This window comes from Equus przewalskii, chromosome 7 (genome assembly GCF_037783145.1).
Source record: "Equus przewalskii isolate Varuska chromosome 7, EquPr2, whole genome shotgun sequence".
NCBI lineage: Eukaryota > Metazoa > Chordata > Mammalia > Perissodactyla > Equidae > Equus > Equus przewalskii.
This window is the reverse complement of record NC_091837.1, coordinates 13,382,783-13,520,694: the sequence shown is the minus strand read 5'-3', so window position 1 is coordinate 13,520,694 and position 137,912 is coordinate 13,382,783. Positions and strand designations below refer to the sequence as shown.

Here is a 137,912-nt window from a genome sequence, read left to right as displayed (position 1 = left end):
ACTTGGACCACCTCCTGGCTGGTTTTGTGCGGTGGTGGACGAGCTAAGCCACAGGGAAGAAACTTCCTTTGTCCGTTCTCTGTCATGCGCCGGTGTGACACCTAAGTAGTCCATTCTGAACTGTCGGAACGTGTACAGTGAGCTAAAGTTGTTTAAAACACCACCCTCCCTCCAGCACAAACACAGACCTTCCAGTTTCTCCCTCCTGCCCCGACCTGCCCTCAGGGTTGCCAGGCAGGGTTCTGAGGTCCCTACTGTCAGCCACCAGCTAAAATCCCACCAAAGGAGGCCCAAATTTTTACTGAAAACATGATCTTGAAATACTGGCTAACAGTCTCAAATCTTCAACTCTTCAAAAGTGAGATGTGTTATCTTTTGTGATAGTGGTGTTTTGGTTCAGGCATAGGCTGGCTGCCTTTTTTTTTTAAATGCAATCCTTTTTTATTTTTTCTTATTTATTTTTTTCCTCCCCGAAGCCCCAGTAGATAGTTGCATATCCTAGTTGTAGGTCCTAGCTGTGGCATGTGGGACTCCACCTCAGCGTGGCCTGATGAGCAGTGCTAGGACTGCACCCAGGATCCAAATCGGCAAAACCCTGGGCCAGCGAAGCAGAGCATGTGAACTTAACCACTCGGCCATGGGCCGGCCCTGCCTCTTCTCTTAAATATACCTCCCCTGTTTAAAAAATTAAAAGTCCTGTGGGTTCTGTGAAGGGCACAGAACTTCAAAGGCATTCCCTCCACTGCCTGTGGACAAGGCCCCAGAGCAAGGCCTTTATAAGAATCTCAAATTAGAGGTGCCGGGTGGAACCATGTCAGACTGTCCTGTGTGGCATGTTCTGCTATTTAATTCACAGTCCTCTAGACTGGGCTTGTCTCTTTCCTTTCTTTATTATATGTGGCAACACTGCAATTCGCCACCACTTTTCCTTGTGATTTTTAAAATGAGACATGGTTGTCCTGGTTGACATCCTCTGAGAGTTGAAGCTGACCTCTACACATCAGAAGCTGCTCGTAAGCAGCCACAGCAACATTACCAGAATAGCCCAAACCCCAAAATATGTGGTTGTACAGCTAAAAGAAATGCATGTTTGTTTTTTTTTTTAACTTACATTAAAGATACTCCTTTTCCCAGCCAAATCTAGTTTGAACCACACGAGGGCATCGTGTACCCTTCAGTGAGCTTAAATCTGGAGATTTTTGCATCTCCAAGCGGGTCTTAGCATCTAACTCTTCTCGGGAGACTCCGCATGTCAGTTGCCAGGGTCCATGGAGCACCAGCGCTCCATGCCGGCTCTTCTATTTATAATCTCATTAATTCTCGCGATAAGCCACCCAGGTGGCCATTCTTTCAAACAAGGAAACTGGCTCAAGAGGTCAATGGACTCAAGCCAGCTAGCTCAGGCTGGGTGAGCCCAAAGTTCATGCTTCTCCTGCCTCGTTTCTTTCTGGCAGAACGCACAAGGATGCTAACCACGTCGAGGCTCGCCTGTGCCTTCAGCATTCGCATGAAGAAGGCAAACCAACGCAGGATGAGCCCCAGTCGTTCATTTGGCCACCTCGCCACCAAGTACTGCAGCCCTCACCCTGGCTGTGCATCAGAGTCATCCGGGAGCCCAATTTACCCCTGACACCCAATTAAATCTGGTGCCCTGGGGGTGGGGCCTTGGGCACTGGTGTTTTATTAAAGGTCCCCGGGAGTTTCCAACACCCACAGGGAGAACACTGCACCTTGCAAAGCCATTTGCTAGAATTATTTCAGTGAACACTCACAGTCCTGTGAGAAGGTGTCACTTCCCATCCCCAAAAGAGCTCTTGAACCCCTTCCTCTCTGCCGGCACCCCCCACTCCCCACCTCTGCCTTGGCCTAGGCCTCCCCATTAGTCCCCCTGCCTCCAGCCTCACTGTTGGGATCCATTCCCCACGTGGCTGCTGGAGGGGTCTTTCTAAACAAAACTCTGACTCTGTCACTCCTCTTCTTAAAACCTGTCCATGGCTCCCCACTGCCCTTCAGACAAGTTTCCAAACTTCCTACCACATGGATCGCTTTGCTCCAGCCATACCGAACTTCCCTTCGGGCCTTTGCGCATGCTGTTCCTCCTGCTGGGAATGCCCTTGCCAGGCATCTTCCTTTACCCTCCACTCAGCCTGGGAGCCTCATCTCAGGCATCACCTCCTCTGGGAAGCCATCCCTGATTCCCCCGAGCTGAGCTAGGTGCCCCCTCTGCTCCCACAGCCCCCTGTATTTCCCTAATCACATACGTATCATGACAGCATTGTAATTTGCTGTTTTCTTGTCTTTCTATATTATTACCCAGAGATTGAATCTTCTTTTTTTCTATAAATTTTTCTTTCAATTATAAACGCATAATGCACTATTAAAAAAAACTCAAACAGGGGCTGGCCCCGTGGCCGAGTGGTTAAGTTCGCGCGCTCCGCTGCAGGCGGCCCAGTGTTTCGTTGGTTCGAATCCTGGGCGCGGACATGGCACTGCTCATCAGACCATGCTGAGGCAGCGTCCCACATGCCACAACTAGAAGAACCCACAACGAAGAATATACAACTATGTACCGGGGGGCTTTGGGGAGAAAAAGGAAATAATAAAATCTTTAAAAAAAAAAAAAAAAAAAAACTCAAACAGCCTGAAATGGAACAGAGTGCTTTGTAAGTTTCCTTGCCACCCCTGCTAATTCCCCAGTCTCCCTCCTCGGGGACACTCACTGAGACTCGTTTCTTGGGTGTCCTTCCAGAAATTTTCTCGGCATATCCAAGCATACATGTGTTTAAAGAGACCGTCCCTTTTTTGTTTTTTACATAACTGGTAACATACTTCACATACTTCTGTATCTTTTTATTTTCCTCTTAACCATATTTCCGAGGGTCACTCCACATCACTTCCCGTAGACACGCCTCATTCATGTTCACAGCCCACAGTGTTCCCTTGTGAAGGTCCATAGTTTAGTTTTCTATCAGATTGTGTAGGTTGTTTTCACAGCAATGTCACTTATGGGCCCAGCATCTGGTACAGTTCTTGACTTACTACGTGCTCCAGGAATGCTTATTGAGTGGATGGATAGATGGATGGACAGATTGATTGGTGGGTGGGTGGGTTTGTGGGTAGGTGGATAGATACATGGAGGGGGTCGATGGATGGACGGGCAAATGGAGAGAAGTGTGGATGGGTGGATGGATGGGTTGGGTGGATGGATGGGTTGGGTGGATGGATGGATGAATGGATGGATGGATGGATGGGTGGGTGGGTGGGTAGGTGGGTGGATGGATGGATGGATAGGTGGATGGATAGCTATGTGGCTGGATGGGTTGGTTTGTGGGTGGATGGATACATAGATGGGTAGTGGGTAGATGGATGGATGGATGGATGGGTGGGTGGGTGGATGGATGGAGAAACAGGCTCAGAGACGTGAAACGATTTACCCTAGATGACACAGCTGAGAAGCGTCAGGTTCAATCTCTGGCTGAGACCCTCTGCCCATCTCCCAAGCTCTTCAAAGCACCCCCCCAAGACCTATGACCTCGTCTCTAATTTAACCTTCCCTAGACATTATTCCTGGATTTTGGCCACTTGGGACCACATTAATATGCGCAGTTTTAGAACCTCACGTTAAGCGTTGTCCTATCAAAACTAGCTGTGTCTTGGGGCTGGCCCCGTGGCCGAGTGGTTAAGTTCGCGCGCTCCGCTGCAGGCGGCCCAGTGTTTCGTTGGTTCGAATCCTGGGCGCGGACATGGCACTGCTCATCAGACCACGCTGAGCCAGCGTCCCACATGCCACAACTAGAAGAACCCACAACGAAGAATATACAACTATGTACTGGGGGGCTTTGGGGAGAAAAAGGAAAAAATAAAATCTTAAAAAAAAAAAAAAAAACTAGCTGTGTCTATCATGGAGTCTTCATAAAAAGCCAAGCAAATGAGAGGCACCTCTTGATGCTTTAGGCCCCTTGAACTGAGGCAAGAGTGCAAACTCTGTGTCCATCCTCGTGACAGGACAGAAGGCTTCTAGGTCCTACTGAGTCTTGATAGAGTTAAGGGGACCCTGCAGATGAGCTCCAGCCCGAGCCAGAAGATGGATGTGGAGCACATCCCTCATCGGGGGGGTCTTTGTGGCCTGCCTGCTTGCTTTCTCCACCCTCCAAGATGACATCAGCCAGCCCCTCAGAAAGCCCAGAGAAGACCATCTCTGCACAGGGAGACAGCAGCAGGACAGAGGGAGCGAGCCTGGAGTGCTGGAGTCAGAGGGTGGGTTCCAATGCTGACCACCACACTTGACCTTGAACAAGAGACTTCAACCACCCCAAGCCTCAGGCTATTGATCTGCAAAACGGGAATGATAACAGTGCCTACCTGGTCTCGGCCGTGCGGACTGAGTGAGATGATGCATGTAAAGCATGTGGCATGTGAAGAGGTCATTGTGATGGAGGTTGTCCTGATTCTACGCGACACTCTAGGTGCCAGGTGCCGTTGCTGGGTGTTTTATAGAGATTAGCTCATTTGCTCCTCCCAGAAATCCTAAAGTGCTGTGATGATCCCATGTTACAGAAGAAGAAACTGACAGGTAAAGCAAAGTGTCCACACAGCCAGGCAGTGGTGGAGGCAGGCTCTAGCCCAAGGCTGGCTGAGCGGAGCCCAAGCACCGGCTGCCCCCGTGCTGGGGACACACAGACGTGACTTCCGGCACACATAGCTTCACAGGCAAGCGCCCTCCACAGTGCTCGGTCAGCCACAGGGCACTGCTGTGGCCCAGGCCCAGCGTCAGTGCCACCACCATCCCCGCCCAGCTGTCTTTGGAGATGTCGTATTAGACGCTCCAGCCCCTGGTCTCACCTCAGAGAAGCCCGGCTCCCAGAATAACTCCCGAAGGCCCCCAGGTGAGGACAACTCTTATTGCGCTGGAGCTGCCGGTGAAGAAAAGCATCCAGGGGCCTCCCATCCTGCCCCGGGGCCTCAGGGCAGTGGGTCAAAGGATGTCCAAACACCTCCCCCCACACGCAGCTCTGTGTCACCGGCCCCTTTGAGCAGGACCACAGGATGTTAGGGAACAATCTTGGATGGGGAATTGGGGGTTTGAGTTCTGATCCCAGCTCTGCCACGATCCCTGCATGTGATCTTAAGCAGGTACTTAACTGTTCTGAGCCTTGATTTCCCTTTCTGAAAAATTGGCAGAATACTAGCTCCTGAGTCATAGGATTGTGGGGAGGATTGAATGCATTATCACATGTAGAGTTAAAAAAGCACAGAGCCAGGCAGGTAGTCAGCACTCGATAAATGTTAGCTGGCATCACCATCATTATTGTCACCACCACCATCACCGTCATCATCATCATCATCACCATCAGCAGCAGCGGCAGCATCACTACCACCACCATCATCATCATCACCACCACCACCATCACCACCATCATCATCATCATCACCATCATCATCATCATCATCATCATCACCACCACCACCATCATCATCATCATCACCACCACCATCATCATCATCATCACCACCACCACCACCATCACCACCATCATCATCATCATCATCACCACCATCATCATCATCATCATCATCACCATCATCATCATCATCACCGCCATCATCATCACCACCATCATCATCACCACCATCACCATCATCATCATCATCACCACCATCATCACCATCATCATCACCACCATCACCACCACCATCATCATCACCACCACCACCACCATCACCACCATCATCATCATCATCATCACCATCATCATCACCACCATCACCACCATCATCATCACCACCATCATCATCACCACCATCACCACCATCATCATCACCACCATCATCATCATCACCACCACCACCATCACCACCATCATCATCACCACCATCATCATCACCACCACCACCACCATCACCACCATCATCATCACCACCATCATCATCACCATCACCATCAGCAGCAGCAGCGCCACCACCACCATAATCATCCTCAGTACTGTCATGGTTATTGTTGTCATCATCATGATCATTGCCACCATCATCATCACCAGTAACAGCAGCAGCCCCCTCTCCATCGTGGGCATCGCCGTCATCCCCATCGCCATCATCATACTGTAGACTAAATTGTGATACTCCCCCACTAAGTTCATGTGCTGAAGCCCTAGCCCTCAACTGACTGTATTTGGAGATGGGGTCTTGAGGAGGTAATTCAGGTTAGATGAGGTCATCAGGGTGGGGCCTTATAGAAAGAGGTCTCCCCACGCATGCTCAGAGGAAAGGCCACGTAAGGACAAAGCAGCCATCTACAAGCCAGGAAGAGGGCCCTCGCCAGGAAACAAGCTCTACCGGACCCTTGGTCTCGGACTTCTCAGCCTCCGGAACTGTGGGGAAATACGTTTCTGTTGTCTAAGCCACACAGTCTATGTGTATGGTATTGTGTTACGGCAGCCTGAACAGACTGACACATCCACCACCACCATCATCACTGTCACCATCATCGTCTTCAACATCGTCATTGTCATCATCGTCAGCATCATCACCATCGTCGTTACAGGCCGGACTCCCCAGGAGGCTGACTCTGACATGGAAATGAGCTCTCAGGGTGTTTACTCAGGCGTGTTCTTGGATCAACACCTGTGGAAGGGCAGTTGAGAAACCAGGATCGAAAGTCAAAACCCCCATCAAAGGTCTCCGTCTGCCCTACAGGGAGCTCTAAATCTGATGGCCCCTCTGAGTTGTCCAGCGTCCCGGCCCTGGTCACTTACAGTCTCTAAAACTGATCACGTGTTGGGTCCGAGCCTTCATCTTCTCATTTTTTCCAAAGGAGATTTGCATTTTACGAGAAGAGGCGCCAAGGGCGGTGCTCAGCACCACCAAATGAACGTTCAAGGAGGAATTCCAGGCATCTGCTGGGCTTGCGTCTGGGGCAGAGGAGCCCTGTGGGAGCTTCTCACGCTGTCCTATTTGCCCTTCAGCCCCAGAATCTTGCTCACTTTCCCACAACAGCAGGGCCCCCGGGGACCATCTCCCTTCCAGTGGGTGCTCCCCCACTCCAACCCCAAAGCCTCGGGACAGTGTGGCCCTGCTTCCCGGAAAGCCTTCTTGGGCGGCCGCCGGGATGTGAGTCTCCTCTCGACCTTTCCCACTCTCTTTTCTGGGGAGCTGAACAAGAGATAATCTGCTTGTGCAGGCGAATCCTTATCTTGCAGAGCTGGCCAAGCTGAGGGCCCCAAGGGACAAAGCCTGGGCAGGTAGAAAGCCCGCACTGAGTGGCCGCAGGCAAGCGAGGGCCTCTGGCACATGTCCTTCTCGTTTAGTCGAGCTGAGAGGGGCTGCAGCAGGATGAAATGAGACCATGTGGACAGCACGCCCAGCCAGAGCAGTACCAAATGCTCATTCGTCCACAAGATGGGCCCTTTGCAGGCACCACGGGGCAGAGGAAGGGTCAGGAGGGGGCTCATGCCCCAGATTGATGCCAAGCCACGGCGTCCCATCGAGCCTCTCTCTCTGGCCTCCAAGGTCCTGCCTGCCCATTCCCGTTCACTGGCCTCCCTGCTGTCCCCCGAACTCACCAAGCTCATTCCCACCTCAGGGCCTTTGCCCTTGCTGGCCCCGCTGCCCAGAGCCCTCTTCCCCAAGGCTGCCTCCTCCATTCAGGCCTCCCCTCAAACGCCTCTCCCAGGACGGGGCTCCCATGTCCAGCCTGGCTTACGCAGAAACCCACGCCTAGGTCATCACACTGTTCATTTTCTTCGAAGCACATAACTCTCTGGATTTATCTCGCTCAGGGAGAGCATGTCTGAGGAGTCACCATTAAATCTCTGATGCCGAGAACGACTCTGTACAGTACCGGAGGTGCTCCCAAGGCTTGTTCTGGCCACAGGCCCTGGAAAAAGCTAGGAGGCTAGAGACCCGTTCCTTCCGCCCTGGGCAAACCTTTCTCCCTGTCCGTATTTACAGTTTCTCTGTCTGCAAAATGAGGGGATTGGACCCGATGAATCCATATTCCCTTCCAGCTCAAACAAAAAGATTCCGCAAACTTGGACAACTTCTCATTTTAGCCAATAACCAGCTCACGCCAGAATATGATTCATCTCTGCCGATTTTGCCTAGCAACCAGCCCTTCTCCCCACTCCCCGAACCCAGTCCCCCCCCAGGAAAATTCCTCCCCCACCACACACCCGCTGAGCCCCCCCTCCCCGCCCCCCAGCATCCTGGAGAGGAATGCAAGGCTGCAAGAATCCCCCCGTCTGTCTGCCACCGGCATTTCACGCAACCTCAGAATGTCTCGGGCTATGTCTGGAACAAGCCGGGGGGCTGTGCCCCTGGGACTAGGACAGGAAACGGCAGCAGAAGTCCAGCAGGCGGAAAGCGCTGACCCAGCGCCGGGAGATCATCTCCATTCTGATGCCTCGCCCTCCTCTCCTGTCCAGCTCCTCAGGCCAAGAAGAGTGTCTGTGTTCAGGAAAGGAAGAAAGAAGAGACGGGGGAAAGTGAAGGAGAGGAAGGGAGGCGCTGCGAGACAAAAGCAGCCACTTCCCACTGCCCGAGGGGTGTTTCCAGCCGGTCCCCACAGCGAGGAAGAACTGTCTCATCTTAGGAGATGCTGGAAAGCATGTGATAAACTTCAATACCCAATTGTGACACAAAATCTGAGCGATCTAAGAATAGAAAGGAATTTCCTTAACTTGAAAAAAAATTTACCAGAAAATTACAGCAAACATCGTGCCCACTGGAAAACTTTGAAAGCATTCCCACCAAGATCGGGAACAAGGCAGGGATGTCCGTTACCATCACCTCCACCTCCACCATCACCTCTACCACCACCACCACCTCTAGCTCCATCACCTCCACATCACCCCCACCACCACCACCACCACTCCCACCTCCATCTCCACCTCTATCACCTCTGCCATCACCTCCACCACCACCACTCCCACCTCCCTCTCCACCTCTATCACCTCTGCCATCACCTCCACCACCACCACCACCTCCATCTCCACCTCTATCACCTCTGCCATCACCTCCACCACCACCACTCCCACCTCCATCTCCACCTCCATCACCTCCGCCATCACCATCACCTTCACCTCCATCACCTCTACCATAACCTCCACTACCACCACCACCTCTGCCAGCACCTCCACCTCTACCTCCATCACCTCCACCATCACCACCACCTCTTCCACCACCACCTCCACCTCCATCACCACCACCCATCACGACCATCATGCCCGCCTCTATCACCACCACCTGCACCACCACCACCACCACTTTGAATTAGATATCGAATCAATACTGAATTAGAAGATCCAGTCGTTGCAATAAGACACATAAAACGAGAGAAGTGAAGAGCATTGACAAGAAGCGATGCCATGTGTGACCTCCTTTCGTCGTGAGCTCGCCCAGCGCCTGCTCTGGCCCCCAGGCCTGACCCAGAGGAACCTTGAACTGGCCGAAGGCTGAACTCGCAGCTCACACATGATGCCGGGAGCCAGGCCATCACGTCAGAGCTCCGCGCTCTTTCCCCTCACGTCAGGTAGACCACGAACCACCAGGAAGCTGAGCTCCCAGGCCAGACCCAGGATCAGAACCCTCCTCCCCCGTCACCAGCCATGTGACCCTGGACCAGTCACCTCACTTCTGTGCTGCCGCATTCATCGTCAATTCCCCGAGAAGGGATGTTTCCTCATCAGCTAACCGAAGCCGATCAAACCCGCTCCAGGGCAATTTTTCACGTGAAATCACTGCTGTGCAAAGCCACCGGGGAAATGTTAACTATATCTCCACCCCAGGCTCTTGCCAGAAGCGAGTGCCCTCTGGCTATCTGCTCACTCGCCAGGACCACCATGGCTCTGACCTTCCCACACCGACGCGCGCAGGCGGCTCCCCTTCTCCTCACTTGTTCTACACGCCCCTAGCACGGACATCCTCGCAGCTCGTCTCACGGCCCACGCACAGGTATTTCTGTGGGCAGGTTCCAGAAAAGAATCTCTGGGGCAAAGGGCACTTATGGCATTGGTAGAGGCCACCATACGAGCCTCCAGAAGGGCCGTTTGTCCCTCACTCCAGTCTGCTCACAACCAGACAGTGCGAAGTTCAGATCTGGCCAGACGCACAGGTCTCTTCTTCCCGAGGTCGTGGGAAGCGTTCCGAAGGGTTTCTAACCGGCTCCCCCATGGCCAGGCTGGCCCCTGCCGCCAGACCCCACCGCAGTCTGGGCGGTGGGGAAACCGACCTCGGGGCCCAGCCTGCTGGACTCAGGTTAGACAGAAGAAAGGACTTCCTGATAGGGAGGGGCTGTTCAGAGGCTGGAGACACCACAGGAGGTGCGAGATCTCTTCTGGGGTCTCTTGGAACTGGGGGAGTTTGATCTCTCTGGGATGGACTCCGGGGGGAAAGGAAGCCAGGTTCTCCCTTCTTCCCCAAAAATGGAGTGACTTTTCCCTTTGGGGAAAATGGCATCCCGCAGCCCTTTTCCCAGGTGCCGACAAGAATGCCTCACCTGGGAACAGAGTTCGGAGCCCACCAGCTTGCTGCAATCCAGAGGAAGCCTTCTTTCCTTTGTCAGAGAGAAGGCTGAGGCCCAGAGAGGGCAAGCAACTTGCCTCAGGCAGCACAGCCAGGGAAGGGGCAGAACACACCTCCACCCCAACTCCAGACCCAGGGCCAGTGCCTGCCCAGGGCCCCCGCTTCCACGTCCACGGCTCTGAGAACCCCAGGGCTGCGGGCTTGACTCCAGACATGGCGGCCCCTGCACGCAGCATCTCAGGCAGGAGCAAGGCGTTGGTGTCCAGAGGACTGGCTTGGTCATTCCCTGGCCACATGACCTCGGGCAGGCCCCTTCAGTGCACTCTGTAAAATGGGGACAAAGGCTACCTGTTGGTCGTGGCAGGAGGGGTCAAGACGCCTCACTCCACCAGCGAGGAGCTGGCAAGGTAAGTGCATGCACTGTTTGTGAACAGGGAAGGCCTGACCCAGGCCGGGTGTGGTCAGTGCCCTCTTTGCCGCCTTCCGCGGTGCAGACCTGGCAGCTGTGGCAACACTGGCTGCCGCCAGCTGAGCAGTGAGGCCACGTGGAAGTCGGACCCATTGGCCTTGGGCCCCCTCCTCCAACCCCTTTATTCTGCATTCATGCACTCATTCATTCATTCATTCAAGAATAGGATTGCAGGCAGTGTGGAGCAGTGGTTAGAGCACCAGCTGTCGGGGCCAACAGCCCCAGGAGGTTCAAAGCTCGGCTCAGGCACTTTCTGGCTGTGTGACCTTGGGCAAGTCCATTCACCTCTCTGGGCTTCCGTGCCTTCATCCATAGAAGGTGGGTAATATCTGTGCCTCCCTAGGCTTTGTGAGGACTCAATGTGTAGAAAGTGTTTAATGCTGTGTGCCACACGGCGGGTGCTCAAGAAGTGAGGGAAACAGGACCTAAGGTGAGATTGAAACCCTGAAGGAGGACAGAGGTGGGCGATCTGGGGCACAGCCTCCCCAGGGCGGGTGCAGAGGAGACGTCCAACGCCCCCAACATCACCCTTCGCCTCTGCTCCTCATTCAAGGGGCTCCTTGAAGGGCGCTTAGCACTGCCTGCCTGCTCAGCATTCATTGAGCACCTCCTGGGTACCCAGCTCAGTACTGGGCTCTGACACGCAGGGCTCAGGGGTCAGAGCTGCCCACAGCACCATCTTCGGAGCTTCCTGGCGTCGGAGTGACAAGGGTAATCAGAAGAGCCAGGAGAAGGGAGCTCTTTCTCCATCCCAGGCCCGGGGCCACACACATGGAGCACAGTCTCGTCTGAGCCTCACACCAGGGCAGGGCCTGTGGTTTCACAGCGAAGCGTGAGTCTCCGAAGACGGGCAGAAGCTGCCCGGGGTCACACAGCCTGGACGTGGAATTCGAATGTCTGGATTTGAACCTGAGTCTTTGAGGGTTCGGACCCTTCGTGCCCTTCCGCGCGGTGCCCGGAGCAGCCTCTTGCCAGAGGCTGTGCATGTGGGAATTGTCTTGTGGGCGTGAACACAGCCCAGACGGGAGGGAGATGCTCTGGGTCCCCTGGCAAAGGAGCCACCGGGTCCCCCCACCCGTCCAGCCCCCAGAAATAGCCCTGGCGCCTGCCCCCCATGGGCCCAAGTCCCTGGGCTGCCCAACCCGCGTTGCCACCACGTGTCCAGCCATACTCGCCCAGACAGTGTCTAAGCCCGGCTGCGGTCACCCACCCCAGCTGGAGACGCGGAACAGCTGCGCCCTGACCCCGGGACCCAGCAGGCGCCGAGCCCCTGCCGAGGGGCGCACGCGGTGGGGCCTTTTCAGCCCCCAGAGGACAGCGTGAGCCTGTCTCTCCTCTCTGGCCTCGTCCTTCAGCCCGGAGTTCAAGGGACTTCCCTGGCTGCCGGCGTCGCTCTGGCCTCCCTGACACTCCCAGGACCCTCAGCACTGCCCCCCAAGAAAAGATGTTAAGACTCTGAAGCTTCAGGCTTCTGAAACTCACTGATCTCGTGAATCTGAAGATTCTGAACCCAGAGCTGGAGAGCAGAGGGGACGCGCAGAGCAGCCAGACATTTACAGACAGAGGTTTCCCCCTTTTATTTGGGCACAGCACTTCACAGTCTACAGCTCACATTCACTGAGTACCCATAGGGAGCCTGTTCTAAGCACGTTTTTTTTCTTTTTTTTGAGGAGGATTAGCCCTGAGCTAACTGCTGCCAATCCTCTTCTTTTTGCTGAGGAAGACTGGCCCTGAGCTCAGGTCCGTGCCCATCTTCCTCTACTTTATATGTGGGCCTACCACAGCATGGCTTGACAAGCGGTGCCATGTCCGCACCCGGGATCCGAACCTGCGAACCCCGGGCCACCGAAGTGGAACGTGTGCGCTTAACCGCTGTGCCACTGGGCCGGCCCCTGTTCTAAGCACTTTAAGTGAATGAACTCAACTCCCACACCACCATTATTCACAGCCGAGGAAACTCAGGCCCAGAGAGGTTAAGTGACTTGCCCAAGGTCACACAGGAGAGTTGAGATTGCCACCCAGGTCATCTGAATCCTGCACCCCTAACCACTATGCTGCACTTCCCTACACGTTTTAAATTGCATTCACATCTATTAACATTGAAGCATTCTGGGGCCTGAGGGAGACAGGGCAAGGGCTGTGGTTCCGGGTTTACAAGTGAGGGCCAGGAGCTGAGAGAGGTAAGTTGACATGCCCAAAGGCACACAGCGGGTGGCTTAATTGGGCTCCTTCCTGGTTCCTTATTTCCATGTCCCACTACCTCCCCGTCCCCTTCCTGTCCCTGCTCTACGCATCCTGGTCCCTCCAGCCTCCAGGGCATGCTGTGCTGGCCACCCCAGAGGCCTCTGGCGCCGAGGCCCCTGGCCAAAGCGGGTTTATGCGCAGGGCTATTTTATCCTTGCAGCTGCCGCCATCAGGCCCGGCCGCCCTACATGTAGGGGAGCAGCTGCGCTGAGTGCTTCCGGCTATTTCTGAGCAGTGGAGGCATCCTGAAGTGAAGACCTCCCGGGAAAAGGCAAATCCCCGGCCTCCTGCACAGCAGACGAAGAGCCGAGCCGGGGATACAGCAGAGCGAGGCAGGACCAGCACCAGACTGACCACCGGAGAGCCGGTTCCGGCCCGGCGGCGCTGGGCAGGTCCCAGCCCCTCTGCTCCTCAGGTGCCCGCGGAGAAAATGAGGAGCTGGTCTAGCTCAGGGTCTGAGACCCTCTGAACTTTAGAGCTCCCCTAAAGTCACTTAGCTCAAACATTCCCACTGTTTCAGGCTCTATCCTCCAACAGCTGGCTGTGTGGCCTTGTTCAAGTGACTTGACCTCTCTGAGTCCCCATTTTTCTCATCTGTAAAATGGGGAGAAATAACCATCTCATAAGAAGGTTGTGAGGAGGAAATAAAGTCACATCCGTAGTTCATTGCAGCTTTATTTGTCATAGCCAAAAACTGGAAACCACCCAAACATCCACAGCAGGTAAACAGGTAAACAAACTGTTGTCCATCCATACAAGGGAATGCTACTCAACAATAAAAAGGAGCGAAATAGTGATACAATAACATCAGTAAATCTCAAAATATTTATGCTGAGTGGAAGAAGCCAGACAAAAAAGAACTCACACTGTGTGGTTCCAGTGATAGAAAATTCCAGAAAATAAAAATGAACCACAGTGACAGAAGGCAGACGAATGGTTGCCTGGGGATCAGGGGTAGAGGAGAGAGAGGAGCAGTAAGGAGGGTGACACAGGGGCATGAGGAAACTTCTGGAGGTGACAGACGCGTTCATTATCTTGCTGGGTGGTGCCTTTCCAAGCAGACACTCGTCCAAAAAACGATCACACTGTGCGCCTCAAATACGTGCGTCTTATTGGCTGTCGATTATCCTGCAGTAAAGCTGTAAAAACTCATTTTGCTAAAGCGCCTGCACGTGTAACAGTCGCACACATAGCAGTCCATTAACCGATGGCAGCTCCTCCTGTTATTGGTGTTTCCGTCGCCTCCACTAGAACACGGGCTCAGAGCCATCCTGCTGGTGGCATGACCCCGGTGCCGGGCACATAACGGGTACTTAGTAATAATTGTGGTTGGAAAATAAAGGATCTGGGAGCCTGGTACTCACTCCTGGGCCACCTCATTAACCCCAACCGGGGCAGACTCGATGGTTCCAAGCATCTAAGAGTGAGACCCAGACAGGCCGGGCCCACAGCGATGGGCAGTCACCGTCGACACCCCGGGGCACAGGGAGGGGTGGAAACAAGGCCATGGGACCCACGATGAAACGCAGTGGACACAAAACCCTCGCCCCCCCACCCCGCCACCAGCAGAGGGGCCCGGCATTTGGATCACAGAGAAGTTCTAAAGTGAAGAACCAGGCAGACCTGGGTTCAAACTCCAGCTGTACCCGGCTGTGTGACCTCGAGCAAGGCAGTGCGCCCCTCTGAGCCTCGGTTTCCTTGTCTGTGAAATGGGAATAGTGAAATGGCTCATCTCACTGCGGAGAGAGTGGTGAGGGTTAGACGTGGTTGTGGATGCTCTGGCACAAACGCCTTCCTTCGGCCTGACACACTAGTGCGCGTGTGCACACACACCCGGAGCAGCTGCTGTGCGCCAGGCCCCGCGCCAATTGCTGGGGACAGAACAGCGGCAGACCAACCCAGGACCCCGCTCCTCGTGGACTCCGTGTCTTGGCAGTGACGATGCCCCACCGCACCCTCAGACCGTCTGATTTGATTGGTCTCGGTGGACCCGGGAGTCAGGATTTTTAGCTCCCAGGTGACCCCAATGAGCAGGGTGGAGACTCCAGCCAACCGGGAGGATCATCCCCTCTTTACACATGTGGAAACGGAGGCCCAGAAAGGTGAGGCGACTTGCCTGAGGCCACATAGCTAGGAAGGGTGGAGCTGGCATTGACTCAGCCCAGGGCCCAAACCACCCTGACCAACACGAGAGGGTTAAAGACGATGCGCCCAGCGCAGAGCTGCCCCGGAGACCCGAGTTCCGTCCCTCCCACTCTCGCCCTGGACGTGACCCTCAGCCGCAATGCCAGCCTGTGGGGCTGATCAGAGCAGGCAGGGCCTGGGGAGGGGGCTCTCCCACACCCCACCCCACTTCGCCAGGGGCCCCTGTTCCCACCCTGAGCTCGAGTCCGTGTCTGGGGGCATTTTGCTCGCCCTCTCCCTCCCACTTTACGGCGACAGCAGGCCCGGTGGGGGTCAGGGGCTGGGGCAGCTGTGCTGTTTCACCAGTCCTGGGACCACGGGGGCCTGGCAGACCCGGGTCCCAGGGAACAGGGGAACCCCTCATCCCCACCTCAAGCCCTGCGTGCCCCCTCGCCCCGCCCCACCTCACCCTGCCCCAGCCACTCTCCCTCACGGCTGCCTCCCCCCTGGTGCTGGCCAGATGTGCGCCCACGAAAGGCCCCTCCTGGGTAGCTCCATCGTAGACGTGGGAGCACACTGGAGGGGCCCGGAGCCTGCAGTCCCCTCCCCTGGGGCTTCGCTCATTCCTTCACTCATTCATTCATCAAAAAAGCAGGAGAGTCAGCAGAGCACTCAGACTCTGCAATCAGACTGCGGGCCTGGAATCCTGGCTGTGTGACCTGAGCGAGCGACTTCACCTCTCTGGGCCTCAGTTTCCTCATCTGTGACATGGGGACGGTAACAGTGCCCCCTCATGGGGTTGCGAGTCTCAGTGAGTTCATGATGCCTAGTGCTTGAGGTGGTGCCCGGCCACCACAGGGCCTCATTAACTGTGAGCAATTATTATTATCATGGAGCCCAGGGGACTGTGGAAGAGAGGCCGGGTGGGGGCTTTCAGGGAGGGCTCCCAGGAGGAGGGGACATCTAGGCCAGAAGCTAAAGGATGAGGGGGAGTTAGCAAGGCAAGGAGGGGGGTGGAAGTGTGTCATAGGCAGAGGGAATAGTAGCTATACAAGCTCAGAGGTGAGGGAGGGCTGGGGCTCAGACCACCTCCTTAATTCCCCCGCCAGTCTCAGGGGACATAGGCTGTGGCTGAGGCCACGCACTCCATCTGCAGGGCCCAGGCGAACATTAACGGGGAGCCGCTGACCAGGGAGCTGCTGACTGGGAAACTCACCCCTGCCTGCTCCCCTGGGATCTCCAGCGTCTGCTTTAGTCTTACCTGGCTTTTCCCTGTCCTGGGGAGGCTTAATGCCCTCCCCAGCCACACCCCAATGCCTAGGATCCCACAGGAGCTGAAGAACAAGGAGAGAGCCCGTCACACCCAGAGAGGTTGAATGGTTTGGCCAGAGTCACACAGCATCCGGGTATTCGGTATTTGTGTGCAGTTCTCCTCACTCCTTGGGCGGGAGCTGGTCTGGGCTGAGAAGGGGAGAGCCCTCCCCCACCGAGCAAGACAGAGGCCATTGTGTGTTGTGAAACCCAAACCCGGCCCCCTCCGGATGGGTGTGAGGTCGGCGGAGGAGAGGGCTGCGGGGGGACGGCCCCCCGCCCCCATCATCCCGGGGACCCAGCACGTGCTCCCAGCACAGCCACATCTGGACTCCAGCTGGCAGCTCCGGAACGGAGGGGGAGCCGTGGCCGCGGGAACTGGCCATCCAAGGCGAGGAGGAGCCTGGCGGGTGAGGAGACAATGGCCGAGGGCACGGCGAGCATGGCATCGTCCACGAGGCCCAGTCCAGTCCTCCGCGGCTCTGCAGAGGGCTGGGAAACAGAAACCTCGGCCAGGAGCCCCTCTGCTGCCCACGTGAAACAGAGAGGTGGCGGCTCTCCTGTGGCCACAGCAAGTAGCACAGCCATGCATGGGACCTGGCTCTGTGTGGCCACAAGTCCAGGGCTGGTGCTCAGCCTGAGGCACCAGATCCCAGCCCTGTCCCCACGGGGCACCCCTCCCTCCCTCGCTTGCCCACACCAGCCTGCCATTCGGCCCCCAGGGCCTGGCTGATGTGTCTCCCCATGAAAGCCACCCCACCCCCATGGAACAGCCCGGGGAAACGCCCCCCGTGTCCCAGCGGACTGGCCCCCTCAGAAAACCAGCAAGACTCAGGCCAGAAGAAAGGTTTATTGTGCTGGTCTGTTACATCTCAGCACCTGGAGAGTCGTGCAGAGGTTGGGGGGCCCCGGACGGAGGGATGGGGAAGAGGCCCCCCCCTCAGAGCCTCCCCAGATCAGGACGGAGCTCAGGCTCCCTTGTCGAGGACGAAAGAATGCGGGGGGCACAGGCTGCCAGACCACACGTGCGAGCACAGGGTGGGGGCCGGGCCCCCCTGCTCCGGGCTGGGTGTCAGAAACCCTCCCCTCACCCAGACTCCCCAGAGGGGATCCCCTCACACGCAGCCCCCCGGCTTCCAGGCTGCTGGGGGTCCTGCCAAGAAAGCAGTAGTGGGATGAGAGGCGGCCCTTGAGGGGGCCCGAGCCCCAACACCCCTGACCCTGGACCAGTCAGAAACGGAGGGCACCTTCGGGAATACTTAGAGCAGTAATTTCCAGAGTGTGCTCTGCAGGACGTTACTCTGTAGCCGGAAACAACAACAAAAAAGAACTCCACAGTCAAAAGCAGTTGGAGAAAGGCTGAGGGGACCCAGAGTCCCCAGGGGCCTTAATGTAGCACTTGTCAGAGCCCTGGGGAGCTGGGGAGCTGCGGGGGCAGAGAGGCAGTGGCTGTGTTTCCCCAACTCATCGGTCCGCCAAAGCATTTTTCCACAGGGTACCTCAGGCAACCCAGTTTGGGAAACCCTGGTTTACGGCCCTGGAGGGGCCCCTCGCAGAAGTTTCCTGATTGATCAAGCCCCCTTCTGCAGTGGCTGTAACTGCACCAACCCCAGGACATCAGCACCTCCTGTTCAACCTCTTCCAAAACTAGTGATTTGGGGGTTTTTCCTCCCTCGATGGAAAAGCAGCGACATTTGCACCGTCACGAGGGACCCGTGATGCGTTTCCCTGCTGACGTGGCTGATGTCCATGGGCCGCTTTCTCGTGGCTGGAACAGGGATGCACCCCCGTCCCCACCTCCCCAGAGGAGCTGTGGGATGTAGGCCTTTGGGGCCATGGAGGCAAACGTTTCTGGAACTTGCTGAGATTCCTGGGGTGGACCAGAGACCAGCCTCTCTATCTGCTGGAGGGGCAGGACACGCTGGCATGTGTGGCGGGGGGAGGCTGAGGAGGGGGTGTCAGGGGGCAACAAGGGCCAAGGGCCTTTCCAAGCCCGAGGAGGTGACCGATGGTGGTCTGACAGTCAGGGCGGGCAGCCCTGGAGGCCTGTTAGATGCTGGGGGGGATGCTGCCACCAGCACAAGAGCTTTCGAGGGGACCAGCTGGGTCCCCGGCTTCCTGGGCCAACGAGGGAGCCGCCCCTGGCTCCCCTTGGCCTTCGCCGGCCTCCCCCGCTGAGCACGGCTCCTCTGGCACCTCTGGTTTCTCCGCTGGGTCCCCGCATGCCTGGGCCGGCTGGTCCCCCGCCTGGCTGCCCTGCTCCTCCTCGGACTGGCCCTCTGTCATCCTGGCTCCGTCTCCGGCGCCCGGGGTGGCCCTGGTGGGAGACTTGAGGTTCTGGGTGGCGGCGAGGATGTCAGCCTGGAGCTGCTGTGAGGAATCCAGGGCCTCCTCGGGCCGGCCGTCGGGGGCCCTGTCGGGGACTTCGCTGAAGGCGCGGGGGCCCCCGGCCCGGTCGCTCTGGTCCACGTACTTCTTCTTGGGGAAGGAGGAGGGGTAGTAAGCCGAGGCCTTGTGCTTCTGGCGGGTGATGAGAGCGGCGCAGACAATGAACATCAGCAGGAAGGCCAGGGAGCCCACGACGGCGATGAGCATCACGTACTGCCGGAAAAAGTCCACGATCCCGTCCAGGAAGTTGGTGGGGGGCTTGGGGCCCGCCAGGGGCGTGGGCTGGGGCCCCAGCGATGTGGGGCTGAGGGCCGGGGTCCGAGGCGGTGGGAGGCTCGGGGAGGAGGCCGATGAGCCCTCGGCCTCCCCACTGCCCCCTGAGTCCTCCAGGAAGGCAGCCTGCAGGGTCACAGAGTGGGCCGCCGCCGGCAGGGCCCTCAGGAGCAGCAGCAGAGACACGACGAGGCTGGGGGCCACGGCAGAAACCATGTCGCCCGGGAGCTGTGGGGAAGCAAGGCAGCAGAGAGGTCAGAGTGGGCCTCCAGGGTCACAGGGGACCCCCCAGGAGCCGCAGAGAACATATTCTAATAAGTGGCTTCCTTTCTCTGGGGTCTGAGCTCCCCCACTGTACAAGGGACCCCAGTCCTTCATAAGTAGGGTCCACACCTGCCCCCGAAAGCCACTCTGAGGTCTGGGAGGGCAGAGGCTGAAGCCGATTTATCCCAGCATCCTCAGGGTTTTGCACACTATCTGGTATACAGTAAGTGCTCAATAAATGCATCTTGCCTGACTTGGCTGAATTAATAATAATAACTTATCCTTTCATGGCTCACCACATGCCAGCACTATTTTAAGTTTCTTATGTGGCATTTCTCACTGAATCCTGAGACCCACCTGGCCGGGGTAGGCCTGTCATTATCCCCATTTTCCGGGGGTTGAGGGACTTGCGAGGGAAGGGCTGGCGTTTGGATGCAGGCGCTCAGGGAGAGGCAATGGTGGGGCTGAGTAACTGAGAAACTGAGGGAGCTGAATGACCCCCCTCCTCTGGGGAGCCCTCCCCAGCAGCCCCCAGACCCTCAGTGGTCCCCTTCTCGCCTCCGGAAGATGCGGAGGTTCTGAAGCCTCTGGACTCCCTGAGCTCAGCATTGGGCCTGCGTGCCGGGAGCACGCCAACAGTGTCCGCCCCACGGCGAGCCCTCACCTCAAGGCTCAGAACGGGGCCCAGGGGACAATTCTTGTGCCCGAGACAAAGCTGGAGACAGCTGGAACCAGAGTGCGACGGCCACGACTGAACGGGAACTAGCCCCACACCTCCCTCCCCCACGGAAGGAAGGCTGCCCCCGACGTGAACCCCCAGACCCAGCTGACTGAGAAATTCCTCACAGCCCAGGCTTGCAGGGGAGCACAGCTTCTGAAAACCAAACTCTCTCGGCCAGCCAGAGTGGGGCTGGGCACTCAGACAAACCCAGGGACCCCTTTCTGTGCCCCCCAGGCCGGCCCCCAAGAACCCCACCTGATCCAGCAGAGGGCCCAGGACCCTGACGCAGGGTGGGGCTTGAAGCTGCAAGATGGAAGAGCCTTGGGAATCTCCTGTCTGAGGCCCTGTCTCAGGGCACCGAGATGGGGGACCGAGGCCTAGAGAAGGCAAGGGGCAAGCCCAAGGCCACACAGCAAGTTCCTGGGCTGGAGGAGGAAGTCAGGTTCCCAACACCTTGACTGCAGGTCCCCTCAAGGTGACCTGGGGATTAGGAGATGAGGCACGAATGACACGGAGCCATTGCGTGGCTTGCTCCCAGTGCCCTGAGGCCTCCCAATTGAGTGTCATTCCTTGAAATTAATCGCAGTGACATGAATTTGGACAAACTGACTCAGATGGCGAAACATGAAAAGTAATTCCAGGACATAAAAAGAAGCAGTCGCGTTCAGGGGCTCATTGTAAACGAGCTGGGGGTCCCGTACTTGCGCCCTGGGCTCCTCGTCGGCGCGCCCCTTGTGTGGACGCGAGCCCATAGGAGGCCTCGGGGCGGCAGCTCACCCTGTCTCCATTGCTCCGAAAGGAAGTGGAGGTCCAGAGACGGGCAGTGACTTGCCCGAGGACACACAGACGGGAAGCATCAGAGGTGGGATGGAAACCCCCCTTGTGTGACTCGAAGAGTCTGCACACTCGCACGCCGCACACCCGCTCGCGTGCCCAGGGCTGGCCCAGGAACGGGCCACACCCCCTGGTTGATATAACTCCTCAGCTGGAACAAGGACCTGAGATGCTCCAGGAACGTCCGGAGGCTTCCTTCCCGGGCCTGCCCTCTCTGGCACTTGTTAGCAAAGTTTCCCACCGACGGCTTTGATCCTCGGGCTGGCTGGGCCTCACTTTCCCCGTCTGTAAATGGAGGGCAGGTGGGAGGTGGCCACAGTCCCGCCTCACAGGGCTGTCGGGACCCATGCGATAATGCTCAGGAGGAGCCGGGCACAGAGCAGCTGCTGGTGGAAAAGGTGGGATTCGGGGCCCCTGGGGTCCCCCGGCTCCAGGGTCAGTCAACATTTTCCAACCCACGTCCACAAATGGTTCTCTTCGCCTGCCGTGTAAATTTGCTCATTGTCTCCCCCACTCGCCTGAAAAAGACCAACTTTTTTACCTCTTTGAGTGAAATCTCTTCAGCTCTGGCCACTGAGGAATGCAGGACCAGACACACACACACACACACACACACACATGCGCGCGTGCACGTGGCAGTGAGCTGGACAGAGGGAACTGCTCACTTCCCCCTGAGCCTCGGGGTCGGGGCAGAAGATGAGGACAGAGGCCACACAGTCGTTGGCTCTTAAAGGACAAGATCCCAACTGTCAGAGTCCCCAGTCCCCGCAACCCGTCCCGGCCTCCTGGGAAAGGTGCAGGCAAGGTGTGGGGAACCAGCCAGGCCTTGCAGGAGACGGTGGAGTGACCCTGCCCCCCGACAGCTCCTGGCCTCAGTTTCCCAACTGCAGAATGGGAGCACAGGCCTGGCCGGCTCTGAGATGACCATTCTGCCGGTCAGCTGCCCCCTCCTTCCCCAGTCGTGATTTTTGCCAGGACTCAGAAACTCACAGGCCGTGAGGTGTGGGGTCAGGCCAACGTCTCTCGTTTTTCCCAAGAGGAAACTGAGGCTGGATACTGGGGATGGGCTGCCCGGGGCCGCCTGGCCAGTCGGGTGCAGCCCTGAATGGGGAGGCAGCTCAGGAGAGTGGGGAGGTCATTTTCCAGCTGTGTGTCCTGAGGCCGGGCTCTTCACCTCTCTGAGCCTCGGTTCTATGTCTGTCCCATGGGGATAAGGCCACCTCCCTGGACCACCGTTAGGACGAGAAACAGCATGCCCGATGCACCTTGGGGTCAGGTAGTGGGCACCAGGTTGTGGCCCAGAAGCCAGACTGGAGCAGGCCTCTGTTGGAGCCCGTCTCACTCAGGGCTTATTGTGTTAAGACATGATGGTCACACTTTGATGTCAGGAGTATGCAGACGATGCAAATCCACTCCTAAGGCCCAGGGACACCGAGCCCTGAGGCCGAGGGGCCAGAGCAGCTGCCCCACCCCCACCCAGAGACTGGTGGCCAGAGGGGGAGGGGCGCCCACAAAAACCTGGCTTCAATTAGTGGCCTTTTGGGGGAGAGGGGTCTGGCTGAAGCGCTGCCCCCTCCCGCCCTGGGGCAGCCGAGGACAGGGACCTGGGCCCCTTGGAAGGGAGCCCTGCGGAGGGACCAGGGTCCTGAGGGCTCAAAATCCACACACACACACACACACACACACACACAGAGCAGCAGCACACGGACACACAATATACAGACATGCAACACAGACACACAACATGCAGACACACAACATGCACACACCCCAGAGAGCCCGCAGGGCCCACGAGCACGGACACACAGGCAACACACACGGACACACAACGGGCCAATCCTCCAACATGTGCGTATACACAACCCCCTGACACACAGTTGATCCCCACAGACAGGACAACCCCGTCCACACCACCCTCCCGCTGACCCTGGGAGCGACCCCCCTGGTGTCCACTTTCCAAGAACGACACCTCCCCCCACAGCTAGGCCACGACGGCACACGCACGCTTCGGCCCCCCCAGGCCCGCACGCGGGGTGCACAGGAGGCACACCTCTCCTGCCACCCTCCCCCTCAGCACACACTCTCGCGCACACACACACAGCATCCGACACACACTCAAAACTCACACAAACTTAGAGATGGCCCCCAACTCACTCTCACAGCCCCCAGTCCCCAAACTCCAAGATACCCCCAGGCTGCCCGGACAGAGGAAGGGACCCCGGGACTCACCAGCTCGTGCGCACACAGGTCTGGGCGCTCCCACCAGGTGGAGCGAGAGCGAGTCCGAGGCAGTGCCCACTGCCGCTGCTCTGGGCTGGCGAAGGCCCTGCCTCCTCCCGCCCCTGCCTCCTCCCGCTCCTCCCTCCTCCCTCCCCCTCCCTCGGCCACGGGGCCAGCTTGGTTTCATTAAGAGGGTTTGGGGTGGGGACAGGGGGAGGGGCGGGGCTGCTCCGGCCACACACAATCCCCGTGGCTGGGCTCCCTCGGCAGCAGGGCCCCCTCCACACCCCAGGGGAGACCAGATGGGGCATGTCCTTCCTGGCCACGGGTCCCCAGGGCAGGCAGGGGCCGACGGACAGACAGGGCAGCCCCGCAGTGCTCCCTGAGCCCAGGGAGCAGGGGTCCAGCCCCCCTCCCACAGGGGATGAGGTCAGGGAGGTTCAGAGGCCCCTGGAAATGAGGAGGAAAATTCCCCGTGCTGGGTTCCAGCTGTGACTCAGGTTTTCCGAGGCCCGGGGTGCAGAGTGGGAGCCGGGGCTGTGAGGAGGCCGGTGGAGGGTCCAGACCTCAGGCAGCAAGCGAGCTCTCTACCCGCCGCCTGGCCCTGTCTGGTTGGACCCGGCCCTTCTCCAGGCCTCAGTTTCCCCAATTGCAGAGGCGGGCAGGAAGCTTGCTGGGCTCCCTGTGGTTCTGATGTTCCAGGATCCACGGCCTCACAACACCTCAAATGGAGTATCTAGAACAAAGTCGGGGCGCCATTCCACAGACAGGGAAAGCGAGGCAGGGCGGAATTCGAGGGGCTCAACCAGGGGACTGAGATGAGTCAGGAGCAGGTCCTGGAACCCTGCGGAACCCGGGGCGTCAGCAGCCCTCTGCATTCATTCATTCATTCACTCATGCGCTCATTCATTCATTCAGCAAGTGATTAAGGGGCTCCTATAGGGCACCAGGCGCTGTGCTGGGCAGCCTTCAGAGGCGACTCAGGCACAGCCCAGCCCTCAAGGAGCCACTGTCTTCCAGGGACACACGGGTAAACGAGTTTTTACAAAACAGAAGTGGGTGTGTGGCAGGAGAGAAGCCAGGCCAAGGGAACCCCGGGATGGAGAGAGGTCCACTGAGGGAAAGAGGCAGGGAAGTCGTCCCAGAGGACGTGGCTGTGAACGGGCGGCATCTGAGCAAGAGGAGACCCTGGAAACCCACTCCAGGTGAAAGGACCAGCCTGGGAAAAGGCATAGTGGCTGGGGCGCCGCATGCGGACAAGGCGCTGGAGTACAACGTGGCCGAAAGGGAGGAGCAGGCAATGAGGGCTGAAGTCAGCAGGAGCCGGCTAAAGTCTCAGTGCGGCACCCATCCGGGAGGCAGTAGGGAGCCAGGGAAGGTTTGGGACAGAGGGAGGAGCGCATGGATCAGTAGTTTGTGCCCACTCCCCAGGGACCGGGACTCTAGAGCACCATTACTCCTTTCGATGGTCCTGCAGCCCCTGCCCACCTCCAAAAGGAGAGGGCAGCTGTTTTTTGGGAAAATAACACCAGAGAATTTCCCGTCTTCTCTTGACAGCACCCCGAACGCTGCGTCCTAAAGGGAGTGGGGGACTGTCCGCCAATGGACACATACACACGCCCCCAGGGGCACGTGGCCTCCCACGGACATATTGCAGCAGTGGCATCCCCCTTCAAGATGGCCAGGGGGGCCCCAGCCCTGTCTGCCCAGCCTCGGACCAGACCGCAGGCGGCTGGAGCAGCCAGATCTCCCCCAGGGCCAGCCCACGGGACGAGGGGAGAGGGACCCTGAGAAATTGGGCGGCGGGACACAGCCCTGGAAGGGCCGGCTCACAGCATGGCGCCCTGAGGCCCCAGCCTCCGCCAGGATCCCGTCCTGGGCTCCTCCTGTGGACAGACTGGGTTCAAACCCTGCCTTCTCGTGTCCCGCCCCACACGGAGCCTCTGCTCGTCATCTGTAAGACAAGGATGGAGAACCTCTGCTGCTCACAAGGCCGCGGGGGGAAAGCCCAGGAGCCGCAGGACGACCGTGCTCGGAGACATCAAAGCCGGAGATGGGTCTCATGGGGCTAAAATCCAGGTGTCGGCAGGGCTGTGTTCGTCCTGGAGTCTTTGGGGGGAGTGGGGGGCAGTCTGTCTCTTTGCCTTTTCAAGCTTCTGGAAGCCGCCTGCATCCCTCGGCTCATAGGCCTCCTCCTCGTCTCCACCGCCAGCCACTGTGGGCTGAGTCGCTCTCATGCTGCCGTCTCTCTCGTTCTGTCTTCGAATCCCTCTTCCGCTTTTAAAGACCCTCACGATGACATTGGGCACCCCCCGCAATCCAGGATCATCTCCTCATGTAAGATCCTTAACTTAATCACGTCTGCAAATCCCCCTTGCCAGGGAAGGTGACATATTCACACTCACAGGTTCCAGAGGCCAGGATGCGGCGTCTTTGGGGAGGTGGACTAGCATCCTCTGTTCCCCGTGGAGCTGGAGTCACCCACCCTCCAAAGCGCGCGGTCTGCCTCCCGCTAGAGCCCCCGCCAGCCCAGCAGGCCACACACGTGCTTGGGGAGGGGGACCGAACACAGGGAGCCCACCGGGCGGATGTGGAAACTGAGGCACATGGCAGCGTGACATACCCAGGATCCATACTTCCTCCTCCCCCAGCCCCGGGGTCTCGTCTGGAAATGAAACCGCCAGGCCAGCGCCCCTACAAGGGGCCTGTTCCCCTGTACCACCTGCCCCCACCCCGTTAAAGGGTCATGTCCACACACGTGCACAGAGACCCACACGCTGACCTTAAGCCAAACCTCCCAACCACAGTCTGAGGACAGAACCACAAAAATGTCGGTCACAACGAGAGAAGGAAGGAGCTCTGCGCTCCAGCCCAGCTCATGAGTCAGCTGTGCGTGGCTGGGCAAGTCACTGTCCCTCTCTGCGCTGTAGCTAAAGGTGGGGCAGACTAGAGGCCTGCCACAGCCTGCCAGCACCTCAGTCCCAACGCTGTCACCTAAATGTCATTCACTCTACAGCTGTTGCCCGAGCACCAGCCCACGTCAGGCCCTGGAGACAGTGATGAGCGAGCACCGGCACGGAGCTTGCAGAGCACAGGGGAGACCCGCCATGAGCAAGGAAACAAACCAATGAAGCTCTAACTGCAAACTGAGCTAAGAACCGGGATGGGGCAGTTCAGGGGCTGTGGGAGGCTAGTCTGGAGGGGCTAGTCTGGTCCCAGAGCTCATGGGGGCCTCCACGAGGAGACGACCGTAGAGCTGCTCGTGAAGATGAGGAGGAGGTATTCAGGAAGGCAAGGAGGCAAAAGGATTCCCAGCAGTGGCAAGAGCACGTGCAGAGGCCCTGAGGTAGACAGGAACCTGGCACCTGCAGAGCGGTTCCTGAGGATTATTATTGAGTAAGTGTAGATGCAAGTCTGCGGGGACCAGGGTCTCTGCCTGTTCTGTGCACTGACATAACTCCAGCATCTAGGACAGTGCCCGGAACACAATAGGTGCTCAATAAATGCTTGTGGACGTGGGGACGACCACTCTGACTTCCTTTCTTGCATCCCCAGGTTTTGACAGCCTACTGCTCTGAGAGTTTGCTCCTCGTCCATTCTGAGGGTCTCACATCCCACATTCTCCAGTTCCAGGACCTGCTGTGGGGCCGAGCCGGACGGGCCGCACGGCCCTCACCACCGCAGCTCAGAGGGGCGCGGGCAGGCCTGGCCACCCGCTCGCAGCCTGTAATTTCAGAGGCAGAGCAGCGGGCCCTCTGCCCAGCCTCAGAGCGAGTCGGAGACCCCACCCTGTGCCCGCCATGCAATTAGCAGCCATGCCCCCCGCCCTGTGGAGCAGCCCTGGCCCAGGAGGCAGGGAGGGGAGGGGACCCGCCCCCTGAGCCCCTGCCAGGTCCTCCCCGGTTGCCCCCGGGGCGGCTGCCTGGCCCACCACAGCCCCTGCTCCATCCTCTCGTGGGCTCAGAGCCACTTCTAATTACACGGCCCCTGAGGCCACCGGGGCCTGCCCTCCGGACAAAAATACCCCAAGCCTTTCATGTGGCTGGAGAGGCCCTGGCGGCGGCCTCAGAGGGACACCCGTGCAGCAGCCTCCCATCAGGCGCTCCAAGGAGGTGGAGGGGCCTCGTCCGGGCAGGCCGGAGCTTGAGGCGTGCTGCACAACCTCCCTGGGCCTCAGTTTCCCCAACTGTAAATTAGAGATGTTCACTTATTCCCCAGCTGTCTACTGAGTACTGACCGGCGCCAGGAACCGAGCAGGGCTGTGAACAAGACAGAGGCCGCCACACCGCTGCTCAGGCCGTTCCTTCCACCTGAAGCACCGCCCTCCACGCCCCCTTTGCCTACCACCCCCTGCACATCTTGTAGCTCAGTCATCACCGCCTCCAGGAAGCCCTCCCTGAACCCAGGGAAGTCAGCAGCTTCCGCCAGCCTCCTGCACCCGCAGGCTCCCCACCCAGAGCACTGAGCGTGTGGCGCTGCAATGGCCCATCTGCATGTGTCTTTCGACTGGGAGCCTCGGGGGCCAGAATCAGGGTCTTTTCTGTCACTGTGTCCCCATCACCAGTGCCTGGAACACAGTCGGTACTCACTAAATGCCCATTCACTGGTTGAATGACTCTAGTTTCACCTGCCCATGTTACAGATGGGGAAACCGAGGCCCAGGCGGGGATACCCTGCCATTATTTTGCCCTGCCCCAGCTCCTGCGTGGGAGCAAGACGGACCAGGCTCCTGCCTCAGGGGCAGGGAGCTCCTAGTGGGGGAGACAGTTGAGGAACAAGCCAACTGGCACATTGGGAAGATAATTCAACACCACAAAGTGCTATCAAGGAGATAAAAAGGATGAGCAGACAGGGAGGAGCTTGGGTCGGGGGCCACGGTTGCCTGGGCAGCTGTGTTAGCAACTGTCGTCAGTGCCAGCCTCGCTGAAGAGTGTCTGAACTGATACCCACAGGGTAAGAGGAACCAGGCACTCGAGGAGCAGCAGCCAAGGGCACAGAAAGTGCAAAGGCCCTGGGGTGAGGAAGGGCTTGGGATGAGGCCTTCTCCAGCGAACAAGCCTGGGTGCTGACCCCTTCTCACCAGGGAGTAGTTAGAGCTGGGAAATTGGGAGGCCTGCATTAGCTCTTGGCTCCGCCCCCTCCCACACTGTGTGACCTGAGCCTCAGTTTCCCTTCCTGCATCGAGAACGGTCAGGGGAGGCTCCTCCAAGCTCTGTCCTTCTGTGATTCTAAGCAAATTTTCCACTTGTTGCCCACCCCCAGCAAACAACCGGACGCTCGCCCACTACCAACGGGAGAGGAAAACATCACAGCCACTTTGGGAGGCAGTCCGGCAGATTCATCAAGTTAACCGCGCACTTCCCAGACGACCCAGCCATCTCTTCCCCAGGCGTTTACCCCAGAGAAATGAAAACACACGTCCAAAGACGAAAACGTCCATAGCTGCTTTATCCATAATAGCAAAAAAAGCTGAGAATCACCCAAATGTCCACCAACAGTGGATGAACAGACTGTGGTACGTCCAGACAGCGGACCAGTTCTCAGCAACGAAAGGAGGAGCAAGAAGTCCTACAATTTGGACGAATCCCATAGAAACGCCAAGGGAAAGAACTGGACCCAAAAGAAGCCCTGTGGGTGCGTCCATCCCCACGACGTTCTGGACACCGGCAGACGACACCAGAAACGGGGGTCAGAAGAGCAGTCGCCCCTGGGACGTGCTGACTGGAAAGAGGTTCCGGGAACTTTCTGGGGCTGGAAATGTGCGACATCCAGACGTGGGTGCTGGTTCCGTGGGCGCGAGCAGATGGGAAAGCCAAGCGCACACTTCAGATTCGTGTACTTTACGTGGGTTATGACTCAGTTAAACGTTCTCTGAAAGCATTAAGGAGCCTGCATCCCTCTCTTTTTGGGGTGGGGGGGCGCCCGAGCGGGATGCCCGGCTCCCTGCGGCCGCGGTGGCCCAGCCAGCTGTGCGCTGCCTGGTAAACATTTACATTCCCTGCGGCCCCACAGGGAAGCCTCCGGGAGGGCAGGAATGTGAGCTGCTCACGCCAGCCCTGGCCCCGGGCCCCTGCTCAGCCTGCCGCCCCTGGGTGCCCTCGGGCAGGTCCCTCCCCGGGAGCCCCCGTGGCCCCCGCCCCTCGCCCCTCACAAGGTGATGCTTCCGAGCTTCCTCGGCGGCACTGCTGGAAACGGGGCCCTGCTGTCTTCGTGCAGAGGGTCCTGGCGAGCGAGAGGAGAGGGGAGGGCTTGGAGCTGACCTTCAGGGGCCCTGAGTCACCCAAACATTCAGCACTCACCTCACATCTCTCCTGCTCTCCGCCTCCTCCCTTTACACTGAGACCTTCCGTCTCATCTTCCCTCTCTCCCTTCTTTCCTCGTCTCCTCCCTCCCTCCCTCTTCCTATCTTCTTTCCTTTCCTTCCTCTCTCTCTTAAGACTTCCTGAGCACATACTATGTGACACTTTCCAAGCCCTGGGGCTCCAGCACAGAACCACGCAGATAAAAATCTCTGTCCTTACGTCCTTACATTCTAGTGGGACAAGGAAGACATTAAAAAGTTACCTTAGTAACGTATCTCTGGGCTGGCAGGAGGTGCGAAGGGTGAGGAGAGATGAAGCAGAGAAAGAGCGGCATTCAAGCAAAGACCTGAAGGGTGAGAGAGAGGGACTCAGGAGAAGCTCCAAGGAGGAGCATTCCAGGCAGAGGGAAGAGCAAGTGCAAAGGCCCTGAGGTGGGAGGACCAGCATGGGAAGAGTGTCTGGTGTGGCTGGAACAGAGTGAGCGAGGGGAGAGCAGGAGGAAGTGAGGTCAGAGGGCACCCGGGCCAGAGGGCACAGGGCCTCTGCGGGCATTCGCAGGGGTTCTGGCTTTTCCTCGGAGTGAAGAAGGCCAGCCGTGGTTCCCTGTGCGTGAAACCCTTCCCCACTTCTTCTCCTCTCCTGCCTTGAGCCCCTCCCCTCCTTACTGCCCCCTCCAGCACACACACACACCCCGGTTCTCTCAAGGACCCTGACCAAGCGATGGCTCAGGGTCCCATCTCTACGGGGAGGAAAGGACTCCCCGTAAGGCCCCCACGAAGGCCATACAGATCCCCACGCTGCCCTCGGCTCCTGCCACCCTGACCACTGGCTTCGGACTCAACTGGGGCCAGAAACCTGGCTCCAGGGCCCCTGAGGAGCCACTTCCTCCTGGCAGCTGCGTGAGCCCGCCTTCCGCACTGGGAGCAGGGACACCTCGTAGACAGGGTCTTCCACGACATCCACATCCACCCCCGACGTGGGAAAGGGCCCCTGGGAGTGACAGCAAGGAGGGGAAACCCACCCAGGATGAGGCGAGACCACCTGCCCTCAGGGACCTCTGGATTCTGCTGCTTGGGCACTAGGTGACCCTGCGCTAAGTTACTCAACCACTCTGGGCCTCAGTTTCCTCTTCTGTAAAATGGGGGTAACAGTAACATCCACTTCCCTGGGTTATTGTGAGAATGCATTGAGCCTGGGCATCTGGCACTAAATAATAACAGATAATAATAACAACAACACAGGTGACACCCGGGACTGAAGATCCTTATCACAGCCTCTGGACGAAGCGAACACACAGGCCTGGCATACAGCTGGCGCTCCATAAGGCCACCGGCCGCAAAGGGGCAGAGCGATTGGCCACCCCTACCCCCCCACCCCTGCCAGCCGACGGTCAGCGAGGGGCGCCCGCATCCTTGGAGGGGTGCGTGCTGGCCAGGCCCCTCCCACCTCGCCCCCTGCACAAGCTGAGTCTGGCCTCCCCGAGCCGGGGGGATGGGCCCCGACAGCTGGAAACATCTGGTTTGAATTGTCGGTTGGAAGCACCGGCCAGGGAGCCAAGGAATTTGTGAGCTAATTTTAGGCCAAAAGACGGAGAGCTCAGCAGGGCGGGGTTTCGCCCCCAAACCGCAGGGGTGGTGCTGCGGGGCTCCAGGACGTGGAGGCCTCCCCTGGGCCCTCCGAGTCTCTGCGCCCGCCTCTCCCAGAATGGGCCCTAACTGGGCCCCTGTGATGCACCAGCCACGGCTGCTCCACTCTCTCTCTCCCGCAGCCCAAGCAGCAGCAAGGACCCTTCTCCCCACTTCACAGGTGTGGAAACTGAGGCCCGCAGGGGTTAGAGCACAGCCCAGGGTCAGGCAACTAGCAAGCCGTGGGGTGCGGAGTCGACCCAGGCCCGCCTGACTCCAAGCCTTAACCCCAAGCTCCCTTGATCTCCACCCAGCCTTGGGAGACAGTGAAGCAAGGAACAGAGGCCTTACGTGGGCACAGCAAAAGTCGATACATCAACAGCATCACTGCAGACAGTCATCAGTCCCTCGAAGGGAGACAGGGAAGTGTCATCAAGAATAAGTTGGGGCATGGCTGCAGAGGGGGCCTCTCTTCAAGACCTGAAGGATGAGAAGATGCCAGCCTTGCAGACATCTGGGAAGAGGCTGCCAGACACAGGGAACAGCATGTGCAAAGGTCCTGAGGCAGGAGCACGTGCAGAAGAAAGATCAAGAAGACAAGAAGACTTGTGGGGCCAGAGCAGAGGGGGAGTGAGAGGTGACAGGAGCTTTCCTTCACTCATCCAACCAACATGCTTGTCGGCAGGTGAGATAGGGATCTGAGCAGGGCAGGAGTTGAGGTCCAGAAGCTTCGGCTGGTGGGACTAGGGCACCCACGGTCCTACATATTCATTTGTATCCAGTGATTTGCTGAGGGGCTGCTGAAACTCAGCAGGAGGCAGGCCAACAGGGTCTCCTGAAAGAACCACCCCAAGGAGGGCAGCGGGGAGCCCAGACCCAGGGCTGAGGCTGGCGAGGAATGGGGTTTGTGTCCCAGAGGCTCCCCTGGGAAAGGGGACTGGGGGCGCTCCAGCCTCTGCCAGGGCCCATTCCCCACCGTCGTTCCGCGGGAGAAGCGGCACCAGGCCGAGGCCATCTGGCTGTGCGGCTCAGCAGCGGCATCCTCTTTCTGCCGAGCTCAGGCATGGGGGTGCTGGCTCTGCAGACCCCAGAGGGTACAGCCTTCCAGGCACCAAGGGGACACCCAACAGCCAAGTTCACTGCCACACAGAAGCCCCTCCGGATTCCAGACACCTTGGGGAGGTGGCTCTGGGCGTCTCTCCCTCCTGGGTGGCAAGAGTAGAGTCTGCCCATCTGCACTGCAACGTTGTGGACCAGACGCCTGTGTGCTGTGGGGACTGTCCCGTGCGCTGTAGGGTTTAGGAGGACCCCTGACCACCTACTCGATGACAGCAGTAGCCCCCCCAGTAGTGCCAACCAGAAGTATCCCCAGACATTGGCAAACGTCCCCTGGGGGGCAAAACCGGCTCCGGGGCGAGGACCACTGGCTCTGAGCCTCCCTGCGTGGGCGTTAAGAGCTGTGGGACGATGGTACGACTCGCCAGTTGGGGGGCCCGGGAACCCCAGATTTCCTAACACAGGCTTTGGTTCTGTGTGTTGAGAAATATTAGGAAAACACGGAAAAGTCAAAAGAAGCCAGAAGAGCTCCCCAGCATCTACCCGCCGCGGCTGAGCTCTCGTAACGACCTGGATCCGTGCTTCAGTCCTGTTTCCACGCTCGATGGTCCAGCAGCCGTGACTGGAGGAGCAGTGACAGCGTCAGCCCTGAGCCAAGGGTTTTCTGTGCCTTGTCTCCTTCACCCTCCCAACCCCTGGACAAGGTGACAGTATTATCCCATTTCACAGATGAGGAAACCGAGCTCAGCGTTCGTTTAACCGTACGTCGTGGGCATTTCACCAGGGGATCCTTCAAAAACTTCATTTTCAATTGCTGGGTGCCAGTCTATTGATGGTACAGCTGGGGCTGTCTTATTCCTCTTTAAGATCCCCAGTTGCCGGAATATTCCACAAGCATTTCCCAGGCACCTGCTCCAGGCTGGGGTCATCCTAGAGGCCCAGTTCTAATTCCTGCCCACAGGCACGTACCGTCTCGTGCCCGGGGACCGCGTGTGGAGTGACTGCACGAGCGAGAGGCTGTGAGGACCGTGCCCCGAAAAGCTCAGCAGTCGGGGCTCTGCCCACACACGTCCTCGAGGCCCACGGTGTTTGGGCCCTGGATTCGCACGACGCCTCACACACGGAGGGCCGATCCTCGTGGACTGTCTCTCGGGGCAGCTGAGCTGCACACGGGGAGACGCATCGGAAAGAGTCGCTCACACAGGAGCGGTCGTTGTGTTCTCTCCCCCAGGGCATGTGAAAGCGCCCCGTCATGTGAGGACCGAGAGCATCTTTGCCGTCTCAGAGGGGCACCACATTGGAAACGGCTCACACCCGCATCTGGGAACTCTCCCCCATCCAGGGTTTCAGGTCCCACCTACAGGCAGATGTCCCCGCCACCCAGCTCCAGGCCTCTCTCTGTCCCAGGCTGCCGTCTCATGCTGCCTGGTGGGTGCCCTCGCCGCCCACCACATCTCCCGGTCCACTGCCCCCAGGTTTGCGTCCTGCCCCTCCAGCCAAGAGCTAATACAGATATTCCCATTTTATAGGAGAGAAAACCGAGACCTGAGGGGCGGCGGCGTTCCCAAGGTGTGAGTCCAGGGGTGCTTGAATCAGGTGCTACCTCCAGCACCACCTGCTCTCCAGCCCCCGGCACTGTATGGGCGCCAAGGATGGGCAGAGCCCGGTGGCTGCCTCCCAGCGCCTCCCGCCCTCCGGTGGGGGATGGGGTGCCCAGAACAGCCTCCAGGGGGAACTCTGCTCTGCAGCTAATGGGAGGTCAGGCGGAGGGCGTAGCTCTGAGCCCTGGAGATCTGGGGAGTTCCCAGCTCCTCCTCAAGGAGCCGGCCTCTGGCGACTGGTGCCCCCAGGAAGTCTTAAGAATTTCATCCCAGATCTCTGATTTTTCAAGCCGTGTGGCCTTAGGCAAGTCACTGAACCTCTCTGAGCCTCAGTTTGCTCATCTGTAAAATGACGTTAAAAATAGGACCTACCTCACAGGGTGAAGATTAAATGAGAAAATGTGAGCAACACGTTTAGCACAGAGTTTACCATGATTAGCACACGAGAGTGAGCTGCCACTCTTACTTCTACTGCCCAGGGCACCAGGACCGTGCCCAGGTTACAGACGAGGTCTGGGAGGCTCAGAGAGGCCCGGGGCAAAGACAGGACCAGGCATCAGACTGACTCCTCGCTCCTTCCTGAGCCTCCTGGGGTGTGAACAACCCACAGGTCCTGCCTCACGTGGCTCCCTGAGGGGATGGACGGACAGTGAACAGTGGCCACCCAGTGGCATGAGGTGACACACGCGTGCCCGCTTTACAGATGGAGAGACTGAGACCCCGAGCGGAGGAGGAGTACCCTGGAGTTACCTGTTGGTCAGCCAGGCCGGTCCCGGTGCCCCAGGCTGGGGGCAAGGAAGGAGGGAGAGGAGAGACGAGCAGAGGGCAAGCCCAGAGGCCTGAGGATCCCCCGCAAGATCAGAACTGTCTCAGGGCCTGGGGGAGATGAGCCCTGGAGACGGAGGGGCCGTGAAAGCGGGTGATGGGGAGCGAACACAGGAAGTATGTGCGAGGAGGAGCGAGGAGGTCGGTGTGCCCGACCACGAAACGTTTAGGTGGGTGGCCAGCAAGTCACAAAGCTGGAAACTTCCTTTGGACTCTGGCACTGGGGAGCTAGTGACGGTGTCTGAGCAGGAGCAGCCACTGAAGGTAAGAGGGCTGGATGTTCGCAGGACATCGGTTGGGGGCTCCAGGCAGCGCGGCCTCCTCGGGCCGTCCGGGCAGGTTCCCAAGTCCTCTGCTGTCACACGGCCTCCGTCCCCTGGGCAGACCTCTGGGCTCCCACAGCCTCAGGAACCTGCCCACCCGCCAGGTCGTCTGCCCGCACTTGAGGTGTATTTGACACGCAGTCAAATGCACCAATTGGACAAGAGCAGTTCTAGGCGTTTGGACAAAGGTAAGACCCATGTGTGACCATCACCCAGACAAGACCGACACGTGCCAGCATCCAGAAGGTTCCGTCAAGTCCCCTCGTGATCATCCCCGAAGGGTAACCACGGATCTGATTTCTCACTGTGGATTAGTTTTGCCTATTCTTGAACTTCTTATCGTTGGACTCACACAGTGGACACAGAGCCTTTGGGGTCTGGCCTCTCACTCAGCATAAAGTTTTTCTGAGGAAGATTAGCCCTGAGCTAACATCTGCTGCCAATCCTCCTCTTTTTTTTTTTTTTTTTTTTTTGCTGAGGAAGACTGGCCCCAAGCCAACATGTGTGCCCATCTTCCTCTACTTTATATGTGGGACGCCTGCCACAGCATGGCTTGCCAAGCAGTGCCACATCTGCACCTGGGATCCAAACTGGCGAACCCTGGGCCGCCAAAGCAGAATGTGAGCTTTTAGCTGCTGTGCCACCGGGCTGGCCCCAGCAGAAAGTTTTTGAGATTTCTCCGTGTCGGTGTGTGGATCAATAGTCCGCTCCTTTCTGCTCTGAGTGGCATTCCGGTTATGGGTGACCGCACTTCATTTATCCATTCACCAGTTGATGGATATTTGGGTTGTTCCCAGTTTTTTGGCTGTTATGAATAACGCTTCATAAACATGGTGGACAAGTCTTTGTAAGAACGTGTTTTCATTCTTGGGGAAATATCCAGGAAAGGGATTCCTGAGTCGTTCCCTTTCTGAGTTTCTGAGTCGTTCTGCGTTGTTCATCCATGGTGAGTCTATGTCTAACTTTGTAAGAAATCGCCAAATGGGCTTCCAGGTGGCTGTGCCGTCGCGCATTCCCGCCGGCAATGTGGGAGTCCCAGCCGCTCTGCGTCCTCGCCAGCACTTGGTGGTGTCAGTCTTTCTAATTTTCGTCCGGCTGGTGGTGTGCAGTGACACCTCCTGCTGGTGTTTGTTTGCTCTCCCTCATGGCTGATGCTGGTGAGCATCCTCCCAGCAGCCTTCCGGACACTCCCCCCCGGAGAATGACCAGGCCCTTGAAACTCCATGTGGCAGAAGCCCAACCTGGCACGCCACCCTCACAGCGGCCCCAAGCTGCTCCCTCCACCCATGGCGCCCCCATCGAGACAGCTGCCCGGTCAGAGACCCGGGAGCCCTCTCTTTCCCCATCTTCATCGCCGTGCCAACCCGTCACCAGCCCCTTACCAATTCTCTCTGGAGTCTATACCCTCTGTGCACCCCGCTGGCCCAGGCCCCCTCAACCTCACACAGCCCTGCCCTCCTCCTTGCAGCCACCCTTGTTCGCTCTCCCCCTGCACCCCTATTGTCCACACTGTTCTCCATGCCTGGGACACTCCTCTGTCTATACCCACCCTCTCGAGCCCACGACTCTGCATCTTTCAAGTGTCAACCATTTTCCTGCCTCCTCCCCACCCCACCCCAAGAGCTGGCCACACTCTGCACACTCAGGGCCCCCCTCCACCTCCCCTCTGGGGCCCTGGGCCCAGCCGTCATCTGATATTTTTCTGGGTGATCATTCGATTAATTTCTCTCTCCCCTTCTATACTGTGAGCCCCAAAGGGCACCACCAGGGCTGTCCGCTGACGTGGCGTCCATCCAGGGACCTAGCCCGGTACCCGGCACAGAGCGGACACCCCATAACCATCAAGTTACGTGGCTTGGCTGAGTGGCGGCTGGGGGTGGGGTAGGAGGGAGAGTTTGGGGAGCCTCTGCCCAGATCCGCTGCTGGGTGAGCCGCCCGCAGGGCTGGCAGCCCCAGCTCCTAAGAGACAAGGGACCCGGAGTAAACTTAGCATGCCACCCCCGGCCCAGCTCCTATTTCCGTCTGCCCTCCTTCCTTCCCTGCCGCCAGCGCTGAAGTCAGCAGAGTCTGGTTTCTTAGCAGAGCAGCCTGCTGGGGCGAGGGATCCAGCTTTCTGATCCTCAGTCTCCCCAGCAGGAAAATGGGGTGATAACCATCCCCACATCGTGGGGTTGTTGTGACGCCTAAATGAGAACATGAAGATAAAGTGTTTGGCGTGGGGCTGGGTATGCAGTAAGTGCCCAGTAAATGCCAGCTCCCTGCCCTTAGCCCTGTGTCTTTGTCCTGGGCCCCAGCTCTGCTGTATGCTGCTCTCTGCAAGGACAGAGCTGGGCTGTCCTCCAAGTGCCAATGCCTCCCCCCAGCAACCAGGAGCCGCAGAGGGTGACGGAGGGGGACTTCCAGACGCCAGGACAGGCCAGCAGTGGCGAGAGTTTGGGACATGGCATTCCCCTAGAAGCCCGCTGTGATCTCAAGGACGCCGTGACACAGTGGTAGGACCTGGCTTCCAATCCCCATTCTCGTGCATCACCTGGAACAGGCGACTATGCCTCTCTGAGCCTCAGTTTCCCTTTCTGTAAAGTGGGGGAAACACTAGTTCCTCCTTCCCAGGCTGTATGAGGGGATTCGTGGGGAGATGGGAGATGTTTGTGCTCGGGATTTATTTGCTGAATCGATGGAGCGGGCGATTCGGACGGTGATGGTCAAGGACAAGGGGCGGTCCGGGGAGGGAGCGCACAGTGGGACGCAGGAGCCGGCCCACATCAGTCTCTAAGAGCCAACTGTCAAATTTTCAGAATTTTGTGACCCAGTTGTTTAATAAGTTAAATGACAGTATACTAAAAACCAAAGTCCTCCCTTCTCAAAACTCATCACTTCCTAATTATTTTCCTACATCCGACTCTTAGCTATGCTCCTGAGAATACTGACATTTATGGTGGCAGCTACTGTCTAAATGGTTGGTTGCTCAGAGTCGGCCGTGGGAGTATTTACAGGGAGGAAATTGGGAAGCAGGACAAATCATGGCGTGGGGACAAGTCCACGCAAGAAGTTAGTTGTTAACCGAACACCAGCATCCCCCTGGGCTTGGTGCTCCTTCCCGGCTAAGCTACCCCTCCTTCGTCCTCCAACATGGCGCACAGGGAGGCTGGCGGCTTCCAGTGGCTCCAAGAGCTGGTGGCGGGCGCCCCCTGGTGGCTGCTTCAAGCACCCATCATCACCGAGGCCGACGTCACTCCTGCACTTTGGGGAACTAGATGGACACCAGGCCAGCGCGTGAGTGTGCACACAGTGGCCTCGAGCAAAGGCGCTCCGGGAGCGTGGAGAACACAGGGCACCCGGACACCTCTCCCCGCCCAGAAGGACGGGGTGACAAGACCCTGGCGGGACTGCTCAGATGTCCCCCACGTCCTTCAGCCTCTGGGTCCCCAAGCCCGTCATGTGGAGACCCCCAGCTGATTTTTCTGATCACTCCCAAAGGGGAAGTGAACGGCTGTTTCTCCAAAGCATCAGCCTGCCTTCTCCAGGGTCAGCTGCCCAGCCCACGGGGGGCCCCCCCGCTTCCACCGGCCCCCCACCAAAGGACGTCAAACACACCCTCCCTGTGATCACACTTGTTCTAGAGGGTCGGGGAGGGGCAGACACCCCTCCACTTCTCCCTGACTCTGCCCCCACGGCTCCACTCGGCACCTGCCATGCTCCCTGGTCTCTCGTCTTCCCCTCAACCCCTCTGTCCTGAGCTGAGGCCCAAACATGCCAGACTCAGCCCTCTCTTGGAACGCTCCCTGCAGGTCATGCCCTGGGGTGGAGGGGTCCTTCAGAAGACACGGAGTTTGAATCCCGGCTCAGCCATAAGGGTGGGCCACTGGCTCCGCCTCTCCACGGTGGCCTTGGCTTTCTGATCTGACCCCAGGGTCAACGTGGGTTTCAGACGTGGCCATGCACACACGTGGTGAACGTTGCTTAAACAGGGCAGCCGACCGTCCCGATTTCCTGGGGCTGAGGGGTTCCCACGACAGGGGACATCCGTCCGGGGCTAAGTCAGGAAGTGCCTGGCCAACCGGAACACCTGGCCACCCTGCGCTTCAGTCAGTGGTCAGCAGAGCCTCCTCCGGCCTGCCGCCTGTTTGTCACTAAAGTTTTATTAGGACTCAGCCAAGCCCATTCACGGATGGCATCCTCAGTGGCTGCATTTGAGCTACGGTGACAGAGAGGAGAGGTTGCAACAGCCGCCTCATGGCCCACCAAACCTGAAATAGCTACTCTCTGGCCCTTTAGGAAAAGTTTGCTGGCCCCAAACTTAAAATGACAGCTAGTCAGTGCTCCTGTGAGCCGGTGGGGCAGGCTGAGCGAGGAGCGGGTACAGGGTGTTAACCGGAGACGGCCTGTGTGGAACCAGGAGGTCAGGGCCTCTGGGAGGATGGCACTGATGTTGGGAGGGGGTATTTGTCCGAGATTTGGGAGGAACCAAATTCTGGAGGCCAGAACTAGGTCATGGGGGCCAGCCCCCTTCCACCCCCAGTCTGAAGCCTTCCCCGGCTGCCCATGGATGCACTAAGAGGCACCCAGCATCCGAGAGACAATGCGGAGGTCAACCCAGCAGCCCTGCAGGGGCTTCCCGAGGGGCTGGGGCTGCGGGCAAACAGCAAAGGGCCACTGCCCGCCTGAAGGGCCCCTTGATGCCAAGCACGCAGCCGTCAGTCAACCATCAATATTTATTGGGTGTCTGCGCTGCATCGGAGGATGGGCCGGGCAGTGGGGTGGCTCTGTGAACCAGACAGAGCCCACCCCGAAACGTGGCTGCGGGGGAAGGCAAGAGGGGGCAGGAGGGGGTTGCTCTGTCAGCAGATGGCCCTCGTGGGTCCACACAGTCCCGAAGAAGGGGTCAGCCCTGGGGTCTCCAGACTCGCCGCAGTCCTCACAGGCTGAGACCTGGGGAGCCGCCCGAGAAAACCCAGGCTGCCCCAAATAGGGGAGCGGCAGGACATGGCCTCCGGGGCCCAGCACTCCTCCTGAATGCCCCCTTCCTGTGGGTGACCACGGCGACCAGAAGAAAATGGGAGTCAGGGCGGGGGACTCCGAGTCCTCCCTGGGTGCACGCGAATGAGGCCCAGAAGCCAGGAGAGGGGAGGACAGCAGCGGGGGTGCTGGAGGGCGCCCCGAACAGACGGGAGGCAGGGAGGTGGAGGGAGTCTCGCCAGCCCCCACTGGAGTCAGGACGGGGGGCAGCTCTGCGTGCCAGGCCTGCTCTGCCTGTTCTCAGTCCCGTGTGCGGCAGTGGCCAGGGGCCCAGTCCTGAGGGTGCCCAACCCCAGGGAGCTCCGAGGAAGCCCAGACCTGTGGAATTGAGCCTGAATGCTGGCTGGTGGCTCGGTGGGCCACGGAGGGAGCGAGGAGGCAGGGTCCTGCTCAGGAGGATGGGTTGGGGGAGCTAAGGGAGGAAGCTGTGCAGGGTGAGGTCGTCCCCGTCATGGTCCTCGCCGGGCCCCGCCTTTCGGCCCCGACCCTTGGGGGTGGGCAGGCCCCCATTGGCCGTGGTGGTGGGCCCCTCGCCTCCCTCGGGCAGCAGGGATGAGATGCAAACCATCTCGGTGGGGGAGTAACTGCGCACGGGGTATGTGTGGTTCTTGCGGGAGAGGCGGACAGCCAGCACCACGGTGCACACAAGGAAGATGGTAGCCAACAGGGCCAGGATAAGGATGGCCAGCAGGCACTGCTTCACTGGGATGTGGTCCCAGGCCACTGTGGGGTTGGGGACCGTAGACCTCAACAGGGAAACAGTCTGGCTTTTTCCTCTGAAGCTGGTGGTGGCTAGAACTGTGGACTGGGCCTCCGTAACTGCGGGTTGGGTGGTCAGTGCCTCCGTGGCTGCTGGTCCTTTGGACAAGACCTCCGTGGCTGCAGGTTGGGAGGTCAGTGCCTCCGTGGCTGCTGGTTCCGTGGACAGGACCTCTGTGGCTGCGGGTTGGGTGGTCAGTGCCTCCGTGGCTGCTGGTTCCGTGGACAAGACCTCCGTGGCTGCGGGTTGGGAGGTCAGTGCCTCCGTGGCTGCTGGTTCTGTGGACAGGACCTCTGTGGCTGCGGGTTGGGTGGTCAGTGCCTCCGTGGCTGCTGGTTCCGTGGACAGGACCTCCGTGGCTGCGGGTTGGGTGGTCAGTGCCTCCGTGGCTGCTGGTTCTGTGGACAGGACCTCCGTGGCTGCAGGTTGGGTGGTCAGTGCCTCCATGGCTGCTGGTCCTGTGGACAGGGCTTCCAGGGTATCCAGCTCTGTGGACTGAGCCCCGTCTGTGGATAGAGCCTCCAGGAAGGGAGGGTTTGTAGTGACCAGTCCTTCGGTCAGAGGACCCATTGTGACAGAAATCCCCTGTGTGGCCAGTTCCGTGGTCAGGTTCCCAACGGCTGTCCCTCCTGCCCCCAGGCCAGCAGAGTCCTCCATAGCCACCTCCAGAGTGGCTGGCTCAGGAGTTCCAGGCCCTGTAGAATCTCTCTGCTCTGGTGTCCCCATCACATCCAGAAGCCTGGGGCTCAGGGAGAAAGTCTTGGTGCTGCTTTCAGGAGTTTTGAGCAGGTCCGTGCCTTCTCTGTTGACGTCGTCTCTGTGTAAGTACTTGGACACCCCTGTCTGGCCCCGGACAAGCTGGAGGCGGCTGCCAGGGCCCAGCAGGCTCAGCAGCAGGAGGAGCGGCAGAGGCATGGTGCCTGGAGGGAGACAGGAACAGAGGGATGTCAAGACAGCTTCAGCCCTGGGCTGCCAGGCGCCCCCGCCTACGATCCCAGTCGGCCACGGCTGGGAGGACGTCTGGTCTGGGGCAGGCCCCTGGCCATGGGCCTCCTCGTGACCCAGCACATGCCTGCTAGACTCTCAGCAAACAGCAGCTCTTAATATTTATCAACATTGATAAATCCATCGGGGGGCCCTCAGCTCCCTCTATATGCTGCACAGAAATTTACTTGTCTATCCTTTTCGATTAAAGCTTTTTATTGTGGACAAGACAATCCACTGGGATGTAGAAAGAAAATATTGGAGTTTCTAGTTATATTAACTTTTATGTCACCCCCTTCATAATTCCTATTTTTGTATATATAATTTCTCAGGGGTACGGTAGTACTGGGATGTAGTTCATTAAGAGATCCATGTACATCTATTGGCCACTGATGGGGTCCACTGGTGGGAGAGTTTGCAGACAACAGGGCCAAAGGATAAAGCTGCTTCTTTGGACCTTTGAGGTCTCTCAGAGTCTGGTCCTGACCGCCCCCCTCCACCGCCAACATCCCTCTGTTCCACTCTCCCCAATCTTGGCTCCCACCCCGCACAGCCCTGGCCCGTCCCTCAGATTCTCAGTTTTTCTCATACTTTCTCAAGGTTGCAGCTCGATCCAGCTCCCCTGGCCGTGTCCTCGCTCACCCGGCAGGGATGACAGCACTTACCTCCTTGGCCATTGTGAGGATGAAATGAGGCGATGCCTCTGTGCCCATCACAAGCTCCAGCAAAGGGCAGCTCCTTTAGTTGTTTCAGTAAACCTACCCCGTAAGTCCTCAAGGGCCTGGAGCCATCAACCGCATGATTGGGGCCAGGAGAAAACTCAGATCTTTTCAGAACAACCCAGCCCTCCGCGAGCGGACGGTCATCTCATTTGCCCGTGGGTAGAGCCGCTGTCCTTCCTGGTGTTACACTTCAGCCTCCCGAGCAGGTAGCCAGAAAGGGCCACTTGCATTTTCTCGCTTTCTCTATCTTCCCTTATGCTCCCCGTGGCACTGGCTGGTGTTTGTGGGGTTCCAAATCTTACCCTTGGGAATCCTGTGGGAGTGACAGCTGTGTTCTGGGGCAGGATTCGAGTATTCCTGGGCTCCCTGGACATAACACCCTTTGGAAGGATGCAACCCCAAGCACGGTGTCCGGGAGACAGGGAGCCTGGATAATTTCCAACGTGTCCCTGTACTTCCCATGCTTCAGAGCAGAGAGCAATTGTTCATCGCCCCCTGGAGGGACTTTAACTTACTCACAGTCCCCTCAGCTTCCAGGCTCCATCCGACCTCCTTCACGTGTTAGTTAGAATTATGTTGGTTTCTAAAATGCCAGTCTAACCATATCTTAAAATAATTTCTTAAACCAAACTTTACGATATTTGTACTAGGCACATCTGGCCCTCACAAGTATCTTTTCACTGAGGAGGGATGAGGCTCAGAGAGGTGAAGCAACCTGCCCAAAGACACACAGCTGGCGAGTGGCAGAGATCAGATTCGAGCCCAGGGAGGATTCAGAAAGGCTTTGCGGAGAGATATGACCTGGCTGAGGGGGCAGGAGGGGCAAAGGCCTGGAAGAGAGATGAGCTTGCTGTGTTTGTGGCTGGGGGCAGGACCCAGTTGGGAGAAGGAGGGCTGAGTAAGAATAAGGAGGACCTTGAAGGTCACATCCCCCAGACAGGTCAGCCCCATGTGCACCGGGTGTTGTGCAGGGCACAGGATGGAGAGCACAGACTATGGGGTCAATCAAAGGATGTTCGAGTCCCAGGTCTGTCCCTCACAGACTGTGTGACTTTGACACAGATCTTGCCCTTCTGAGCCTCAATTCTCTCATCTGTAAAGTGGGGATAAACAGAGCCGCTCTCATAGGGCTGTTGAGAGAATGCAGTGAAGTGATGATTCCATAGTTCCAGGCCCACCGTAGGTACTTAAGAAATGTGTCTCTCTCCCTCACACACGCACACACACACATGCGCACACACACATTCTTCGCCTCCCAACCAGCCTTCAGGAGGCAGTTTCTTTGCACATGGGGTGATGTTCTCAGTTGGAGGGAGAGTATATGGCCCGACCTCGGCCCCACTTTCCCAGGAGCAGGGGACTTCAGGAAGATGTCACCAGCTGAGACACATTTCATCATTATAAAAAGACTGGTACCCACCACTGCCACCCGGGCAGCTCTCGGCTCCTCCGCCACTTCCTGGAAGCACAGAGGGAGGGGCCAAAACGCCAGGCCCTACCCATCAGTTCCTGGGTCGGGGGAGGCATCTTGGCGGGTCAGGGCCCGACTTTCTGCGGCCTGGGGGCTGGGGGTTACCTTGGAGGATGGGCTCCCGCCGTCACTGCCCTCGCCCCCACTCCCATCCCCGCAGTCCCCTGCATGCACAGGCAGCCGGGGTGGAGGAGAGACTGTTAGCAGCTGTGTAACCTAAGCAGGTTGCTTCACCCTCTCTGAGCCTCAGTTTCCTCCTCTGTAAAATGGGCCGTACGGCTTCAAAGAATGGTCGTGAGAATCTAATGAGATGCTGCAGGAAAGGTCTCCGATGCTGGCCTCCAGCAGGGGGTGTTTTATTTGGGGACACTCTTTGGGGCTGTGGACAGAGGTGCAGAGGAAAGGGAGACCTTGGAGTCAGGGAAGGCACAGACCTGGTGACCTCCTTACCTCCCCCACGGGCAGTTAAGGAAGCCACGGGGTCCTGTGTGAGAGCAGAGCGCTCCCCATCTCTCCCCTCCTGGGCCTGTCTAGGGCGGCCAGCTGGTCCTGGATATCCCCGTGTTAGCCCTGAAAATCCTTTGTCCCCCTGTCCCCTGGGGCCCGCCACCCCATGGGCTTCGCAGGGAAGGGACCACGGGCACAGCAGCCTCGAGCCAGGCCACGGCTGTGCAGGCATCAGCCCAGCTGCCAGAAGAAAACCCGGCTCCCAGAGGTTCTGTGGCTCCGAGGGGCCATGTGGATAGCAAGAGAGGAGCCGGGCAGGGTGTGAGCACCGCGCACGGCAGGACAGTAACTTGAATATTTGCTAAAGTAAATGTATTGCAATATAACGAAAATGAGCTATTATAAAGCCCCCGCTGTGGATGGATTATTTCGTGATCTCCTCATCCAGGGAACTCATTCGTCTTCACCCCAGCACTGGCTGTCAGGATTCCCGTCACACAGACGGGACTTGCTTCCTCCAGGCTCCACCTGCAGAGCGAGCCTTGGCAGGCGTGTGGTTTTTCTTTTTTGGTAACGAAAGTCCCCGACTGCAGCTCTGATTGCCGAGGCCTCTGCTTCCAGAGGGCTGTGTCAAATAGCCACATGGCCAGCGGGAGGCCAGACACAGTGCCCCGCCGCCTCCGCCTGAGGCCGGTTCCACAGATCTTGGTTAATTTTAGTAACTGACCACTTAGGGCCACTTTTCTTTTCCCCCCTCTTTCCGAGCTTTAAATACTCCATCTTATGTTTTAAATTCACCAATAAAGCATGAGCCCAGGGACCTCTAGGCCCCCACCTCGACCCCAATAAAAGCAGATGCCCAGGCCCCTGTGTTCTCTCTCCCTACAACCTCGAGTGTGGCCCCCGGTGTGCTGTGTCACTTCCAGGACCTGTGAGTAATAAACCTTTATGTTTTCAAAGTTTCCTGATGGCTATTGCTGAGGGCATCTTCCAATCATAGTAAGAACCACAGGGCTGGTCCAGCCACAAGTCTGGTTATCGACAGGTTGAGGCCAGCACAAAACTCCACCTTTGGCCTCTTCCCTCCTCCCAGGGCAGGAAAAGAGTGGCTCACCACAGAAGCGGGCGGGCAGGGCCCTGCGAGCACAGCGCTGCCACATCCTATCGTCGTGCTGCTCACCTCGCAGAGTGCAGATACTGCCCCTTTCCTGTCTGTCACCCTAAAACCAGGTTGTTTCTGCCTGAGCCCCACCCAGGTGGTGTTGGGGCCACACCCCAGCTCCAGAGACCACACCTGCTCAGGAAAGACGCCCATGGGACTCCGGGAAGCTTGAGACTCGCCATCCCACATCTGTAATCCTGGGAGCCTCAGCGTTCCCGAGCTTGGACCCTCAGGATCCAAAAGACTGAGAGTCTCAGGCTGGGCGTGGAGCAGCCGTCAAGAGAAGGGAAGGCTCCAGATCAACAAGTAGGTCAAACCGAGGCCCAGGAGTGCCCCTGACCCCAGTGTAGGTCCAAGTCCTGGCAGACAGGACAGGCCCCCGCCTGACTCAGGATCAAATTCAATATCAAACCAGATCCAGTCCCAGCTCTGCTGCTTCCAAGCTGTGTGCCCTTGGGCAACTGAACTCACCTCTCTGAGCCACGGCTTCTTGTCTGGAACACAAGGACAGGGGCAGCGCCTGCACCTGGTGGGGCTGCTGTGGGTTGAAGTGAGCTGGCTCATAGTAAGCGCTCACTAAAGGACAGCCAGTGGCATTCTTATTCTGCATTTAGGGCTGTGTTTCTGAAAAGTCCCCAACCCCGGAACAGCTCTGACACATCCCTGACCTTGTCAGTCGGAGAGGGCCAGGCCAGGGGGCCCAGAAGCCTGTCTCCACGGCAAGCCCTGGGCGCCCTGCACAGCCTCAACCTCCTCTGGTTTGCGTATCGCACGCGTTGAGTGTAGACGACGTGCCAGGCGCTGTTCTAAGAGCTGTACACGATTGGCGCACCCAGGCCCCACAACCTTCTTGTATTAACCCCATGTGAAAAATGAGGAAACTGAGGCCCACAGCCTGTAAGAGCGGGAGCAGGAACTTGAACCTGGGTGGTCTTGCTCCACAGCCCACCTCGTAGTCACAGCCCTATATAGCCCACAAACAAGGTCCATTCTCAGGAGCCAGAGCAAATGTTGCCTCCTCCAAGAAGCAGCCCTGGATTGCCCAGACAGGATTAGTCACTCCCATTGTCTAAACCCTTTTAAATGTTTGCTTACTTTCTAAAGATCTACTCCCATTGGCCCATAAGCTCCAAGAGGACAGGAACCACTCCAGTCTTGCTGCTCAAGCTACATGGCCAGGGCTTAGCAGGCGGGCAGGCACTCAACTGACATGCCTGCTCGCGACACCTGCCCACTGGAGCACGGGCACTGTGGCTGCCCCGCTGCCCCCGCCAGACCGCAAGCTTTTGGAGGGCGGCGTCTCCACCAGATCCCCAGCATCCAGCGGCCTGGGCCCCCAGGGGCTCATTAAAGAGCAGTCGCAGGAGGGGACGGTGTCTGAGACGGGCAACCAGCACACATCCTATCTGTCACCCTGCACCTCCCGACCTGCTGTCATCATCCGCCCTCGCCCCACGGAGGAGCTGTTTCGGACAGGCTGTTTGCCTCATTTTCACCTGCTGCCACGAAATTTTGATACTGCAGACACCTGTTTCATGTTCCGTGGTCCTTTGTAGGGACACACGTCATAGGGGCATCTAAGACTTTTTTGACTCCTTCCCCCCCAAAAAAAGCCCAACTTTCACCTGCTGGGTCCCGAATTTGCTGGCTGGGGACAGAGGAGGTGAGGGACTTTGCACACAAATTCAATGAGACCTACAACTGATTTTAGTTTGATGTTTATCTGAGGACACCTGTGTAGACAGACAGATGGACAAGCAGACAGACAGACATCCCCCTTTCCCCCTCCAGCCATCCTCTCTCCTCCTGGCCCGAGAGTCTCTCACTGCCACCTTCCTGCCCACGCTCGACTGAGGGGACCGAGAGACCCAAGGTGACCTGGGCTCCACGAGTGTCCTGCAGCCAGATGGGGCCGCAGCACGTCCGAGCTCAGCCACCTCCCAGCCCTGCCGCCGAGGGCAGCTGCTTCTCCCCTCTGAACCTCGGTTTCCTCATCTGTGAAATCGGGGCGCTGTTCACCGGCAGGGTGCCTACACGATCCCCCGCCCCTCTGGAAGGCCCCGCTCAGGCCCGGCTGAGGTTCCAAGGCAGCACCCGGGACACGCCCAGGAGGCCTGGCAGCCCAGCCCCTTCCTCTGTCCGGGTTTCACTCTTGCCTGGCTCCTGGCCAAGCCTGGTGAGGGAGGCATCTCCCATTCAGGGTGCGGCCAGCCCGGGCCACCCTCAGAGGAAGCTGCTCTGGGGCCCGGGGCGCCACCTCCAGAGCCCCTGCCCACTGAGAGGCCTGGCCCCCAGGGCTCAAAGTCACAGATAGGAGAGGGAAGAAAGCAAGAGGGCCCAGGACGGAGGAAAAGAGAATGCCAGGCGACAGAGCCCTGATCCTTGTCTATGGGGGGGTGTGTGTGTGTCTGTGTAGGGGGACACTGCTTTAGCCACCAGGCCCCCACCATTCTCCATTATACCTCAAAGCACCCCAAATACAATAAGAGTATTCCATTATTTTGTCTTTTCCTAGCAGTAGTATCTTAATTCTAATATTTTAATCAGTGTCATTTTCTCAATCTCATAAAAAAAGCATGAAGAATTCGGCTGTGGAAACAATGTTTTTATGGACCTATAGCCTATGTGGCTTCGAGACAAACCCTGCACGCTCCCCTCCTTTCTGGGCTTGCCCAGACCTAATCCCAGCTCTGCTCCTGAGCCCTTCACCTCCCGGGGCCTCAGTTTCCCACCCATGAAAGGAGGGGTAGGATGATTTTTGGGGAAGCAGTCCTGACGCCTCTAATTTTTCAAGTCTGGGGTGCCCCCCAGCCAGCAGCTGCTAGCAAACCTGCAGGGAGGGTGGGGTGGAAGTTGAAGGGAGCAGGATCTGGAAGAGACAGCAGAACCAGGCCACCGGTCCAGGCAGACCGTGGTCCCGAGCCCGAGGGGCTTTGGTCTGCCCGCCCCAGGGCCGCAGCTCAGGGAGGCCCGGAGCCCTGCCTGGGACCTGCCCTGGGCTATCAGGCAGGCCCGCTTACCCCTTGGATCCCCCAGCCACTCCGTGCGGTTTTGCAAGCCAGCACTTACCGCGCTCAGCAGAGCATGGAACAGCTGCCTCGTGGGCCCAGGAGAAGTGGTTCCTCTACTCTAGCAACGAGGACTCAGCCCACGCTGCCAGGCGCTGCTGTGGCACCCCTGCCGCGGTCCCAGACCCCACCAACCCCCAACGGCTGTGTACAAAAGGAGGAAGCAAGAATGTGGTTACTCATGGCCACGTGACAGCCACACCCCCTCTTGCCTGTGACAGCTCTGGTGACAATGTTGATTGACATTGGGTGGGTAGTGGGAGACAGGGACCTGCTGGTCCTGACGTTACTCTTGGATTCCGTTAATGGTGAAACCACCATGGACCATGTGGAAACTTCCCAGGGAGGTGTGGTTGAGGGGGCACAAGCTGGGAAAGGCCACAGTATTACTCCACGGGTGATAGAGAGTGGGGGTGAGTGGGGCCCTCACCCTGGAAGGACGTGACCAGATGCAAAGAAAGGGACCAGGACGATTCTCCATGCTTGACCACGAAAGGAGCGGGAGGAGGAAACAGAACACAGACCTTCCTGAGCTTCGTGAATATGACGCAGCAATGCAGGAATTCTTCTGAGGTCCAACCATGCTCTCTAGGTGCACAGGTGGCCCTTTCAGCAGCCACCAAGAACCTCTCTAGGGAGCTCATGGCGAATTCCCTGAGGGCGAGACCTGCCTTTTATTTCCCTAGCCTCCTTTGTTCGTTCAGCCAGCTCTGGCCCTCCAGCCTTCCTAGAGCTCCTCGTCTGGGGGGAAGTCAGCAAGTACAGAAGTAAGCAGACACAGTGAGGTCATGTCACCCTGGGTGAGCCAGGGAGGGGTCCTGACCCCCCTGGGGTGGGGAGGGGCTTCCAGCAGACTCTTCCAAGGAGAAATGGCACTTGAGATGACAAGTAGGGGTGGGCTGGGTGGGCTGCCCAAGAGGAATGCAAAGGCACCCCCAGCAGAGCGCATGGCACGGGGAAATGGAGGCAGGTCTAAGAAGGCACAGAGCTCCCAGGGGAACGAAGGAAGGGGAGGCCTCCAGGTCTGGCCGGTGGCTTTGCACAAGGTGGGGCTCAGGACGGACGCACAGAGAGGTTCATACCCTGCCTTGCCCACGGGTTGTTTTAAAATGAAAACCAGAGAGCCAGCGGGTGTTCACCATGGATCATCTTAGGAAGCTACAGCCGGAAGGGGCCAAAAACTCATCCAGTCGGTACAGACAGGGAAACTGAGGCCCCACAATGGGGAGGGAGACTGTTGGAGCTCCCCACTCTTCTCTGGGAGGTGTGGGAAGAGCCAGCCTTCTGGGGCAGGCCCTGAGCAACACTGAACACACCCAAGTCGGGGCTGGAGGCCACTCCCTGGTTACAGGCATTCCAGATACATCTGGTTAGCCTGAGTGCACAAGCACATGGGAGGCAGGACAGTCCCTCTGCTGGGACTGGTCCGGGTCCCCACCCCCGACCCCGAAACCCAGATCCCCTGAACCAGAGCCCAACACCAGACCCACGGATCTGAAGCCGACAGCAGGGTCCCCAAGACACAGAGGACGAGGGGAGAGCACTGACCAGGAGTCAAGCGCCTGTGTGACCCTGGGGTGCCTTCCCCTTTCTGGGCCTCAGTTCTCTATCTGTAAAATGGGAAGTCTCCAAAGATGTGAAGTTCTCCAAGAACGGGGGGAGACGCTGATGGCCAAGTCAGAGGGATGCGAGAGCAGCTCGGAGGGGAACTTCCAGCGGGCCATCTGTTCAAGTGGACAGGGGAGCAGCCCCAACTTCACAGTGGGAAGGACCCAGTGAGAGTCGGGCTCTGTGCTGGCAAGGGACTCTCTGTGCCTCAGTTTACACGGAGGGGGACCACCCATCCCGGTTTGCCCAGGACTGAGGGGGCTCCAGGGATGTGGGGCTTTCAGTGCTAAAACTGGGGAAGTCTCAGACAAACCAGGACCGGTTGGTCACCCTCGAGCGGGGCCAATCCCTCCCAGGCCACGGGGCCTGGGGAGCTGGTCGTTTGTTAGATTCCAAATGGGGCGTCAGAGGCCGGTAGCCCCACCTGCGGCATTAGGTGAGGGGACTGACTGGGGGGCCTGGAGTGAGTGGATGCAGAGCCCCACGTCCCCCAGACGCATCTTCTCCTTCCTGTCCCCAGGGCAGCCACAGCCACTTCTCGGGAGGCTCGGGCACAGCTGGGGACAAGGTAACTGCCACAGCCCTGCTCCTGGGCCTTTAGGCCCTGTGAGCTATGAACCCGTGCAGGAGCAGTGCCCTGGAGGGGCCAACTCGCAAGACCAGGGACCCCATAACCAGCCTCTTAACGAGCTGTGTGACCTTGGGCAAGTCGTTTCTCTTGAGCCTCAGTGTCCCCATCTGCAAAGACTCGTCATGCAAACACTTAACATCTCCTGGGCCTCTGCTGCGTGCCAGATGCTGTGCCGGATGCTTGGCATTTATTAACTCATATGATCCTCAGAGCAGTCTTTGGAGAGGAGGAAACTGAGGCTCACAGGGAGACCGTGCCTTGCTCAGGGTCACACAGAGTAAGTGGCCGAGCCGGGACACAGAGCCAGGCAGCCAGAAAAAAGCCCTTGTTCTCAACCGCTAGGCTGTGACCGTGCCGGCTGAGCACCTGGGCGCAGGTGGGTCTGCTCTGCACGCCCCCAGGCGCCCTGCGGAAGGGAGGGCAGAATTCGCCACACGTAAGCCACGTCAAGGTAGGACTTGTGCGGCGGGATGTGCCCAGGAGAGGAGCGACTATCGCTAAGAGGATGCTGGTGCACGTCGTCTGTGTGAAGACCATAAAACCACAGCTCGTGGCACCTGACGCCTGAGAGACTCGAGCATTCAAAGTGAGGTTTCCACTTCTATGAATGGGGCCCAGAAAGATACTCACTCCCAAGTGCCGTCAAAGATCGAAGCAACAGTGTGTAACACGAGAGAAACACCGGGAAGAACACGCAGGTCCCACAGTCCGTGTCCCCGGATGGAACTGACCCAGGCACTGCAGTCATATATGTCGGATGCTTATAAAGCACTCACATCCTGCTGGGGGGAAAGCAGGCCGTCACGGTGCACAAAGAGCATCGTTTCAGCTGCGTGTGGGTGCTTAGAGGACACTGAAGGAAACGCCCCCAGCACTCATCTCTGGAGGCCACAATCATGGCTGGCCCTTTCTTTGTGAATGTATTTTCCTTTTCTAGGTTTTTAAATAGAAAAGTGTATATAATGGTGTGTACGTCAACTTTAGCATCAGGAAACAGATTGGAAACGGTGCAAAGACCTTCCAGACACCCTAGAACGCAGGATGGCCAGCCACCTGCAGCTTTTGTCTGTCTCCGTCCTTCTACAGTCTCTTGGGGACAGCTCCTGCCACGCCCAACCCTGAGTTTCCCAGGCTGCCAAACTTGGTTTCCCAACGCCGCTTGGCCACAGCGATGTATGCAGCCAGTCATGTCACTTCTCCAGACGCTCCTCAGCCTGACTATGGAAGATCTCCACGGAAGGTCCTCTGGAGGGGTTTAGGAACCCACTCAGACATCACAGACTAAGCCGGAGAGCATCTCATTCCCTAGGAGAGGATCAGGGAGCTTCTTCTGTAAAGGGCCAGAGGGAATCTTTTCAGCTTTGTGGATCTGTCACAACTATTCACCTCTGTCACCGTGACATGGAAACAGCCATGGTCCTTATGTTAATGAACGGGTGTGGCTGTGTGCCAATAAAACTTCACTTAAAAAACAGGCAGAGGGCCGGATTTGCCCACAGGCTGCAGGTTTGCTGACCCCTGACCTAGAAAAATGGGAGTCACTGGCCATGAGGACGACCAGATTGCAGGAGGAAGTTACCCACCAGGTCCCCACTGGTGGGCGGAATAAACGCTGTGCTCCTCAAGACTATGCTGCTGGCTTTCTCAGTGCAGGGTGTTATTTGAGCCAGGCAAGTGCCAGGCACTGGGATGAGCCACAAACATGACACACACTGTCCTTGCCCTCTTGGGAACTACAGATTAGTGGTCAGGTCAAAAGCCACCAGCCAGGGCCACTGAACGTGGTCAGGCGGAAAACACAGGTCAGTGAATCAGGAGAATTAGGTCCCTGCTTTGAGCTTGCTGTGTGGCTTTAGGGAATTCACCTGAGCTCTCTGAGGTTGCCTCATCTGGAAAATGAAGATTTGAATGTTTAGTGCAAAACAATGCAAGGACTCAGGAAAGGTCCGAGAGTAGGTAGGGCTGCAGATGTGGGCAGAAGCCAACTGCCTCCCCTCTGACTCCTGGAGTCCATCTATCCGAAAACTTAAGAGCAAAACTCGCTAATAGGTCTCAGAGTGCCAGCCCTCAATGAATAAGAGCCGACGCCCCTTGCCTGCTCCAAGAGCAGGAACTCTCTCCCTGTGTAGGATTCCATGGCTCCCCATTGCTTTTAGAATAAAGATTCAACTCCCCAACCTGGCTGGCAATGCCTTGACCAGCCTCTTCTCTTCCAGCCTCATCTCACTCCCAGGCCCCCACGTTCTCCGCTCTGGCTCCTCCTCTGGGCTCCTCGTGTTTCCTCCTGACACACGACCTTCACATGTGTGGTTGCGTGGGGATCTCCTCTTCATTCCTCAGACCCAGCTCCTGTGCCATCTCCCCAGGAAAAGCCCTTCCTGACCTCTCCCCCCACCAACTCCGTGACCTCAGAACACTGTGCCCCTCACCAAGAGGCACGTGATTGCTTGATAAATGTCTGACTCCCTAGAAGCTCCAGAAGCATGTCTCTTTTGCCCACTGATGCATCTCCTGGGCCAACCACAGTGCCTGGCACACAGTAATAACAACTGCCACATCTATCAGGTGCTTTTTCACACCACCACCACCCTAGGCCCTTGACATAGACTAATTTGTTTAATCATCACAATTGCCCCATGAGGTAGGTACTGTTAGTAGTCTCATTTCATAGATTAAAAGACCAAGGCCCAGAGAGGTTAAGCAACTCACCTAAGGTCACACAGCTAGTAAGTGGCAGAGCCAGGGTTTGAACCCAGGCTATCTGATTACCAAACCTGCATTCAATCACAGTAAGTATTTACTGAATAAACATAGAGATTACCCCAGCTTCTCTTGGCTGACCCTGCCTGCTATGATTGGTCCAAGGGGATGCAATGCTCCCTGCCACTCTCCACTGTGACGTGAGCTGCTGGGGTGTGGACAGGAAATGCAGTCAACAAAGCCAGTGGGTGTTAGCTTCCTTTCTATACTGGAGCTCAGTGGTGGGCTAGCCTGGGAACCAAGGGCCATCGTGCTCCTGGGTGTGAACAGATGCCTGTTACTGCTGGAGCACCCCGGGTTCAGTGAATAGCTCCCTGGGCCCCCACTTGGACACTAAAGACTTGATGTCTAAACAACGTACAACCTCCTTGCACTTGGACACTCCTAAACCATCGTCCATGCGCTCGGTGCACTTGCGTGAGCTGACAGATGGACGTGCGTGGTGGCAGTCACCCCAGTCTCAGGGCGGGCGTGGGGCCCAGCGGCATCACCACAGTGGTCAGCTGCGCTTGGGCAGTGACCTATGGGGTTGCACTTTGCTCCTCTGCTGTTTCTGGGTGGGGGTGCGATGGGGAGCTGTTCACACCAGTGACAAGAATAGCGCGAATGAAGACGCCATGGAGACAGAGGAAGCATCCAGTGGCCAAAGCCAGCAAGGCTGAGCTTCACCCTGGTATTTCCCAGTCGTAAGCTGGTCAACTATGCATTCAGTCATTGAGGAAAAGGAGGAGGGAAGAGTTCAATGCCTGTGGAATCCTGGAAATACACGGATGGGCAGGGACCGCAGCTGACTGGCCGGCTATGGCTGCGATGCAATTATCTCTTTGTAACTTCCTGGGAATGAATGCACTGTGGCCCCTCCCCTCAAGACGCCCACTTCCCTGAAAATGGGGAAACTGCAGGAAAAGGGGGGTGACGTGTCTCCTAGAATCAGGCCTGCCTCCCAAGTGGCCATCATGCCTCTGAGGAAGCCAAGGCTCAGGGAAGGACCCAGGTGGATTCCAGCCCACGGGGTCAGACGGCAAAGCCTGCCCCTTCCTCCCAGACAGACGAGAGTCCAACTGGCTGTGCAGCCTGTTTTGGGGGGCAGCGGTTTTCAAACTTACCCACCATGGGACCCTCTGTTCAAAGGAAAGCAAAGATCTCAGACAACAGTGAGAACAGACCTGCTCTAAAGGCAGGCCTGGCCCTGGAGGGTTGGGTGGAGGACTCACACCCAGCCGCCTGCCACCCACCCCCATACATCCTCTTTGAGTCAAGGGAAGGCTCCCGGGCTGCGATTTGCCAGTTTGACTCATCTAAAGGGGAAATGGCCAGCTGGGGGCCCACTGCAGCCGGGATGCAATTCCCTTTCTCGAATGGGAACAGAATTTGGGGGAGTTCACGGGCCGCCCCGGGTTCTGGCTGCCGCTCCAGGCAGCCCCGGGAGCAGGCTTCCGGGATGGGAGCCTGCAGAGAGCAGCCGTTCCTCCAGACCGTAAGAGAACGAGGGCTCCCAGGGCTCACCGGGTCATCCCGGGCGCCGGTCCAGACCTGCCCAGAGGGCACCCAATCCGGAGACGTGCTCCAGACTCAGCGCTTGTCCCGAGCTGGGCAGCAGCCACCCCGAGGACCGGCCTTCAGGGTGGCCCTGGTGAGATGAAGAACTCCGATCCTGGACCTCAAGGGGCTCTGATGGAGACAGACCTGCATGAGGAAGGCGTCTTGGCTGCAAACTCAACTCAACTTGGGTTGAGGCAATAGGATTCCTGGGGTGTCTCATGGAACTTAAGGTCAGAAATGCAGCTGGACCTTAGACACCGACTCAGGGAGCTGAAGGGACCCAGAAGCCCGTTCTCCACGACTGCACACCTGCTCTGCCTGCTTGCTCCCTGGCTTCCCTGACCCCCAGGCTCCTGTAAAGGGAACTGCAGATATGACGCCACTGGAGGTGGCTCCGTGGGCTCACTGGCCCAAGCGACTCAGCGGAGGCTCTATGCTGGCAGCAAACAACTGCACACAGACGATCCGACAGGCGCCCCATCCCAGATGACGTCTCTATTTTCAACTCATTCATTCAACTATCTATTAACACAATGTGCCAGATCCTGGGGACATGATATGAATGACACAAGTCCCTGTCCCCGCAGAGTTTACATTCTTCTTGGCAGTCAAAAACTCAATGAGTTGAAGAGCTGGTGGTAATAAGGTGTGATGGGGAAGACAGCAGGGGAGGGGGGTGAGGCGGTGAGCTGGGCAGATCCTGGGTGTGGGGTAGGCTGGGTGGTCCAGAGGGAGCAGCACATGGAAAGCTCCAAGACAGCAGGCCTCGTGAACACAAGGGGACATGAGAGGAAGTCCGAGAGGCGGCAGGGCCAGCCTCGACCGATTGTGAGGATCTTAGCTTCTATTCTGAGTGGCATGAGAAGCCATGGAGAGTTCTGAGCCTAAATACAGGGGCCAGCAAGCTTCTTCAAGGGCCAGACCGTACATATTTCAGGCTTTGTGGCTAGAAGGTCTCTTTCACAACTACTCAACTGTGCAGGTGCGGAGCAAAAGCAGCCATAGAGGATGCTTAAACACACAGGCGTGGCTGGGCTCCAGTCGACTTTATTTACGGACACTGAAATTTGAATTGCATACAACTTTTACTGTTAGATGCCACTGTTCTCCTCTGCGGTGTTTGTCAACCACTTAAAAACGGAAAAACTATGCTTACCTTGTGGGCTATACAGGAACTTCCAGTGGGATGGATTTGCCTGTGGGCTTTAGTTTGCAACCCCTGCCTTAAGACCATAAAAGGTTACTCTGGTTGCTGTGTTGAGAACAGACTGAAGTGGGGGACAACAGGAAGCTGGGTTTGGAAACTGTGATAGTTAACTTTCCATGTCAGTTTGACTGGGCCACTGGGCACCTAGATATCTGGTCAAACATTGAGTGTGTCGGTGATGGTGTTTCTGGGTGAGATTAACATTTGAATCAGTAGACTGAGTAAAGGAGACTGCCCTCCCCAACGTGGGTGGGCCTCATCCAATCAGTTGAAGGCCAGAATAGAACGAAAACATGTAATAAGAAGGGACTTCTTGCTGGACTGCCTTTGAGCATTGGTTCCTTGCCGCCTTTGGACTCAAACTGAAACATTGGCTCTCCCCAGACTCGAGCTTACTAAATGGACATACCGGGCATTGTTAGCCTCCATGATCCCGTGCGCCAATTCCTTACAATGAGCTCTGTCTCTGTCTCTCTAATACACACACACACACAAACATCCTATTGGTTTTTCCTCTGGATAACCCTAATACAGAAGCTCAGTCAACACTGGAGATGATGGGGCACCCACTAGTGGGGTAACAGCGGCGGTGTGAGAAGTGGCTGCAATACAGGCGTATTTTGAAGCTGGAGCAACATGAGTAGCTGACAGCCTGCGGACGGGACAGAGAGAGGAGTCTGGAGGCAGGACCCGGGTTGGGGGGCTCTCGCCAGGAGGCTGAAGAGGGTGGGCTTTGTCCTGGAGACCGGAGGGGAACCATCTGGGTCTCCCTCAGAGACCTTGACAGATTCTGTTCTAGAAAACATCACTGTGGAAGCAAAAAAAGGGAACAGGTGGGCAGAGGCAGAGGAACCAGTGACAAGGCTGTTCAAACAGTGGTCTGGTCTCTCCTCCAGGGGAGCCTCGCGGTTCTGCCCAGGTGCCCACGTGGGGATCTCTGCCTTGCCGTCTTCTGTGACGTTTTGATCCACTGCCCCAGTGGAAACTGCCCAGGGTGCCCAGAGCTCCTCTGTCATTTTGGGAACCCTAGTTGAGGGTGGCAGCCAGCAGCACGATTGTGAGCCACAAGGTGCCCTGTGCACCTTCTAAAACCCAAACCTTATCTCAGCACGGAAACGAACCTGCAACAACTTCCTGTTACTTACGGGCAACTTCCCGGTTCTCAGACCTGGTCCCTACAGCCCCAAAGCTTAGATTCTGTTGCTGAAATCCTGAGGGTAGATGTCCGACCCTCAGGGCACAGAGCGGCAGTCTGGACACCTTTCCTCGCTGGACCACTTGGGTCATGTGCGCCACTACAATCTTCTCCGGGACCTCTACGCTCTCAGTGTCAAGGTTACTCAGTGAAGTAACGTTTACTCGGTGAAGGCCGAGGTCAACAGAGCCTGGGCCAGTGGGGGAGACTGACCTGAGTGACGCGAAGATGGCAGGACTCAGGGAAGGGAAGCCTGCGGCAGGGGACCCCACGAGCCCCTGTGGAGGTGAGGCTCCGCACACGGGCAACCGCCCTCCACCTGTGCAGCACCTCAGGGCCCGGGCGCCCTGTGCGCGACCCCTGTACTCTGCAATCTGTTGGCAGTACCTGGACTAGTTGGTGGTGCGGGTGGGCAAGGTGCTTTCTGTGCATCTGAAGCCCCCGCGCACACAGCTCCCGGCACCCGGCGAGTCCTCGCTGTCCCCCTCCAAACACCGGGACTGCCCGCCTCTGCCAACCTGGAGCACCCCCGACACCCAGCTGCCTGCCAGGCCTCCCTCAGGCTCTCTTCCGCCTGGAGCTGCTGCAAACCCACCCACGCCGGCCCTTCCAGGAACATTCTTTCAGTCTCCACGGGCAGTGTGAGGAAGACCCCATTAAAGAAACAAACAAAGAACTGGCACCCGGGCGTTCTGGTCACACGAGAAATCTGTCTGCTCGCTCTTCAGCTGCCTTCGGCCTCCTGAGCTGCGTACTGAAGCGGACTGACCTCTTATCCTCCGACCCCAGGCTCCCTGGGCAATGGCGTTGGTACTGCTTTCCTGTCACGTGAGCCGTGCTGTTCACCCACTCACTCCCCTCACCCCCATTTACTAACTCAGAACCTTAAAATCCGTTTTCTTACCCAGTTTCATCTCCATGCAATAAAATAAAACTACACTGCGCTTCAAAGACCCCGCCAGCCTCTCTAAACTCACCCTCCTCCACATTTCAACCACCTAACAGACTCAGCAGCTACCCCATCCTGGAGTATCTTTGGATCTGGAGCACTTGCTCTCTCCCCACTTCTCCAGAAACCTGCCATCAGGGGCTTTCACAAAGCACACCATGATTACCGTCTCCCAGCAAACACCTTCCCCTCTAAGCTTTCGGTAAACCGTGTGCTGGTGACAAATTCCTGGGGGCAGGGACGAGGAAAGCTGTTATCCACCCGTCAGCCCTCTCGACCTTAGAACTGGACACATCCCACCAGGGAGGTGCCACCACCCCCATGTCAAACAGAGCAGGGAGCCAGGACTGAGAGGAAGCGAGCTATAATGTATTCTCGCCTCTCCCTGGGCGAGAAGACATTTCCCAGTGTCCAGGGCCTTCTTTCTTTGCCATCCTGGAGTGGTAGGCAGTCTGATTTTTACGTACCAAAGCTCTCTTTTCGTCTGTGACTGGTTTCACTGCTTTGGGATTTAAAACGTTCTCCTCAGTTTGAAGTCTAGATAAAAAGGGACTTATTGTTTGCTTCTAAATTTGGAAAGAAAAACAGTTTCCTTTCCTTTGACTACGGCCTCCACAGAGAACGCACCCTGGTGTCGCCGTGCGGCTCTGAGGAGCCCCCGCCCCCAGAGCTGCTGAACGACGCACATTGCTTCCTTCCCCACCACTGACTCACCATGCTTGTTCTAATCTATTATTAATTTATCACACATTAATTTTAATAACTTCTTTCTGGGAATAAAGACATTTACAGGAAATTTAGAAGTTCAGAAAAATTACCCTAACAGCTACATAGCAACACAAAGCAACAACATACACATAGCAACAACATTTGTGGTATTTATTCCACACATAAATATACATTGTTTATGCATAGATCCTTAAAAGGGTTTGTTGAAAACCATCTGTCCTGGGGTCCTTAGTTAAGTGACCTTGCTCGACTCATTTTTACTCTTCCAGTTCCTAAATATATACTCCTATAGCTTCCTTAGGACAAAATTCCCAGAGGTGAAAGTCCTGGGCCAAAAGGTAAGAACACTGAGAGCATACCCTGTCACACTAGTCTCTGGAAGGAGTGTACCAATTTGCACACACTCCTAGCAGTGGAGGAAAGGATTTTTTTAAGTAAAAAAAAAGGAACAAAGGGTGCTGTCCAGCCTGGACAACAGTCCTGCCTGTCCGAAGAAGGAAAAGTGGGTGTCCTTGATCGTGACTCAGGTCCACGACCTGGTGATGGCTTTAGGACGCCTAACATGCTGGCAGAAAGGGAAGGGCCACTTAGAGTTAACAGATTCTTAAGAGCCAACAAAACGTTTTTCTGGACACAGAACATCAAGTACGGCAAGGGAAGTAGCCTTTAAAAAACGGAAGTTCTCCGGCGACAGGGCCTGGCTGCCGGCTGTCTGGAGCTAAGATGGTGACCTCTCAGTATTCTGGAAAGCCAGGCGGCTGAAGTGAGAAGAACCGTGGGTTGTAAACACTCCACACCACGCGTCTGCCCCCTGACCACGGGCACCCAGGGGCTACAGACAGCATCTGCCAGCTTCTACTTCCTGCCACCACGCACGCTGACCACAAACCTGGCCGCCGCTACCCCAGACTACAGCAACTTTAGGAGAAGGTGGGTGAGGAGGGGAGCTTCGTGCCACCCTATTTACCAACATTCAGAAAAACCAAACGGTGGGGAATTCTTCACTAGAGTCACTGAAATGTCATGAGACAATGTTTTAGTGCAAAAAAGGGAAGCTGGAATAAAAATCAGAGCCAAGCCAAGAGAATTTTACTGCTACTGAAGAAGAAAGTGCTTTCAGAGGCCGTCAGGGAAGCAGCTGGGCAAAGGAACCGCGACAGCCGCGCAGTGAGGGCTCCCTGTGCGCCAGCTCTTTCCCCGAAACCAGAGAGTTCCCACCACCCCTCTCCCAAAATATGAAAAGGGACTCACCCAGGTTAGGAGCTCTGCCCCCGAGCACAGCCCGGCGAAGGCTGGAGGCAGGATTCAGATATCCAGGCCTGCGGGAACGTGGCACGCAGGCACTCCACTCCAGGCGAGCCCTGGACCTGCCCCTCTGGTGAGCTGAGTGGCCCACCACACGGCCCCGTATCCCCCCTGAGAGGTCAAAGTCACCTGGCTAGTTCCACTGAGTCAGAGAAGCTGGGCCAGGCAGAGCCGTGGGCAGCCTCCAAGACAGCCCAGGCGTGAAATAAACACGGACACCATTTTGTAGTCAATGATTTTTTATCTTTGAAAATGGAAGCAAGTGTTTTGACAGAACACCATGGCTGCTCTATAAGAGCCGATCTAGGAGTAATGCACTGGTTCTCCTCCGGGATAGCACGGCTTAAAGAAAAGACAAAACAGGACAAACAGCCCACAATGCTTCAGGCGCCGATTCTGAGCCTGGCGGGGCACCCGCTCGTTAAGTCAGCCGTAAGCTGCACACTAGGACCAGGGTAACCTCTCCTTGCCCGCCCTCTTCTCTCTGAACCACGCTCCTGATGGTGCTTCACCAACAACAACAATTTTGTTTACTTACTTAATTTGATACTAGAACTGTAAAATATTTTTGAATCTTCAAAATGAAGGTCCTCAGCAGACTATGCTGATAAAGAAACATGTCCAGATTGGAATATAAGTCACTGTAATTATTGTTTTCTTTGTATCTCATTATCCACTTCAATATTAAAACACACACACAAAAAAAAACCACACCAAACACTCAGATGCCCTGAAATTGTGGAGACAGTGTTCCCAGTATGGGTTAAGAACACGGTACCTTTTCTACGCAACATCACCCCCAGCTTGGCTGCATTCTAACCCGCTGCCACCACACTCTGCCTCCAGCCTTGCTGCCAGTGCACAGACGCTTCCAGCCAGTTCCAGCCCCATACCAGCACGAGCATGTGCAAAAGTGGGCCCATTATGGTCCCAATGACCCTCTATGCTCCATGTTCCATCACAGACACTCAGCCATTCCAGAACAGAGGCTCCTTAAATCCTGCTTCTCAAGCATGCACGAGAAAATGGAAACGGAGAGAAGGTCTAGCTGACCAAGGAACAGAGCAGGGGACCAGGGCTCAGCCTCCGGCCCGCCTGAGTGGGGGGCGCCTGCTGTGACACAGCTGGGTGCGAGCTGGAGGGCGCAGCAGGTTAGTCTATGCAGAGGGGCAGACGGACATGTCTGTACATGTTAAAGCTACAGCAGAGGTCTGCACTCCTCGTCGTGCTTCCTTCTAGACCATTCTTCTCAGCCTCAGGATCCAACAGCACCTCTGGCCTCACCTCAGCTGAACGGTTAGAGCCAAAGGGCAGGAAGGAACCGTGAGCGAGGCAGTGCACGGTGAGGAGGGAGGGAGGCACAGGGAGAGCCCTTCTCCCTGCAGCACGGCCCAGCCCAGGACAGCAGGGGACAGGCGGGAAAGCGGAGGGTCACACAGGCAAACCCTCCCCTCCAAGGTCCCTACTTCTCAGCGCCCCAGCGTACTCAGGCGCTGGGCAAGCTGCTGAAATAGGTGAGAAGGACACTCAACAGTGCGTACGTCCTCTCGTCCCGGCACGCCTAGTCGAGCACCGGCCCAGACCTGAAGCCCGATGTTAAGGAGATGAGGGCAGCGGTTCTCTGTGTAACGACACTGCAGACACACGTGCTAGTTAGGCTAGAGTGTAATCATCTGAAGCACAGGATAACCAAGAAGCAGAATTCCGTTCTGCTACAACCACCCAACTTCTAGAAAAGAGAAAGAAAGGAAATGATACGCTCTGGAGCTTTTTTGATCAGAAGACTCAGTGAAATGAGAGGGGCAGGGATACGAACCCACGTGATTTTTCGAGTCTTCCTTTTGTACAGTCACTAAGATGACCAGGTCTGCGCTGCGAACGAGCCGGCACGATGTGCCTACTGCTCAGATTGTTTTCAGGTGAACATTGATACAAAATAATATCTTATCTTCATTTAGTTTATAAACATACACAGTGCTGTCCCTTTCAAATTAAGGAAAAAATAAAACCCACACACAAATACTGCAAGGTAGCAAAATACAAAGAAAAAAAGCTACTACTTTTGGTTTTGGCAACATTTAAAAAAAAAAAGAAATATAAAAAGCAATGTGGCATTGGTCCCTGTTTGTAAAAAAAGGAACTTGGGCACGACACTGAATCAGAATTGGTTGGTTTTCTAAAATTCAGAATATCTGGGATTTTAAAAGTAGCACTTTTGTCTTTTAAAAGTTCAACAAGTCACATAACACTTAAAACATCAAAAAAGCTTTCTGATAAAAAGCTCAGCTTTTAAATCACATTTTGTTTCTGCAAATTTGGGAGACGAATTGAGTTCTTCCTGGAATGTGGCCTATCGCTGGTTAACAATCTGAAATGGAATGTCTCCCAAGGGCAGTGCCTCCCTTTCGCCCTCCCTGGGACCACATCGACAACCAGCCACGAGCACAAGTCCTTGCTCCCATTTTGGGGGTGGGGGGTGGACCTTCAGGCTGCTATCTTCGCCATCTGCTGTTCTAACTTCGAAATACGTTCATCTTGATTGCAGATTGTGTCTTTTATAGATTTGATCTCTTTTAAAATCTCATCCAACTTGGCTTCATTTTGCTAAGGAAACAAGAAAAAGGAGGGAGGGAGGAGGGTGACCAAAATGCAGCACCCAGGGGCCAGCAGGTGGCGCAGCAGCGACAGTCACACGTTCCGCTTTAGCAGCGGGTAGCCACCAGTTCGGATCCCGGTGCGGACATGGCACCACTTGTCAAGCCATGCTGTGGCAGGCGTCCCCCATAGAAAGTAGAGGAAGATGGACATGGATGTTAGCTCAGGGCCAGTCTTCCTCAGCAAAAAGAGGAGGATTGGCAGCAGATGTTAGCTCAGGGCTAATCTTCCTCAAAAAACAAAAAAGCAGTAAACAAAATTTAATGCAGTTGAGAATTTATAAGGCATAAAATGTAATTTTCTATTTTGGAAGTGGCAAGCCATAGCTGCCAGGTTGGGCCTTATGAGAAAGTAATTAATGCTGGTCAGTCCATCAGACACCCACAGCAAAACCACAGTGCATGACAGTGCTACTTCTGGTCCCCATGCCTGTGCACCCATCTGGACAATCTCTTGGGGCACAAGTAAACTGCAGACAAGATTGATTCCTTCAAAGCTGCCCTATATCCCACGACCCCAGTCATGGAACTCCATCAGGAGCAACTTTCTTTTTGGTGAGAAAGACTGGCCCTGAGCTAACATCTGTTGCCAATCTTCCCCTTTTTGCTTGAGGAAGATTCTTGCTGAGCTAACATCTGTGCCAGTCTTCCTCTATTTTATGTGGGTCGCCGCCACAGCATGGCTAGACGAGGGGTGCTAGGTCCACACCCAGGATCCAAACCTGCGAACCCCAGGCCGCCGAAGCTGAGCGCGCAAACTCAACCACCGCGCCGGCCCCAGGAGTAACTTCTATGTGACCAGGATGAAGGCTGACCTTTCAGAGGCTACAAGGCTCCTAACCATCTCCGAGGGAGGGTCCTTCTTGGGAGCTAAATCCTTTGCCCTGCCTGCTAACTCTTCTAAAGAGGCCGGGGCCTCTCCCACATGGAGCTGATTCTTTTGGAAACCTTGCAGTCACCAAAGTCCACTGTGCCTCATGTGGCTTCCTCAGACACTGCCAAACAGCAGCTCCTCCTGGCACTCTGCCTCTTCGTCCCCTTACCCTCTCACTGAGAACTGGCGGCCCTGCGCTCTGGCTCCCTGGAGCTCTGTTCCACAGCCCACCACTCCCTACCTCCCCCTCCCTGCCTGACCCTGCTCGCCCAGTAGCAGTGCTCTCCAGCAGCCACACGGTCTGCACCGTCAGGCTTTGGTTCCCATCGCTCCACTAAAAGGGTTCTTGCCAGGACACCCAAGATCATTTCTGTTGCTAAGTCCCACACAGTGCCAGATCCTTCATGTCACTCGAACGCTCGGCAACCTGGGAACCCTCTCGGCACCCCCTCCTTCCTGGGACCTTCTCCTCCTGGCATCTATGCCCCTATGCTCTCATGTTTCATTTCTACCCCCATCAGAGATGGCTGTAAATAGTTTGGGGAAAGACAGTTAGAAAAACCCCAAGGGGCTCCTGTTCACTCTCAGAGATGGCAGTGAACCAACTTCTGTCCTGGTCATTATCAAAAACAGAGCTAAAGGAGCCAAACATGGCCACAAACTCATAAATGTCACGTGATTGAGGAGGTTCTTCTAAGAGCACAAGTTGTCCTTTACTGAAAGGCCCATCTGTCCGTGGGGACAGTACTCGCCGATGCCCAGGACCGAAGGTGCTCTCAGGAGCACCAGGCCCAGCCCAGCCAGGCACATCCTCCCTCCCATGGTCCTTACCACACTGGCTGTGTCTGCAGTTTTCTTGGGGACGCTGATCAGGTCACACTTCTTGTTTGCACTGGGCTTGCTATCCAGAATGTTCTTCTTGACCACCTTGAGATCCCTGTTTTTGCCTGGAATGTATCCGTGCTTCAAGGAGATGAGGACTGGGTCCGCGTTCTTGCCCTCAAACCACTCTTCCGCCTCCAGCGCCGCTTCGGGCCCCGCCGTGTCAGGGTACAGGTCATCTTGGAACAGGTCAGACTACAAGAGACATTGTGAGGAAACCCTTAGGGAAGGAAAAAAGGTCTGCAGTTTTTAAAATCGTCTTTAAACATGGATTGCCTAGAAAAATGGGCACTTACCTTCCTGGGGACAGTCATGATAATAGGCTCGCACTTTCTCTCGTGAAGTTTGAAGAATCTTCAAAAGGGAAATAAAGGCAAAATGGCATTCAGTAAAACAGGAGGCCGACACAGGCTTAGTAAAAACTCCCCTTCTCCAGTGCCACGTGGGATGGGACACTGCCCATTGCCTCAGCGGATTCGCCCCGGAGAGCAGGGAGAACTCAGTGTTCCCATTTTACAGACGAGAAAACAGAAGCCGAGAGTAGCTGTGCTGGGAAATGGCAGACGGGAGACGAGAACCAGGGGCAGAGAGCTCTGTGCATTACGGTGACAGTCCAATTCCAGTTATCTGGGGGCAGGTCAACACTTGTGAAAAAATTACCAAGTCACCAGACAGGAGGAAACAAACACCTACATACTAGATAGTATCTACGACGTAGATGCCAGGTCTTCTGCCCACTTGAGGTGGGTGAACGTTTGTAAGTATCAATGTGATTTTTAAAAAGGAAAAGAAGGCAATCCTAGGAATTAAAATGTTGGCATCCAAACCATATCATGCATAACACTAAGGAAAAATCTGAGATTATCCAAAATGTGGACAGAGCAGGAACAGAAAACACAAACCTCTGCAGTCAGCACTGTGGTGAAAAGACTGACCAGGGCCCGACATGCAGCTCCGGACACAGCCGCCAGAGCGTGCACCCCTTCAGCAAGCCTCTGTGGCCAACCACAAAGGGGCAGGAGAGGCCCACAGGGCTGTTACAGTAGGTGACAGGGCAATCCACAGGGCAGGTTCAGCACAGTGCCCAACACACAACGAATGCTCAAGAAACACTTAATAAACAGGAGGCGTCCTGAAGGATTTTGCTTGTGGTCTTTTAAACTTTAAGGTGACAGTAAAAGAAGTGTGTTCCCAAACACTGGAGCAATCTTAAATTCAGATTCAATCTATTGTGAATCGTGTTTTGATTGGTATGGTTGACACCACGATTTTGAATTATCTGTGACAGCTTTCCTTCATTACTCCAGTCATAGGGAGTTGAATGGATTAAAAAAAAAATCCATGGGGGGAGGGCACAAAGGGTGAAGTGGTGCACCTACAACATGACTAACAATAATGGACAACTGAAATTCCACAAGGTTGTAAACTATCATAATCTTAATAAAAAGTTAAAAAAATAATAATAATTTTGTAACCTAAAAAAAAAATCCATAGTGGTTAATATAGAACAGGGCTTATAAAAATTCTTTCATTTTTGTTTTTAAAGATGTTAAGTGTCGGGGCCGGCCCCATGGCCAAGTGGTTAAGTTCACACGCTCCGCTGCAGCGGCCCAGGGCTTCGCCGGTTCAGATCCTGGGAACTGACATGGCACCACTCATCAAGCCATGATGAGGTGGCGTCCCACATGCCACAACTGGAAGGACCCACAACTAAAAAAATGCACAACTATGTACCGGGAGGCTTTGGGGAGAAAAAGGAAAAATAAAATCTTAAAAAAAAAAGACGTTAAGTGTCAATTATTTAATAGTGTGACCAGAACAGCAGACTAAGACAAGTGTCCACATAAACATAGCGTTATACAAATGTGTGCTAGGATGTTACACCTAATAAGGTAGTGACAGTGATTCTGTTGTTTAAAGTGGCCAGTGGTCAAGTGAGTATCTTTTGTTGAAAAGTTTGAGAAAGCAGCCCGCCCCCTAGGACGCCCACTAGCATCACGCAATACAAGTATTTTAAAAAGCCAGGGGAGTGGAGAGGCAAGAATGACCTGACACAGCCGAATTTCCTAAACCAAGCTAACCCACCGCCCACGGTGGATCCTGGCTTCTCTAGTGTAGGATCCGCAGGGTTCACAGTCCAGTTTGGAACCTGGTTTGACCCCCTGGCGCAGGAAAACTGTCCCTTATTCCATCACAGGGCCAGGCTCTCCCCTGCTTGCCTCCCAGAGGACACTGGCCACAGCCTCAGTCCGAAGACAAGACACAAAGGCGTCACTGCTGAACTGTGTGTGCAACGCACCTCAGCTAAGGCACGCGACTGCTGCGCTTCCAGCCGTGTAATCTGAAGGGCGGAGGGGCACGGCTGGGCTGAAGGGTGGGGAACGGTTCCCTCCTGCCCTAAAACCGCCCCCTTCTAAGCACGGGCAGGAAATAAGACACTAATGCTGTGCCACCCACAAGGGGAGAGGGACGGGAGCATTCAGCACTGCTTGTCGTCGTACCACTCCTCTATAACGTGGACTATAAACAGTGAGAACACCTTACCTGGCAATCTCACATTTGTTGACATCAAGGCCCCTCTTGGGCATGTGACCCATGCCTCTCTGAGGCTCCTTGCTGCTGAAGGTGTTGAGGTAGTGGACATATGGGGATTCATCCGTGATCTCAAAATAGCGGATGCTGCTGTCACCCTACAAGACATCGGAGACAAGCCCATGTTGAACGTTACCTGAGCCATCGGGTGTTAGCGGGAGTCTATCCCCTATGACCCAGCCTTAACTGGGACTCCGCTGTAGCGGCTGACCTTTCTTCCTCAGAAGAGGCCCGCCTAGAGCAAACGACATCTCTCTCCCTGGCGGAGGAGGCCCTCACTCATGACACGCCAGCATGCCCCCTAACCGTCTCCTCTCCTCCTACTGGAAGCTCCGGCGTTACTCCACCGAGCGAGATGCCAACCAGAGCCAGGGCGAAACAGTAACACCTCTGCCAAACAGCCACCCTGCAATCCAACGTCAACAGCAACAAAACTGAAGACCAGGAGGCCTGCCGGGAGGACGATCGACCTAAGTACCCGATCACCCACGTGGCAGAGCAGTGTCGTTCACAGACCTGAGGGCGCCGACCCCGGGCAGTCAGGTGATAATAAAAAGTAAAATTTTTCTCATTAAGAAACTTTCGTTTTAGTGAATATCCTTTAACTTCAGAAGGTAGTGCTATCTCACTGCAATGTGTCAGATTCGATGATAATTTTCCTCAGAATTGTCAGATTTGGGGGAAGCATATGCTCGTTTCTCCGAGTATAAACAATTGTCACACAGTTACACCAACCTGAACAATGAAGGCAATCCTGCCTGGCAGAGGGAGACGTGCGTGCGTGCACGGGTCTGTGTCAGATATATAAGATAGAAACAGCCAGGCGATCTCCTGCCCTAACAATTCTCAGTTCTCCTGACTCCATTTGTTTCAATGATGTAAACATCTAAAGCAATGACGAAGAAGCTAAATACATGCTATCTGTTTTCCGCAGGCTCAAAATAATCTCCCACTTGGTGCTAACAGCTGCTCCTTTTGTTTGTTTTGATGCAGTCTCCGGCAGCTGTTATCACCTCAAGTAAAGCATCTTTCAAGGAAACAGACAAGATCTCAGTTTCTAAGTAACTGACCTATAAAAATGTAAAGCAGGCCTGCAGCCGCTCAGTCAACTGTGAAAAGAAGCAAAGCACGCCAGCCTTCCCCAGCAACCAGCTCCGCCAGGTCTGGGGGAATACGCCACACCAACAGCGCCAGTTTTAATTCATTTATTTCAACTACAGATTCTAAGGAGAACTCAACTACAAAAGAATAAGGAACCCTGAGGTTACTGCCTACTAAAATGAAACGATGACAATAAGGAAAACAAAGCTGCCAACACTCTAGTTACGTGGGGATCACAAGGCAGGCGGTAGGGTTTTGGGGTTCAGTGTGGGCTCTTCCTGTAACAACTGTCACCTCCTGAAACTTTAGTCAGGCCACACATTTCCAAGCCCAGGCCTTAACGCTGAACTCCAGGGACAAGAACCCCCGGAGTCTCTGAGGCCCTCAGAAGCTCACATACTCTTCACTCTTTGGCATCAGACGTGGCAGACGAGTTACCCAGCCCCGATGCCAGCACAGAGAACCTAAAAGCACCAACCATGCGCACACTGGGTGAAAAGGCGCCCGTCTGGCCTCTTTTTCTCACCAGACGGCCCCAGCAGAGACCTCCCTGTCAGCAGCTGCCCCAACACCCCAGCCCAATCCCCGCTTCGGTCAAAAGTACTGGACACGAAGTGTTACTGCCACACAGCTGGCAACTTACTGACGGGCCAAAAACAGAAGAAAATCATCTGTCCCTATTTTAGCTTGAGACATACACACACACACAAATCAGGCAAATTAAAACATTAAAATGATACAACACATTGCCTATCTACTAAATTTCTGAAGGATAAACTTCTCCTTCCTACAGAATTAAATTTAATATCCAGCATCAAAATTACTGCCTACCTTTCCACATAAGTAAATGATACTGGTGTCAGGGTCATAGAAGGGCAGCAACACCCCATTGCTAGTGTCCATTTCATGAAGAGCAATTGGTTCCTGCATGTTTTTCTGGGGAAAAAAACAGATATATATTAAAAAATGAATTTTTGTAATACTATACATTTTTTATCCTTAAGTTAGCCATTTCCCTAGAACAAGAAAAGTTTGCATAATGCACATATAATATCCATCCAAGTAAATACCGATAGGGATGCTAAACGGGCTCCAACCCACTGAAAGCTGTGTCGATCTCAAAACATAATTAATGCACATCAGCGCGATTCCATGAGAGTCCTTCTCCACTGTGACTATTTTCTTTTTGAGCAGTATTTTTATTATAAAACAAATATATGCCTTTAAAAAATTAAAAGATACAGAAGAACATAAAAATCATCCCATATTCCATAATTCCACAGTCCAGTGGGTGGCAGAAACAATGACTGTTTTGGTCTATTTCCTTCCCACACACAAACACACACAGATTGGGATCGTACCATATACACAGTTTAGTATTTTTTTTCACTTATGCTATTCTAAACATTTTCCTAAACATGACTATTTTGATTTAGACATTTGATCATATTCTTTATAAAACAGAAGTTTAGAATTTGTCTCCCAAGTCTAAAACACTGGATTCTTCGTGCATTCTTTCTAAAAAATAGAGTCAACACAGACTCCCTGGGAATATCAAGAATGCATTTTTGAAATACATTCAGTAATAAATCTCTAGTGAGGATGAGACCTTCACATCTAATTTAAGACAAGCAGGAGTTCAGAAAACTACACTGAGAATCCTACAATCTACATACCAACCCAAAGACCTGCTCAGAAAAGAGAGACAGCTCCAGGGTAAGCCAGTGGAAAGGCTGGAGGGGCATACCGGATTCCAGAGAGCCAGCTGCCGCTCACTCATGCGGCTGAAACCCGTGGTAAAGACATTCCCATCAGCCAGAAAGATGGCTCTCATGGGTCTTGCTCCTTCATGTGCTTTCTCCTTCTCCTGGGGCAGAAAGGGCAAAGAGGCACATTACACACATTCAAACCGCAAGAAGGAAGGGTGAGGCAGGAGGCTGGGGGCTCAGACCTGGACCCCACATGCCATTCGGATTAATGGGTGTGGGGTGTGTGTGTGTGTGTGTGTGTGTGTGTGTGTGTGTACTACCTCCCCTCCCCAGATGAGGAAACAGAGACACTAAGCAATCTGGTCAAGGTCCCTCAACTGGTTAGCGAGTGAGAGTGCCAGGAGTGGACTCAAAAGCCTCCTTCTCGCCACCTGCTGTCAACCCAGGAGCACGCACTGCGAAAATAAAACCCAGGAAAGGCCTCTGTCTGCTCCTCAGGAGGATAATAACCTGAGGAGGGAGATTCCCTGGAGTTTCCACCAATTTCTCAGGACAGGAAGAAGTTCGGTTTAGTTAACCCCTTCCTCAACCTCATTTGTTCAACGAGCACACTAGTACCAACCCCTGGAAGATTCTAGTGGAGAAAGCACTCAGCATGGGGAGGGCGAGTCCCAGTGCTGGATAAGCACTAGCCATGAGCGCTGCCTGAGCCTTGAGAAGTAACACTGCTGAAGAACCACCACACGTCAGAGAAGGGCAACTACGGGCCTCAGAGTGGGGCTGAAGCGAGGCATCCCGGGAGCGAACCGTGCATCTTCAGCCCTGACTCACGTCTCCAGTGTCCATCTTTTGTCATACGTGATTCTGCTGAGGTCTAGCTTAGGTGACAGAAACCAAGACACTGAGCTGTTGGGAGAACACGCTGCATCTTTGTAAGGCACTTTAACAAGCACTTCTGGAACAGAGCGGGGAACCAATCTGTCAAGATTCAGTACCCAGCCGGGAAGGCAGTTAACTGTTTGGATAAGCTGATTGAGACTTATAAATTCTTAAGGACTCTAGCAAACTGGTAAAAACTGTTTCTTTGTGAAAAATGGTCACCAAGTGAGAGAGAAGCCTTGGGCAAAGGCTAGAAATGTCCACCTGAAGAGAAGACTGATCGGGAGGCAGAAGCCCGTCCAAGCCTTCTCCAACGCACCGTGTGGCGTGTGCAGACAGTAAGGGTCCACTGAGCAGCAGCGCAGCCTCTGCAGCCCACCTTACAAAGCAGACAGCTCACCCTCCCCGAAGTGCTACAAACACTGCGGCTCTTGCCCCAAGAATACTCACAGCAACAATCTCTTGCTTCCTAGGATCGATAACTCTCACTTTCTTGTCTTTGGAGGCTGTGCAGATCAGGCTGCCATCCCGGTTCCAGCTGACATTGTAAATCATGTCTGCATGCATGTCGTCCAAGTTTATAAGGGCTTCCCCCGTCCCCACATTCCAGATGATGATGGCATTGTCACAACCTAAAAGCAAGCAAAACCACGCCGCTCAGAGATCAGAACACCTGTGCAACTACACCTTTGTGAAAACCACCAATACGGTGAGGAGACACATGCACTGAAGGGACGGTGCTGTTTATAAGAGACCCTACTGACAGGGAGTTAAAAACTGAAGTAACAAAGAAAAAAGACATCTGTATAAAAGAAATAAGTGTTAAAGGAAAAATACAGCTTGTTAAGTTTGGGTTCATATGACAAATAAACCAAAAACAAAGAACTACAAGAAAATAGAATCTTACGTTTTTTTAAGAGTTAAGTGGGCTGGCAGACCCCAAGTGACTGTAAGTTTCCTTTTCTAGTAAAACTAGCATCAGAATGAATACAGCTTATTTCTTTTCCAGAGAAACTAAAAATAAAGAGTTTAAATAACTGTTTAGGCCACTCAACAAAAATAAAGGATGGAGGTTATTCAAATCAATGATGCTGTAGAACGCGTCTTGGTAAATTACAGTAAGTGAAAGGAAATGCAAAGGCCACCCTAAACATCTGTTCACAACAGATCTCTATCTCTAAAAGAGGAGAAAAATAGACCGAGACCGGGCTGCTCTGAGAAGCCCAAACTGCAGGCACATCGAGTTAGGAACTGATCCCCAGGGAGGCCACAATGGCGACTCAGCCACAACCCCTCAGCTCATCAACTCTGTCCTTCAAGGCTCGGCCACAACCCCCGAGGCCCCTCTACAAAGAGGCTTTCTGCTGTTGCTTCCAGGATACTAGGTTCAAGGATGAAGCAAAATAAAAGATGGACATCCTGAAGGTGAATTTTTGCCAGTAAGCTAATTTTGCAAGCACTTTAGAAAAATCAGCCACTCACATCAAGGACACCTAAGTTGCCAAAGGGTTAGATGGAGGAAATTAGAGGAAAAACTGCACAACAGTATGAAAAGCTGGAGCTGAACTCCGGGATGGAGACCCGGCCCCTCCTGCGCCTTGTTCAGCACAGGCACAGCCGCTGGGGGCGGATCTTGCAGCCTTAAACGCGCAGAGCCCTGCGGCCCACCGTTCTCCGGGGCCTGTAAAAGGGGGCGCAGGGCTCAGTCTGCTTGCCATACCCTACGCTTGACCTCGACAGGAAGGCAGCGGGAACTTTCCGGGATGCAGTTCTACCTTTGGAACTGTTTCCCCTCCTTGTCAGACTGAGGCTCTGAGTCAAATTTCAGAGGGCTTCCTGGGTACGGTTGTGATTTTAAAAGAGAATCCTGGGTAGCATCTTTTTTGAAAAGCAGTTTCTTCGATTCAATAGGTCCCTGGCGTTAAATTTTTTATTTAACTCATTATATTATAAAAACTCTTTATTCCCAGTTAAAAACTGAACTGGGGGCTGGCCCAGTGGCGCAGCGGTTAAGTTCACATGTTCCACTTTGGAGGCCCGGGGTTCGCTGGTTCGGATCCCCGGTGCGGACATGGCACCACATGGCACACCATGCTGTGGTAGGCGTCCCACATATAAAGTAGAGGAAGATGGGCATGGATGTGAGCTCAGGGCCAGTCTTCCTCAGCAAAAAGAGGAGGACTGGCAATAGTTAGCTCAGGGCTAATCTTCCTCAAAAAAAAAAAACTGAACTGATTCCTCTCCTTTTTACCAGTGAGGGGAAAGATCTTTTAAGTTCTACCACCAACGTTAGTATTGCTTTCTTTTCCTTTTTGTAAATAGTATTTTATTTTATTTTTTTAAAGACTGGTACCCGAGCTAACATTTGTGGCCAATTTCTTTTTTTTCTTCTTCTTATTCTCCCCAAAGCCCCCTGGTACACAGTTGTATATTTTTAGTTGTGGGTCGTTCTAGTTGTGGCATGTGGGATGCCGCCTCAGCACGGCTTGATGAGCAGTGCCACATCCGCGCCCAAGATCCGAACCAGCAAAACCCTGGGCTGCCGCAGCGGAGCGTGCGAACTTAACCACTCAGCCACGGGGCTGGCCCCTAGTATTGCTTTTTTAATAAACCAGTTTTATTAAGGTATAATTTACACACAATACGACGTACCCATTTTAAGTACACATTTGTTAAGTTTGACAAATGTGTATGTTCACGTGGCTACCATCACAATCAAGATAGAGAACATTTCCATCACCCCACGAAGTTCCCTCATGCCCACTGTGTTGCTTCTAGAAAAGAAGATAAAATCTCACATTTTAGACAAAGAAGATTTCTGTAGGATAAAGCTTGGAAACTACCCAAGTGGGAAACCAACAGGAAGGAACAGCAGGACTCGGTCACCAGAGTTCACTGCAGTGCTGTTTAAAGTGAAAAATCAGAAACCACCTCAACTTCCACACACAGGGGACTGATTAAATAAACGGAGCTATCCAGACAGTGATCACGAATGGAGTCATTAAAAACATCAGAGGAAGAACATTTAACGGCACACGAAAGGACGGCAGTGCACCACTAAGTGCAGAAAGCAGGTAATGTGTGAAGTACCTCAACCCATCTTCGTGTGTAAAATCATTTACGTAGGTGCACAGGAATACCTTCCAGAAAGAAACATCAAAACGGTAATAATGATGTTCCCTCTGGGCAGCGGGATCACAAGTGATTTTTATTTTCTTCCTTTTGTTTATATACATTCTCTATAACATACATGTACAACTTGTATAAAGAGAAAAATTAAAGTACTTTTTAAAAAGCAGGAGGATATTTGCCTAACAGGATGACCCCAAAGTTGGCAGCAACACCAGAGCTGGCTCCCACAAGGGTTCCTTCTCCATCAAGAGTAACTAACTGTGTCCACGGAGGGCCCCAGCAGAAAGCATGAACCTGCTGAAATTACAGGCAAGTAAGTACGTATCTGTCCATTTTTCTAAGTAGGAAGTCCGCAGCTTCCACCAGACTATCAAAGTGGCTTCACAGACACGTGTGCGCGCACGGGCTGAGGAACCACTGTATCTCAGCATCTCTTCGTGGGTTCCTAATGACCTCCTTCAAAACTGAGCAGCACTCAGTCAGAATGTGCCGGCCAGGGGAAAGGCGAGGGCCGCTTACCTGCGCTGAGAAGCACGTTCCGGGCTGTCGGGTGCCAGGCCACGATACCTACTCTCTTTGAGTGGCCTTCTAGAATCACCACAGGTTCGGTCAGGGAAAGGGTGAGTCCATTTTCTGGGATCTGCCATACCTGTTGGAAAAGAAGAAAGAGGACCCTTAGGAAAGCGATCACCCTCGACAATCACATTTACTGCAGCCATCCAGCCTGAAGACTTGCTCTGCAGAACCAGAACATACAATGGTCTTGGGATGAAAGGCAGAATATTGTGAAATGACTGGGTACAGTTGTTTTTAAAATGTAACAGGATATTAAAGATCAGAACATCCATACGGCCTACAAAATGTTACCTCTCCACTTTTATTTAATATTAATTGAGATTTTATTTTAAACTCCCTGTTCAGTTAAAAACTTTCCAGTTAGAAGCATGCAAAAAGTTGAAAGAAAAATACAAAATGATTGAAGCACCCATGAAACGAGGCGCTGGGTGAAAGCCCCTAGCTGAATCCATGGTTCTTGAGGGGAGAGCACACTCCACCCACCAACCAAGGGCTCGTGAGGGATGGTGCACTTTTAAAATAGTGTATTTTCTATAATTTTACATTTGGAAAATGAAAATATATCTAACAGTTTTGTAACGTGTACCATAGAAAACAAATCATCTTACAAAAGAAGAAAATGGGGGGCCAGCCCAGTGGCACAGCTGTTAAGTTCGCACATTCCACTTTGGCAGCCCAGCATCGGCCAGTTCGGATCCCCGTGCAGACCTACACACCGCCTGTCAAGCCATGCTAAGGCAGGCGTCCCACATATAAAGTGGAGGAAGATGGGCACGGATGTTAGCTCAGGGCCAGTCTGCCTCAGCAAAAAAAGAGGATTGGTGGCAGATGTTAGCTTAGGGCTAATCTTCCTCAAAAAAAAAAAAAGAAAATAAAAAAATGGAAAAATTGGACCTCATCAAAATTAAAAACTTTTGTCTTTCAAAGGACACGATCAAGAAAAGTGAAAAGACAACCCAGAAAATGGGAGAAAATAATCTGCAAGTCATATATCTAATAAGGAACTTTTATCTAGAATATACGAAAAATTCTTACAACCCAATAAAAGGAAGATAACCCAATTTTTCAAATGGGCAAGGAATCTAAATAGACCTTTTTTCAAGGAATATACAAAAATGGAGAAAAAGCACATGAAAAGATGTTCAGTAGTGTGAGTCATTAGGGAAATGCAAACCAAAACCACAATAAAACATTACTTCACTCCCACGAGGAGGCTGGAATCAAAAAGACAAGTGTTGGAGAGGGTCTGGAGAAACGAGAGCCCTCACACACAGCTGGGGGGAACGTAAAATGGCGCAGTTGCTCTGGAAAACAGTCTGGCGCTTCCTCAAATGATACAACACAGGGTCACTACATGACCCAGCAATACCACTCCTAGGTACCCACCCAAGAGAAATGAAAACACACGTCCTCACAAAAACGTGGCCATCAATGTCCACAGCAGCATTATTCATAAGGGCCAAAAGGCGGAAACAACCCAAACCCCCAGCGACTGCTAAATGGACAGACCTGGGTTTTAAAAGGTTAAGAAACACCCTCTAAGAAGAAAGGCCCCGAGTCACAGCTAAGCTGAGGAGCACCAAGAACCCCAGAGAAAGCCAGATACTAAGTAACATCTAGGTTTGTGAAAAGGTTAGTTTAAAATAATTATCTTCTCATATATGAAGAATAAAATAAGTAAATTTACCAGCAAAAACGATTTTAAGGAACTGGTTCATATGAAAGATGTAGAACTTGCCAGTGAAACATCATGTTCAACAGTGGAACAAGTGAAACACAGAATTTTCCTTTGCTGGGGATTTTTAAGGAGGGGACAAACAAGTGTGTGTTTTCAATTGCTCAGGGGAAGGCAGAGGTCTGCGTGAGGGGGGTTTAAGGTCCGCGTCTGTCTATCGTCCCGCAAAAAGTTAGAAGTCTGCCATCCTGAAGAGTGAGAAAAAGTCATAAATTAAGTGACCAATAATATTTACAGCTAAATACTGCCTGGGCTAAATATAATCCCTTATGCAAATCATGGCAAAATAAACCTGCCTTTTGAGGGCCCAAAGTTAGAACGTCACCTAATTTCCACCGAACTCTCCTCATTCAGCAAATGGTAAACACAGCAGATGCAAACAAGCAAAGATGGCAAAAGAACACCCACCTTGCCCCTCTCTGTCCTTCCCCAGACCACAGCCTCCTCCACCCAACAGACTTTGCCCCGCACTCCCCCCTGGGAGTGTGGGCCTCTGCTGACCACTCCCAGCATTCCATGTCTGTTCTCATCCTGATATACACGATTTTTATTCAAGGCTCATGATCAGTAAAACGGCTCCGAATTGAACTTGGCTATATGAATATAAAGCAGGACTGATTCTTTAACAGAAGGAATAGAAAACAACTACTGATCCGATCAAAGCATGAAGTCAGCAGAGAAACAATTATGAAATGGGACTTTGGTGACTCAAGAGGAAATGCATTTTGCAAGAAGAATTCTGACCCACGCCTAGAACTGAAGGGGTGGTAATACCAGCTGCCATCTCCAGATGGCACCATAACCACGGGCTGCTGGGTTTTCCTCAAGGACTGCAAAGCCGCCTTGCCAGACCCTGACCACAATTCAACAGCACCTCCTCTAGATCCCGCCGAGGCATGGAGTGCTGGGGCTTTGGTTATAAATCGGCACTTGCCATCGTGAACAGGAGGCCAGAAGCAGAGCTCCTAATGGGACTTCGCCCTTTCCCTTCTCTAGCTTCCCCTTCATCCATCTTTTCCTTGGATTGAGAGGAAATTGTAATGATGGAGCAAAACATTTATTATATAATTTTAAAAGGAGGAAACGCTCTGTTCTTCGTTTCTCTCACTTGTGGCAGATTCAGCGGTTCCCTCAACCAAGTTTAAGCACGTCACACAGGTACCTAACCCACCTTACCACCTGGGTCGCTCACTCACGCAGCACATTTCTTGAATGGCCGTCTAAGGCAGGCCTGTTATCAGGCAAGCGAGGACAGGGTGACTGCGCACACACCTTGCTCTCGCGGGGTTTACGGTCTAACACAAAGCAGAGACCTCTATGAGACCCAAAATCAAAGACAGCAAGACAAGGGATGTGACGGAGGGTTGCAGCATGGACTCTGGAGCCAAACAGATCCTGGTGCAAATCCTGCCTGGGCTACTTCCCGGGATGGTCCTGGGCAAACGCTGTCCCTCTGCGCAGAAGAGACACCAGTACGCATGCCTCCTAGGGCTGCTGGGAGCTTAAAGGAGCTACTAAAGCCCCAGAACAGGGCCTGGCACACAGTCAGTGCCACCAAAATGTAGAGACAGTGCGGCGGTTAAGGACATGGGCTCCAGAACTAGCAGAGACTGTTCAACTGCTGATTCTGCCACGTATGGGCTGTATGACCTGGGCGACAGTCGCCTCACCTCTCTGGGCCTTAAGTCTCCTCATCTGTAAGACGGGAGTAGTAATGAACCTCCTCTCACTGGGGTCGTTGTAAGCACGAATGCGGTAACACGAATCCAAAGCACGTAGAATAACGCCGGGAGTAGGGCAGGCTCTCCACAAGGGTTAGCAATTGCTGTTACTCGTATTTGCAGTGGGAAGGCACACAGCGTACGTCACCCATGCTAGGCTGGTATAAGCCAAGTGCTGCAAGAAAAAAAGGGGATGCCCCAAAGAGACTGGCTGCAGGGCTGACAGGGAAAAGGCACCAGAGTCAAAAAGGTAACACAGGCACAAGGGTTTAGAGTGGGAGGAGAAAGTGACTGGAAAAGTCTGTGAAACGAAATGAAAAGACGACGGAACTCTCGCCTCTGCCGGTAAATAAAGGTGGTGTTGTTCTCCACTGTGGATGGTGGAAAAGAGCCGGCAGGTCTGTCAGTCTTTCCACACAAAGCGGACACACCCCCGGCTGCTGCGCGCTGGCCCTACTCACAGCCTGTCGTTAGGTAGCTCTCTGCCCTTTTTAGGGCTGTCCGCTGCTTCCGGGCAGCGGCCTTCCAGTTTGGACTGAGAGGTCTTGCCTCCTGCAGTGCAGGGACAATGAAGAGCAGAAGTCCCACTGGGCACGTGGTTAGTCTTCTGGAGCATCACCTGGGGCACAGCCTGGTACGGCGGCAAGGACGCTGGCCTGGATGTCAGAAGACTCGGGCTCCTGTCAGAGCAGGGACACTCGTTGGCGATGTCAGCATTAAGAAGGGACTTCATTTCCAGGAGCCTCAATTTCCTTGTTTGAGACTGGGGACAGCATCAGCTCTGCTTACAGGGGTTACTGGAAGGGTCAAATGAGCTAAAACATTTTGCATACCCAAAGCACCACCATAATGTAAAAAACTGAAATAGGGTGGCCTTTGACAAAACCGTCACTCCCTGGGCCTGTTTCCCAAACTGTAAAATAGGACAGACTCCTGCCCACCATGCTGGCACAAGGACTAAACACAGTCATGCTCATAAAGGCTTAAAGCAGAGCTTGGCAAAAAAGTGTCTACTCTCCGTTCATGGTTATTTTTCTCGTTGATACTGTGATCACTACGACCCCATAGATATTTCTAGGTGCGAACATCAGGATTTCTGCCATGAGTCTCATCTTCAAATTAATTCAGCACTGTACCCAACTACCTGATTTATGTCCGAGATACCTTATGTGTGAAAGCTCTGGTTCGTGCCTAGGCCAATTAGCACAAATGAGAACAACTCGGATCTCCACGAAGATCGTGAGCTCCTCTCTGTTCCACAGCCGCAGGCTAGTGCTCCAACTCCAACCAGCTGCTTCAAAAACACACGCAGTGAGCGGAGAGGAAAACAGGCATCACGCAGCCTCTGCGTGCCCAGAGTGGGCGTCTCAGCGACACGGCCCACCAGCTCTCCTCCCTCCACTTGATTTTCTGTTCCGTTTTGTTTTGTTAAATAATACTGTGTGTTCCTGAAAATTTCTATTTGGACAACACATTACTATGGCAATGGTTTTGTTTTGTTTTGAAAAAATGCAATCAGTCGCAAGGCCTTCCAGATGAAAAAGTGAATCAACAGTGGAAAGCCATCATGGTTCCGGAGAAAAACAACTTTAAGCACATGTTGAGGAACGACTGAGGATCAACTGGCATCCTTTTTCACATGAAATTCTGAACACGGAAAAAGGACAGCTCAAGAGAACAGTTCCAACAAGAAAAAAGTGAGGACAAGTAAGAAACTTGGGTTTCTCTCAAGTAGTAATTTTCAGAGTAATCCGTTTGATGGTTTTATTTCTCAAACACGGTGCAAATTTAAAGCATACACCAAGTTTCCAGACACTGCTGCCTGATTTTAATCACCCATCATGAACTTGCTACTGGGCTCGCACTAGAGTTACAGCCACGGAAAGGTCTATTCCCCCTAAAGGCCATCGCTGCTTTCAAAGGCTAAGGAACCAATTCCGCAAGGAAAAGCAAGGACAGAGATGATCCTAAGAGACAGGAAGAGGCTCCCAGCTTCTGCAGCAGCTGCGGGGCGGCACAGTGCCCCGCAGGAACCACCGACCCAGGAACCCCAAGGGGCAGCACGGAGAGGCAGGGCACTCCTAAACGAACCGTGACAATGAGAACAACAGCCGACTTGGGAGAATCAAAGCCTGAGCGCTGGGTTCTGATTCGCCACAGCTATGATACCCGCTGGCAAATGGCCCAGATGCAATCTGTACAAAAGGGAAATAACACGAAGCCCTCCTGCCTGACAAGAGGGACAGGCATCCTGAGGAGGGCGCTCCCGTCCCACCGACAATGGCACTGCCACGTTTATTTCAAGGCAAAACTATCAGGAAAATTTACGAAAGAAGCAAAAATGTATAAAATAGGGAGTTTATTTATTTATTTTAAAGATTTTATTTTTCCTTTTTCTCCCAAAGCCCCCAGGTACAAAGTTGTATATTTTAGTTGTGGGTCCTTCTAGTTGTGGCATGTGGGACAGCACCTCAGCATGGCCCGATGAGCAGTGCCACGTCCGCGCCGGATCCAAACCAGTGAAACCCTGGGCCTCGGAAGCAGAGCGCGTGAACTTAACCACTCGGCCACAGGGCCGGCCCCCAGGGAGTTTATTTTTGTTGACTTCCACAGGAGTGTAAGACTGATTTGGGAGAAGGGAAAAGTGTCCACTTAAATTTAGCCATTTTGGACCATTCAGAACATCTAGCTGGAGACAAATAAGATGACACTGCCTGCAAGACCTTCCCGTCCCAGATTCTGGAAGAAACAAGTACCCAACCCCATTGTTTGAATTAGCCATTTTTTGCATTTGTGTTAGATTACCACCCTGCAGATAAGGGACAACATTGAATCAACATCGTTCACTGAACTGAACTTGGCCGCTCTTTGTATTATTTAAAGCACTATTATTTTCTTGGAGTTAAAATTTTCCCAAGTAAAATACTTAGTAGCCAACAGTCTTTAAAGCTCCGTATGAGAAGATATTGCTGGAGAAAAGAACTCTCAGTACCCCAAATCTGGAAAACATAGGAACAGAGAATAGTTTCTAGGAAGAGGGTTTATATAATTGTTTTCTGCTGGTATAAAACACTGCTTCAGAAAGTAGGCCATTAAAGGTAAACTATGCCAATATCATTTACTTTTAGGCTGCTTAAAGAAGCCAAAAGATGAAGGACTGGACCATCAAGCTGGCATTCCTCCTCCTAAAACTGCAATCAAAGTGACATCACTGTCACTGAATCAATTCTTGCAAAACTAACAAATCAATGTCTAAATGCTTAGGACTTAATGGAATTAAACTGTAAATAGAAAAAGCAGTTTTTCAAATTAACTTAACCCTTTTACAGCTCATTTGATAAACTGGTTCCATTGTATTTTTCCTACCAAATATTTGCTAAAGATATTCTTACTGAGTCCACTAAGGGTACACATCAAAACTCACTGCAAAAAGTAATAACTCATCATATATTTACATCTTCCTGGATCCCCTCAACTGGCATCATTATCATCATTACTTTGCATGTAAGGGAACTGAGGCTGAGAGCATTTAAGTGCCCTGCACGCACTCAGAACTCCCAGCCTCGCTTTCCCAGCAGCCCTCCTCTACTAGAATTAGGCTGTGTTATGCTCCCTACTACTTGTAGCTCATAGGTTACTACTAACAGCCTAGGCTTAGGAAACGACAGCGTTTTTCTGTAAAAAGTAAAATAAAACAAAAAACTGGTGCTGTCTGAAACCATCTGACCTATTGCATGGGGTTCTTTTGCCTTCAGGAAAGCACAGTGGGAAAGGAGGTATGAAGAAGCAGGTGGCGCAGGAGGAGACCAAATATTTCTGTACAATTTCACTTCAACTGCTAAACTACAAAAGCTTCTTGTAATTACCTCAATAATAACTAATGATTTGGGGGACAGTAAGAGAATGATATACCAGTGCTGTACTTAAGGGCTTAAAAACAAGAACGAAAAACCAGGAGGAGGATTTATCCAAAGCATTATTTCACTTACAAAATGCACACTACGGCGATACCAATTAAAGGGCAATGTCAGAGGATTCTGGGAAGGTGGTGGTGTCAGTGGCAGCATAGTTTTGAGATCTTCCTAAGTCCCTCCACAAAAACACAGAGCAAGCAGGTAACAAATCAAAAACCCATGAACAGGAGCTGGCCCCATGGCCGAGTGGTTAAGTTCGCGCACTCCGCTTTGGCAGCCCAGGGTGTCGCTGGTTCAGATCCCGGGTGTGGACCTGGCACTGCTCACTGGGCCATGCTGAGGCGGCGTCCCACATGCCACAACTAAAATATACAACTATGTACTGGGGGGATTTGGGGAGAAAAAGCAGAAAATAAAATAACTGGCAGCTCAGGTGCCAATCTTTAAAAAACAAACGAACAAACAAAACCCATGGATAATATTTACACAAAACCAAGTAACAACCCCCAAATGCAAGTGGGTGGAGGAAAGCCACCAACAGCCACGTGACTTGCCTATTATCGGCCTTTGTGTGGAACAATGGAGCAGCAATGGGTCGCCTCACAGAACTGAGAACAGCAAGTCATATGGACCCGTCCGGAAAGTGGGAGGGGTTCTGCCCTCTGCAATAGCAGGTGAGCAAGAGGGCCTGAAATGAAAAGGTATCAAGGGGCTAGAGCTATCAAGACCCCACACTCTAGAAATCAACCAGAGAGGGCTCCCTTCCGGGAAGGCCCCACACTGAGGAGAGATTCCAAGGAATGGACTCAAATCTGAGCAGGACAGAAATAAGAGGGGCAAAAGGAGGAGAAAGGCCAAATAAAAGCAGGCCTGGGAATCTGAGCAAGCCAGCCAGCACGTTTGTGACACTACCTGAAAACGACAGAAGGGGGAGCCTGTGAGTAGGAACAGCTATGTGAACCAAGCCGCCTTCTCAAAGCTCGGGAAAACTGAATTCACATACAAATAGGAGAAAACAAAAATCAAGGCCCCAAAATCACCGTAAGAAAAAAAAAGAGGACAAGGCACAAAATAACATCCCTAGAGACAATACAAGAACGCTAAGAAAACACGCTCAAAAAAAAGATAAAAACCACATATATTTTAAAATAAAAGACTAAGAAGACAATACAAGATGGGAAACATTACAAATCAGAACTTGAAAAATTCAAAAGTAAGGTTGCAGAAATTTTTTAAAAATTAGAAATAAAAGAAAAAGCTCTTTAGAAATGAAGACTAACCAAGAAAGAACCTAAGATCAAATAAACACAGCAAATAATGCCCCCCAAGAAAGAAAGGTAAAATCAGATTTCAGTCTAAAAGAAATGGACAGGGAAAAAAGCTTAGAGAAACTGACAAATACTGAAGACAGGTCAAGAAGATGAAGCACACAGATGACAGGAGTCCCTGAAGAAGAGACCAAAGCAAGGAAACAGAACAAACGCTAAAAACCGTAATTCGAGAAAACTTTCCTAAAAAGAAAACTTGCAACTATATATTCAAGGAGTACATAGTGAACCCAGGAACACCAACTCAGGATAATGAACAATATTCTAGGAAAATCACTGTATTTTAAGAAAAAAATCTTACGAATATCTAGGCAGAAAGAATATAGGATTTATAAAGGAAGAAAATTAGATTATCATCTGATTTTTTTGACAGCAACACTTCATGTCCAAAGAAAATGGAATAATATGTTTAGATACTTGAGGAAAAACTGAAAGCGAAGGATTTTCTATCCAGAAAAACTCACCTTCAAGTATCAAGGTCACAGACAGGCTATTACTGATATAGAAGAGCTTAGAGAATATTTTCCGTGAGCCAGTTCCTTGGAATCTCTCCGCAGTATGGGGGCTGTCCCAGAAGGGAGCCCTCTCGGGTTGGTTTCTAGAGTCCTGGGGTCTAGAATCTACCAGAGAAGAAACTTCAGATGATCCAAATGACTACAGAGAGACCAGCATGAGGACTGATGGGAAACTAAGATACGAGAGGCTGTTAAACGTAATGGCTATGGGACCTTGAAAATATAGAGTTTATCGATTTTTAAACAGAGGGAGAACAGAGATAGCATAGATTAAAAAGTTGGTTTTTAAAAAAATTTTCAGTAATCACAGTTGGTCGTGATACTAGTATTTTTACTCTGAAACTACTGTATGTATACTGTGAAAAAGCAAATGAGACACATCCGGATATTCTGATTCGCCCACTGAGTCCTTGAGAACCAGGATTCTCAGCGTGGGAGAAAGGAGATAGAAACATAATATTAACGAGGTTAGGTTAAAACTTTATGGCCCTGAATTTGAACTGGAAATATTAAGATGAAGTCACAAGGTATATCTTTAAATACATATGTATATTCTAGCCCCATTTACTTCGAAGATAAAAACAGTGATCACCATGGTGACAACGAGCATTTCTAGCACCCAGACTGTGATCTACAATTCCATTTTCCATTAGAAAAACGACGACAGAGCTTCTGAGAGAAATGGCTGATCCAAAGTGTGGTCAAGAGATGTCCAGGAGGATCCTAGAACAGCTTAAGAGACCAGACAGCAAGGAAGCTATCAAAGACACCAAGGTCATGTCCAAAGGACTCGGGAAACATGAAGAGATTCCTGCTGGCAAAGACTAGCCGACCTGAGCTCTGAGACAAGAATCAGAATGATCAAACCCCATGAAATACGTTCAAATCTGTGATTTAAAACAAAATGAAAGGGAAGAAAAAGACAACCCTAATTGGTCACCTTCTGAGGAAGACAGAGAACAAATTCATTATTTTGAAAACTGGGTAAATAAAAGGAAAACAATCAAGCATTTATCCTGTTTCATATACGAACTTACCACTGGGTAACTAAACAATAGAGAAGAGGGAGCATCATCTTATAAAATTTTACCAGCTAAAAACTGAAAACGAAATAATAGAATTTAATATCACCATTTGTGACCCCTAAGAAAATCCTGGCTCTAGGCCCTGAGCAGCAGTAGCTGCACAAATCAAAAAAGAACAAAAACCAGACATCTTGACACCAGGTGCCTCCTGGCGGAAGAACTGAACACTAACTATATATGATCTTGCCAAGGGGTTGAACCTGAATCCCATCACACTTCAGGATCCAGCTGCCAACCTGCAGGGAATTCAGAGGACAGGGGAGCATGCTGAACTGCACCACAAGAGTGCAATCAGCAAAATCTAGGCCTGAAAGACACAGGTCGAAGGTCAGGCTTCTTCAACAAATACACTGTTAAGGACAAGAAAAGGATGTAGGAGGAACCTACAGATTAATAAAGACTTAAAAGACATATCAAGAACCAGCCCTGATGGCCTAGTGATTCAAGTTTGGTGCACTCCGCTTCGGCGGCCTGGGTTCGGTTCCCAGGCGTGGAACCACACCCCTCGTCTGTCAGTAGCCATGCTGTGGCAGCAGCTCACACAGAACCACAAGGACCTACAACTAGAATGTACAACTATGTACTGGGGCTTTGGGGAGAAAGAAAAAAAAGAGAGAGAGGAAGATTGGCAACAGATGTTAGCTCAGAGCAAATCTTTCCTAGAAAAAAAAAAAAGACATATCAAGTTTTTAAAACTGGCCAGACTAAGCTATAGTGTCCAGAGATGCACACCTGAGTGATTAAAACCATCGAGACAGGCAAAGAAGGGAGGATTAGAAAACGCGGACGGTGGCTCCTTTGAGAGCGCGGGAGGGCTTGCGACTGGGCTGGGGCACAGGGAGGAGTCTGAGAAGGCTGGGAAAGTTCTGTTTCTAGAGCTGGGTGGCGGTTACAGGGTGTTCACTTTGTAATAAATCATTTAACTCACTTAATTCACTTTTTTCACTTAACTGAATTCATTTAACTGTTTGTTTAGTGTGTCTTATAATTCAAAAAGAAATGTTTCCAAAGGCAACATGACCAATGATGCTGGAGAGGGAGCGAAAGACCGAAGCTGCTTCCTCAACAGAGGCTAAGACTCTCAGTGTAAGACTCTGGCATCAGGTCTAAATACTGTTCCCTTCTCTTAGCAAAATGTGTCTGCAGCAATTAAAACGATCAATTTAGCAAGGCACATTAAATGGGACAATTCCTTTTAACAGCAGCATATTTCTTTAATATGCTTTGGCTGCCAAAATTATGAGATCACAGGAGGAGTTATCCTCAGCCAAAAGTCCACGAGGAAAAATGGGTAAATGTTTAAATGACACGGTTCAGGAATTAATTTGTGTTCTTGTAAAATAATGTTAACCAATAAAGCTTTCCAAACAATGTTTCTAAGCCTGGTTCAGTCCACAGAAAATGAAGAGGGAAACAGAAGCGGTGTGGTTCTCCTAGCTGCCCAACCGGCGTGGAGACACCTCTTGCACTTAATCAGGGCCCCCCTTCCCTGATCCAGTGCTCCCTGTCTCTGCTGACACCTAACCTCTCCACACATCTTGGGCTAGGATTAAAAATTGATCCAAACCAATAATTACAGTTTAAGGCGAAGAAGAACATAATGAAGAACAAGCAGCTTTAGGGGCCGGCCCCGTGGCCAAGTGGTCAAGTTCGCGCACAGCGCTTTGGCGGCCCGGCACTCCACCAGTTCGGATCCTGGGCGCGAACATGGCACCACTTATCAGGCCACGCTGAGGAGGCGTCCACGTAGCACAACCAGAGGCACTCACAACCAGAATAGACAACTAGGTACTGGGGGGCTTTGGGGAGGAGAAGAAGAAGGAAAAAGCAAGATTGGCAACAGATGTTAGTTCAGGTGCCAATCTTAAAAAAAAAAAAAAGAACAAGCAGCTTTACATTAACAAGTACCCCAAACCTTGGCTTCAGATAAAACCTACTTTCGGAATCTAAATGAGGGAATGTAAAGAACTTACTTTATCTTTCAAGCTGTTTGTTTATATGTCTGCATAAAAAGGACTTTCTTTCATTTTTTTGAGGAACATTAGCCCTGAGCTAACATCTGCTGCCAAGCCTCCTCTTTTTGCTGAGGAAGACTGGCCCTGAGCTAACATCCGTGCCCATCTTCCTCTACTTAAAAAGGACTTTGTTAACCAGGGTCCACTAGACAGAACATACCTTCTGACGTTAGCTTGGAAATAAGCACTTGAAAAACTCTTCCCTACCTCCCCTTATCTGTCACATATCCCATTTCATCTGTATAACCTTTGGCAACTTATTTCACAGTAATATACAATTCACGCTAGAAACTTTTTCTCTCCTTTTTTGGAAGAGGGAGGGGTCATCATGTGGTCCAATGGAATTCACAGAATTACTGGAAAGAGCAGATGTGTTTACTGTCAATAAGCACGTACACACACATACAAAAGAAGAGAAAAGACAATACAGTACAACCTCTTGACGTAAGGGCTTGTAGAAGGCTTATCTGCAGTTAAACTTGAACGTGGCTAAATCCTCGTCTAAGCCAGTGGACAATCAACACTGCTCTCATTTTCTGCTCTTCAAGCCTCGACACACACACAGGCTTTGGGAGCAGCAGGTGAGTCTCCCCGGCCGTGTGCACGCCACACCCCGGGAGCTTACCATAACCGTGCAGTCCTCTGAGCCGCTGGCAATGACCTGATCGTTATGTGGGCACCAGTCGATGTCGAGCACGGGTCCTGTGTGGCCACATACTGTAGGGTAGGATTTGTCAATTCGCCCAGTCTGAAAGAAGAAAGAAAACGAACCTATTAGGTAACGCCACAGAGTTGGTGTGTTTTCTGAGACCCATGTCTCCTTTATTACCTCTGGCCCAAACCCTCAACCGTCTACATACAACACTCACACCAGCCAATGCCAGCTGGTTAAGCACTGCCGACTTGCATTTCTAGGAGTAGCTACTACCAAGAACACTCCACCAAACTGGAAGGATCCAAATTTCTAAAACCACAAAGATTTCATTTACTCGACTGCATTAATAGACATAGCGAAAGAGAATACAAAAGTCTTCTTACAACATACAATTCTACGATAGTCAAGTTATAAATTATAGGTCTTTTTACTGTAGAAAGAAAAAAAGGAAAATCAAAAAACCTTGGTATTATTCAAAATGTAAAATATAGCTTTTAATACAATAATCCTTGATTATACAAATTAACAGTTCTGGAAATGAAAGGCACTGTGAGCAAGCAAAGTTAAGATTATGAAAAGAAAAGCTTTAGCTACTGCTGAGGGGCTGAAGGACACACGCACTTTAATGTCTCTCTCTCCACTGTCTTCAATGACCAGAAACGCCAATCTAATACCTACTTGGACCTCATCCACTGTCCAGTTCCACATCTCACTAAGAACACCATTTTTAACGTTGATGCTAAGTAGTCATCACAATTTGCCTGTGTTACACCTTTGAATCTAACAAGCCAATCTGGCTTATCAGACCAATTTTATGTTAACCAAGACACATGCTGTTGTAACAAGAGCTGTGCAAAAGTGACTTCGTTTTTTAAACAGGTTAGCGCCAGGTCACACTGAGGGTTTCATGCTCTAAAGGCAGGTATACAAAAGGAATCCTGCAGTGTAAAACCCAACCCGTTTTCTGTTGTTCCCCCCTGTTATGGCAAGTCGTCACAACGCTGGGGCTGGCTTCTCGGAAAATTTTCAAGCTCAGTAAATTCTACGATCTCTCCACTTTGATTTGATCATGGAAATCTCCAGAGAAGCAGTATGCTAAAGTACAAAGACCATGGAATCCAGAGTCTGACAGATGTGGGTTCAAATCCAGTCCCACTGCTTAAATAGCATGTAACCACAGGCAAGTCACATCATCTCTCTCAACTTCAGCTCTCATCTGCAAAATGGGTAACAATGCTACTCATCTCCCAGGATTACTGTGAGGAGTAAATGAGAGAACGTTTTCAGCTAAGTCATAATTTAATATTACAATTATCTGTATAAGGTAAGTAAAAAAATCTAATTATAGTACCTGAAATATAGTAAACAATTAAAAACGAGTGTCACTTATTAGTGCTTCTGGCATAAAATATTAATTTACTCCATCATTAAGAATTACAAATATGTGGGCCAGCCCTGGTGGCATGGTGGTTAAGTTCAGCACACTCCACTTTGGTTGCCCAGTGTGGACTTACACTGCTGTGCTGGTGGCTCACTTACTAAAAAACAGAGGAAGACTAGCACAGATGTTAGCTACGGGCAAATCTTCCTCAGGAAAAGAAAAAAAAAAAAGAATTACGACTATGTGTCATTTGTGAACTTTTATGGGCCAGACAACGTGCTGAGTGTTGGAGATACAGAAATGAACAGGGTAGCCCCATCCTGGCTGAGCATCTAGTCCAATGCGAGGACAAAAGACACTTAAACTGCCAGTGCAGTATGAGATGTGCTCCACCAGGACAGGCCCAGGGGCAGCAGGAACACAGGAGAAGGGCATTCAACGGCGTTTGCGGGGGTCACAGTCTTTGGGGAGGTTTTTTGCTAAGAAAGGTGGGTCCTAAACGGAGCTGTGAAGATGGCCCTGTCTACAGACCCAAGGCCTGAGTTTTTTTCACACGCTCTCCCCTTCCCTTGCAAAACTAATTAAACCCTGTTTGGATCTCCTGAACCACATCACCAAAAAAGGAATTCATAAAAGAAAATGTTAACTAACAAACAGAATATTATACAGAATCTGGGTGTTACAAACAGAAGCCACAGGGTCATTTACAGGCAGCAAAGCACCAAACTGCCTGGGTTGCAGTGGTGGCTCTGTCATTTCCTAGCCCTGAGCCCTGGCCAAATTCCCTCACCTCTCAACCTCATTCCTCATCTGTAAAACACGAAAACAGTATAGTCCATGCCTGCAGAGCCGATGTGAGGACAAGCTGGGACAATGAAGGTATACAGCATTTGGTTCTGGCCCTGCACTGGAAGTGCTCAATAAATGTTACCCCAAACTTAAGCGCTGGAACCCCCTCTACCACACCCCTGATCACACCCTTCCGTCATGAAGGAACTGCTGCTAGGCACTCAGCCAGGTGCGGCCACTAACTCCCGCATTGTGCACTCACAAAAACTAGTGAGCACCCCACCCCTGGAACTACTACCACCCCAGGTGTTGTTCTGCTGCTCAAGCGGCTGCTGGCAGACTCACAGGTGTTCATTTTATGATATTATTATATTACATATGAAGGTATATTATGTAATACTACGTATTATTATTTAAATTACAGGCCTAGTTACTCTTTTGAATGTGTGATATTTCATAATTTAAAACAATCTGGGAAAGGAAGGCCAGGATGAGGTCTGACACATATTTAAGTAGACATTCCAGAAGGAGAGAATAGAGTGGAAGAGAAGCAAAAACTTCTCTTGAAGAGAGACTTCTCCAGGAAGAGAGAATGGCTGAGAATTTTCCAGGTTCAATTAAAAGCATAAATCTTCAGATTCAAAAGGCACAAGTCTCAAGCAGTATAAGTAAAAATCAATCTGTATCTACTCACATCCTAGTGCAATTTAGAACACCTAAAACAAAAAATCTCAAAAACAACTATAGAGAAAAGACATTACCTACAGAGAGAGACATTATAATTAGACTGACTGTGGACCAACTTCTCAAAAGTAATTACAGAAACAAAGACATGGGAAAATATCTCAAACACTAAGAAAAACAACAATATCCAGATGAACTATCATTCAAAAGTGATAACCAAAATAACCCAAACACATAAAAGACATTTTAAACAAAAAGAGACGTAGAATTTACCATTTATAGAGTCATATTCAAAAAATTAAATTCTTGGACTTATCTCAAAGAGTTTGAAAATTAATTTCAAAGAATTAAGTTCAAGAACTTACTTTAGGAAAAGAAAATGGACTAGAAGAAAGAATTGGGATACCAAAACACCAGTGAGCAAAAACCTGGTAATGCGGTCAACGTCACCAGGCACTGACTGTCTAACACAGCGGGAATGATGACTGGCTGGAGTACAAGTAACACAAGGCAGAGCTAAAACACCAGACAACAATAACGTGAGCCAGATATGATCAGAGTTCACAGGTTTCAGGGCTCTTCTCTAGAGAAAGGCAGGAAAACCGACTAGCTTCAGACTTTAAGTCACGTAAGCATTCTAAAATTACGGGTAAACATGAAAAGGAAAGACAATGTATAATTTCCAAAAAGTGTGTGGAATGGGAAGAAGGGTGGTGGAATTAAAAAAACTCCTTCGATCCAATACAAAGGGGAAATAAAAAGAAAAAAAGGCAAGAAAAAAAGCATGCAAACCAGAAAGCACAAAGTAAGACAGTAAAAATAAAACCAACTAGAAATCATGAATTGTGGTAAATACAATGGCTTAAACCCAGCAGCTAAAGGACAGTGTCTCAGATTAGATTAGCCACTAGACACATTTAAAAAATAATGATAACAAAAGGCAACTAAAGGAGGGGAGGGGGTATAAAAATCTATGCCGGTAGCTATACTAGAACAGACACACTGTAGGGTGGAGCGAGGCGTTACGTAAGACTAACGTCACTACATGATGCTGAAGGAAACAATTCACCAGGAAGGCACTGGCACCATGAACTTCTTAACTACACAGCTTCAAAACACTGAAAGCACAAGGGGACAGAACTCTAAGGAGAAAATGACAAAGCCGTAATCTTAAGAGATTTTAAGAAACCAAGCTAACAGATAAAGATGAGTATGAATATAGAAAACTTCAACAGAAGTAACAACTTCATCTATGGGATCTACTCAGCCTTGTAGCTAACATTTTAAAATAAATATTTTTTTTCAAGCACACATTAAATATTTATTTCTTTAAATGAGCAACAAGGATACCACAAAGCAAATCTCAAAAAATACTAGAGAATCAGTATCTCATAGAGCAGGTTCAGAGGACAATGAAACACAATTAATAGAAAAATATAAACCAAAACCCTCCAATGCATCTGAAAAAATTTAAGTTTACTAAATAATTCATATAGAAAATCATAATGGCCAACAGAAAAAAGTTAAAGCTGATCAATAAATACATGACATATAAAAACTTGTGGGATACAGCTAAAATAGATCTTAGTGAAAAATTTATAGCCTTAAATGGATATACGAGACAAGACTGAAAATTAACGAGCCAAGCATCTAACTTGAGAAGTTAGAAAATAAAAGAGTACACCCAAAGAGCGTAAAATTGTAAGAGAAGAAATTATCGAGAAAGAAAATAAATAACAAACTGAATCAACAACAGTGGACAGATTAGGAAAAGAGAGAAGCCATAAGTACCAAGAATTTAAGACACATCATTTACAAATATGGTAGAAATTTACATAATACGAAAACACTAGGAATAATTTTGAAAACTCTAGATGAAACAGGCAATCTCCCAGAAAAAATATAACTTATCAAAACTTTTTCAATAAATAGAAAAGACCCATAACCATAAAAGAAACAGCAGTATAGGGGCTGGCCCCGTGGCCGAGTGGTTAAGTTCGCGCGCTCCGCTGCAGGCGGCCCAGTGTTTCGTTGGTTCGAATCCTGGGCGCGGACATGGCACTGCTCACCAAACCATGCTGAGGCAGCGTCCCACATACCACAACTAGAAGGACCCACAACGAAGAATATACAACTATGTACCAGGGGGCTTTGGGGAGAAAAAGGAAAAAAATAAAATCTTTAAAAAAAAAAAAAAAAGAAACAGCAGTATAACTCCACACACACACCCTCCATAAATCAATCAAGCACTAAATACCCAAAATTACTAGGCCCCGATGGTTTTACAGGTGAGTTTTATCAAACATTCATGGAAGAGATCATCTCAAACAAACCTTCCCAGAGAACAGAAAAAAGAGGAGTGCCACTGAACTCATTATGTGAGGAACGTGCAGTAATAAGACAGTGTACAAAGGACAGCATAAGGAAGTTTAAGACTATGTGACATAAATCTCAATGCAAACTCCCCTCCAGAAAAACAGTAAACCAAATTCAGCAGTGCGAGTTGTTCTCCAAAAACATGAGCAAAGTGAAAAGACATCTTCACCCTGGGAGAAGATATATATGCAACATATGCTCCTGACAAAGAGAACACACAACCCAACAGAACAATGGGCAAAGGACACAAGCAGGAAATTCAGAGAAGGAAACCTGAAAAGCCAAGAGATATATGAAAAGATACCCCATCTCAATGGTAATCAGAGAACTGCAAATTAAAACAGTAAGGTGAGATTTTACACCTATTAAAACTGGCAAAAATTCAGAAGTCTAAATACAAGTGCTGGCAAGGATGTCAAGAAAGAGGAAATCAGAAAACTGCTCACAGGAGACTATCCTGCTACAATTCCTTTCGAGAGCAATTTGGAAACAGCTGGAGGGGAAGATGCTCACTTCTAGGTGGACTGCAGGAGAGAAACGCTTACTTTTTGCATGAGGATATTAACTGCAGCACTGGTGGGAAGAGTGAAAAAAGCAGAAACAATTTAACTGTTCTTTGCTGTTGGAATGAAAGTTTAACACAAAACAATCATCTACGTTATAGACACAGACACATATAACAAAAGCACACAATGATGACACATACCAACTTGAAGGAAAGGATTACCCGTGGGGAAGGAGAAAAGGAGGAAAGGGAATGGCATTTAGCTACACCTGTTACGCTTCATTGTTTTTCGAAAAGGGAGGCATGAAACAAACAGCAAAATATTAACATCTGTTTAATCTTGGGGGTGAGTACATGAGTGTCCTATTACTTCGTTTGATTTGTTTCCTAGTAGAAAAAATAATTAAAATATAACAAAGTCGAGAAATACACCAATGTATTGTTAATTAACTTTACATTTAAAAAAATCTTTACTCCCAAGGAAAACAGTTTTTCTATCTGAATTGTTTTATTTAATCTCAGAGTATGCATTCTTAGATTCTTCCCAGCAAACCACATGTGGCAGCCATGAGGGCCAAGGACAGTCACTGAACTCTCAGCTTCCCAGGACACCAAATCATTTCTTCCAATCTGAGCTAAAAAGAGCTTCTGCTCAGATATAAGGCAAGTTTGAGGGGAATCTGGAAGGACCGACACTAGCTGTTCTTAATTATACTGAGAAGCTTACTAAGTGACTTTTTTTTTAGGTTAAAATTATGCAACTCTGGTTAAAATAGCTATTCACCAGTATTCTTCAGTCAAGTAAGATATTTGAGAATAGTAATAAGCATTTCTGCCATTCTCAACTCAGTCCGATAAGTCTACAGCATAAAACTACTCAAGAGTCTAACACTTTCATAGGAACTTAAATGTCATTTAAAAAGCAACTGCCACCTATTCCCCCCTTTCTATCAAAAACAAGTCATTAATAATAGTTTGAGGGGCTGGCCCGGTGGCACAGTGGTTAAGTGTGCACATTCCGCTTCGGCGGCCCGGGATTCGCAGGTTCGGATCCCGGGTGCGGACATGGCACCGCGTGGCACGCCATGCTGTGGCAGGCATCCCACATATAAAGCAGAGGAAGATGGGCACGATGTTAGCTCAGGGCCAGTCTTCCTCAGCGAAAAGAGGAGGATTGGCAGCAGTTAGCTCAGGGCTAACCTTCCTCAAAAAAAAAAAAAAAAAAAAATAGTTTGAGTGCTAGGAACTGCATGAAGACCTTTCTATCTTTCATTCTCACACCTACTTTTATGACACAGCAACTTTATTATCCCCATATTCTAACTAAAGAAACAGAGGCACAGAGAAAGTCAAGAAGCAGAGATCTAAAAATCACTGACCATTCACACTACATTTTGATAGGGAAAGAAAATTTCCACTATGCCATACGGTTGTGAAAAAGGCACAGAAGTAATGTTGAAATTATTGGCAGCTGGTCATCAGAAACACTGAGTTAATAAAAAACGACACCCCACAAACAGCTGCTTCCTCTGGCTGTAACGTCATCATAAATCCTTACAACAAACACAGCAGCGGAAGGAGCCCCGTACTGCAGCACAACAGAATGGGCATCGACTAAACTTGATAGTGATAAAGGAACACAAAGGAGAAGAAAGTGAGAAAAACGGGCATTTTAAACGTGCACTGATCGTTTCACATAACAGGGTGCCCACAACATGCAGTCAAGTACCAGCTAGCTGGATTTCAAGGGCTTATACCTCCGAATGTCTTCTTAGCCACAACAAAACCAAATCACAAGAAACGAAAACAAGGGGCTGGCCCCGTGGCCGAGTGGTTAAGTTCGCGCACTCCGCTGCAGGCGGCCCAGTGTTTCGTTAGTTCGAATCCTGGGCGCGGACATGGCACTGCTCATCAGACCACGCTGAGGCAGCGTCCCACATGCCACAACTAGAAGAACCCACAACGAAGAATACACAACTATGTACCGGGGGGGCTTTGGGGAGAAAAAGGAAAAAAATAAAATCTTTAAAAAAAAAAAAAAAGAAACGAAAACAAAATATTCCACCCAATGAGTATATTAAATAGTATACTCATTAAAGATTAAAGGGGAGACTGGGCAATTATCAACTGCTGAGAGCTCAAGTATACGGAACTGAAGGAAACCATACAATAACGGCCTTATATGGTAAAGATGAGGACACACGATTCCTGAAAGACATTTTGCAGGAGGATCTAATGAGAACACATTTCTCACTCATCCCCGCGACACACCCTCATTTATCATCCAGTGACTGATCCCAGGAATCTGTGTCTAACTCGCTCAGCTGGGAAGGACCACTCAGACGCTCTCTGCGAGTCGTGCTGACAGGGAGGCTCACCTGCACCTCTAAGCAGCAAGTGCAAACGAATGCTGAGGCTGGAAAGAAGGTTTCCAGGAATTTAACACCAGCTTTTAGTGTCTTTTCTGACTCAATGGTGACAAGAACTATGCATCAATTTTCCAAGGATTATCTGTAGAATAATTCCATTTACTAACAAATCAGTCCACCGTTTCATGAAGGATGTGTCACCTCAGTTGCATCATCTAAAATATTGCTACTTTTCTAGCATGGAATTGAAAAAACTTAGCTGAGAACAGTATGTTAGCCATTTAAACTCTCTGCTTTAAATAATTTTTTAAATTTATTCATTACTTACGAGTGCCAATCACACGCCACAGGAGAGCTTTCATTGTACCTCTCCAGCTAAAACTCCAAGTGCGGGAATTACCAGCAAGTCAACTCAAGTGGCAAAAACGACCAAAACCAAGATTCCCAAAGGCTCAGGCCCAGAGCCCAGTTCATAAACTTGTGGGACAATTAGTGAAATAGGTCAGGGCACTGGCTTACCGACTATTATCTAGAAGATCCAGTGGCCCGCCTGGGGCCCAGCAACATGAGCCCCAGGGAAAACGCAGCCTCCCAAGTGTGTGCACAGCTGGCACAAGGGAGAGGTGTGACAGCACAATTTCCATGTGGCTGGCCCAAGCTGAGGCTGACGGCTTTGACATGTTCCAGCCAGCAACCCCTCAGGGTGGCAGAAAACCACCTAGACACGAGCTCTATCATTTGCACTGTGTTTAGGGAAGGTCCTCAAACATCTCCAAGCCGCCCAAAGACTCCGCAGAGCTCCTGGAGGCGCCGCTCCGATGAAACCCCCGAGTTAGGCAGCACTTTGCTCCAACAGGCATGGGGGCAGCGGGCCGAAAATCAAAATTTAAGCATCAGTAAACACAGAACTTTACCTAACTGCTCTAAGAAGGAACGTTCGTACTTTTAATAACTTTGCAAAAACATTCCTCCTTAGGCATACAAAATTCAGCATAACTCTTATGAAATGATATTTCTAATTGTGAAAGTATTTCCCGTCAATTTCAATGCGAAAACACACCTGCTTCCACCTACATCCAACAGTGTATCTTATTTATTTCTTGCACTTCTTCTCAAAAAGGAATCCATACTTAAGAAGTGCACTCATTCCACGTGCCAAGGGCAGTACTGTGCAGTCAAAAAATTCTAAACACATACCGACAAATACGTACAGAAATCTTCTCATAGATATGTGTCTATAAAGGAGTTCCACTCTGAGATGTGTTTTTAAAGGACCTAACGGTGTATTACAGATGTACCCACAGACATTTTCACCCTCCCAAACACTCAAAATTCAACACTGGGATGCTTCCAATATGCCCTATACATTATATAAAAGATCATTCAGAATGACTATTTCTTAATGTAAGATTGACTCTTCACATGATAATTGTTTTTGATCCACACACTAGCTGGCTCAATATTAGGTTGAAGATGCTACCAAACTGGTGCTAAGGAGGATCAATCTAATAGTTATTGGTTCCTTCAAAATGTAACATTTTGTGTTGGAGAGGGTGTGGAGCAAAGGGAACTCTCATACGCTGCTGGTGAGAATGCAAACTGGTGCAGCCACTATGGAAAACAGTATAAAGATTTCTCAAAAAATTAAAAATCCAAATACCATACAACCCAGCTATTCCACTACTGGGTATTTAACCAAAGAACTTGAAATCAACAGTTCAAGGAGACTTATGCACCCCTATGTTCACTGCAGCACTATTCACAAGAGCCAAGACGTGGAAGAAACCCAAGCGCTCATGGACCAATGACTGGATAAAGAAGATGTGGTGTATATATACAATGGAATACTACTCGGCCATAAAGAAAGACAAAATCCTCCCATTTGCAACAACGTGGATGGACCCTGAAGGTATGATATTAAATAAAATAAGCCAGACAGAGAAAGAAACATCAGATGATTTTACTTATATGTGGAAGATAAACAAATAGATGGACAAAGAGAACAGATTATGGTTACCAGGGGGAAGGGGGGTGGGGGGTAGGCACAGGGGTGAAGGGACACATACATATGCTGACAAATAACAACACACAACTGAAATTTCACAATGTTATCAACTATTAAGACCTCAATTAAAAAAAAATAAGTAACATTTTGTTAGAGCCACACAACACTCTACCCAGCAGGCTGACTCTTTCTCACAACTAACATGCTTTCACAAAGGCAATAAACTCCCACGGTGTTAAAAAGTGACACACATTAATTTTATCAGTCACATCAAATGCTCCCTCTTAAGAGGCTCAAGGAAGTCTGAGTTTACACTCTGGTTTCCAGTTTACGCTCTGAAGTCCAATCGTCTCAGCCAAACCGTTCCAGGGCGCTGGGTTGGGGCGGCTTTCTACGCCGTCTCCCTGGTCTAGTCCAGCACGCGCAGCTTCCCAGTACTTTTCCAGCTTCTAGTCTGCAGCCTTCTTATTATCCAGCCGCCTTACAATCCATTGGTATAATCTGTGCTTACTATCCAGACTGGTTACACCACCTCAGGGACCAGGGCCTAAAAGGCCCCCACCCAACTCTGACCCAAGGAACGAGGTGTAAGGATTTTCCAAACTGCTCGCCCCTACTTTACGTAAGTTTTCATTTCAGGAAAAAAGGCTTATCAAAACCACTCATGTGCCCCAAGTTCACTACCTTTATCATACTGCCCACACAATAAAAGCCCTCCTCGAAGGCACTGAGAGTCACTTATTACGGGCCGTGGAGCAATACCGAGACTCCTGAACATTCACCAAGGATGAGGGTAAGTGAAACGTGCTGGGAAGCAAAGGAAGTTTCCAGTCCAGGCATAAGGGCTCCATCCACACCATGCGAGTTCAAAGCAATCGACAAAGCACATCTATTGAAGTAGGTTTTCCTTTTTTCCCAACTTCCGTTTTCCCCTAACAGCATTATTTAGGCGGGCACCCGCTCGGTGGAAATGGCCCAAGGCCCTGTTGCTCCACAGGGAGGCGCTCTAGTGGCCGTGGTGGCGCAATGGGGAGAGGCTCGGAGGACCAGGAGCCTCCGCGGCCACCAGAAAGCCTGCTGCACACAGCACATGACTTGGTGACAGGCTGGTCCCTGAGACCACCGGCTCATGCACAGGAACACAGCCGTCTGAGGAGGCTCTGCTTTAAGGGAACAAGAAGCACCCACATCGAGGGCAAGAGGAGGTGCCATGGAGTAACACCCCCAGCTTGGGTGACCCGGTGTAAAGCCAGCCAGCAGCGCCAGAGGCAGCGTGCCTCCACAGAGCCCTCACCCAGCCGGAGCGGAGCAACGGCCTCCACGGGCACTAATGCCAGGCAAAGCACTCTGGCATCACAGGTCCTCTTTCAAACCTGTGTTGCATATTGACTAGGCCACTTTAAAAGTCCATTAAGAACCTAAGGAAAGTTACTGTAAAACCATGGCTATTTCATTACCAGAAGGCAAGACAGCGGCCGAGTTAATGGTTCCTTACTCAACCCTGCCTACTGCACACTGGCAAACAGGGAAGCTGCATTTCCCAACATCCTGACTCAATGAAGCGTGCACAGCGAGAACCTCGTCACTGCAGACAAGGGGCTCCATAGACACTTCTGGTCCGAGAACAAACAAAGACCAGGAACCCAAGAGGAGGCAGCCCCTAGTCCAAATAAAATCCAGCTTGAAAGCAAAAGAACTATGGACGTAAGTGCAAATACAGGCAATTCACACCAAGCACTCAGTGTCACATCAGAAGGGAGAGCGACGGGCTGCCTAACCCCTCGCACTGGGGAGATGACAGGAAAGGGGTCTCCCCGGGGACCCTGTGAATGACGGAGCTCCAGAGTCACCCCTTCCAATCCCTGGTTCACCCACAAGCCTCAGAATAAAAACCCAGCCTCCCCGAAGGGGTCATGTAAAACAGAAAAACAGCACAACTCTGCTTGTGAGCAAGTGCGCTGGGCTGCATGGCCAGGGCACTTCACATCTTGCAGCAGCTGTAAACAAGCAGGAGGAGCGGAGTATAGACCCAGTTCAGTAGCCTGTATCATTTACTCATGACTTAAAGCTCAGCCAGAAAAGAAACCCAAGTCACCGCTCCTCTGAGAAAGCCAACACGTGCTCCATCCTCGCCCTCCCAGCGCAGCCTGCCCTGGACTCAACTCAGGCCCCACCCCTAACTAGCACAGATAGTCAGCTTGGCAGGAACAGAAAATTTGCTACATATGGTTATAAGAAGGCTTCTGGACAAATCGGGATGTAGAAACGTGTCCATTAACCCTTGCGTCTGTTTCCGAGCCATGTCTACTCGGCAGACTTTTCTTCGCTGCTTCCCCAGACTTGGGGTGTCGCGTTTATACACTGAGGGCTTCTGGCAGCAGCACTTGCCTGGGTGCTCAGCACGGACTCACGCCCCAGAAAACCAGGAAAGGGTTAAACGTTCTTTGCACTTGACTCAGTGGCTTCCCTTGCCACACACTCCCAGATCCCACCATTCTCTGAGCGCCGCCGCGCAGCCAATCAAAGCGGAGGAAGGAAATTATCCTGGCCGGCTGACAGCGCCAGCTCTGATGGCCATATATGGTAAAAAGCGCTGTCAGAGCCGGCAGGCCTGCGGGCCGGCTGCTGCGGACAGATCAGCGAACTGCAGCAGCAGGAGAAGCCGGCTGAGGAAACGCACAAAGGACGGGCCGCCCGCTCATCTCCAGGGGAGGGGAGGGGAGGGCAGGGGAGGGTGGAAGCCGTCATCTGCCAGGGCACACTCTGAGTCACAGCCACTCACTGTAATCAAAAATAGCCCCAGGGTACACTGTGAGGTTCCTTCTGCCAGGACTTTGTGCTCCATTGTTAACTGGGGGTGAGTAGGGTGCACCCCTCCCACCCCAGCAAGACTGTGGAAAACACAGTCACTGGGAGAAAATGAAAAGGCCCTTCTGTGGCACTTCATGTGGTAATGAGGCCGTGCAGTGCTCGTGTGGCTGGCAGCTCGTGACACAATTTGGAAGTCATTGTTCTGCACCTGGCGCCCTCCCCCTGCATCCTCCATCCCCCTACCCTGCCTCCCAGCCTTTCACAGTCCATACAATTGACAGTTGAAGGTACTAGGGCATCAGACAGCATCTATTTCAGGAGGCAGTGAATGGGCATCGAGGACACATCAGGACACTGGCACTGAATGAAATCTCTGCCCATCACACCAAAGCCACCATGTGCCCAATGTCCACATCTGTACGAAGGGCGGCTGGCACTGCTACCCTTGAGCAAAATGGAGCCCCGCTATTTGTGGGAATGGAAATTGCCTGTCGGGGTGTACAGTAAGGGGGAGATGTGGCTGATGCAAATCCAGCAGGTGCTGGCAGTGACTGGGGGCACAGAGAAAAGCGCCATCAGGAGACTGCCATCGCTCTTGAGCTGGTCCATGAAAGAAAGCACTTAGCAGCATGGCGCCCGGCACGTAGAGGAAGCCCTCAACAATGGGAACTGCTGCGATTTCATCACTGTCGCCGTTTCCTCACAAGGCATGGTATAGACCAAGTACTGTCCAAACCTTGAGACAGCTCTCTGAGCTGGCAGAACCAAAGCCCTGACAAGCTAGTGTTTTTGTTGTTAAGCCTCTGGTTCCAGGGAAAGAACGCCAACAGTTAAGCGCCATTTAGACCACAGTTTCTGCACACAAAAAATCTTTCACATTCAGTGGGGGGAAAAATGTTAATCAAAAATATACATGTACAAACCAAATAAAGACTCAGAGATCTAGGTTCTAATCCATGAAGGACTCCACAGCTCTGGGCAATCACTCGATCTGAGTTTCAATTTGTGCAACCAGGGTACGAACAGAAGTATGACAGCAATTACACCACGTGCAAAACTAAGACGTCACTTATGAAAGGGACCCTCCCAGCACATTCTGACGTCATTGTGGAGTCTCATTTTTATGAATGTGACGTGAAGTCACTGCCTTTTCCTGAAGAGGGAGCAGAGGAAAGGTGCTATGTCGATCCCTCTATACCAACAATCCCAACATGTCGAACAGCACTGCTTACTCTGGTTCTTCTCCATACAACGATCAGGAAAACACCAATTTCTACTATTTACACTGAAATGAAGTAAAAAAAAAAAGAGCCAAGAAATGTGTGGTTTTTCTCCCCAAAAGCTATCCTTCCGCTCCTCTTACTCCCCCTTCAATCAAACACCTCATTTCTCCAGGATTAGAAAAGCCCATCTCAGCGCCCAGAGAGCCAGGAATCTGAAGGAGTGTGGCTCCCACCCAAGCTTCATGCTCCCGGGCACACAGCACCTGGTCTAACTCATCTGTTCAGCAAACTGGCTGGGCCCCTTCTGCTTCATCCCCGGCTCCTACACACAGGAGAAACCGAATTCCAACGGAACCTTCTCTGTGGTGTCTCCCTTGACTTCGGAGCCTCCCTTGGAACTCATCTCTCACCGCCGTGTCAGAGCACTTTATGCACACACAAAGCTCCCCACTGGAGAGATCAAGGTCAGTGTTATCAAAGCTTTTTAAGAGCAAGAACTCAACAAAGTTCCTGGCACAGAGCAGGCGCTCAAATGTCTAAGAAATGAGTATGTGTGTGAATGAATATGATTTTTTAAAGTACTGTTTTAGATTTCACTAAAGTTTAAACAGTTAGATCTTTCTATGTGCTCTAGTAATATTACTGATAATACTTTTTAAAAATAATCTTTAGGGGCTGGCCCCACGGCCAAGTGGTTAAGTTCGCACGCTCCGCTGCAGGTGGCCCAGTGTTTCGTTGGTTCGAGTCCTGGGCACAGACATGGCACTGCTCATCAAACCACGCTGAGGCAGCGTCCCACATGCCACAACTAGAAGGACCCACAACGAAGAATATACCACTATGTACCAGAGGGCTTTGGGGAGGAAAAGGAAAAAAATAAAATCTTTAAAAAAATAATAATAATAATCTTTACATGTAATAAGTTCATTGTAAAACATTTTGAAAAAAGTACAGGTAATTATAAAAAAGAAAATAAAAATCACCCTTAGTTCTACCATCAATGTTAACATTCTAGACTTTTTCCCAAAAACCAGCAACGTAGTTTGAAGCTATACATAAGACAGCGACTATGACCTTCTAAGACATTTTTTAGATTATATGACAGTATCTTGGAACACAGGATAACCAAATCTTGCCATATAAAATAATTTTCTCTTGCTACTGCACAAAATCCTTCAATTATTCATTTAAGATCTAGTTAAGCATGTTAAATATCTATATGTATTTATCTACCTATTCAGACTTTCTAAAGGAGAGATGGAAAGAGTGCTTAAAACTACCAGAAAGCCTTTAGGGTCATTATGAACTACGCATTTATTTATGCATCGTGTGACCTAACATTGTGAGTCAACCACTATATTCTGCAAATACATGTATTAGGGATCAATTACTGCTTAAAAAGTTACTCTAAAACTTAGCTGCTTAAAACAATAAACATTGATTATTTCACACAGTGTCTAAGAGTCAGGAGTTCCAAAGCAGCTTGTCTGGGTGGTTCTTGCTCAGGATTCTCTTGAGTCAAAGTGTCGGCCAACGCTGCAGGATCACTTTCAAGATGGCTCACTCACATGGTTGGTAAGCTGGTGCTTGCTACTGGTAGGAGGTCTTATGGCCCTCTCCACAGAGCTGCTTGGGTATCCTCACAACATGGCGGCTCCAAAAGAAACAAAGTAGATGCCAGTATGCTTTTATGACCTAGTCTAAGAAGTCACACTCTATCAATCCTACCATATCCTAGTGGTTACACAGGTCAGCCCTATTTAATGTGGGCGGGAACCAATCACACAAGGGCAAGAATACAAGCACGTGAGAATCACTGAGGCCATCTTGGAGGCTGCTACCACCATAGAGTAAGGCCAGATTTTGGAGAACCTGTATCAAGGGAGACCATACAAACAGCCATCCAGTTTGCATACTCCATCCAAGAGAATGTCAAGATATCAACATAAATATAATTCTAACTGCCCTCGCCTTATCTGTTAAGTGGCTAAGAAAATAATTATAATACAATGTGACAATGCAGCCTGTGGTACTGGCGACATGGACAAGCAGCTAAGGAACCCAAAGGATGATTTCCACTGTCACAGCAAATCAGAGGTAATATCTGAGTTGGATACTGAACAGTAAGAGACGTTCAGAATACTGACTGAACTGAACCCAGATTTCTTCCTCAATAAACATGACAGAAAAAACACTCTAAAGCAGCCCTTGTCAACCTGTGTTCTGTGAGAGAATTGAGCCCTAATGCCCTAAGGCAGCTGATGTATGTAATGAATTAATTTCTCTCCTATGCATCTAATAGCTATGCCCCACCCTTGAGAGAAGAAAATATTCACTGAAATGACTGTCTGTAGGGCTAAATTCTTTCACAAAACCCTAGTTGAAAAAGACTAAAAAATGAGCTGAAAAGACAGTTCACAGACATAAATAAAGCAAGATCCCAAATATTCCCACACACAATTCCTAAAATAAATGGAGAAACACAACTGTGTCTAAGAAGGTACTGCACAGCTATACCAGAGGAGCCAGAAGGAGAGCAAGAAGATACTGACCCACAGGGTTAACAGAGACCTGGCCACGCCCATCATGGCCCAGAGCAGAGCTGCTCTCCCAGGCAATTACTAGGAGGACGAAATTAGCCATCACTCCAATACTCCCAAAGCAAGAACAGTCAAGGGAGGGAGACAGCAATTACAGAGTATAGGAGCCCTCCAATTTGCATCCTCCTTCTAAGGAAAGGTTAAGAGATAAAGAGCATACAATACTAACCAACTCCTTCCACCCTTATTTGTTTAAATTAGGATTTACAGGTTCACTGTGATCTGAAGTTTCAGTGTGCATGCACACGCACACACACACCCACCCACAAACGTTGGTGTATTCATATGAGCCACTGTGGTTCATGATGGGGATGGGAATGCCTCAGTCCCACATCACGAGTGCGGCTACTCCACACAGGAGAGGCTTGTTCATGCCCAGGTAGGAGAGTGCACAGGGGGCTGAATCTCGTGTGCTCTTGAGACAAGGCAGCTTGTGCAGTTGTGGGGGGGGAATCATTATAGCAAAAACCACAAAGCCAACTTCTGTTCAGCAAGACTGCTATGATTCAGCCTGTGAAAGACCAACGAGTCAGAAGATGTACTAAGCCACACCTTGAGAAGTCCTGACAGAATGGCATGCCCCGGCTTGATGGAAGCATTAGAAAGAAAGCCAGAATCACAGGCGCTAATCTCTCTCACCCCACCTCACGGCTGAGTACTTCCCTCTTCCTCCAGCAGCGACCTCTTAGAATCCTGCTTTCTCTAATAAAATCTGCCGAAAAACCTCATAAACCAGATGCTCGAAATAAACATACATTCCTTCCCAAGCTGACCTCTTGCTGAATATGTGTCTTAAGGTATTTGTCCCTACTACTCTTTCCATTTTTGATTTTACGTCCTGGAAGACAGGACCATGACTCTCCGAGAATCTAACCACAAGTCTCAAGAGGTTGCAATAATAAGCCCTATTTACTGCTGACACCAACTAGCTGTGGAGACAAATTCATGGAAGGCCATGTTGTTAAATCGTAGCCTTTCTGAAAGAGTCACAATACATCTTAAGATCAATACAGGCATATTCAATACTAATACAGACAGCCCCAGCAGCATCACATGCCTGTGTATAACCAGGAAAAAAAAGGAAACGTTACCAGAAGTCTTGGAGACTGTTATTAAAAACCAAACCCATCTCCTAAAGTTCATATGTAGAGTAATCCCAGACTGCGAGCGACACGTGCTGGAGCCCAGTCCACACCCAGAGCATCATTTCCTGCAACCGTGATTTCACACATCACTTTATATCATATGTGGGAATTTGGTCTTTCTTTGCTTTTAAACAAAAGCAGCACCTCATTATAAAACTATTTCAAAGTTGCCAAGATGCTGAAGTTGTAGGAATCGCTTTCCCAAAGCAGAGGACAGAGTGACATACCCATGTCCCCCTACAAGTCAGTGACAGAGCCAGGACTGAACTCCCGGCTCCCTGATCCCCAGACCTGTGTTCTTTCCTCTATGGCACACAGCCCCGAAGGCCTAAGTACACACACTTTAGTACACAAAATCCCAGAGAGTATATGGGCACCCGTCAATTATAAAAGTCAATAACCCCAAGTATTGACCTTATTTCCAACGGCTGTCACAGGGCTTGGTTTACACTAATGTCACCTCCTCCAAAACAAATTAATATTTAAGAGCAAAGCCACACAAACAGTATCACAGCCTGAGAAAGAAAGACCCTAGAGGCTCCTCAAATACCAACACTTCATCCAAACACGATACTTTGTAAAGCAACTTATTCTATCCTAATTCCATACAGCTGGTTAGAGAACAAAATATTAAAATCTATTTATTAAGTGGAGGCCACTTAATGCAAGTGAAAACCAAACCATAAGATGCACTTAGCTCAGGAACTGCATACAGGTCTCCCTTAAATGGAACAAGTAAAATTCAAAGCTCCCCACGCGCCGAAAAAGCAGAGGTGCGCTCAGAGCCCTCTGTGGCCATGGACTCGAAGACAGCTGTCTGAACTCAGAGGATCACCAGCCATTCAAAGTGTATCTGGGGCTTCTTAATTGGCTTATTCCATATCTTTGCAGCAAAAAGTGTCTTAAATTTATCCCTCAGTCTACCAAAGGGGGAATAAAAGCTCGGAACTCCAAAACAGAGCATGGTGCTCCAGCGCCTGATCTTGGTTGACAAGTTGAGGTATCTTCTCAGCTGGCCCCAGAAAAGCCACGACTGAAACGTCAAGTTTCCAATGCTCCTTGCTCCTGGTGAACAAATAAACTAAAAAGCTGTGGAGATCAAATGCAACTGGCATTCAATTCCAACTCCCACTCCAAGACCATGTAAGTGCAGTTCTAACAATGTACCACATTATTTGCCACTAAACAGCAATCTTCTCCACGGAAATCAACGTATCCAAGTAAAATGAAATTTCAATTTAATGAAAAGACTCTCCTTTAAAAGATGATCAACAACTTTGCCAATCAGAAAGTACATTTGAAAAACCATCAAATTTGTTCCCTAAAGACATCCATCGCCTATTTCTATAGCAAGATGGTCTTATTGTGTAATATCACATCGATCCTGCCACTAAAGCAAAAATCAGATGTTAAAATAAAGTGAGTTAGTCATGCACATCTGAGAGAAACAAAAGCACAAGAGAAATGGAAGTTTTCCCAGTGAGAGTTTTCCTGAGGAAAAAACACCACAATAGAATGGGAAATGATACTTCAACTGCAATTTACTTTATTCTAACGACTTGTTCAGAATCACATGGTCCATTATGATGTGACATACCCCTAACATGTAGGGCTCACACTCAGGGAGACCCACTCCTCCCAGCAGAGTGGAAACAGCTGTCCTGTGGCCCAACATCTGCATCCTCTCCACCACTGAGCCCTTATCATTCAAGCTCAGGACTCGCCACAATTACTTTCCTCCTAAAAGCTAACCAGAAAACGACTCTTTCCAGGCTCTCTTCACAGCATCCCCCAGCCCACTATCTGCAATTCTGGAATTTCCTGTTAAAGCAAGTACCGATTTTCATCCATAATACTCAAGAACAGTCAGAATCACCAATCTCCTACCCTCTCCTCCATTCTGGAAAGGGCTCTCTGGAAGGACAAGGTCAGGAGAAGGGAGGAACAAGAAGCCCACTGAAGTTGAAAGTCACAGGGAGCCACTGTCAGCGAAGATCTTTCACTTCTACCACTTGTTAATGCTGTGTAGAACCCACGCTGAAACTTACTATTATCCAGACTTGAAATCTCTATTGTTTTGGAACATTTTCTTGAGCTTTCCTATTTACCGTTCAAAAAACCAAAAGTCTCAGTCCTCATGACTCACAAAAAAAGAGATTATCTTACAAATTATCTTACAAATTTCTGCCCATTTAAAAACATGTTTTTAAAATTGTACTTTGTGGAAAAACTTTTGTGAAAAGTAGATGATTACTAACCAAATCATCAAATTCCTGTGCCTGCCCATTCTCACGGCATCACTATAACAATCTTTTCATCCATAGAGGGCACGCCCAGAACAGAGTTCACCGTTCCGCTTAATGATTCTCTGTTAGAGAAAAACTGAAGTGGTCAGTAAGGCGCGTGGAACTTAACTTGAATGACATCAGAGTCGAATATCTCAGCGCACAATTCTGAGTGAACTATCTAATCTCCAAAATCAATCCACTGTGGAATAAACAGAGATTACCAGAGGGCATCTAACAGCATGCAGGGCCAAATGACTTACCTTGTGCAAAGGGAGCACCAGGAACGCTCCTCCCCCGCTCGCTTCTACGATTATGGCAACAAATCTGGGATTGACAGCGCAAAAGGAACTATCCCAGGTCACACGAGAAACCCGGATATCATCATAACACTGGTCATTCTTCACCGCTTGTCCAAATACATGCCGAAACTTGCTCTGTCGTACCACTCGCCTCATCGTGTCTGTAGAAAGGCAAAAATTATGTTAAGATTATGCACCAAACTGAAAACTGTACTTTTACAAATGAAAAGCTCCAACTAGAAAAAAACAGAATGGTATGGCATTTTGTCTGCTCCTAAAAAATAGCCAAATGGCAAATCCAAATTTCCTCTTGCAGCACATACCCAGAGAAAACTGCAAAATGCGTCAGGGAAAGAATTACAAAGAAATGAAAAATTCCTAATTCAAGATCCAGAAACAGCTCATCAGTTTTAATTTCAGGAGAAAGATCAAGGCAAAGAATGAAGGAAAATTAGCCTTTCAACTTTGGGTGGGAACTGAAAGATAATTCACTCCAACCCTCTCCTTTCAAAGATAAGAAAACAACAAAGTGAAGTGATCTGGCAGCTTTGAAGCTGAAGACTTCCCCTGCCCAAAAAAGTTAGACTACTGTGGCTTTTCCCTCGCCTGCCAAGGTAATTTTTCAGTGTTAAGCATTTTCCCCAGACATCAGCACTCTGCTGTCTGAGAACCGTGCCTGCTCACGAGTGTGTCCACAAGACCAACTACGCGTAGTGGAGAATTCAAGAGATATAAGCCGCCACCCTTGTCTTCAAGAGCCTTCCAAGACAGGAATAAGAAGGAGAGCAACTCAGAACCAAAGTCCCAGGGCTGAGTGCTACCAGGAGCCTGACTAATGAAGCCAACAGGTCAAAAGCCAGGTCTCGGGAAAGAGTAGCAAGGATTTAAATGGACAGCAATGTGATAAAAGTGATATTTAGGATGACAAGAGGTCTGGCAGTAGCATACTGGACATATCAGGCAGGGGAAACCAAAAGCAAGGTGCTGGGCTAAGAAGCTGTGACAATAAACCAGGCCTGAGAAAGGCCTGGAATGATTAGGGCAGTAGCAGTTGGACAGAGGAAAGGAAAAACTCAGGGAGGGGAAACGAAATCAGGATGGGTTTTCACGTCAGAGTTGATCATTCACCACAGCCACTTCCCAATAAACCAGGGGCCCTGGGGGAGGGAAGTGACACCGAGTTGGTGTTGCTGGGCTTCCTCATGGGTAATTTCTGACTCCAACTTCCACTAGGTCTTCCAACAGACATATGCACTGCAAGCTTTGTGCTGCAGAATCACCAGGTCCCATCTGAATGAGCTTTCCTAGACCGCACCCAGTGGAATTACCCTATCTGCTAACACAGGACATTCTGTGCATACTGGCTAGGATAGAAGGAGCCCAGAGAAAACATAAGCGGAAATGGAACATGGTCAAACCTTGACGACTCAGCTGAAAACCAGTCCTCCTGATCCCCACCTACAGAGGAGGTCTAACACCTGTCCACTCGTGCCAAATGGGACACGTGGTGGGCTGGTGCTAACTCCTTCCTTTGAATTCCCTTCCTCACGGCTCGGGGCCCACTGCTAAAAGCAGAGGGAGAGAATTTATTTTTGCCAGAGCCTCCTTCTACCCTTCCCAGGCATGTGCAAAAGTGGCCTCTCTCCAGAGCCTGGGGCATGTGGCTGGACTGAGGCAACAAATCCTTGGCAGACAGCTGAGCACCGTGTTCCTCAGACCAGCTGTTGCCAGACCTTTCCAGCTGACTACCAGGACCAAGCATTTAGAGTACTTGGTAGAGAAGATGGCAAATGATTTGCTTCCACTTGGCCAGGGTTCTTCATTTGTGAAACAGTATGAAGACTTCTCAAACACGAGGAGATAAGACAGCTCCCATGAGGTAGGGAAAACCCTAAGAAGAGCACATCCGTACAAAAGCCCATGCACAGGCGGCTGGCCTCAGGACCCACTTCCCTACACGACCATCTGCACAAGTCAGCAGAAGCTGGACTCCCCACCAGCACCTCCCAGAAAGTGTTTCAACAGCGAGTTAGCAGGGAAGAAGAAACATTTGCAACATATGTCAGAGTTCCTATCCTTCATGCATAAATTTTTACAAATCCAAAACATGAAAATCCCAATAGAAAACTACATAAAGGACATGAAGAGATAATTTACCAAAGAAAGACAAATGGCATTTATCTCCATTCCTCCTGAAATGCTAATAAAATGACAGTGAAGGAATAAAAATAAGTATAAACACCAAAGGACACTGGAAAGGAGGCTACCAGAGAGCAAATGTGACCAGGAAATCTTAGAAGACGGAAACTAACACACACATGTACAGTGAGTGTTCTCCACTCAGCTGAGTGTCTCAGAAGGACGCCAAGGCTCACAGTGACACCCAGAGCTTTCAGAAGACAAACTGTGTCTAGAGAGAGGGACGTGGGAGAGGAGCTGCAGAGAAAATTGACTGAAAACCTAAATCAGGAGCAGCTTGACACCAAGATCCCCTCCTTCAGTGCTGCACAATCAGGGGACTGGCCCACACCCAGCTGAGCAGAAGCCAGACTGGCAGGATGACACCCAGCACAGGTGAACACAGGTATGAGCAGGTGCCACCCTGACAACCTGGTTCTATACAGCGGCGCCTCCTCCAGCGCCCTGTACCTGGAACACCCAGGACACTGGCTGCCAGGTGTAGACAGCACCTGCCCCACTCTGCAGATCAGACCTCAGGGCCCTCTGTGAGGCCCACCACTCAACCAGCCCCTCCACCCACACAGGTATCATGTCAGCTTTTTGTGCCTCACTTTTAAATGTGAAGGGACATCTGAAGGCTTCTACCTTGAAAAACAAGATAATTTTTCCTCTTCATTCAAATAGGCTAGATACCATCTAATCTCACCAACAAAATGAATATTAATATAAATATGTAAAGTACACCAAATGTCTTCATTGAAAGATATTACACAAAACTGCCAGTCAACTTACATACTAAACTCCCTTTAACTCATTTCTATACCTAGTGACAACTTATTTTCATTCTAACTTCATGGAGTCAGAAAGGTATAAAGGCTGTTTTGCTACAACCATGGAGTAGAGTGTTAGCTGCAGAGCAGAGAGAGCGAGAACAGCCAGGGCTTCCACAGCACTGCGCTGACAGCCAGGCACGTCCATGCAGAGCATGAAGGGCAGTGTGCACCCGCGCAATCCAGGGTGGAACTTGATCTGAGTGAGCTCAGCTGTCCACATGTGGCACGGCTGCTTTGCTGCACACGACAGAGAAATGCAACGAGGAGGGCAGGCTCCAGAGCCAGGCAGCCTCCTGAGGGAGAAGCACAGGTGGACCATTTCCTTCCTGCCATGGTTCAGTAAAGTCACTGAACCTCCTAAGTGCCAGATTCTCTATCTGAAAATGGGTACCACACACATAAACTTGAAGTGAACATTAAATGAGCACTCAGTGATGGGACTGTGGCAGGAGATAAATTGCTAAAGCACCTTGTATGGTGAGACACACAGCTAAATACACAATAAATGTCAGCTACTGTTATCATCCTAGTACCTGATATAAAGTAATCTGGATTCAAATCCCAGTTCTGTCACTTGTTAGCAAATTACTTAATCTTTCTGAGCCTCAGTTTCCTCATCTAAAGAATGAAGAGAATGATACCTATAATAAGAATTAAAAACATCTGACAAAGCCCAACTCCAGATGGTTTCACTGCTGAAGTCTACCAACATTTAACAAATACAAATTCTTTACAAATTCCTCCAAAGAACACAAGAGAAAACACTTGCAAGCTAATTTTGTGAGGCCAGTATTACGCTGATACCAAAACCAGACAAAGACATCACAAGAAAACTAGACCAATATCTCTTATGAATATAGACACAAAAATTCTCAACGAACTACTAGGAGACCAAATCTAGCAACATATGACCAAATCTAGCAACATACATGTTTTATAAAAAGGGATTATACGCCATGACCAAATGGGACTTATCCCAAGAATGCAAGGTTGGTTCAACATCTGAAAATCAAATAATGTGACATATAGCAATCAAATTTTAAAAAATCACACGATCATCTCACACAGAAAAAATATCTGACAAAATCTAATTCTCTTTCATGATAAAAACACTCAAGAAACTAGGAATAGAAGAGAACTTCCTCAAATTGATTTTCTTCAAAAAAAACCACACAGATAACACAACATTCAATGGTGAAAGATGCTTTCCCCCCAAGATAGGAACAGACAAAAATGTCCACTCTTGCCACTTCTACGCAGCAATGTACTACAGGTTCTAGCCAGGTAAGAAAAAGAAATAAAAGGCATTCAAATTGGCAGAGAAGAAGTAAAACTATCTCTGAATGCAGCAGACACGTTCTTACATGTAGAAAGTCCTAAGGAACCCACGAAAAAACTATTATGACTCATGAACAAGTTCAGCAAGGTTGTAGGATAAGAAATCAATATGCAAGAAGCAACTGCATTTCTGTACGCTGATAACAATCTGAAAGTGAAACCAACAAACAATTCCATTCATAGTAGTATCAGAAAGAATAAAATACTTAGGAATAAACCTAACCAAGCAGGTGAAAGACTGTATAATGAAAACTATGAAACATTGCTGGAATTAAAGACACAATTAAATGGAAAAACATCCCATGTTCATGGATCATAAGACTTAACATTAAGATGGTAATGTAATCTCCATCAGAATCCCACCTGATTTCTCCCCAGAAATGGACAAACTGATTCTAAAATTCATATGGAATTGCAAGAGACCCAAAAATAGCCAAAACCACCCTGAAAAAGAAGAATGAATTAGGAAGATTCATACTTCCTAACTACAAAACTTACTTCAAAAGCAATGGAAATCAAGACAGTGAGGTATGAGAACAAGGACAGACATAGAGATCAACGGAACAGAATTCCAAGTCCAGAAATAAATTCATACATCTTCAGTCAAGTGATTTTCAACAAGGGCATGAACAGCCACCACGTGCAAAAGAAGCTGGACCCTGACCTCATACCCTATAAAATAACTAACTCAGAATAGATCAAAAACACTAACTATAAGAGCTGAAACTATAAAACTCTTAGAAGAAAACATAGGATTAAATCCTCAGGACCTTGGATCTGGCAAAGGATTCTTAGATATGCCACCAAAAGCATAAGCAACAAAAGAAAAAGTACACAAATTGGACTGCATAAAAATTCAAAGCGTTTGTGCTTCAAAGCGCATCAAGGAAGTGAAAAGACAGCCCACAGAATAGGGGAAAATTTTTGCAAATCATATATCTGATAAGGCACGTGTATCTACAATACATAAAGAATTCCTACAACTTAATAATAAAAAGACAATCCAATTTAAAAATGGGCAAAAGAATAGATATTTTGACAAAGAAGATATACGAATTCCAATAAGCACATAAAAAGATGCTGCAGGGGCCGGCCCCGTGGCGCAGCAGTTAAGTGCGCATGTTCTGCTTCGGCGGCCCAGGGTTCGCTGGTTCAGATCCCAGGTTGCAGACATGACACTGCCTGGCAAGCCATGCTGTGCCAGGCATCCCACATATAAAGTAGAGGAAGATGGGCACGGATGTGAGCTCAGGGCCAGTCTTCCTCAGCAAAAAAAGAGGAAGATTGGCGGCAGATGTTAGCTCAGGGCTAATCTTCCTCAAAAACAGAAAAAAAAAGATGCTGGACATCATTAATCATTCTGGAAATGTAAATCAAAACCCCAATGAAATACCACTTCACATCCACTAGGATGGCTAGAATCAAAAAGTTAGAGAATAACAAGTGTTGAAGAGGATCCAGAGAAATCAGAGCCCTCATACACTGCTGGTGGGAATGTAAAATGGCGCAGCTGCTTTGGAAAGCAGACTGGCAGTTCCTGAAATGATTAAACAGAGCGTTACCAGATGACCCAGAAATTCCACTCCTAGGAATTTACACAAAAGAACTGAAAACGGGTATTCGACCAAATACTTGTACATGAATGTTCATAGTAGCATATGCATAGTAGCCAAAGGGTGGAAACAACCCCTGTGCTGGGTATCCATTGGATGAAGGGAAAAACAAAAAGTGATATAACCATACGATGGAATATTATTTCGTAACAAAAAGGAATGAAGTACTAATACATGCTACAACTTGGATGAAGCTTGAAAACTATTACACTAAGCGAAAGAAGCCAGTCACAAAAGTCCACCTATCAGCATTCCGTTCGTACAGAAGTCCAGAACAGGCAAACCTATAGACATACAAAGTAGATTAGCAGTTGCCTGCGCAAGGGGTACCCTGCTCATTAGATCTTTCAAGTACAAATTCTTAAAACTGCATAGGGCCTCTTCTTTGCAATTGGAGGATCATCACAGCACAGCCATGCACCGTATAATAAAGAGCAGTCAATGACGGACTGCAGATACGACGGTGGTCTCATTAGTACCGTACAGCCGAGGTGCGTAGTAGGCTATACCATCTAGGTTTATGTAAGTAATCTACGATGTTTGCACAATGATAAAATTGCCTAACGACACATTTCTCAGAACATGTCCCCATTATTAAGTGGCACATGACTTATAACAGACGGAGACAATGTAGCAATAAGTCATTCATTAAGCAAATCCAACAAATGTTTACAAATTTCCAAATAAAGTGACTTTAGATGGGAGAAAAATACAATGTGGTTTCTAATTTCCACAAAATGTGACAATTACAAACCTTACCTAAGGCCTTAAAAGATGCAATTTATCATTCTACTTATACTTCAGACAGGACCAAGGCTATTCTAGAATGGTTTTCGTTGTAATAAAAACAGATATGGGGCTGGCCTGGTGGCGCAGCAGTTAAGTGCGCCATGTCCTGCTTCTCGGAGGCCCAGGGTTCGCCGGTTCGGATCCCAGGTGTGGACATGGCACCGCTTAGCAAAAAGCCATGCTGTGGTAGGCGTCCCACATATAAAGTAGAGGAAGATGGGCACGGATGTTAGCTCAGGGCTAGTCTTCCTCCCCAAAAGAAGAGGAGGATTGGCAGTAGTTAACTCAGGGCTAATCTTCCTCAAAAAATAAATAAACAAACAAACAGATATGTCTGTGGAAGACAACATGAGAACAGGTTGAGTGCAAAGGTTTAACTAATGAAATGCTTCTCCGGGATTTGGGTGAAACCTCTATTTTAGAAACATGGACAGTCGTCTCCCTGTCAAAGCTTCCAGGTGATACTGAAAGCCAAGAAAGAGGATTAAGGGTTAGGGCTTCACTGCCCAGGAACTATCATAATACTTTTTTTTACAATTTCTTTATCTTTTTTATAGTCACCATGCTGTAAATTACATCCCCAGGACTTATTTATCTTATAACTGGAAGTCTGTTCTTCTGACCACCATCACTCATTTCACACCGCCTCCCTCGTGGTCTATCCATGTTGTCACAAACGGCAGAATTTCCTTTTTATGGCTGAATAATATCCCATTGTATATATACACACATATCTTCCTTACCCACTCACCTGTTGATGGACACTTAGGTTGTTTCCACACCTTGGCTATTGCAAATTATGCTGCAATGAACACGGGGCACGGGTATCTTTTCAAGATAGTGATTTTTTTTCCTTTGGATAAATACCCAGAAGTGGAATTGTTGGATCATACGGTATTTCATCTTTTAATTTTATGAGGAACCTCCATACTGTTTTCCATAGTGGCTGCCTTAATTTACAATCCCACATAAATTTCTAATCAGTAGTTAATATACTCTTGTTTTTAGCTTCAAATAAAGAAAATCTAAAAGCTGACTACCAATATTCACAATACTTAACAGGTCATCTAAGGAAACAATGATTAAAACTTTCTTTACAAATTTTCTTTACATCTTAACCAGGAACAAGCTGTAAAAATAAGGTCTACCGCCAGGGTTTAAGGACTTATTTTACAAGTGTCAGAGGAAAGTTTGCTAAAACTCATTCTCAGAGTAAAATTTCCATCTTACAGTCAGCTGCTAAGCCTCAACCTCTAGGAGAGCGTAAGGAATGTTTCTCATGGTACTGCCAAGTCACGTCACACACAGACAATTTATTTCATGGGCCATACAAGAAATGCTTTGGGTGTGAGGACGAAAATAATGTAGACAAGGCAAGGTGCTCATACTGTAATGGCACCAAATAAAATACACTCAAAACACCTGAGTAAATGTTACCACATTTTCTCTATTCTCTCTGCCTGTTTCCATCGATCTCATAAAAAAAGGACCACAATTTTGACATTTTCCTGTTTATTGAGAAGTTATCTGTTTAAAGATTCCAGCAGATGTACTTCTATGGTTCATACAAAAGGAAACACATCCTGCTAGGAACACATACAGGAAAACCCCTACTAGCAGCAAAATCCCGCTCGGCACATTTGCTGAGACCATCCCAGAGCATCAGTTACTCAAGCGGTCAGCAGGCTGAGCACGTTTCCTAGCCAGCAGCAAGCGCAGGAGGACTCCAGAATGTCCCAACAGGGACAGCGCGCGTTCCCTCTCAGCTGCTGCTCTTAGGACAGGCACTTTCTAATGGGGGAGAGATCAGACACGTCAGGGAATCGAAAGCGGCAAGTTGGACAGCAGATAAGGAAACGACGTCCTAAAATTAGCTATTTAAATGGCAATGCCAACAGTTAAAAATTCCTTTTAAAAAGTTGGAAATGTAATATGTAAGCCTATGTAGAATACACATTCACAAGAGAGCAGACATTCAAAAACAAATATGGGAGGTACTCCGGTTAAATACAAAAATTCAACACTCACCATTTCTGGATATGAGATGGCTGGGCTTTTTCGAATTTTCTTAAACAAAATCTACCAGTGATACTCGAAGAGTTCATCTAACAAATCATTTTCACTGCATCCAATTCCTTAATTAACAAATTCACATATGAGATAGCCAAGAAAAAATATGTCTAACTTACCTACTTTAATAGAAGTTGTTTTAAAAAGGAAGAAAAAACACCACAGGTCACATTTGCTGTAAAGCACAGGAGGAAATCAGACAGAAAATAGACTTCATACAGAGCAGCTACGGCTCAAAGAGATTCACACTCCACTCATGACACTGAGGTCTTAGAACAAAATGATTTTTTCTATGGGGTTGGCACTGTGGCACAATGGTGAAGTTTGCGCACTCTGCTTTGGTGGCCCGAGGTTTGCAGGTTCAGATCTGGGTCACAGACCTGAGCACCACTCATCAAGCCATGCTGAGGCAGCGTCCCACATACAAAAAATAGAGGAAGCCTGGCACAGATGTTAGCTCAGCCACAATCTTCTTTAAGCAAAAGAGGAAGACTGGCAACAGATATTAGCTCAGGAACAGTCTTCCTCACCAATAAAAAATAAAAATAAAACCTTTAAAAAAAAAGTTTTTTTCTAGAAAGACTGCTCACCACTTAAGACAACTGACTGCAAGTATGGAAAAGCCTTGATGTTGGTTCAATGCATCATTACACCAAGAATGGCAGGAATAAAGAGGGAAAATTCACACTCATTACAGCGTTCCAAATAGTTTCGCCCCATTATTTATCCAGATCATAGGTAAAATGCCAAGAATGAGGCGTACCAAATATAAATGGACTAGGTTTTGAGTCAATAACCCATTATCATTTTAGTTTTTAAATGTTTCTAGGAGTGAAAAGACAAGAAAATGCAAGTGACATCTCCCAAGAAGCGTGCAGTCTCGGTCCTCACAGAAGCTGGAGTGGAAAGAGTCCCACAGCCCATGAATTTCAGGCCCTTCACTCTCAGCCCAGAGACATTATGGGACTCGTCCAAAAATAAAGGACTTCTAAGAGAGACACAATGACCTCGAACCACAAAGTACAGGGCACTCAACTTTCCACCCCCTGAACTCTCATACTTTTCCAATGATAAACTCCCCATCATACATACAATTTGGCTTTCCCACGTCAGCCAACAGTGCCACTCAGAGCTCTTTCAAGGCGGGGGTGGGTGGGGGGTCCTTGACAGCTCACGGTTCCATCTGGCCAGTTTATGCAATTTTTACATATGAGACAGCATTGTGCTTACGCTTTATGAAACAAAGAAACTGGCCATAAGCATTCAAATATACGAGACAAACAGCAGAGAGCATTAGGTATGCCAAAGAAAGCAAAACCTTACCTCTGACTGAAAACCCTTAGGTTTCACCCATAAGACTAGGTACTCAATTGTCCAAGAGACCTGCATGAAAGGACATGCATAAAAAACTGGAAATCTATATATCAAAGACGATTTCTAAAAGCTAGGTATAATGAACAGGTCCATACTTTTTAAAGCTTTCCAAGAAGAGAACTGTTACTTTTACATTTTAAAATCTGTCCTCATTTTAGGAACCTGTTAAGAGGTTGGGGACAACCTGACATCAACATAAGCATTCGCTGATGATTTAGAGTAGAATGTGAAGCCATGAAAGTGACTGCTAAAAATGAAGTCTGACAAGAAATGACCTAGATATATAAATCAAATCACCATAACGTCCACTTTAAATACCTTACAAAATGTCAATTATACCTCAATAAAGCTGAAATTCAAAAAAAACAGAAATGATATGAACAGCAAAATAGCCACATATAAAGATCCAAAATACAAAAAATTATAATCCTCAATTTAACTCTCTCACACTTGTATTAGAGACCCATTATCAACAAAAAGATGTCCTGATAGGGCCTGAACCTTACTTAACATATAATAAATAAGAACGACGTTACAGAAATTTTGCAGTTACTAAAACATGAGATTATAAGGCTTTATGGGTCATCCCTAGCTCTTCAATGACAGAAATACACTTTATTCACACTATTAAAATAAGAGCAGATTTTTCCTGAGATAATGTGCAAGGATGACACGTTTACAAGCCTCCGATCTCTCAATTTTCGCCTCATCACCAGCATCCTGGGGCTTTGAAAAAGGATTACTCAAGGAACCTCCATGGCAGACCCAGGGCAGGCACTAGCTGCCCAGAGAACAGACGGGACCCTATACACTGCGGGCAGCAGCACTCAGGGCCCTCAAGCGCACCGCAGGAGCCCAGGCTCCGAGCTGAACTGTGCTTCTCTCTTCAAAGAGCCAAATTAGTCCCAAGAGTTCACATACCAACCGCAGAACTTTCAGAGACGTGACTGACCCAACCTCACTTAAAAATTAGCAATGCCTGTGTTCTGAAATACTCTTTCTATACTGATGACCTGCTTTTCTTAACAGCTGGTAAAAAGCACACTGTGTGACTGTTCAAGCCCACGACTTAGTCAGATGGAGTTTCTCTTGGGATAAAATTTTAATAATTCTTTGTCAATATTCTTTTTTTTTTTTTGAGGAAGATCAGCCCTGAGCTAACTACTGCCAATCTTCCTCTTTTTGCTGAGGAAGACTGGCCCTGAGCTAACATCCATGCCCATCTTCCTCTATTTTATATGTGGGACGCCTACCACAGCCTGGCTTTTGGCCAAGAGGTGCCAAGTTCACACCCGGGATCTGAACCCACGAACCCCAGGCCACCGAGAAGTGGAATGTACGAACTTAACCGCTGCGCCACTGGGCCAGCCCCTTTGGCAATATTCTTATACCAGGAAACGAAATTATTGGATTCCCAGGTCTCTTGGGGGGTTTTCTAAGGTATTTTTATGAAGACCCTTGTAAGACAAGTCCTAGGCAAAACTAGCAACGTCAAAAACCAAAGTAACGAGCCAACCCCATGGCCTAGTGGTTAAGTTTGGTGCACTCTGCTTCAGTAGCCCAGGTTCTGTTCCCGGGTGCAGACCTGTCAGCAGCCACGCTGTGGCAGCAGCTCACACAGAAGAACCAGAACTTACAACTATACACAACTGTGTACTCAGGCTTTGTGGGGGGAAGGAAGAAAAAAAAACGAGGCAGATTGGCAACACATGTTAGCTTAGGGCAAATCTCCCCCCCTCCCCCCGCCCCCCCGCAAAAAAAACCAAAAACAAAACAAAGTAATCACCTTCAACTGAAGAACTTCAGTCTTCCCCTTTTTAATACCCATGCCTTGGACAAGCAGAGATTAAATAAACATAAACTCTTGACAATGTCTCAAGCAAACACTAAGCTACAGTAGGAAAAACTCTGGCTTGATGTCAGACACGACACAAGTTTACCCTGACACAGTCACTTACCCACTAAGTCATTTTGGTCCTACGGTCGTTGGTTTCTTCATCTAAAAAGTGGGAGAACTAAAATAAATGATTTCTAGAGCCTTATTATAACCTAAAGCCTACAAGTCTCCAGGGACTGGTCCTGCACTGGATGCAGTCCTCATTCCCCCAACAAACCCGCATTCACTGAGAACCGAACTAGCGACTAGCACCCACAGGGTTAGCCACATAACACACGCACTCAACTGCGAAGGCTGAGTAGGGCTTTAACCCCAGGCGCTCATCATTCATTTATTCAACAACTATTTACTGAGCTTTGACCACGCGCCTGGCATCAAGCTAGACACTGCAGACGCAATGGTGAGCAAGCAGACCTGGCCCTGCTCTCAGAGAGCTCACAGTGCAACGGAGGGGACACAGCACAATCAAAGAGACACACACTCGTTAACGTCCTGCTGGGACAGACGTACACAGGGGAGGGAAGTACACACTACACACTGGGGTAAAGAACCACCCCTTTGTATTAGCTCCAAAGAGCCTTCTCTTTACAAGTAGGGTGTTTGAAAAGAGTAAAAACCCATGAAAAACATTTAAATTATTACACCTTTTCAGATTAATAACTGGACCCCTGTCTTTAATATTAAGGCAGTTTACCTGGAGCTTGAAGGTAGACATATTGAGCATGCTAGTTGAAAATGAAACTGACACTCTTTAAAATAAAAATCTCCCTATGTTTCCAGAATTTTCTGACATCCTATACAAACAGGAAAGTATATGTCTTCAAATCTTACCGCACCTCAGGACAAATCATTTTGTCTGATCTTTTTTGGTAAAATTACAAACTATTTCCTTATCAGGAGGCCTCTCTTCTAAAGAGGGGGAAAGACAAACAGAATATCAGTTATCTACAACAGAGTATAAAAAACTGTAAGAATATAACTCACTGGGGAAACTGCAGTTACTACCAAGTAAACACTTGACCACCATCCGATACCTTCCTTCTCAAGGGCTCAGTTCTTTAGAAAGGAAGCACCGCCCATCCCATGTCACCAATAACGTGGGAACACCTCCGGGGAAGTAGGAACAAACAAATAAAGCCCACTTCCAGGAGGAAGCGTGGGCTAGGCATTCTGGGAGTGAACACTGGATCAGAAGAAGCTCTCACCAGCCTCACCAGCCTCAGCTGGTAAAACCGGAACCCGAACCATCCCAAATCCTTCTTCCTTCCAAACTCTAGGAAGATTTGAAAAGCAAATCATAGTCCTTCATTCTTTACGTTACATTAATTGGACGGCAAAACAGTGACTGAAAGAGCAACCCTAAATGCCTCAAATGAAAGCAGAAGAATCCTTTCTAAAGCATTTGGAGGAGAAGGCTGACAGAGCAGCCGGTCTCTCATCCTGATACTCTTTTAAACAACTACATTTATGATTTGTAATGATTCCTAAAAACGGCCAGAAATAACATACAAACACACATACAAACGGAAATACAAAAACAATTCTTTTTTTGTGATCACATCACAACACGACTACTAGGATGCAAACCAAAGCCTACAGTCCTTCAAATTTCTATACTGCACAAATGAACTCCGAAATGATGAGACCATCCAACGGCTGAAACGGTGCACAACTCACCCTCTCTGCACTTACTCCGTTCTTGTCACCCTCTCCAGTCAAAGGGAAGCAAACACAGGAAATCCATGGAGCCCCAGGAGCCACTCACTGCCCGGAGACCGCCCTGTGACTCCTCTGAGCTGGGCCTGGAGCCCCTCAGGGCCACCCTCCAGTCTTCCCGCTGTGGGAAGGCGACACTTCTCAGTCAGCCAGAAACTCGAGAAGAGAAAGACAATAAAAGGAAACTCAGCTGTCTTGATGGCTCCCTTAACTTTAAATCCTCATCTTGACACAAATTACGGTGCTTCCCATATCTATTTTGACAAAAATTTTCAAGATGAAAGCATGCTTCCACTAGGATGTTGCTTCATCCGTTTTTTCTAGAGTCAAAGTTGCTAACTGGACTAGAAAACAAAGCTGTAAGAATCCCACGCTCCCAGTACTTTTTAAATTCAAAATTCAAATTCAAAATTAAAATAAATTTTAAATAAAATTAAATTAATTAAATATAACGAAATATTAAATAAATTAAATATAATAAAATTAAATTTAAATTAAATAAACAAATTTTAAATAAAGTTCAAAATTCAAATTAAAAATTCATGTCAGTTAAGTAAATTTTCAATGAAGTACCAAAATGTAATGTCACCCTGTTTTTCATCAGAATTCATACTTTTAAATAACCAGAACTCTAAAATCTGCTTTACAAATAAAATATGTTTCAAAGGGGCCGGCCCGTGGCCCAGTGGTTAAGTTTGTGCGCTCTGCTTCGGCGGCCCAGGGTTTCGCCGGTTCGGATCCTGGGCGCACACATGGCACCGCTCATCAAGCCATGCTGAGGCGGCGTCCCACATGCCACAACTAGAAGGACAGGCAACTAAAAGTACACAACTATGTACAGGGGGGCTTTGGGGAGAAAAAAGGAAAAACTAAAAAAAAATATATGTTTCAATAAATAACCGTGTATATACACAAACATTGCTAATATACTTATTTGTAATGAAAATTATGAGGTTAACTGCAAATGTTTACAATTAGCAGTCCTCCTACATCACAAAAAACTTCCTCTTTACTCCTTTCATCTTCTAGGAAAATGGGAAGACTGACAATCTTTATCACAAGTGTGTCGTGTAAAACCGAAATTCAATTATTCAAACTAACACTGAGCACCTATGGGGTGCCAGGCAGTGTGCTGGGAAGCGGAGGCACAAAAAACCTAAGACATTCTCTGCCTTCGAGGAACATGGAATGGATAGCAGTACTAGCGTCCACTTTCACAAACTAGAAAATAATAATTCCATACTTAGATTTATTTTTAAATTTCTACTCATTTAACCCAAAACATAACTGGTATTAGCATAGAAATCATTAGCACTAGGGACACCCATAAATTACATTTTCATCTACCTTTATAGCTCTCTATCTAAACTATATTTACATTTTACTCAAATATATTGCATAAATGTATATTCTACGATGGTGACTCCCCGCAATCTGGGCCATCCCACCTAGCCATCTCACACTACTCTTCCCTAATCACACCAGCCCGAGTGGGCCCGGTGCTGTTTCGCACATCCATGGGTGGGGCCTCCCCTCAGCTTCCCACAGACGCTGACTCTCGATGCCCTGTCCTCTCAACTCCCAGAGCTCACTTCCCACAGAATTCAGCAGCAAAAATTACATCCTTGAGGACCAGAGGAAGCTTGTAACCTATTTTTTAAATCATTACACATTTTAAAGGTAAATCAAAACATTAAGACTGCCATTAACATTCTGTGAAGACTTTAACTGCACCAGAAAAATCAGGTCCCTAATCCTGATGCCATTTAGCATCATCAAATGTTTGAATGAGAAGAGTTCTTGGGAACTACGTGGTCCAAACCCTTCAAAGAGGCAATAACAAAAAGAAGTCAATTATTTCCTATTGTTTGAGGAAAGAAGGGGCTTTTTGGTAAGCATTTCTAAGGGAACACAAACAGAGATGGAGACCAACGCCCAGCTCCAGTCAGTACAAGCTGCCCCAGCTTACAACCATTACCCTGCCCTGATCCACTGCCCAAAGGGCAGAGAAACCAAGTCACTGCTAAAATCTAAGACCCTTTCAAGCCCTTCAACAAACAGAAAGAGAAAAAAGGAATCACAAGTATTTTGAAAAGACCATAGCAGATTCACTGTTTTAGAGGTGACAGGAAGAACCTCTCCTTATTTATCAATAGGGAACCCTTTTTAAAAATATTAATACTGTGCCTCTACATGGGTTAAGGGACGTGAGTGAAACAGGAAAATATAAACAAAGCCAATGGCGGTCCCAGCACTGAGTAACAGTGGTAATCTCATAGTAACTGTGGCCACCTAGGGACACATCAGTGGAAATGAATTTGAACCATTTGCTTTGCCACCACTGCTTAAAGGACTTGGCCTGAGAAGCGAGGCTTCAAATTAAGAGGGAGGGAGGATGAAGAACGTGGGTGCTGCTGTGGCATGAGGCTGCTGGATGCCACACAGCCTGCACAGACAGGCACCCAGGATGAAGCATGGCTCCTTACTTCTGTTTCACATGACTCCCAGCTTCCAAGATCCAGATTCTGCCATCATCATTAACAGTTTCAAAAGCTGTGCTGTGAATTAAACAGATTTCTTCAATCTAGGCTGAGAACTTACCCCCCCACTTATAATACTGAATCTATACCAAAAAAATGCCACCCGAGTTCCAAATAACTGAGTTAGACTTTAGAACACAACCCAGTCCTGGGCTGGGGACTAAACGTACACACTGCCTCCCAGAAAGACACTGCATCTGGTCTCAACCATTCACCTTTAGAGAACCACGTGGTTCACAACCATCCTTTGTAGATACGATGCATCGCGGGTTCTACTTGACAATGCAGTTCAGCCGAGTGCATGCAAGATACCTCTATACTGCCTAAGAAGACCAAACTGGAACTCTTAGGATAAAAAAAAAAAAAAAATTTCAATTTACCCTTTTTCCTATAGTAGCATTTAAAGCAACAGGGCCCGCAAAAGAGAGAGAGCCTACGGGACAAGTTACTCTGTTTCTAAAACAGAAAACACACATCTTATTAAATATCACCTCAAAGAGCCGTGGCCAGCACTCGTTGGCTCTGGCCTTTCTCTTGCTTGCCAAGAAAAACTCGGACGACAATGTTAAGCTAAAGACACTACTAACCGCAAAACTAATTCACCATCTAGCCCGTAAAGTGACTAGTCTCCTAATAAATCCTCCTGCTTAACGGAGATGATGGCTCAAGTTCACACGTGTTTCTCAGTCACCACTCAGGCAGCATCTGAGGTTTTATATTAATAAATCAGCCTCAACTCTTTAAGTTCCTAAGAATGAAAGGAATTAGAATCTTTAACTAGAAAAGAATGCTTGACCATTATGAAAAGGAATTTAAGTATCTTTCTTGTGAAGTAAGCAAATACTGGTGATTAAACATTTGTCCTAAGGAGTGGGAGCTTGTGAATTTGTCAAGAAGCCCCTCCAACGTCAGGCGTGGAAAATACACCCCCCAAAGGCTCTGCTCTCCCAACGCCTCCTTTCCCACGTGTCTACGGTCTTTTACAAGCTGAGAAACTACAGCTTTGTGTATCCAGGATGAAGACTTCAGCAGTGGCTAGAACGTGGGGACAGACATCTGATTCTACAAGGGGGCAAAAAAGGCTCTTACACCAAACTGCCACGTGTCCAGATTCCCAGTCTGTCTTGGTTCCCCAGACAAAACGATGACACTGAAGCAATGATCAACTTCTGCTAATCCGAAGAGGTCTTCATTATGCCTGTTAGAATCTGTGTAGTTCCAGCACTGGACGGGTGTTGTTCCTGTCAAACAGTGTTTTCATATACAGATGGCCAAATGGTCCCAATTATTCTCGCAAGGCAATGCAAGGGCACCTTTGCAATATTTACTGGTCTTTGAAACACTCGAGAGAAATCCTTACAACCCCAGCTTACTAATGGTCAGATGATAAGATTGAGGAAATAAAGAGAGAGCAATAAAATACTGTCAAGGAACTTCACATTAAAACTAGGAAATCAAGTCTCCCAAAGGCTTATACAAGAGAGTCCATGTATTTTCAAGTTTCCCAAAAATGCATCGAAAAAACCTTCTGAAAATCTGGACCAAACTTCATAGTTTCATACACGTCCCATCTGAAGATGTGAGGAAAACACACACACACACCGGTACTAACTATCAACTGTAGCGATAAACTGAAGAGAGCAGCTCTGAGCAGGCTCAGTGTGCACATCTGGCAGAAGACCACGGGGGAAGGTTAAGAGGGAACTGTCGCATCAGGTCAAGGACTGAAAAAGGGAAAGCACGTCAGGTTCACCCAGTAAAAAACAAACAAACAAACAAAAACCCACACTACACTATAAATCCACACTACCAACTCTAAGAATGACTTCACACTACACACGGAAGGAGACGGAAGGGGGCTGGGGAGGAAGCGAGGGATAGTTACGCTCCTGATCTTGGGTGGGGGAGCTTCTCAAGCTCCTGAGGCCACAGCCCCTCATCTGTAAGCCGAGGAAGGAGGGAGCAGCGAGGGACTTTCTGCTCCAGCCGTGATTCAGAGTCAGCAGGGAGCTGCATTCATGAAGGTCTAACAGCAGGTCCTCGGGAAACGGGGACCTCTGGACCTGAGACATCATCCGCCAACCTCCCTAAAACGATATACTCTTAAAAAGGTGGTGAGATGCTGGCACAAAGTATGATCCATTATTCATAACTTTTAAAAAGAAATGTAGATAATTGCACAACCAAAAGGGGAAACAATGTGTATTGGGAAATTACTGCTGTCAGTCATACAGAATACAAGCCTTCCTAATCCCATTCATACTCCAGTTTCTCTCTCCCACTCGGACCTCTGCGTTAATTTGATTTCTCTTTACTATGGCAGACAAGACAAACTGATTTTGTTACTAATGTAAGACTCAAATGACGGGCCTAATTTAACATCCCATGAAACTACTGGGCTCTTTGCTCACACCAAATGCTACACTTTATCACAATGCTGCCATTCACACTATAACCAGATGAGTATCTGCAGTGGCATCTCCTTCCAAACCTTAAAAGGATCAATCTTTTGCCAGGAACTAAACCTTTTTCCTTAAAATAGATAGACAGACAGACAGACTGAATACAAGCATAAGGCCTGAATAAGAGAAGCCTGTCGGAGCAGAGACATGGTAAAAACCGCCTCGTTTTTAACACTACTTTCCTATCCTAAAAATTAGACATTTTGTACCGCTTTAGTAATTCCACTTTGACTCAAGTCTAAATGCTCAAGTGGGAGTGGGAATCCACATATTAACAGCTAAACATCAGAAATAAAATGTATTAAACTTACTCTACTTGATTCTCCCCAGTTCCACTCATTAACAGACATTAAGGGCGAAGACAGAGGGAAACACAAATTCATCGTCCACTCAATACCCCAGCAAGGGACCATTGGCATCTCCATACTACCAAAGAGGAAACTGAGGATAAGGGAGGTGAGGTACTTGGCAAAGTCACAGCTATTAAGAAGAGGAGCCAAGAGTGACGCCCAGCCCAGCCTGGCTCTAAAGGCTAAACTCTTCATTGCCTCAATTTCTTTAAAGACAAAACTCCTAGAGCAAGAAACTATATAAGATACGGAGAGGTCACTGAGCCTAATGAAACAAAGAAGAAATACGAAATTTATTTTCCTTCTTCTCTTCCATACTACCTCACCACAATCCAACCACTGCAATGAACACAAAAAATGAAAACGTAGCCCAAATGGTCAGCTGGTTTCTCCTAATTGTCAGGGAGATAGCAAGTGGAGTATTTTTAATTAAGGTATTAAAAGTGAACATAAGAACACAAAATACAGGGCCAGCCCTGGTAGCCTAGTGATTAAGATCAGCGCACTCCGCTTTGGCAGCCCAGGTTCGGTTCCCTGGCGCGACCTACACCACTCGTCTGTCAGTGGCCATGCTGTGGCAACAGCTCACATCCAAAAGAGGAAGACTGGCAGCAGATGTTAGCTCAGGGTGAATCTTCCTCAGCAAAAAAAATAACCCACAAAATATAACTAAAGACTACTACTTGAGTCAGATACTCTGAGAAAAGCAAGAGAGCAGGAACAAAGAATGAAAAGGAAGGAAGTATGTGCCCTTAACAGCCAGTTTACACCCATTATCAGGCATGCCCTGGGGTAGTTCCAGTCCTGACTGACTCAATACCATCAGGGCTGGCCTGCTGCATTTGGTGTGGCTCAATCATACCAAACTAAACGTGTTCCCTGGCCACCTGCCCTACTGGGAAGGCTGTGCGCCAGTCATCACTGTTCATTGGGGGGAAAGAACCTGGACGAGCATGTTCTGCCCTCAGGAAAAAGCTTCAAACATTCGGTTTTACATCCATTTTTTTGGTAAGGGCTGAACTCGGATGCCAGAAAGGCAGAGAGGAATCACCCGTGTACTTCATGTTATTTTTACATAGGCAACAAAGATGTGAATAATAATCAGAGAAACCCACTGACCGCGGGATCGTTTCAACTAACTTCAATAATCCTGCATTCAGCAGATAGCCGGTAGGCACTGGAGCCCAAGCTGTGAGCAGAGAACCTTGATCTGCCTTCCACGTGAATTCCCCTCTCACACCCTGCTTTCCATGGGAACAGCCTTTCCGACAGTAAGCTCAGGTTCAGGAGCAGGTCCCTGCGGCAGACAGCAGTGACGAATGTACGATGCATGCGGGCAGGGACAAGGTCTGCCTGGGAGGATCAGGAAGGTCTCCTGGAGGATCCCAAAGGACACGTGGGCCTCAACAAGTGGAAAGGGGGTGGAGTAACAAGTGCATCCCAAGTAGAGCTGAGGGTGGGAAGTTCCAGGAGTAGCGATGGGGACGGAAACATAGGGAGGGGAGCAGTGAGAGACCAGGCAGCCGAAATTAGACACCCAGATCCACAGCCACATGCAGAAGTCCCAACTTTAACCACAGACAATGGGGGGAGGCCACCAGAGGATTTAAACAGGGGAACGTTTCCTGACAAGCCCGTTTTTTTTTTTTGAGGAAGATTAGCCCTGAGCTAACATCTGCCGCCAATCCTCCTCTTTTTGCTGAGGAAGACTGGCCCTGAGCTAACATCCGTGCCCACTTTCTCTACTTTTTATATGTGGGACACCTGCCACAGCATGGCTTGCCAAGCAGTGCCATGACCACACCTGGGATCCGAACTGCCCAACCCCAGGCCGCCGAAGCAGAACATGCACATTTAACTGCTGCACCACCAAGCCGGCCCCGACAAGCCCTTTTTGATCTAAAACTAATTCAAATCTTTCCCTAACCCTTTCACATTTGGCTTTTACTTTTTTTTTTTTTTTTGAGGAAGATTAATCCCGAGCTAACACCCACTGCCAATCCTCCTCTTTTTGCTGAGGAAGATTGGCCCTGAGCTAATATCCGTGTCTATCAAGGTGAACCTGGGGCCAACGAGGCCAAACATGCAAACTTAACCACCATGCCACCGGGCTGGCCCCTGGCTTTTAACGTATATAACCAAAACATTGATGAGAATGTGATTTAAGGGCTAAATAATTTCTAACTCCATTACTATCAATTCTCACTCCATTATGCATAAACTGGGCTGCACCAAAAGTAAAAACTTTTGTGCTTCCAGGAATACCATCAAGAAAAGACAACTCACAGAACTAGAGAAAAGTTTTGCGATCATCTATCTGATAAGGCACTTGTATCTAAAAGATATAAATAAGTCATAACAATAAAAAGATAACCCAATATTAAAATCGGCAAAGCATCTGAACAGACATTTCTCCAAAGAAAATACACAACTGTCCACTAATCACTTGAGAAGATGCTGGACATCATTAGCCATCAGGGAAATGCAAATAAAAATGACAATGAGATACTTCACACCCGCCAAGATGGCTAGAATTAAAAAGTCAGAGAATACCAAGTATAGAGGAGGATATGGAGAGATTGAAACCCTTATATGCTGCTGGAGGGCTTGTAAAATGGTGGAGCTGCTTCGGAAAACAGTCTGGCAGCTTCTCTAACAGTTAAATAGAGTAACCAATATGACCCAGCAATTCCCAAGAGAAATGAAAACATATGTCCACACAGAAATTCGTACACTTACGTTCACAGCAGCATTAGTCATAACAGCCAAAAAAAGGGGAAACATCCAAATGTCCATCAATGGATGAACGGATAAACAAAACATGGTATATTCAACAATGCAATCTACACTGAAACTGAAATACAGTGATGCACACCTGAAATTTACACCATTGTAAGCCAATATGACCTCAATAGAGTAATTTTTAAAAAACACCACAGTATAGCCATACAATGGAATATTATTCAACCATTAAAAAAAAGAATGAAGCACTAATACATGCTACAAGACTGATAAACCTTGCAAACATTACACGTAATAAAACACAGACACAAAAGATCACATATTGTACAATTCCATCTACATGAAATGTCCAAAATAGGCAATCAACAGAGACACAAAGTATATCAGTGGCTGCCTAGGGCAGGGTAGAGAGGAGAATGAGGTGGAAGGGGGACTGTTAATGGGTACGGGGTTTCTTTTTGGGGTGATGAAAATGTTCTAAAATTGTGGTAATGACTACAAAACTCTGTGAATACACTAAAACCACTAAATTGTATACTTTAAGTAGGTGAACTGTATGGTATGTGACCTATCTCTCAATAAAGTGCTTATAAAACAAAAATGATTCCATTATGCACTACTGAAACACAGAATAAGCTCTCAAAAAGGAGTATAGGATCTTGTTCACTCATTTTAAGGGATCTGAACTAGGGCAATGAAAACCCAGAGAGATTCTATTACTTAACGTTCTAGGTACTAGGTCATACTGAAATATTTATGAGGATTTCCATGTTTTAATACAGAAAAGGCATCTTAAGTTTAAAAAGACATACTCACAAGTGTCAGAAAAGAGTTTTCATAACTCAGGAATAGGATAACACAGGGAGGTCATCAAATGGAAAACAAACATGGATTTGTACCCTGGATATGAAAGTGGTACCCAAATTTATTATTGTTCCACCTCTGAAAAAGAAGTCAAAGGTAAAAAAAAACAGTTAATAATGTTTCTAAAACCCCAGTTCGTGACAAATCAAAGCGATTAAGAAATAATTTGCCATCATAAAGAACTGAATCTTCACATTCTCAGTTATGTAACTAAGAACTGAGCATTTATCCTTTTGAACATTCCATTTCATAGGCATTAGAGTGACTTCCCTCCTCATGGTTAGAGTGGATCCCAAAAAGTGACAGATGCATTAAGCATAAAATTTAAATCAAAAATGTTTAAGAAGTGTTTAAAAAGTGCTACTTGTCAATCCTGAATCTAATCCTAAACTACATATAAATAGACATAAATGCTCATTAGCACAATCTGCAGGCAAAGTAACACCTGACGATGAAAAATTCAGTACTCTGTGCATCGATCTCTCACTGACATGTGTCTCGTAAAATCCATCAGGCTTTCATGTACCTTCCACAAATAATCAAAAATAAATACAGAAAAGGCACATTCTGGATTTGTCAAAAAGGTGTGTACCCGACCTTCATACCAATCTTTGGCCAATCCTCAGTACACATGACTGCCACCTACCACAAAACATTGCACTTCCAGGCCTAACATACAACACATTGCCCAGTTTTATTTGACTTTTCCCCCCATTTATTTATACAGCTTCTCAGACCCACCCGGTACTATTAGGCTTCCTATCCAAACACTGCGACTCTGAAATGAACCTCCAAGTCAAAAAAAAAAAAAAAAAAAAAATTACTTTCCTTAAATTAGTTTTCTGAAATATACAGAATCCAGTCCAAAATAGATTTTTCCCATTTCTTCAGTTTTACAGGGAATGCAGAAAGTGAAGTCACAGAAACAGATATCTATGTGCCTTCACAATTGAACAGACGGTACAAACAACTGGTTATACTTAATCATGTTTCTGTCTAGTCTAGCAAGGCCCTGGTGTCAGGAGAGAGTTCTGCCAGATAAGGACAATGCAATGCATTATTATATAGAGTGACTAAGAACCCCAGAAATACAGTTTTAGAAGGTAATCCCAGGCAGGAGAGCTGCGGGAAGAGGGCCTAATATTTTGCGACAATTCCCAAAAGTAAATACATTCGCTACCCAGTACCAGTTTAAAAACACGCACTATATTCGATTCTGTTTAAATGTCTTACAGGAAAGAAAGGCCTTTGTATCCTGCTACCCCGAGGGAGATGAACAACTTGCAATTTGCTTCTCACACTGAATCCCACGTTTGCAACATGTAGAGCAAGGACTTCAGACACCACAAAACAAGGACAGCCTACATTAAGGCCAAATATAGGATGCGATTCTAAACCATGATGCAGTAAAGCCTACGTTTCCTTTTCCAGCGATCAAAAACCCTTTGAACACTCCCAAAAAAGGACGGCAGGGCCCGCGCCTCTCTCCAAGAGGAAGCCCCTTTCTTCTCGGCTCTCCCTGCAGCCTGCCACTTCCCCCGACACATTCAAAGCCTTTGAGAGACGGAGAGCTGGGGTGTGTACGCTTGTGTGGACAGGCGGGAGAGCTCGGCTCCTGCATTCCCACCCTCAACATCTGACCTCATCCTCAGTCATTTAGGCGCAGCGGAGCCCCACCTGCACCTGGCTCCTTTTCACCGCGCCCCTCGCCAGCTGCTCCGTTACTAGGGGAGCACATCCCTGAATCACCCAGCTCACTCGGACGCTCCAGGCCCCCGACCCTGCAGCATGCCTGCTTGGATCTCGCTCTCCCAATCGCCTGCCAGTCCCAGTCCTCCGTTCCCACCGCCGGGCTCCTGCCCTTCTTCCCAAGCCGCCCCCGACCACGTAAACTCCAGCTCTAGCCCTGCCCCGCCCTTCCCGACCCCAAAGCCATACCTTCAGGGCCCAGAGCCGGCCTCGCAGCCAAAGCCAGGCAACCCCGAGGCCAGACCGCCGCCCTCGCCCTCGCCCTCGCCCCTCCCACGCGGGGCGCTCGGCCGACCCCGTGTGAGCCCGGCCCCCGCCCACCCCGACACCCACTCCCTCCCCACGGCGGCTCAAACCCCGCCCCAGGCCCGGCGCCCCTGGGCTCCGCGCCCCAGCCTGGAACAGCCCCTCCCCACCCAAGACCCCACCCAACCAAGCGGGGTCCCGACCCCTGGAAACCATCCTCGGACAGCCCCGTGCCCCGCGGCTCCTCACCCGGCGGAGGCGGCGCCGCACCCCCAAAAGCCTCCCCTGGGCAGCCTCCTCCCCACAGGGAGCCCGGGTCGCTCTCGCCAGGCCTGGCGGTTCTGTCCCCAATCCCCTCCCCCCGGCCCCCACCTCCTGCACCCCGGCCTGGGGTCCCTGCCCCACGCCGCCGGCTCCTGTCAGCCGGCGCCGGCACATGCCGAGGGGACGGGTCCGCCCGCCCGGCTCGCTCCGAGCGGCCCCGCCAGCGCGCGCTGCTCACCAGGGCCGAGGTGCCTGGGGAGCCGCCACCGAAGTCCCCGCTGCAGAGCCCAGCGAAGCCTCCAACCGCTGCCGCCTCCCGCCTGGCACTGAGCGCCGCACGGGGGAGGGGCGGGCCGCCGCCCCCGCCCCCGCCGCCGCACGCAGGCCCCGCCCCCGCGCAGCGCCGCGCCCAATCAGGGCCGCCGGGCCGCGCCGCGCCACGCCCACTTCCGGGAGGGGAAGCCCGCTTCCCAGCTACGTCCCCTGCCGCCCTCTAGCGTGCGCCCCCTCTGGTCGCGCCGAGGAATGCAGGTGGGCCGCGGAGGAAGGCGGTGCCCAAGTGCACGCACCGCCCACTGAGTCATGGCAGCATCCGAGGGCCACGCCCACTGCTCCTTATTACCGGGAGGGGCCTTCTTAGAGCTCCGCCCACTGGCCCGCTGGGCTCTGCAGGGCCACAGTCCCCGGCTCCTCAAAGATTCCCCCAGAGCCCTTAAAACCCTATGAGCTCCTCTGAGCCCCGCCCACCGCCCCATCAAAACCCCCAACCAGCCTCCTGACTCCCTAAGCCCGGCTCCCATCCCATTACTTCAGAACTGGCCCCTCGGAGCCACAAAGCCCCGCCCCAACTTCTAGAAGTCCCGCCTACTGTTGTCTGAATACGTGATACTCCAAGCCCCGCCCCGAATCTCGAATCCCCGCCTCTGGCTCCCGAAGCTCCGCCTCTGCTCCCACCACCCTCTCCCCGCCCCCCTGCTCTGCGGACTCCCGACCCCCTGGCCTCCACTTTCCACTTTGCATTTGTCACAGGGTGGCTGCCCCTGGGTTGGGCCACACCCATGTATCCCCCAGCAGTACATGGGAGGACCGGTCGTGACCCCGTTTCGCAGGTGAGGAAATGAAGGATACAGGGTCCCTCCCTTCCTTTTCCTGGCCAAAGTCCCTCACCCGTTTGCTTACTAACTGGGCGGCCCTGGCCTTTGGAAAGTCAAAGCACCGGGATTGGAGTCCCAGCTGTGCTGCTGTCACACTGTGTCCTGGGGCAGCTCCCTTCACCTCTCTAGGCCTGAATTTCCTGATCTTTGGCGTGAAGTTGTCCTCCTAAAAGCCAGAGTCCCTTTCTCAAATACCAAGCTCTGAAATGCCAAGATTTGGGGAAACTGGTCATGAGGAACTGAATTCACAAAGCAGACCTGCTGAGGCGAAGGGCCATTTACTTCCCAAAGCAAGGCATCTTTGCAATTCACAGGGGGGCGATTTTCATTTTAAGCATCAGCCTCAGAAATGTGTGTTATGTAAATCAAGGTCCACCCGAACCAAAACAGCTCTCAGCGCAAATTATTTATCCTCTCTAAGCCTCAGTTTCTTTACCTGTCCAACAGGGAGAGTAGCAGCCCCTCTCTGGAAGGATTCCAGGAGCTCACCTTCAATAGTGAACCCAGCAGGGCGCCTGCCTAGTGATCCGCCCGCAACAAATGGTACCCGTGGCTGTTCCTGCGGTGCTTCAACAATATAAAGGGATGGGTTTCATTTGCCTTCAAGCATCCACTGCCATCAAGAGGGACTGAGACCCTTTCCGCAGCCAGACTTAGCCACTCGTTTCATTTAAATGAGATGACGGTGGTAAAGCACGTACTGCAGTGCCAGGCATTTGGCAATGCACAAAACACGATTGGCTATTATTGTGATGTTTATGGTTCCTGGCTTTCCTTAAACCAGAGCATTGACAGCAGTGAGTTCTGAGTGCTTTTGGGAAAACGAAGGTTGATAAAGTGCTTTGAGATGGAGCCAGGAACCAAGCTGGCTTACTCTTTGCAAACAGATTATTGCTAACCTTTTCCTTTGCTTATACATACCAGGCGCTACCTGAGCCCTTTAAGTGTAAAATCTCCTGAAATCCCCTCAACAATCCTGTGGCCACAAAAACAATTCTTAACCCTCATTATACAGGTGAAGAATATGAGAAGGTAAATTACTTGCCCAAGGTCACACAGCCTGAACCGGGTAGAGCTAACGATGGAACCAACATCCTTCTAATTCCACAGTCTGCACTCTTAGCCAGTTAGTCATTACATTAAGCTGCCTCTTTGGCAGCATTACAGAATAGAAAAAACGTGGACTTTGGCTTTAAATTCGGGCTCCACTAGTTACCAGTTGTGTGACCTCAGACAAGTCACTTCCCCTCTCTGTGCCCTACTCTCCCCCTCTATAGAGTGGGGTTCATTCAAATGCTTACTTCGTGGGGTAGTTTTGGAGATTGAGGAGTTTAGATTCAATGAATTAAGGCATGGCATAGCATCGAGGACAGTGCCCGGCACACAGTAGGTGTTTAAAATACATTGATTCCTTTCACCTTGTTCGTTAAATGATGAGATTAGAAGTAAGATTTCCCAACACACCAACTCCTCCCAGATGACATAACCATAAAGTGGATCATGAAGTCCACTGAGAGAAAAAGATCCCAAGACCTCTGCCTCCCAACCCGCTGCCTGTTTCAGTGCCCAGCTTTATCCCTGGGTTGGGGGAGGTGATTCTTGCACAGAAAGCATCCAAGGCCAGAAGCAGTGCCACGTCACCATCCGACCCCACACCTGCCCCAAATGTGGCCAGCTGAGAAGCAGCAGGAAAGTTGCCTAACCCTCTGCTGGGAGAAAATCGCCATCATCTTACTGTTCTTGAATCTATAGCAGCCCTTTTGTGGGCCTGAAGGAAACCTTGGCTCTGTCCAAAACTGGCCCTAAGTGGAAGGATTCGGTCCAGGTAAGATGCTGGATTTGAGAATCTTTTCCTGATCCCAAAAGCTGGTAATTGCTGAAGTGGTCTAAGATAGATGCTAGATGAAGAGGAATTTAATGACCAGGAAAAATAAGAGTGATTGCAAATCCCACATAATACATGTGCCAGCTCAGGTATGAAGAAGAAAGAATTGTGGGACCTGCATTCAGAGGCTCCTCAGCAAATCATTTTTCTATTTTCTCTTGGTACCAAATGGGGACATTAGTCTTAGGTTGCCAAGGCAACCAGGAAGCTGAGTGAATTAGCCCTGTGGAAGCATTAACAAATATTAATAATGTTAAATAAATGAGAGACCGGAAGCTCCCAGAATAATTGCAGTAGGCAAGACCCCTAATTGAGTGACGGAAGAGGATAAAGCTCAGAGAACATTAAAATTCACGCTACATTGATAAATCTCGATTCTCGCTGCTCTGAGTGCTTCTTTCTGCAAAATAGGAGCTGGAAATGATTGACGGGCTACAGATAGATGGCCTTTTTTTCAATTAAATTTTTTACTTTGAGATAATTGTAGATTCACATGCAGTTGTAAAAACTTATACAAAAGATCCCATGTACCCTCTACTCAGTTTCCCCTGATGGTAACATCTTGCAAACTATAGTACAATATAACAATCTAGACATTGACATTGATACAGTCAAGCAAGATTCAGAACATTTCCCTCCCCACAAGGACCCCCCCCCCCACTTCCCTTTATAGCCACAATCACTTCCCTCCTAACCTCACCCTTCCTTACCCGCTGGCAACCACTCACCTGTTCTCAATTTCTATAATTTTGTCATTTCAAGAATAACAAATGAGGGGCTGGCCCGGTGGCACAGCGGTTGGGTGCGCACGTTCCACTTCAGTGGCCCGGGGTTCACCAGTTCAGAGTGTGGATGCGGACATGGCACCACTTGGCAAGCCATGCTGTGGTAGGCATCCCACATAGAAAGTAGAGGAAGATGGGCATGGATGTTAGCTCAGGGCCAGTCTTTCTCAGCAAAAAGAGGAGGACTGGCAGCAGTTAGCTCAGGGCTAATCTTCCTCAAAAAAGAAAAAAAAAAAAGAATAACAAATGAAATACACATAGCATGCAACCTTTTGGGACTGGCTTTCCACTCAGTATAAATCTCTGTTGATGAATCCAGGTTGTTGCATGCATGAATAGTTTTCTCCTTATTATTGCTGAGTAATATTCCATAAAATGGATATACCACAGTTTGTTTAACTATTCACCCATTAAAGGACACCTGGATTGTTTCCAGTTTGGGGCAGTTTATTATGAATAAAGATAATATAAACATGAAAACTATTCATGTACAGGTTTTTGTGTGAACATAAATCTCCATTTCTCTGGGGAAAATGTCCAGGAATACACTTGTTGGGTCATATG

General features: G+C 50.3%; 3 protein-coding genes across 14 annotated transcripts; all 3 read right to left on the bottom strand.

Moving 5' to 3' along the window:
* Positions 1 to 17,497: 17,497 nt before the first annotated feature.
* TMEM119 (transmembrane protein 119) lies at positions 17,498 to 23,491 on the bottom strand. 3 transcript variants are annotated; one of them, XM_070627061.1, is made up of 2 exons: positions 23,376 to 23,491; positions 17,498 to 19,555 (listed from the first exon to the last, which is right to left on the bottom strand). In XM_070627061.1, exon 2 carries the CDS (start codon positions 19,541 to 19,543, stop codon positions 18,716 to 18,718), a length of 828 nt encoding a protein of 275 aa, XP_070483162.1. In that variant the 5' UTR covers positions 19,544 to 19,555; positions 23,376 to 23,491; the 3' UTR covers positions 17,498 to 18,715. The 3 variants fall into 3 exon arrangements, with proteins under 3 accessions (XP_070483162.1, XP_070483160.1, XP_070483161.1); XM_070627059.1 differs by lacking the exon at positions 23,376 to 23,491 and adding an exon at positions 20,568 to 20,792; XM_070627060.1 differs by lacking the exon at positions 23,376 to 23,491 and adding an exon at positions 20,256 to 20,324.
* A 16,301-nt stretch (positions 23,492 to 39,792) lies between these two features.
* On the bottom strand, positions 39,793 to 48,938 carry SELPLG (selectin P ligand). Its single transcript, XM_070627058.1, has 2 exons — positions 48,730 to 48,938; positions 39,793 to 41,794 (listed from the first exon to the last, which is right to left on the bottom strand). Exon 2 carries the CDS (start codon positions 41,787 to 41,789, stop codon positions 40,527 to 40,529), a length of 1,263 nt encoding a protein of 420 aa, XP_070483159.1. The 5' UTR covers positions 41,790 to 41,794; positions 48,730 to 48,938; the 3' UTR covers positions 39,793 to 40,526.
* An 11,937-nt stretch (positions 48,939 to 60,875) lies between these two features.
* On the bottom strand, positions 60,876 to 133,913 carry CORO1C (coronin 1C). 10 transcript variants are annotated; one of them, XM_070627055.1, is made up of 13 exons: positions 133,763 to 133,847; positions 120,653 to 120,693; positions 118,644 to 118,703; positions 108,458 to 108,657; positions 87,992 to 88,114; positions 74,997 to 75,126; positions 71,796 to 71,977; positions 70,505 to 70,624; positions 69,589 to 69,693; positions 67,609 to 67,754; positions 65,361 to 65,418; positions 65,014 to 65,259; positions 60,876 to 63,258 (listed from the first exon to the last, which is right to left on the bottom strand). In XM_070627055.1, exons 4-13 carry the CDS (start codon positions 108,650 to 108,652, stop codon positions 63,139 to 63,141), a joined length of 1,425 nt encoding a protein of 474 aa, XP_070483156.1. In that variant the 5' UTR covers positions 108,653 to 108,657; positions 118,644 to 118,703; positions 120,653 to 120,693; positions 133,763 to 133,847; the 3' UTR covers positions 60,876 to 63,138. The 10 variants fall into 10 exon arrangements, with proteins under 10 accessions (XP_070483156.1, XP_070483154.1, XP_070483151.1 ...); XM_070627053.1 differs by lacking the exons at positions 118,644 to 118,703; positions 120,653 to 120,693; positions 133,763 to 133,847 and adding exons at positions 131,218 to 131,343; positions 132,499 to 132,626; positions 133,633 to 133,735; XM_070627050.1 differs by lacking the exons at positions 118,644 to 118,703; positions 120,653 to 120,693 and adding an exon at positions 131,218 to 131,343 and having other exon boundaries at positions 133,763 to 133,913.
* Positions 133,914 to 137,912: the final 3,999 nt, after the last annotated feature.

Coding starts and splice junctions, on each gene's coding strand:
- TMEM119 (XM_070627061.1), bottom strand. CDS start 19,543: ATGGTTTCTGCCGTGGCCCCCAGCCTCGTCGTGTCTCTGCTGCTGCTC.
- SELPLG (XM_070627058.1), bottom strand. CDS start 41,789: ATGCCTCTGCCGCTCCTCCTGCTGCTGAGCCTGCTGGGCCCTGGCAGC.
- CORO1C (XM_008520945.2), bottom strand. CDS start 121,618: ATGGTGGTCAAGTGTTTACTTGGTAGTAACTGCAGTTTCCCCA. Junction 69,694..70,504: donor AGCTGGCTCTCTGGAATCCG/GTATGCCCCTCC, acceptor TTTTTTCCCCAG/AAAAACATGCAGGAACCAAT. Junction 65,419..67,608: donor AACAAATGTGAGATTGCCAG/GTAAGGTGTTCT, acceptor TCCCTTTTGAAG/ATTCTTCAAACTTCACGAGA.